This window comes from Mauremys mutica, chromosome 1 (assembly GCF_020497125.1).
Source record: "Mauremys mutica isolate MM-2020 ecotype Southern chromosome 1, ASM2049712v1, whole genome shotgun sequence".
Lineage (NCBI taxonomy): Eukaryota > Metazoa > Chordata > Testudines > Geoemydidae > Mauremys > Mauremys mutica.
In genome coordinates this window covers 370,433,045-370,570,023 of record NC_059072.1, presented here as the reverse complement: position 1 = coordinate 370,570,023, position 136,979 = coordinate 370,433,045, and the positions used below count along the sequence as shown (strand labels likewise).

Sequence of the window (136,979 nt, the reverse complement as noted above, 5' to 3'; positions counted from 1 at the left end):
CCCCGCCTTCCCCATCCCCCTCCAACCGCCCCGCCTCCCTCACCTGCACCCCGCCTTCCCCATCCCCCCCAACCGCCCCTCCCTCACCTGCACCCGCCTTCCCCCATCCCCCTCCAATCTGCCCCCCATCTCGCCCCCCAGCTGAGCAGGTGTTTTGCTCAGGGGCCGGCTGCTGAGCGAGGTCCCCGGGAGGGTGAGCGATTCTGTGCCAGCGACTGCAGCTCCCCCCGTCCCCCCCGGCGCTGCCTCACGAATTCAATCAGCCAGCGCCACAGGCAGGAAGCTGACCGAGCGCCGGGGGTGGGGGGGACCCCGGGGACCGCCGCCTGGTGGCTCTGAGCAGCTCTCGCTCCCGGCTGGCGCAGACAGTGGCGCCCGGCTGGGGGCTCTGTGCATGTGGCCAGGCTCTGGGGAGACGGGGGGCAGGGGGCGGCTTGCACCTCACAGCACAGTCTGACCCTGCTCGGGGCAGGGAAGCCCTGGCCAGGCTGAGAGGGGGCCTGTGCATGGAGCCCCCGGCCTGGCCCCGCACCCCAGGGAGCCCCGGGGCTCCCACGGCCTCAGCACCTCTGGGCTCCAGCCTGTCCCCGGCCTCCCTGCAGGTGGCCCCACTCGGGGCCCCCGCCTGAGGCAGCGCTGGCCAGGGGGGCTCCTCGCTGGGCTGGGATCTGGCCCCAGCCACTCCTCCCGCCCCAGCCCCCGCCCGTCACCGCAGGCCCTGGGCTCCAGGACGCCTGGGTTCTAAGCTGAGCCCTGCCTGAAACTGGCTGTTCCCGCTCCCTGGGGGTGGCTGCAGCAGCCTGGCTTGGTGCCACCCGCGCCCGCAGCCCTATCGACGTGTCTGTGACCGAGCTGGACAGTTCCTGGCTCAGCTCCCGGCGCCTGGGCAGCTCATGGGAGCTGGCCTCCCCCGCACTCCTCTGCAGCCGTCCCCAACGCTGCCGTGGTGCAGGGCTGGCCTGGCCCGTACAAGGCTGCCCCTGTGCCGGGAAGCAGAGCTGGGACTGAGGGGGCCTTCCCCATGGCGCTGGGGACAACCCCCATCACAGGATTAGGCCTGGCCTCTGCTGGGGGCAGGGGACCCGTTTGTGGAAATCACCTCTGGTGAATCCCTGTGCAAATCTGCGATTGTGCAAAAGAGCTTGTGCCAGGATGTGTGTGCAAGAGGCTCCTAGCACAGCTGGGCTGGCAGGGGCTGTGGGTCAGGAGTGAGGGGACCCAGCAGGGATGGGGGGAACCTGGCCGGCTGGCAGGGGGCTGTGGGTTGGGAGTGAGGGGCTGTGATGGCGTGTGGGGCAGTCAGGGCCCTGCACCCCCCACTTCCTGCGATTCCCCAGGACTCTCAGCCAGCCAGTAAAGCAGAAGGTTTATTAGGCGACAGGAACACAGTCCCAGACAGGCCTTGCAGGCACAGACAACAGGATCACCCCCAGTTAGGTCCATCTTGGGGGGCCCCAGGGAGGCCAGAGCCCTGTTGGGAAGTGTCACGGACTCACAGACGGTGCCCACTGGTGGCCCCGTGCGGTCCGTGGGGGGGGGGGGGCTTTCAGTGCGACAGCTCCTCTCGGGGTCCCCTCTCTCTCGGGGTCCAGCCCCTCCACCTCCCAGAGCCGCACCTCTCTGAGCCTCAGCACGTCTGGCTCTCGCCATGGCCTCCCTCAGGGAGTCCACGCGCTCTGGACCCCCCCAGGCCTCCTCACCCCCGAAGGGGTTGATGCCCCCTGTTCTCTAGCCCAGAGCGACTCTCAGCCCGGGTAACACAGGAGGGTTTATTGAGAGTTGAACCCAGCACAGGAAACTCTCTGACCCTCAGGCCTGGCCTCCCTCAGCCCAGCACATCCCAGTCCCCCTGCATCCAGGTGGGCTCTCCCTGCTCCCCCTCTCCAGCCCAAAGCCCCCCTGCTTCCCCACTGGACCTCCGATATCCCCGGCCCCAACCCCGCCTCTGTCCATTGGCTTTTCTCCAGGGAAACAGGGTCATAAACTGGGGCCTGGGTCTCCTTGGGTCTCCTCTCCCCTCTTGTCCTCTCGCCCCCTCTGGCTGGAACCAGCTGGTCCGGTCACCGGGGTCCTCTCTTCGCAGCCCATTGTCCTTCCACTGGCCAGAACCGGCTGTGACTCCTGAGCTGCGTCTCCAGGGTACCAGGTCACCAGTCGCTGGGGTCTCCATCCTCCAGGCCATTGGCCGGGGTCCCAAGTTCCCTCTCCGGTCCTGTGTCCCAACAAACTCCCTCTCCCCTCCCCTCGTTAAACCCGTAACACCCAGGGACACTGAGTCCCCCTCCCCCTGCATGCAAACCACTGGGAAACACAGAAACCCCCCCACTTCTCCACAGGAAGCCCAAGCCCCATCGGGGCCCCTCTCCATTTCCCAGCCAGCTCCAAACTGAAACTCCCCCAGCCTCTCACTCAGCCCCCCCGGCTCCTCCCCCAGCCATCGTGTCCTTTGTCCAGGTTCCCGGGCAGAGGTGTCTCCCGGCCTCCACCCCCCTCCTGGGTTCTCAGGTTACCTGCTCAGGGATCCTCCCTTCCCCCAGGCAGCCAGTCCCAGCACAACCCCCTGCAACCTTCCCAGGCCAACACCCCCGCCCCCCCAGCAATCCCATAACAGATCAGGAACAGTCCCACTTCGTCAGAGGGGCCCCGGCAGGGATGGGGGTGGGGGGTGCCCAGGGCTCGGGCTGCGCAGCCTGGGAGTTGGGGGAGCCGGGAACTGACCAGCTGAGGGGACCAGGCAGCCCCAGGAATAGCCCCGACCCCCGGGCCCGTTCTTATACCCCACCTCAGTGGGGTGGGGCCTGGGGAATGTGGGCCAGGCATCCCTCAGGCTCCGCCTCTCCTGGGGCAGGCCCCGCCCCTGTGGGGAGGGGAGCCCGGCTCCTGGGCGGGGCAGGGGTGTGTGTGTGATGTGCAATGACCCTGGGGTGGGGCTGGTTATCCAGGGGCCCCGCTTCGAATGGACCCTGGCCAGGAAAGGCCCCATCCCGGCCCCCCGCCCAGGGTCACTCAGCTGGGGGTGGGGGCACGGCTGCACCCCCACATACCCCTCAGTCAGTGGGCAGCATGGACCAGCCCCTCAGCATCACCCCATGAGCCAACAAATAACCACCGGGCCTGGCCCCCCGGGAGGCGCTGGCCACGATCCAGACCCAGGGGGACAGGCTGGGGGGTGGGGAGTGGGGCCCATCCCCCCAGGAGGCGCTGGCCACGATCCAGACCCAGGGGGACAGGCTGGGGGGGGGGGTGGGGAGTGGGGCCCGTCCCCCCAGGAGGCGCTGGCCACGATCCAGGCCCAGGGGGACAGGCTGGGGGGGGGGGGGGAGTGGGGCCCAACCCCCGGGGCGGCGCTGGCCACGATCCAGGCCCAGGGGGACAGGCTGGGGGGGGGAGTGGGGCCCATCCCCCCGGGAGGCGCTGGCCACGATCCAGACCCAGGGGGACAGGCTGGGGGGTGGGGAGTGGGGCCCATCCCCCCGGGAGGCGCTGGCCACGATCCAGACCCAGGGGGACAGGCTGGGGGGGCGGGGAGTGGGGCCCCGGGGGGACTCGCTGGGGGAGTGGGGCCTGGCCCCAGGCAGGACCCTCTGCCAGTCTTGGCCCATGGTGGGGGCTGCACAGCCCCTGCCCCTGCCCCAGCCGGGCACAAGCTCCCCTCAGACCAGACTGCGTGTGGGGGCAGCGCCAGGCTGTGGGGGTGGGTTGGGGGGTCCCTGGGGGCCAGGCTGTGGGGGGTGGGTTGGGGGGTCACTGGGGGGCCAGGCTGTGGGGGTGGGTTGGGGGGTTCCTGGGGGGCCAGGCTGTGGGGGGTGGGTTGGGGGGTCCCTGGGGGCCAGGCTGTGGGGGGTTGGGGGTCACTGCAGGGTCCCGGGGTCCCGCGGGCGGAAGCAGAACCGGAGCCGGAGCCGTTCCAAGGTGTTTATTATCCATGGGCCCCGGGTGGGGCCTAGCAGCAGCACAGAGACGTGGGGGGCAGGGGCTGGGCTCTGCTGACGTGACCCTGGAGCATGTGGGGGGCACTGGCTGGACCAGGTCACCGTGCAGCCATGGGGGACTGGCTGGGGGAGGGGGAAGGGGGCACCAGCTCCCAGCCCAGGTGGCCAATGCCAGGCGCTGCCTGCAGCCGGGCACAGGGACACCGGGGGTCCAGGAGCCCGACCTGCCCTGTCCCCCACAGACCCCAGCAGGGAATACCCAGCCTGGCCGGTCGGCAGCCTGAGCCCCCCTGGTCAGCAACCGGCTCCCCCGTCACCCCCCGAGACCCCGCCCCAGGCACGGCTCCCACGGGGACCCCGGAGACCCTGCCCTGGGCACGACTCCCCCGTCACCCCCCGGGACCCCGCCCCGGGCACGACTCCCCCGTCACGCCCCCCTGGACTCCGCCCCGGGCACGGCTCCCACGTCACCCCCCGAGACCCTGCCCCGGGCACGGCTCCCACGGGGACCCCAGAGACCCTGCCCTGGGCACGGCTCCCCCGTCACCCCCCTGGACCCCGCCCCGGGCACGGCTCCCCCGGAGACCCTGCCCTGGGCACGACTCCCCCCTCACCCCCCTGGACCCCGCCCCGGGCACGACTCCCCCGTCACCCCCCTGGACCCCGCCGCGGGCACGGCTCCCACGTCACCCCCCGAGACCCCGCCCCGGGCACGGCTCCCACGGGGACCCCCGAGACCCCACCCTGGCTCCCCCGTCACCCCCAGAGACCCCGCCCCGGGCACGGCTCCTGTGGGGACCCCAGAGACCCCGCCCCAGGCACGGCTCCCCCGTCACCCCCCCAAGATCCCGCCCCGGGCACGGCTCCCCCGTCACGCCCCCCGAGACCCCGCCCCGGGCACGGCTCCCCCGTCATCCTCCAGAGACCCCGCCCCGGGCACGGCTCCCCCGTGACCCCCCCGAGACCCCGCCCCGGGCACGGCTCCCCCGTGACTCCCCCAAGATCCCGCCCCGGGCACGGCTCCCCCGTCACCCCCAGAGACCCCGCCCCGGGCACGGCTCCCCCGTCATCCTCCAGAGACCCCGCCCCAGGCACAGCTCCCCCGTCACCCCCCCAAGATCCCGCCCCGGGCCGGGTTCCCCCGTTCCCCCCCCGAGACCCCGCCCCGGGCACGGCTCCCCCGTCGCCCTCCAGAGACCCCGCCCCGGGCACGGCTCCCCCGTGACACCCTGCCAAGACCCCGCCCCGGGCACGGCTCCCCCGTCATACCTCCCGAGACCCTGCCCCGGGCATGGCTCCCCCGTCATCCTCCAGAGACCCTGCCCCGGGCACGGCTCCCCCGTGACCCCCCCCCCGAGACCCCGCCCCGGGCACGGCTCCCCCGTCACCCCTCAGGAGATGGAGCCTGATTCCGGGAGACTCCCTGCCAAACTGGGAGGGCTGGCGCCCCTGAGCCCAGCCCAGCCCCCAGCCGTGGCAGAGCCCCCCCATTTCCCAGCCCCTGGGCCCCACTTCCAGCACCAGGGAGCCCAGGCCCTGGCCTTTAGGAGTCCATGGGGCAGCGCGGGCCTGGGGGGCAGGGGCTGATGGTTGGGCAGAGGGGACTCAAAGTGGCCCCAGGCTGCTGACAGGAGGTGCCAGGGGGGCGCCAGGCTGCTGCCGGGGAGGCACTGGGGGTGCCAGGCTGCTAATGGGGGGGGGGTGTGCCAAGCTGCTGACAGAGGACCACCAGGGGGCCTGCAGGATGCTGACGGGGGGCACCGGGGGGGCAAGGCTGCTTACAGGGGGGCACCAGGGGGGTGCCTGACTGCTGATGGGGAGCAGGGGGGGTGCCAGGCTGCTGACAGGGGTGCACATGGGGGCGCCAGGCTGACGGGGGCACCGGGGGGGGCCTGGCTGCTGACAGGGGGGCGCTAGGGGGGCGCCAGGCGGATGGGGGCGCTAGGGGGGGCCCAGGCTGCTGAGGGGGGGGTGCGAGGGGAGGCGCCAGGCTGCTGACGGGGGGGGCGCTAGGGGGGTCCCAGGCTGCTGACGGGGGGGCGCTAGGGGGGCGCCTGGCTGCTGACGGGGGGCACTAGGGGGGTGCCTGGCTGCTGACGGGGGGCGCTAGGGGGGTCCCAGGCTGCTGACAGGGGGTGCTAGGGGGGGTCCCAGGCTGCTGACGGGGGGCGCTAGGGGGGCACCTGGCTGCTGACGGGGGGGGCTCGGGGAGGCGCCAGGCTGCTGATGGGGGGGCGCTAGGGGGGTCCCAGGCTGCTGACGGGGGGCGCTAGGGGGGCGCCTGGCTGCTGACGGGGGGCACTAGGGGGACCCGAGGGGGGGCCCAGGCTGCTGACAGGGGGTGCTAGGGGGGGCGCCTGGCTGCTGACGGGGGGCCCTAGGGGGGTCCCAGGCTGCCGACGGGGGGCGCTCGGGGGGGCGCCTGGCTGCTGACGGGGGGCGCTAGGGGGGGCCCTAGGGGGGGCCCCAGGCTGCTGACGGGGGGCGCTCGGGGGGGCCCGGGCTGCTGACGGGGGGCGCTAGGGGGGGCCCTAGAGGGGTCCCAGGCTGCTGACGGGGGGCGCTAGGGGGGCGCCTGGCTGCTGACGGGGGGCGCTAGGGGGGTCCCTAGGGGGGGTCCCAGGCTGCTGACGGGGGGCGCTGGGGGGGCCCAGGCTGCCGACGGGGGGCACTGGGGGGCCCGGGAGGCTGAGGGGGGGCGCGGGGGGGGGCCCTAGAGGGGTCCCAGGCTGCTGACGGGGGCGCTAGGGGGGCGCCTGGCTGCTGACGGGGGGCGCTAGGGGGGTCCCTAGGGGGGGTCCCAGGCTGCTGACGGGGGGCGCTGGGGGGGCCCAGGCATCCGTCCGGGGGCACTGGGGGGCCCAGGCTGCTGACGGGGGGCACTGGGGGGGTCCCTAGGGGGGTCCCAGGCTGCCGACGGGGGGCGCTAGGGGGGCACCTGGCTGCTGACGGGGGGTGCTAGGGGGGTCCCTGGGGGGGCCCAGGCTGCCGACGGGGGGCACTAGGGGGGCGCCTGGCTGCTGACGGGGGGCGCTAGGGGGGTCCCAGGCTGCCGACGGGGGGCGCTAGGGGGGCGCCTGGCTGCTGACGGGGGGTGCTAGGGGGGTCCCTAGGGGGGGCCCAGGCTGCTGACGGTGGTGTAGCTGATCTTGGAGAGGGAGGCGCCCGTGGCGGGCATGTCGTCGTCGGGCGGGGCCGGGGCGGGCGCCGGGGGCGGCAGCGGGCGAAGGTGGCGGCGAAGGCGGAGCGGAACCGCCGGTTCATGAAGCAGTAGATGAGCGGGTTGGTGCAGGCCGAGGTGTAGGACAGCAGGTGGATGAAGGAGATGGGGGCGCCCGAGAGCGCCCGCTGGGCCGAGGCCGGGGCGAAGGCGCGCCAGGTGTTGGCAGAGAAGATGGGGAGCCAGCAGAGGAAGAACATCACCACGATGACGATCAGCATGCGGATCACCCGCTTCTTGGCCAGCAGCATGGCCTGCGAGCTGTTAACGCGGGCGCGGTCCGGCTGCCCCACGCCCGCCCGGCCCAGCAAGCTCAGCTCCAGCGCCCCCCCCGGCCTGGCCAGCTGCACGTAGCAGCCGTCGTCCTCCACCCCCGGTGCCAGGGGCTCCGTGCTGCCGTGCTGGAGACCTGGGGAGAGAACAGAGCCAGGGGTCGGCCCATTCCCGCCCGTGTCTGCGGACAGGCCTGAGGGGAGTCCAAGGGGGTGTAGCGGGGGCCTGGGAAGTGGAGGGGGGGGTTGGCGGGTGTGAATGAGGGACCCTGGGGGTGGACGGTGCGACAAAGTGGGGGTTTATTTATCTTGTTATGGTGCATGTGAGTCTTAGTGTCCTATAGCAATACTGGCTGTGCCTCAGTTTCCCTGTGTGCTGCACCAATACTTCAGAGGTGGGAATTGGGGGTGTGATTTTGCCGAGGCCCTGGGGCAGGTGAGGCTGCCCAGCTGTTTGCAGCTACATAACCTGAGACCCAGGAGGGGGGTGCGACCAGCTGGAGACACAGAGAAGGAGGAGGGGCATCAAGGGGTGTGGGTGGTGGGGGGGCTGGTGGCTGGCCGCCGGGGGGGGGACCGGAAGAGGGGGAGTCCAGGGCGTCTGGCCCAGGACTCCCCAAGATGGACTTGGCTGATTTCTGTGCTAACAAGCTCTGTTCTACGCTGTGATCCTGTCGCCTAATAAACCTTCTGTGTTACTGGCTGGCTGAGAGTCACGTCTGACTGCGCAGTGGGGGGGCAGGACCCTGTGGCCCCCCAGGACCCCGCTGGGCGGACTCGCTGGGGGAAGCGCACGGAGGGGCAGAGGATGCTGAATGCTCCAAGGAGAGACCCCGGAGGTGAAGCCGTGGGAGCTTCTTGCCCTGGGGACAGGCTGCTCCGAGGGAGAGGAGGCTCCCCAGAGTCCTGCCTGGCTTGGTGGGGAGCAGTTCCAGAGCATCACCCGGGGACTCTGTGACAGGGTGTGTGGAGGGGGGACACCAGGGGTGGACGGGTGGATCCTGGTGTGTGTGTGTGGACAGGGGGTTCCGGGGGGTGGGGGGGGGTGTGGACAGGGCGTCTGGGGGGGGTGGACAGAGGGGCCTGGGGGGGGGGTTGTGGACAGGGGGGCCCCGTGTGTGTGTGTGTGGACAGGGGGCCTTGGGTGTGTGTGTGTGTGTGTGTGTGGACAGGGCACCCGGGGGGGGGGCTGTGTGGACAGGGGGGCTCCGGGGGTGGGGATGTGTGGACAGGGGGTCTGGGGGGGGTTGTGGACAGGGGGGCCCCGTGTGTGTGTGGACAGGGGGGCCCGGGGAGGGGGGCGTGTGGACGGGGGGGTCCGGGTGTGTGTGTGGGTGTGGACAGGGGGCCTCGGGGGGTGGGGGGGTGGACAGGGGACCCCGGGGGGGGGGGCGTGTGGACAGGGGGACTCCGGGTGTGTGTGTGTGTGTGGACAGGGGGCTTCGGGGGGGGGCGTGTGGACAGGGGGGCTCCGGGGGGGTGGGTCTCTGCCTCTCACTCACTGGTGGCTTCTCTCTTGAAGTCCATCTCGAAGCGGATGCCGCGGCAGAGCTCGCGGGAGATGAGTCCGTAGGCCACGGCCATCACCGTGCCGGGGATGAAGAAGAGGATGAGGAGCAGCAGGATGTACCTGGCGGGGGGACAGCCCGTCTCATGGGAGCTCCTCAGCCCGGCTGCCAGCCTGAGCACCCCCCTCCCGGGGCCTGTACACCCCCCGTCAGCCGGGCCAGGCCACCCACGCCGGCTGCCCCATCCCAACGGGGGCCTGGCTCCCGGCACCGCCCCTTCAGCGCGTCCGCTGGGCCAGAGCCCCGCCCGGGCCCCACTGCGGGGGGACGCAGGCGCTGGGGGGCACAGGGGGGCGGGGGTGCCAGGACTCAGTGCGGGCGACTCACCAGGCCTGTTTGAAGGGCTGGCTGGGCTGGCGGTGCTGGCACTGGGCGAGGCCGGGCTGGGCGGGCGCTGGGGGGCACAGGGGGATGCTGGGGGGCACAGGGGGATGCTGGGGGGCACAGAGGGCACAGGGGGATGCTGGGGGGCACAGGAGGATGCTGGGGGGCACAGGGGGCCCGACTCACCAGGCCTGTTTGAAGGGCTGGCTGGGCCAGCGGTGCTGGCACTGGGCGAGGCCCGGCCGGGCGGGCGGGCGCTGGGGGGCACAGGGGGATGCTGGGGGGCACAGGGGGATGCTGGGGGGCACAGGGGGATGCTGGGGGGCACAGGGGGCACAGGGGGATGCTGGGGGGCACAGGGGGCCCGACTCACCAGGCCTGTTTGAAGGGCTGGCTGGGCCCCCTGGGCGAGGCTGGGCCGGGCGGGCGGGCGCTGGGGGGCACAGGGGGATGCTGGGGGGCACAGGGGGATGCTGGGGGGCACAGGGGTCACAGGGGGATGCTGGGGGACACAGGGGGATGTTGGGGGGCACAGGGGGCCCGACTCACCAGGCCTGTTTGAAGGGCTGGCTGGGCCGGCGGTGCTGGCACTGGGCGAGGCCGGGCCGGGAGGGCGGGCGCTGGGGGGCACAGGGGGATGCTGGGGGGCACAGCGGGCACAGGGGGATGCTGGGGGGCACGGGGGCCCGACTCACCAGGCCTGTTTGAAGGGCTGGCTGGGCCGGCGGTGCTGGCACTGGGCCGGGCCGGGCCTGGCGGGCGCTGGGGGGCACAGGGGGATCCAGGGGGGCACAGGGGGATGCTGGGGGGCACAGGGGGATGCTGGGGGGCACAGGGGGCACAGGGGGATGCTGGGGGGCACAGGGGCCCGACTCACCAGGCCTGTTTGAAGGGCTAGCTGGGCCAGCGGTGCTGGGCAGTGGGCGAGGCCGGGCCGGGCGGACGGGCGCTGGGGGGCACAGGGGGATGCTGGGGGGCACAGGGGGATGCTGGGGGGCACAGGGGGCACAGGGGGATGCTGGGGGGCACAGGGGGCCCGACTCACCAGGCCTGTTTGAAGGGCTGGCTGGGCCAGCGGTGCTGGCACTGGGCGAGGCCGGGCCGGGCGGACGGGCGCTGGGGGGCACAGGGGGATGCTGGGGGGCACAGGGGGCACAGGGGGATGCTGGGGGGCACAGGGGGATGCTGGGGGGCACGGGGCCCGACTCACCAGGCCTGTTTGAAGGGCTGGCTGGGCCAGCGGTGCTGGCACTGGGCGAGGCCGGGCCGGGCGGGCGCTGGGGGGCACAGGGGGATGTTGGGGGGCACAGAGGGCACAGTGGGATGCTGGGGGGCACAGGGGGATGCTGGGTGGCACAGGGGCCCGACTCACCAGGCCTGTTTGAAGGGCTGGCTGGGCCAGCGGTGCTGGCACTGGGCGAGGCCGGGCCGGGCGGGCGGGCGCTGGGGGGCACAGGGGGATGTTGGGGGGCACAGGGGGATGTTGGGGGGCACAGAGGGCACAGGGGGATGCTGGGGGGCACGGGGGCCCGACTCACCAGGCCTGTTTGAAGGGCTGGCTGGGCCAGCGGTGCTGGCACTGGGCGAGGCCGGGCCGGGCGGGCACGGTGGTGCTGAAGATGGCGTAGGGCAGCATGAGCAGCAGGGACAGCAGCCAGGTGCTGGCGATGACCCGGTAGGCGTGGGAGCGGGTCTGCCACACGCGGGACTGCAGCGGGTTGCAGATGGCGCTGTACCGCTCAATGGCGATCGCCACCAGGCTGAAGGTGGAGACGCTGACGGAGATGCCTGGGGGGGGCACACGCCGCATGAGCACCCCCCCGGCCCATGCCCGGCACTGCCCAGCGCAGGGGTGCAGGCGAACCGGGCACCCAGTGCCAGTCCCAGGGGCAGGGAGATCGACCCCGGCCTGACCCTCCCCCGGCTCCAGCAGGGGCTGGAGCTCTGCCTGGGAGCTCCCTGGCCACCCCCCCGGGCCGGACTCTGGTGCCCAGAGATCCCCAGCCCTGCCCAGCCCCTGGCACCCAGATCCCTGGCCCCCCAGGTCCCCAGCCCTGCCCCTGCCCCCCACAGATCCATGGCAACCCCAGATCCCTGGTCCCACCCCCCCAGATCCCCACCCAGCACCTTGGACCCCCAGATCCCCGGCTCCACTCCTGGACCCCCCAGGTGCCCAGCCCCCGCCCTGCCCCGCCCCCACTCACTCATGAGATAGGCCACGAGCTTGCAGACGGCGGGGCCGAAGACGAAGGTGCCCATGAGGTTGGGCACGAGGGTGAAGGGCATGCAGCACAGCGCCAGCAGCAGGTCGCTCAGCGCCAGCGAGAGCAGGAAGGAGTTGGTGACCGTGCGCAGGCGGCGATTCAGCACCAGCACCACGATGATCAGCGAGTTCCCAAAGACGCTGAGCAGGAAGATCAGCGCATAGAGCAGGACCCGCACCGTGAACTCCAGGTCTGCGGAGACAGAGAGCAGGGTAATGCCGGGCCAGGACGCCTGGGTCCTCTCCAGCTCGGGCAGGGTAACGCCGGGGGCCGGGACGCCCGGGTCCCGCCCGGCTCGGGCAGGGGAACGCCGGGGGCCAGGACGCCCGGGTCCCGCCTGGCTCGGGCAGGGGAACGCCGGGGGCCAGGACGCCCGGGTCCCGCCCGGCTCGGGCAGGGGAACACCGGGGGCCGGGACGCCCGGGTCCGGCCCGGCTCGGGCAGGGGAACGCGGGGGCCGGGACGCCCGGGTCCCGCCCGGCTCGGGCAGGGGAACGCGGGGGCCGGGACGCCCGGGTCCCGCCCGGCTCGGGCAGCGGAACGCGGGGGCCGGGACGCCCGGGTCCCGCCCGGCTCGGGCAGGGGAACGCGGGGGCCGGGACGCCCGGGTCCCGCCCGGCTCGGGCAGGGGAACGCGGGGGCCGGGACGCCCGGGTCCCGGCCGGCTCGGGCAGGGGAACGCCGGGGGCCGGGACGCCCGGGTCCCGCCCGGCTCGGGCAGGGGAACGCCGGGGGCCGGGACGCCCGGGTCCCGCCCGGCTCGGGCAGGGGAACGCCGGGGGCCGGGACGCCCGGGTCCCGCCCGGCTCGGGCAGGGGAACGCGGGGGCCGGGACGCCCGGGTCCCGCCCGGCTCGGGCAGGGGAACGCCGGGGGCCGGGACGCCCGGGTCCCGCCCGGCTCGGGCAGGGGAACGCGGGGGCCGGGACGCCCGGGTCCCGCCCGGCTCGGGCAGGGGAACGCCGGGGCCGGGACGCCCGGGTCCTGCCCGGCTCGGGCAGGGGAACGCCGGGGCCGGGACGCCCGGGTCCTGCCCGGCTCGGGCAGGGGAACGCCGGGGGCCGGGACGCCCGGGCCCTCCCTGTAACGAACTCGGACTGTTCTTACTGTGGTCTGTGAATGCTGAGTGGGGGGTGTCGGCCTGGGAGGACGATCGGCACTGGGGGATGGGAGACTGGCCTTGACGGAGGAGACCTGAGCAGGTAACGTGAGAACCCAGGAAGGGGTTGGAGGCCAGGAGACACCTCTGCCCGGGAAGCTGAACAGAGGCTGGGAGAGGAGACGCTGTGGGGAGAGAGAGAGTTTTCGGGAGCTGGCTGGGGAACGGAGGGAGGCGCAGACGGGCTCTGACCCCCCAAGGGGGCTGTGGTGCCCCTGGGACCCCAAGATGGACCTAATTGGGGAGGATCCTGTTGTCTGTGCCTGCAAAACCTGTCCTGGACTGTGTTCCTGTCGCCTAATAAACCTGCTGCTTTACTGGCTGGCTGAGAGTCCTGGGGAATCGCAGGAAGCCGGGGGTGCAGGGCCTTGTCCCCCCCCACACTCCATGACAACTGGTGGCAGCGGTAGGATCTACTGCACCCCGTGGACGATGCTTCCTGCAATAAGTGACTGGGGAGCAGTAAAGCAAAGGGGGACTGACGGGAACCAGGCGCGCTGAAGAGTCAGAGAGAGACGGGGTCAGGGGGCAATTAACCCCTGGGAGTGTGTGACCAGCGAGAAGGACTGTTGCAGTACCAGGGGCCCCCGGGGGATCGCAGTGAGCGGTCCCAGGGGCGGAGGAGTCTGCAGCTCGACCCTGGCAGAGAGGGGGTGACCTGAAGAAGGGCTGGTGCACGAGGGGTCTCCCTGGAACCGGTGGGAAGCGGAGAGCACAGGCCGGCGAGTGGCCAGCAGGAAGATGTTTGCTAAGCGCCTTAAGAAAGACCTGGTTTAGGTTGGACATTAGGAAAAACTTTTTCACTAGGAGGGTGGTGAAGCACTGGAATGGGTTACCTAGGGAGGTGGTGGAATCTCCTTCCTTAGAGACAAAGCCCTGGCTGGGATGATTTAGTTGGGTTGGTCCTGCTTTGAGCAGGGGGTTGCACTAGATACCTCCTGAGGTCCCTTCCAACCCTGAGATTCTATGATGGAGCTGTGCAGGCAGAGGGGGCTGCGCATTGGGAAGTCCACCAAGGAACAGCTAATTGCCCAGCTGGAGGAGACGGATCGCTTGGGTGAACCAAGCCCTGTCCTTGAGGGAAGCCGCCCGGCGGACGCAGAGTGGACCCTGGGACCTGACATGGCTGGGAGGGGCCAGACCGAGACCCTGCCCAGCTATACCTAGGGGAGGGGTTGGGGGAAGCCCAGCGAAACCGAGGGCACCCTGACCCCGGCAGCCAGCAGGGGATCGTCCCGGCAGAGCTCCCCGTCCCTGGAACGGATGCGGCTGGAACAAGACAGGGAGCTGAGACGGGAAGAGCTCGAGTTAAGGAGGCAAGAACTGAAGAAACGGGAGAACCAGCGTAAACACGAGGAGAACCAGCGTCAGCATGAGCTGGACCTGGCCCGGCTGAGGAGCAGCGGGGCCCCGACTGCGGTGAGTGAGGGGGGACCCAAGCCTACAAAGATCTTTGATAAGAGCTTCCTGGCCCGGCGTAAGGAGGGGGAGGACATAGACACCTTCCTGACGGCCTGCGAGCTGCACAGGGTTGACCCTGCAGACAGGCTCCAGTTTCTCACCCACTTACTGGACTCCACCGCCGTGGAGGTGTACAGCCGAATGAGAGGGGCGGAGACGGGGGACTACAAACTGTTCAAAGAGGCCCTGCTCCGCAAGATTGGGCTGACTCCTGAGATGTACCGAAAGAGGTTCCAGAGTCAGCTTAAAACCCGTGAGGTCACATACCTACAACTGGCCAACCGGGCACAGGGGTACGCCCGCAAGTGGACAGCTGGGGCCCAAACTAGAGAGAACCTGCTTGACCTATTCATACTGGAGCACCTGTATGCGCAGTGCCCGTCCGACCTGAGGCTGTGGTTGATGGACCAGAAGCCAGAGAACCTGCAGCACGCGGGCCAGCTGGCCAACGAGTTTGTGGACAGTGGGCCAGGGGATAACAGGGAGGAGTCCCAAAGGAACAGGCCTGCCACAAGGCGGAAAAAGAGTGACCTAGGGACCTCCCGAAGGGGAAGCATGGAGAACCCTGCTCAAGGGGACCCATGGGACATGGGCTGCTATCGCTGTGGCCAAAGAGGCCACATACGGGCCCAGTTCCCCAAGCTCAGGGACAGACCGAGCAGACCCAACCCACAGAGGGTTGACTGGGTAAAGACCCAGCTGGATGAGGGGCAGCGTTCCCAGGCAAGGGGGGCTGGCAGTGTACCACCTGCTGAGGAGGGAAGAGGGCCGCAGGCCAGCTCCTCTGGGGGGCTGGATGCTCCACACTCAGGGTTTTTGGTTTACAGGGTGGGTGCGGGGCTGTCCCCGTGGAGTGATTGTCTTGTCCCCCTGGAGGTGGATGGTCAATGGATACTGGGACACGGGCGCAGAGGTGACGCTGGCCCGGCCTGGGGTGGTGGCCCCAGATCGGATGGTGCCCAACACCTACCTGACCCTGACGGGGGTGGGCGGGACCCCATTCAAGGTGCCCGTGGCGAGGGTACACCTGAAGTGGGGGGACAAGGAGGGCCCCAAGGACGTGGGGGTGCACCCACATTTGCCCACTAAGGTGTTGAGGGGGGGACCTGGAGGACTGGTCAAGCAACGCCCGGGGTGTCCTGGTCGTGACCCGTAGTCAGAGTCGGCGCAGGGCACTGCGCCCTGACAACGGGGAGGGTACCTTGCCCGAGGCGCAGGACCCTGACCAGGTGGGGAGGGAACGCCCAGGGACACGGCTCAGGGAGGCTGCAGCTTCAGACCCAGCCGGTGAGAGAGAGCAGGTCCCCGTCCCTGTCCCAGCTGCTGAGTTGCAGAAAGATCCCTCCTTGCGGAGGATAAGGGACCTGGCCGACCTCGGTGCGGTACAGACCATGGGGGGGGGGGTGGCCGGAAAAGGTTCCTGTGGGAGAAGGGGCTCCTGTACCGAGAATGGGCTTCCCCAGGGGAAATGGAGTCGGGGGGCTCAGGAGGCAGCTGGTGGTACCCCAGGAGTATCGCCACCAGCTGCTGTGCCGGGCCCATGACATCCCCCTCTCAGGGCACCAGGGAGCCTGGCGTACCCAGCAGAGGCTGCTACAGAACTATTACTGGCCTGGGGTCTTTGCCCATGTCCGGCAGCACTGCCGCTCCTGTGCCCCCTGCCAGAGGGGGAGGAAGGCCCGGGACAAGGGGAAAATGGCTGTAGGACCCTGGCCCAGCACAGAGGAGCCTGTCCAGAGGGGGGGCAAGGTCAAAATGGGGGCTCTGAACCGAGAGAGCCCGAATCACAGCCCCCCAGCCTGGAACGCTGGGAGAAGACCCCAGCCCAGCTTGAACCCCAGGGGTACTGGGGTGGGGAAAGGGCACGGGCGGCATAAACCTTCCCACATGCGAACTACAGTGCCACCGAGCCCCCCCCCCCGACCTAAAGGGGGGCGGGAAACTGGAAGGGCCTGGGGTAATTCTCCCCAAGGAATGAGAGAGATGTTGGGGCATCCCGGGAACGTGGGTAGGTTCCAACTTCCCCAGGTCACTGGCTGAAGTGACCCCGCTCAGTTCGGTCTCGAAGGGGGGAGAGAGGTGACGAACTGGGACTGTTCTTACTGTGGCCTGTGAATGCTGAGTGGGGGGTGTTGGCCTGGGAGGACGATCGCACTGGGGGATGGGAGACTGGCCTTGAGGGAGGAGACCTGAGCAGGTAACGTGAGAACCCAGGAAGGGGTTGGAGGCCAGGTGACACCTCTGCCCGGGAAGCTGAACAGAGGCTGGGAGAGGAGACGCTGGGGGGAGAGAGAGAGTTTTCGGGAGCTGGCTGGGGAACGGAGGGAGGCGCAGACGGGCTCTGACCCCCCAAGGGGGCTGTGGTGCCCCTGGGACCCCAAGATGGACCTAACTGGGGAGGATCCTGTTGTCTGTGCCTGCAAGGCCTGTCCTGGACTGTGTTCCTGTCGCCTAATAAACCTTCTGCTTTACTGGCTGGCTGAGAGTCCTGGGGAATCGCAGGAAGCCGGGGGTGCAGGGCCTTGTCCCCCCCCACACTCCGTGACACTCCCCAGCTCGGGCAGGGGAATGCCGGGGGCCAGGATGCCTGGTGTGACGAAGTGGGACTGTTCTTAATGTTTCCACTGAATAAGGTGTGGGTGCCTCAGTTTCCCCTATGCATTTCTTAAGTCTCCAGCCTGCATAAATGGCCGACACTCTGGCTCCTGGCAACTAATGGCCGGGGCCCTTCCCCCCTGCCAGGGGATGGCTGAAGGAGAACAAAGAGATCAGGTGACCTCCTGGCCTGGGAAAGAGACAAAGGCCAGAGAGGAGGGGCTGGGGGGGGGTGTCAGTCTGGAGCTGGCTGGGGATGAGGAGTGAGGGCAGACGGGGGTGTCTGGCTCGCTGGGCCCCAGAATGGACCCGGCTGAGGGGTCCCGTTCGCGGTACCTACAAGCTCTGTGTTAGACCCTGTTCCTGTCATCGAATAAACCTTCAGTTTTCCCGGCTGGCTGAGAGTCACGTCTGACTGCGCAGTGGGGGTGCAGGACCCTGTGGCCCCCCCAGGACCCCGCCTGGGCGGACTCGCTGTGGGAAGCGCACGGAGGGGCAGAGGATGCTGAATGCTCTGAGGTCAGACCCAGGAGGTGAAGCCATGGGAGCTTCTTGCCCTGCAGACAGGCTGCTCCGAGGGAGAGGAGGCTCCCAGAGTCCTGCCTGGCTTGGTGGGGAGCAGTTCCAGAGCATCGCCAGGGGACTCCCTGACACCTGGGTCCTCCCCGGCTCGGGCAGGGGAACGTCGGGGGCCAGGATGCCCATGACGATGCCTGGGGGCCCCCGGCTCCCCCACCCTGCGCCTGCTGGTCACCCTCCCCACTGGGCGCAGCCTCTCCTGGCACTGGGGCAGCTGCAGGGCTGAGGGCCGGGCACGACGCCCCGTGGGGACCAGTGTGACACAACCGACACCCTGGGCATCCAGAGCTTGTGGCCTCGCGCTGGGTCCCTCCCCCTGCCCCCCCGGCCCTGTGCTCGGTCCCTGCCCCTGCACCCCCGCAGGGTCCCTCCCCCTGCCCCCCATGCTGGGTCCCTCCCCTTGCCCCACCCCAGCCCCAGCACTGGGTCCCTGCCCCTGCCCCGCCCGATGCCGCGCTGGGTCCCCTCTGTCACGCAGTCCCCGGGCGCTGCTCTGGACCTGCTCCCCCCAAAGCCAGGCAGGACTCTGGGAGCCTCCTCTCCCTCGAAGCAGCCTGGGTCGGGGGGGGGCACTTGCTGGCAGGTGCCGAGATGGCACCAGACGCAGGCGAGCGGTGGGGTGACACCGTGACACCCTCGGCCGGCTGGGACCAGGGGGTGCTGCCGTGGGGATGCAGCTCCCCCAGCCCGAGCGGCGTCGCCCCAGCCCCCGGGGTAACAGAGCTGCCTCCCCCCGCGGCCAGCACGCCCCCCCCCCCCGCCGAACCCCACAGCGGCACCAGCCGCCCAGAGCGGGTAGGGGGCTCGGGGAGGGGCCCGGGGTGGGGCATAGGGGGCTCAGGGATGGGTCAGGGGAGGGGTGTGGGGCGGGGCCTGGGGGGCTCGGGGAGGGGCCCAGAATGGCTCGGGGAGGGGTGTGGGGGGGCTCAGGGAGGCGCCGAGAACAGGCTGGGCTCACGCCTGGGCCGGACGGGGGCCCGGTGCTGGCGGTTCGCCGTGGTGGGGCCGGGGGCTTTAACCTCCCCAGCCCGGGCCCCTGAGCCGGGCGGGCCAAGGTCGCCCAAGCTGGCGGGAACAGGCCGCTGGGGTCTGGGCAGGGGACGCAGGCGGCTGGAGCCCAGAGGCTCCGTCTGACAGGCCGTGGGGAGAGCGGGAGCCGGGGCCCTGGCAGGGACTGATAACGGGTGCGGCGCCGAGACGCTCGGGCCAGGTCCAAGTTTCCCTCCTGTGGGAGGTGCCAGGCCGTGCTGCCCCCTGCCCCTCGGCGCCGCAGGACGCTAATGGATCCAGGGTCCCAGCGAACAAGCAACCCCCCCCCGGGGCTCCCCGGGCCCCTCTGCGCCAAACACCGGGGGGGGCCGGGCCGGGCTGGCAGGGGCTGCAGGTTGGGAGTGAGGGGCACCGGCAGAGCTGCTGGGGGGCAGGGCTGGGCTGGCAGGGGCTGCGGGTCGGGAGTGAGGGGCACCAGCAGAGCTGGGGGGGGCCGGGCTGGGCTGGCAGGGGCTGCGGGTCGGGAGTGAGGGGCACCGGCAGAGCTGGGGGGGGCAGGGCTGGGCTGGCAGGGGCTGCAGGTTGGGAGTGAGGGGCACCGGCAGAGCTGGGGGGGGCAGGGCTGGGCTGGCAGGGGCTGCGGGTCGGGAGTGAGGGGCACCGGCCAGGCTGGGGGCAGCCAGGGGCTGGAACAGCCTCTCACTTGCAGAACAACCCTCCACCACCATTTTTGCCGCCCCTTAGCATGTGCTGCCCCATGTGCTTCCTCCGCTGGTGCCTGGAGCCACCCTGACCCCCACCCCATTCCCAGCCCCACAGGCCACTCCCAGAAGTGGAGGGTCCCTGACCCAGACGTGGGGGGGGGGGGTGCAGGACGGAGCCCCTGGGACTCACCCGCCACTGCGGCAGCAGCGACCCCGGCCGCATCTGAGCGAAGGCCGAACCCCAGGGCCGGGGGCAGTGCGGGGCATAGGACACATGGGGCAGCACCCGCAGGGTGGGGGAGCCGGTCTCACCTGCGCAGGGGGGGCCTGGTGCCGGGGGGCCCAGGGAGGGGGCAGGACGGGGGGGCTGGGGGACCTTGGGAATTGGGGGGTCGGGGGTCCTGGGGAGGGAACAGGGCCAGGGGACCAGCCTCACCTGGTGGGGGAGGACTCGGTGCAGGAGGGCCTGGGAAGCGGGGGAGGGGGTAACGGGGGGGGGTCGGTCTCACCTGTGGGAGGAGGCCCGGGGGGGGCTCGGTGCCGGGGAGGCAGCGGAGGGGGGTCGGTCTCACCTGCGGGGAGGGCCCGGAGGAGGCGTGGGGGGGCTCGGTGCGGGGGGGGCCGGGGAAGGCGGGGGGGGCCGGGGAGAGGGCTCGGTGCGGGGGGGGCCCGGGGAGGGGGCTCGGTGCGGGGGGGCCGGTCTCACCTGCGGGGGGGGGCCCGGGCGGGCTTCGCAGCAGGTCGCAGAGACTCCGGTTCCAGCCCGAGGCGTTGCCGGGGCCCCCCCCGCACAGCAGCCGCTGCAGCGTCTCGTTCGGGCGCCGCGGGTCCAGGGCTCCGGCCGCGCCCATCCCCGGCGCCTCGCGGCGGCGGCCTCCCCCGCTCGCTCGCTTCCTCCGGACCCGCCGCCGCCTCCGCTCGGCTCCAGCGCCGGGACCGACTGAGCCCGGAGCCGCCACCGGCCGCGGATCAGCGAGCGAACGGCGCCCCCTGCCGGGCCCGGCGCGAACGGTGGGAAGGGGCGGGGGGCTGCGGGTCGGGAGTGAGGGGCACCGGCAGGGCTGGGGGGGGCAGCGCTAGGCTAGCCGGGGGCTGCGGGTCGGGAGTGAGGGGCACCGGCAGAGCTGCGGTGGGGCAGGGCTGGGCTAGCAGGGGGCTGCGGGTCGGGAGTGAGGGGCACCTGCAGGGCTGGGGGGGCAGCGCTGGGCTAGCCGGGGGCTGCGGGTCAGGAGTGAGGGGCACCGGCAGGGCTGGGGGGAGCCCAGGGCTGGGGCACGGGCTCCCCTGCTGCCCCAGGGTTAGTGAATTTCAGTTCTGGGCCCTGTCTGGGGTCCCACAGTCTCCCCAGGCCCCAGAGCTCGGCTGTATCAGTTCAAATCCCAGCTCTCATCGCGGAAACGTGCAGCTCCGGGCGAGTGTCACATTTTGGTTCCATGAAACCAAGTTGCGAAACTTATCAAATGTCAGAAAATTAACAAGTGTCCAGCTCTGAGGCCCCTTGGAGCTTGAGGCGCAGGCCAAATGGCCCCCGGCCCCGCTCTGATGGGGTGGCCAGGTTGTGGGGCTGTAATTTCTTGCTCCCCAGGATGGGGCTGGGGAAGGGGGGCCCAGGTGTCCAGCCCCCAGGAAAAGCCGCTGGGACCCCGAGTCCATTCAACGCCCCCTGGCTGGCCCCTGGCATCGGCCTGCGGCGGGTCCGTGCCCCACCCCGCAGGGTCACTGGGGCTGGGTAGCTGGGACCCCCGGCCCAGGGCTGGGCCCAGAAACACCCCCAGGGCCCTGGGCGGGGGCTCCCAGCCAGTTGGGGCCAGGAGCAGAACCCAGGCGTCCGGGTGCCCATCCCCTGCCCTACGCACTGGGTGAGCCCCCGGTGCTGTGGGGCAGGTGGCCCCGGGGTGCTGCGTGGGGGGCAGGGCTGGCCGGGAGCTGCCCCACGGCGAGTGAGGGTCACTGGGAGCAGACGCCGTCTCCCAGCAGCGCCGGGCCCCGCAGGCATCCTGTGTTTGTCCTGCTTATCCGGGCGGGCGGGCGGGCGGCACGGGCCCCGCGGTGCGCCGGGCGGGGCCGTGTTGACTCGCGGCTCCGAGCTCCATCCTGTTTACCTGGGGGGGGGCGGGGGGGGAGCGGGAACAGCTGCAGGTTTTCACCCCAGCCGCTGGCCCATTGTCTGGGCACCTGGCGCCCAGAGCCGCCTGCCCACATGGCCTGCGGCGGGGAGACAGACCCCCCCTGAGCCCTGTGACGTGGTACAGCCCCCAGCGCCCCCCCCAGAGCCCCGTGACGTGGTACAGCCCCCAGCGCCCCCCCAGAGCCCCGTGACGTGGTACAGCCCCCAGTGCCCCCCCCGCAGCCCCGTGATGTGGTACACCCCCCCCAAGCACACCCCCCAGAGCCCCGTGACGTGGTACAGCCCCCAGCGCCCCCCCCAGAGCCCCGTGACGTGGTACAGCCCCCAGCGCCCCCCCCGGAGCCCTGTGATGTGGTGCACCCCCCCCCAAGCACACCCCCCAGAGCCCTGTGATGTGGTACAGCCCCCAGTGCCCCCCCCGGAGCCCTGTGATGTGGTGCGCCCCCCCCAAGCCCGCCCCCCAGAGCCCTGTGATGTCGTACAGCCCCCAGTGCCCCCCCAGAGCCCTGTGACGTGGTACAGCCCCCAGCGCCCCCCCCAGAGCCCTGTGATGTGGTACACCCCCCCAAGCACCCCCCCCCAGAGCCCTGTGATGTGGTACAGCCCGCAGCGCCCCCCCGGAGCCCTGTGATGTGGTGCGCCCCCCCCAAGCACACCCCCCAGAGCCCTGTGATGTGGTACAGCCCCCAGCACCCCCCCCGGAGCCCTGTGATGTGGTACACCCCCCCAAGCACACCCCCCCAGAGCCCTGTGATGTGGTACAGCCCCCAGCGCCCCCCCGAGCCCTGTGATGTGGTACAGCCCCCAGCACCCCCCCCCGGAGCCCTGTGATGTGGTACACCCCCCCAAGCACCCCCCCCAGAGCCCTGTGATGTGGTACAGCCCCCAGCGCCCCCCCGAGCCCTGTGATGTGGTACGACCCCCCAGCGCCTCCCCACAGCCCCGTGATGTGGTACACACACCCCCAAGAACCCCCCCCAGAGCCCTGTGATGTGGTACAGCCCCCAGCGCCCCCCCAGAGCCCTGTGATGTGGTACAGCCCCCAGCACCCCTCCCCGGAGCCCTGTGATGTGGTACACCCCCCCCCCCAGTGTCCCCCTGGAGCCCCATGATGTGGTTCACCTCCCCAGTGCCCCCCGGGAGCCCCGTGACTTCGTACAACCCCCCAGTGCCCCCCCGGGAGCCCTGTGACGTGGTACGGCCCCCCACCCCCCCTGGAGCCCCATGACTTGGTACAACTCCCAGCACCCCCCCAGAGCCCCGTGATGTGGTATGACCCCCCGAGCCGCCCCCCAGGAGCCCCGTGATGTGGTATGACCCCCAGTGCCCCCCCAGACATCTGTGACGTGGGATAACCCCTCAGTGCCCCCGTGCGACAAAGTGGGGGTTTATTTATCTTGTTATGGTGCATGTGAGTCTTAGTGTCCTATAGCAATACTGGCTGTGCCTCAGTTTCCCTGTGTGCTGCACCAATACTTCAGTGGTGGGAATTGGGGGTGTGATTTTGCCGAGGACCTGGGGCAGGTGAGGCTGCCCAGCTGTTTGCAGCTGCATAACCTGAGACCCAGGAGGGGGGTGCGACCAGCTGGAGACACAGAGAAGGAGGAGGGGCATCAAGGGGGGTGTGGGAGGTGGGGTGGCTGGAGGCTGGCAGTCTGCGGGGGGACCGGAAGAGGGGGAGTCCAGGGCGTCTGGCCCAGGACTCCCCAAGATGGACTTGGCTGAAAGTCACTGATTTCTGTGCTAACAAGCTCCGCCCTACGCTGTGATCCTGAAACCTTCTGTTTTCCCGGCTGGCTGAGAGTCACATCTGACTGCGAAGTGGGGGGGGCAGGACCCTGTGGCCCCCCCAGGACCCTGCCTGGGCGGACTCGCTATGGGAAGCGCAAGGGGCAGAGGATGCTGAATGCTCCAAGGAGAGACCCAGGAGGTGAAGCCGTGGGAGCTTCTTGCCCTGGGGACAGGCTGCTCCGAGGGAGAGGAGGCTCCCCAGAGTCCTGCCTGGCTTGGTGGGGAGCAGCTCCAGAGCATCACCCGGGGACTCGGTGACACCTGGTGGCAGAGGTGCGATTTACTGCACCCCATGGACAGAGCATCCTGCAGTATTGCCCGGTGACTCCGTGACACCCCCACAAAGCCCCATGAAATGGTATGACCCCCCCCCCCACAGTGCCCGGTCATGTGGTTTGACCCCCCACAGAGCCCAGTGACATGGGACAACCCCCCTCCCCCCATATAACACTGCCCAGCCTCCCTGTAACACCAGCCAATGGGGCCCTGTTCACCACCCCTCACTAGAGTGGCTGGGCTCCCCTCTTCCTGCCCCCCTCACTCCGCACTGCGGTGACCCTGGGGCAGCTGCCAGCTCTGGGAGCAAAGCGTGGGGGGCCCCTCTGCATGGAGGGCAGGTCCCCACAGCCGGCTGCTCTGCGTGCGCTGCCCCCCAGGCGATGGGTCCCTGCAGGCCCCCTGCAGGCGGCCCGGTGCCGCCCCACGGACAGTGACCAGCGGGCCAAGGAAGGGGGGGGGGTGACAGCGACAGGGACCCCTGAGCTGGACAGGCAGTTTGTCCCCGATGGCTGCAAAACTGTCCTTGGAAGCGGGAGCCGTGAGTCACCGACACGGAGGCATCTGCCTGGAACAACAGCTGGGCAGGGGTGGGATGGGCCCCGCCCCCTGCCCCGCCTCTCGCAGGTGTTAACTCTGAATCGGAGCAATGGCAGCACAGTTAGTGCTTTCATTGCTGGCGTCCTAGCAGCGCCCGCCGGCCGCCCCGGCTGTGGCCAGCCCTCAGGTTGGGTTTACACTCCGCTCCCTGGCTGCTCTTATCACTGCTTTGGCTGCGTGCCCAGGATGGGTAAAGATGGAAAAACTCACACAGGCACTGCCGCCTGGTTACACAAACTAGGACGTTTTACGCTCTGGCGGTTACACCCGGTGCCGGCAGCGCCCCGGGGTCGCCCCCTCGCTGGGAAGCGCCAAAACACTGCTCCACTGGAACCAGTTTGCGTTCCCGAGCCAGTGACAACACCCCCCCCGGGCAGTTCAAATTCTCCCAGACAGCCCCTGCCCACCCGTTCTGCCCCCGCGGGTGTCCCAGATCCACGGGCCTGGGGCCTCGCACAGTTCAGTCCCTGGGAGGCCCCCGCCACACGCTTTCACTAGGGCGAGCCGCTGGGTGCCTGGGCGAGCAGGGCGGAGGCGCCGGAGTGTGAGGTGTGACAAAGTGTGTTGGGGGTGGGGTCTTCTTTTGCCAGTGGTTTGAATGCTGAGTGAGGATGGGTCTAACTAAAGGGGATCCTGCTGTCTGTACCGGCAAGACCTGTCTGGGACCGTGTTCCTGTCGTCCAGATAAACCTTCTGTGTTACTGGCTGGCTGAGAGTCCTGGGGAATCGCAGGAAGTGGGGGGTGCAGGGCCCTGACTGCCCCACACTGCGTGACAAGGGGAGAGGGAGTTTGTTGGGGCACAGGACCGGAGAGGGGACTCGGGACCCCGGCCAATGGCCGGGAGGATGGAGACCCCAGTGACTGGTGACCTGGTGCCCTGGAGACGCAGCTCAGGAGTCACAGCCGGTTCTGGCCAGTGGAAGGACAATGGGCTGCGGGGAGAGGACCCCGGTGACCGGACCAGCTGGTTCCAGCCGGAGGGGCCAGAGGACAGAAGAGGGGAGAGGAGACCCAGGCGACCCTGTTTCCCTGGAGAGAAGACAATGGACAGAGGCGGGGTTGGGGCCGGGGATATCGGAGGTCCAGCGGGGAAGCAGGGGGGCTTTGGGCTGGAGAGGGGGAGCAGGCAGAGCCCCCCTGGCTGCAGGGGGACTGGGATGTGCTGGGCTGAGGGAGGCCAGGCCTGAGGGTCAGAGAGTTTCCTGTGCTGGGTTCAACTCTCAATAAACCCTCCTGTGTTACCCAGGCTGAGAGTCACTCCGGTCTAGAGAACAGGGGGCATCAACCCCTTCGGGGGTGAGGAGGCCCAGGGGGGTCCAGAGCGCGTGGACTCCCTGAGGGAGGTCATGGCAAGAGACAGACGTGCTAAGGCTCAGAGAGGTGCGGCTCCAGGAGGTGGAGGGGCCTGACCCCGAGAGAGAGTGGACCCCCCGAGAAGGGCTGTCTCACTGAAAGGGGCACCCCCCCCCCCACGGACTGCACGGGGCCATGAGTGAGCACGATCTGAGAGTCCATGACAACGTGGCAGCAGAGGATGGTTGGCGGATGCACCCTGTAGACATTTGGCTGCGAGCACAGGCACTTGGCAGTGAGTGGCTGGCAGCGATAGAACGAGGGTATTGAACTTCGGAACCAGTCTGGAAATGGCCTAGAACCAGCTCCGTAAGAGCGACCTGGCAGGTCTGTGCAGGGGGAGAGGGCTGAGCATGGGGAGGCTCCCTAAGGAGCGGCTGATTGCTCAGCTTGTAGAGAATGACCAGTCTGAGGAACAGGCTCCAGACCCGGGGGGCTCCCGGGATGCCTGGTGAGCCGGGGAGTAGCCATGAGGGCAGTCTGTGTAGCGACCGGGAGAGTGTCAGACCCGACTCCCCAGTCAGCACAGGGAGACCCCAGTCAGGTTCCTCCCTAGAGGAGCTGCAGAAACTAGAGCGGAGCTGAAAGCAAAGGAGCTAGCCCTGGAGGAGCGGCAGCTGGTGGGCAGAGAGAGAGAACGAGAGGACTGTGCAGAACAGCGGAAGCACGAGTTGGAGTTGGACGAGAGGCAGGCCAAGAGGGCCTGCCGGGGGGTAAGTGGGGAAGGGCCCCGAGACGCCAGTGGGGTGGGGACTCTGGACACTGAACTGCTGCTCCAGTTGAAGGAGGGGGGCAGATATTGACTCCTATCTCACAGCCTTTGAGAAGGCTTGTGATCTGAACCAGACTGACCCTGCAGACAGGCTCCACTGTCTGACCCCCGGCTGGGTCCCAAGGCCATAGAGGCGTTCAGCCAAATGGATGGTGTTGAGACGGGGGACTTCGACCTGTTCACACAGGCTTTGCTGCTGAAGTTTGAACTGACCCCCCAAGGCGAACAGGAAACGATTCCGGGGTGTACGCATGACCTCAGGGGTCACTTACAAGGAGGTTGCCAACCTGCTGGGGGAATATCTCCGCAAGTGGGGGAAGGGCGCAGGGGCCACTACCGCAGAGGACGTGTATAACCGGGTGGGGTTGGAGCAGCTGGATGACATCTGCCCGCCAGATGTGGCTAGTGGACCGGAAGCCCAAGGATCTTTGGGCGCCACTTCACCGTGTACACCGACCACTCTCCCCTGACCTGGCTGCACCAGATGAAAGGAGCCAACGCCAAGCCCCTGAGGTGGAGCCTGCTCCTGCAGGACTATGACATGGACGTGGTCCACGTGAAGGGAAGTGCCAACCTGATAGCGGACGCGCTGTCCCGGAGAGGGGGCCCCGAACTTCCCCAGGTCACTGGGCAGAGTGACCCCGCTCAGTTCAGTCTCGGAGGGGGGAGAGATGTGACCCAGCAGGGAGGGGGGCGGATTGACCTGGGAACGTCGTCTGGTTTTACTGGGGCTGTCTGCATGGGGGAGGGGAGAGCAGGGGGTGACTTTAGGTGAGGGACGGTACCTGAGCCGGGAGGGGGGTGGGGGGAGTCGACACCTTTGCCTGGGAAACTGGACAAAGGGAGAGGAAGAGCTGGGGGGAGGGGAGGGAGTCGGCTTGAAGGTTTGTTTCAGTTTTGGGCTGGCTGGGAGGAGGCAGGAACCCCAAGTCTGGGTCTAAGCTCCTGGCCCCCGACAGGGACCTGGCTGAGGGGTTGTGAGGAAGTGGGACTGTTCTTAACGTTCCCTCTGAATACTGGGGGGGGGGGGGCTCCGTTCCTGGCCGACCCTCTGACTCCACAGCTAATGGCCAGGCCCTTCCCCCCCGCGAGGGGACGCTAAAGGTGGGGGAGACAGAGAGATCAGGTGACCTCCTGGCCCGGGAAAGAGACAAAGGCCAGAGAGGAGGGGCTGGGGGGGTGTCAGTCTGGAGCTGGCTGGGGACGAGGAGTGAGGGCAGACGTGGGGGTCTGGCTCGCTGGGCCCCAGAATGGACCCGGCCGAGGGGTCCGGTTCGCGGTACCTACAAGCTCTGTGTTAGACCCTGTTCCTGTCATCGAATAAACCTCTGTGTTACTGGCTGGCTGAGAGTCACGTCTGACTGCGCAGTGGGGGTGCAGGACCCTGTGGCCCCCCCAGGACCCCGCCTGGGCGGACTCGCTGGGGGAAGCGCACGGAGGGGCAGAGGATGCTGAATGCTCCAAGGAGAGACCCAGGAGGTGAAGCCGTGGGAGCTTCTTGCCCTGCAGACAGGCTGCTCCAAGGGAGAGGAGGCTCCCCAAAGTCCTGCCTCCTGCCCCCAATCTACTGTCCACAAACTGATCTGCCACGTCGGGGGCTCAGAAAGGGAGTCAGCCAGAGACCTCTCCAAGGTGGGACTCCAGGAAGCCCAGCTCAGGGGGGGCCGGGAACGCCCGGGCGGCCGACCCCCTGCATGGGACTTGCGGGACCTGACATGTAATTACTGTGGCCAAAAGGGGCACAAGGTGGCCCAGTGCCTGAAGATGAAGGAAATGGCGGCCAAGTAGAACCCGCGCAGTGTTAACTGGGTGGAAGCCCACCGAGAGGGGACACTGCTGGTGCAGGGGGCCGCAGTCGAGAGGGCTGTGCCAGGGGGAGGGGCCCGCCAGGCCAGGCCAGCAGGGGAAGGCGGGGCCCCAGGTCCAGAGCACCCATACTCCATCCGCCGGGTGAGCGTCGGACAGGCCCCAGGGGACAATCGCCACATCATCCCCAGTGAGGTGAGGGGAAGGAGCACCCAGGGCTTCTGGGACACGGGTGTGGAGGTGATGCTGGTGCGGTCCGAGGTGGTGGACCCAGACCAGCTAGTGCCCGATGCCGACATGACCCCCTTGCACTTCTCAGCCTTTACGGTTAATCCAGCCTCCTGGAGTCGGTCCAGCACGTGTCTAACCTGGGACACGTGGTCCTCCCAGGTCTGGCTGAAGACGCAGATGTCGTCAATATACGCCACAGCAAAACTCTCCATCCCCCTCAGTAGCTGATCCACCAGGCGCTGGAAGGTGGCCGGCGCTCCCTTGAGGCCGAAGGGCAGGGTCAGAAACTCATAGAGCCCCAGAGGGGTGATAAAGGCCGATTTCAGCCTGGCATCTGCGTCCAGCGGCACTTGCCAGTAGCCCTTGGTAAGATCCATGGTGGTGAGGTACCGAGCACCTCCCAGCTTGTCTAGGAGCTCATCAGGCCTTGGCATGGGGTAGGCATCAGATACGGTGATGGCATTAAGCTTCCGATAGTCCACACAGAACCGGATCAACCCATCCTTCTTGGGGACCAGCACCACTGGGGAGGCCCAGGGGCTGGAAGACGGCTGGATCACCCCCAAAGCCAGCATGTCCCTGACCTCTCTTTCTAGGTCCTGGGCAGTTTTCCCGGTGACCCGAAAAGGGGAGCATCTTATAGGGGGATGTGACCCGGTCTCCACCCGGTGGACAGTCAAATTAGTGCGTCCAGGCTGGCTGGAAAACAGCTGTCAGTACAGTTGCAGCACCCCTCTGATCTCAGCATGCTGGGCCGGAGCCAGCTGATCAGAGAGGGGAATCGCCTCCAGGGGGGAACCAGCTTTTGTCCCTGGGAATAGATCCACTAGAGGGTCATCTCCCTGCTCCTCCCAACGTCCACACACGGCCAACACCACATTCCCCCTGTCATAATATGGCTTCATCATATTCACATGGTACACCCGGCGGTGGTGCGCCTGGTTCGACAGCTCCACCACATAGTTTACCTCATTTAACTGCTTGACAACCTTGAAGGGACCTTCCCAGGCAGCCTGGAGTTTGTTTTTCCTCACGGGAATGAGAACCATCACCTGATCCCCGGAGGCGAAGGCGCAGGTCTGCGCCGTGCGGTCGTACCAGACCTTCTGCTTCCTCTGGGCTCTGGCCAGATTCTCCCTGGCCAGGCTCATGAGCTCAGCCAGTGTCTCTCGGAAGGTCAGGACATACTCCACCACTGACTCACCATCGGAAGCGGCCTTCCCCTCCCATTCGTTTCTCATCAGGTCCAGGGGCCCCCTCACCCTCCGGCCATATAACAGTTTGAAAGGAGAAATCCTGGTAGATTCCTGTACGCAAACAGCAGGTGAGGTAAGTACTTGTCCCAGTCCTGCGGGTGCTGGTGCATGAATGTTTTTTTATTTAAAGAATTGGAGATATACCAATCTCCTAGAGCTGGAAGGGACCTTGAAAAGTCATTGAGTCCAGCCCCCTGCCTTCACTAGCAGGACCAGTTTTTTGCCCCAGATCCCTAAGTGGCCCCCTCAAGGATTGAACTCACAACCCTGGGTTTAGCAGGCCAATGCTCAAACCACTGAGCTATCCCTCCCCCTGTTTTCAGCATTATCTTTAGCGTCCTGTTGAACCTCTCCACCAGCCCGTTGGACTGGGGGTGATAGGCTGAGGCCCAGTTGTGCCGGACCCTACACTTCTCCCACAAGCACCGGAGCAGGGCCGTTGGACCCTTGGTCTGTCAAGACTTCCTTGGGGAACCCCGCTAGGCTGAAAATGGTCAGCAGCGCATCCACCACAGTGTTGGCTTCAATGGAAGCTAAGGGCACTGCCTCGGCGTAGCAGGTGGCGAAATCTAGCACCACCAAAATGTATTTCTTCCCCGACCGGGTCGTCTTGCTGAGAGGTCCCACTATGTCCATAGGCACCTTCTGGAAACGTTCCTCTGTGCTGGGCAAAGGTCTCAAAGCCGCTTTCCCCTTGTCCCGGGCCTTCCCCACCCTCTGGCAGGAGTCACAGGAGCAGTAATACTGTTGGACCGTAGTAAAGACCCCAGGCCAGTAAATGTTCTGTAGCAGCCTCTGCCTGGTGCACTGGATTCCCTGGTGCCCTGAGAGGGGGATGTCATGGGCCCGGCACAGCAGCTGGCGGCGATACTTCCGGGGTACCACCAGCTGCCTCCTGATCCCCCATGACTCCATTTTCCCTGGGGAAGCCCATTCTCGGTACAGGAACCCCTTCTCCCACAGGAACCTTTTCCGGCCACCTCGTCCCATGGTCTGTACCGCACCGAGGTCAGCCAGGTCCCTTATCTTCTGCAAGGACGGATCTTTCTGCAACTCAGCCTGGAACTCAGCAGCTGGGACAGGGATGGGGACCTGCTCTCTCTCACCAGCTGGGTCTGAAGCCGCAGCCTCTCTGAGCCATGTCCCTGGGCGTTCCCTCCCCACCAGGGTAGGGTCCTGTGCCTCGGGCAAGGTACCCTCCCCGTTGTCAGGGCGCAGTGCCCCTCGCCGACTCTGACTATGGGTCACGACCAGGGCACCATGGGGGTTGCTTGGCCAGTCCTCCATGTCCCCCCTATTAACACCTCAGTGGGCAAATGGTGGTGCACCCCCACTTCCTTGGGGCCCTCCTTGTCCCCCCATTTCAAGTGTACCCTCGCCACGAGCACCTTGAATGGGGTCCCGCCCACCCCCGTCAGGGTCAGGTAGGTGTCGGGCATCACCTGATCTGGAGCTACCACCTCGGGCCGGGCCAGCGTCACCTCAGCGCCTGTGTCCCAGTATCCATTGACCCTCCTCCCATCCACCTCCAGGGGAACAAGGCACTCGCTCCGCAGGGACAGCCCCGCGCCCACCCTGTAAATGGAGAAGCTGATGTCCGGAGCATCCACCCCCCAGAGCAGCTGGCCTGGGGCCCTCCTCCCTCCTGAGCAGGTGGTACGCTGCCAGGCCCCCTTGCCTGGGAACGCTGCCCCTCGTCCGGCTGGGTCACTACCCAGTTAACCCTCTGTGGGTTCAGTCTGCTCAGTCTGTCCCTGAGCCTAGGGCACTGGGTCCGTATGTGGCCTCACTGGCCACAGTAATAGCAGCCCATGTCCCGTGGATCCCCTCGAGGTGGTCGGTTGGCCCTGTATGGGAGGAGAGTGAGGGGGCCCCTGGACTTGATGAGGGCCGAGTTGGAGGGAAAGGCCTCTCCCAACAGGGAATCAGTGGTGGAGTATGTACTGGCTTTCCGGGAAAAGCTCGTGGAGCTCATGGGCTTGGCTATGGGAAACCTAGCAAGGGCCCAGAGGAAGCAGAAGGTCTGGTACAACCACTCAGCATGGGCCCGCTCCTATGCTACCGGGGACCAGGTGATGCTCCTCATCCCCATGAGGAAGAACAAGCTGCCTGGGACGGCCCCTTCAAAGTCATCAGACAAGTAAACAAGGTGAACTATGTAGTGGAACTGTCCAGCCGGGCTCACAGCCACCGGGTGTATCGTGTCATGATGAAACCGTACTGGGACAGGGAGAAGTTGGTGCTGGCTGTTTGTGGGCAGTGAGAGGAGAAGGGAGAGGATCCCCTGGTGGGACTCCTCCCTGAGGCTGGGGCTAACCCCTCGCTGGAATCAATCCCCCTCTGTGACCAGTTAACCCCTGCCCAACAGGCGGAGATCAGAGAGGTGCTGCATTCATACAGGTAGCTGTTCTCCAACCGGCCTGGGCTCACTAACCCGGCTGTTCACCGGGTGGAGACGGGAACCAACGCTCCCATCAGGTGTTCCCCATTCAGGGTCACTGGGAAAACAGCCCAGGACCTGGAGAGAGAGGTTAGGGATATGCTGGCTTTAGGGGTGATCCAGCCGTCCGCCAGCCCCTGGGCCTCGCAGATCGTGCTGGTCCCCAAGAAGGATGGGTCGATCCGGTTCTGTGTGGACTATCGAAAGCTCAATGCCATCACCGTGTCCGATGCCCACCCCATGCCTACGACCGATGGGATCCTAGACAAGTTGGGAGGCGCCTGGTACCTCACTACCTGTAACAGAGCAGGGAGCGGGGAGGGTTGGCCTGGGAAGGGTGCGTGGGAGTTTTACTGGTTTACTGTCTGTATTGGTGCTGGGATATCAGGGGTGACTTCACTTGAGGGATGACACGTGAGCACATAACCAGAGCCCAGGAGGGGGTTGGGGCCAGGTGACGCCTTCTGCCCAGGAAACTGGACAAAGGCTGGAGAAGGAGCCCGGGGGTGTGGCAGGGTGAGACGGCTGGAGGGGTTTCAGTTTGCATGTGGCTGGGAAAACAGAGGGAGGCCTGTCACGGAGTGTGGGGCAGTCAGGACCCCCAATTCCAGCGATTCACCAGGACTCTCAGCCAGCCGGGAAAACAGAAGGTTTATTACATGACAGGAACACAGTCCCAGACAGAGCCTGTAGGTACAGAAACCAGGACCCCTCAGGCAGGTCTCCAGGGGGTAGAGAGCTCATCCCTCAGCTTTGGGGTTCCTTCCGCTTCCCCAGCCAGCGCGCGAAAACGGAAACTCGCCCAGCCGTCTGCTCCAGCCACCGCCCCCGGCTCCTCCCCCAGTTTCCTGGGTGGAAGGTGTCACCTGGCCTCTAACCCCCTCCTGGGTGTGACGGAGCAGGGAGCAGGGCGGATTGACCTGGGAATGTTGCAGGGAGGTTACACTGGGGATGAGAAGGAATCTGCCTGAGCTGTAACCTGAGCCAGAAGGGGGGTTGGGAGAATTCACACCTGCCTGGGAGACTGGACAAAGGGAGGAGGAGAGAGGGGAGGGGGCAGAGAGCCGGCTGGAGAGGGCTGGGTCAGTTTCGATTTGGGGCTGGGTGGTTGGAATTCAGGGAACCCCGAGGCTGGGGTCTAAGCTCCCTGAACCCCCAGAAGGCCTTGACTGAGGGGTCCTGGTTGTGCCCACAAGCTCTGCTGTAGCCTGCGTTCCTATTGTCCAATAAACCTTCCATCTTACTGGCTGGCTGAGAGTCACTGTGAATCCCCAGGACGAGGGGTGCAGGGCTCTGACACCCCCACACTCCATGACAACTGGTGGAAGCGGTGGGATCTACTGCACCCCGTGGTCGGCGCTGCCTGCAGTAAGTGACTGGGGAGCAGTAAAACGAAGGGGGATTGACGGGGACCAGGTGTGCTGAAGGCTCAGAGAGGGACAGTTCCAGGGGGAGATTAAACCCCGGGAGTGCGTGACCAGAGAGAAGGACTGTTGCAGTACCAGGGTCCCCCGGGGGATCGCAGTGAGCGGTCCCAGGGGCGGAGGAGTCTGCAGCTCGACCCTGGCAGAGAGGGGGTGACCTGGAGAAGGGCTGGTGCACGAGGGGTCTCCCTGGAAACTGTGGGGAGCGGCGAGCACCCAGGCCTGTGAGTGGCCAGCAGGAAGATGTTTGCCAAGCACCTTAAGAGCGACCTGGTGGAGCTGTGCAGGCAGAGGGGGCTGCGCAGTGGGAGGCTCACCAAAGACCAGCTGATTGCCCAGCTGGAGGAGGGAGATCGCTCAAATGAACTGATCCCTGTCTCTGAGGGAAGCAGCCTGGCAGATGCAGGGTGGGCACCAGGGTCTGTCCCAGCTGGGAGGGGTCAGACTGCTACCAAGGGCATCCTGTGACACCCCCAGCCAGCAGGGAATCCTGGTGTACAGACAAAACTACACAGGATCTTTTCAGGGGGCAAGCCGAAGATGCCACATTTATTATAATAACAGTGTGATTTATGACCAATAACTAATATCTTAATCCTTATACACACACATTATACCTAATACCTACACACACACACACACACACACCCATCAGATGTTCTGCAGCTGCTGCATAGTTACCAGTCCTGGACATAGCTTGAGTTCATGGCTTGGTTTTGCAGCTTGAGTTCGTAGCTCATGGCGGCTAACTGGCCAGGAAAGCCGGGCACAAGGACGAGCTGGGTCTCTGTCGGGCCTGCACCGATGCCCTTCCATGTTGGCAGCAGAATGTTACCCTCCAAAGTCTCCCATCTCACCCATCCTTTTTGTAGGCTTTAGTTTGAATCCAGAGTCTTGCTGTGTCAGGCTGTGTGATGGAGCAGGGACTGTCTGTGTGGGGGAAGGGAGAGCCGGGGAGGACTCTGGGTGATGGAAAATACCTGAGCCTGTAACCTGAGCCAGGCAGGGGGGTGGGGGGAGCTGGACAAAGGAGGGAGCCGGCTGGAGAGGGGTGGGTCAGTTTCGGTTTGGGGCTGGGGGGTGCAGGGCAGGGAATCCCAAGCTGGGATCTAAGCTCCCTGCACCCCCAGAAGGACCAGATTGAGGGGTCCTGGCTGTGCCCACAAGCTGGGCTGTATCCTGTGTTCCTGTTGTCCAATAAACCTTCCGTTTTACTGGCTGGCTGAGAGTCACTGTGAGTCCCAGGAAGAGGGGTGCAGGGCCGGACTCCCCACACTCCGTGACAGGCTGTCTCTGGGTTTGGTGATTGATCACTGTCACGGAGTGTGGGGGACCCAGGCCCTTCACCCCCGTGCTCCCTACGATTCACCAGGACTCTCAGCCAGCCAGTAAAGCAGAAGGTTTATTTAGACGACAGGAACACAGTCCAACACAGGTCTTGCAGGCCCAGATAACCAGATCCCCCCGGTTAGGTCCATCTTGGGGGGCCTCACAGCCCCCCCCCGGGGATCAGAGCTCGGTCTCCCTGCTCCCCTCTCTTCTTCAGCCCACTCTCCTCTCCCCGTCCTCTCCGGCTCCTCCTCTCTCCTCCGCCTCCTTCCTTTGTCTCTGCCCTGGCCAGAGGTGTCACCTCCCCTCCCCCAGGCCAAGCTCAGCTCACCCTTTGAATTCCTGCATCTCACCTAAACCTCTGGCTCTCCCCTCCCCCGCACAGACAGTCTGTGCTTCCTACTCCATCACACCTCTCCCCCCTCCGAGACTGAACTGAGCGGGGTCACTCCAGCCAGTGACCTGGGGAAGTTCGGACCCACCTACAACCTTATGCCGCCCGCACCCTCTCCCCACCCCAGTACCCCTGGGGTGCTCCCTGGGCTGGGGTCTTCCCCCCATGTTCCAGGCTGGGGGGCTATGATTCGGGCTCTCTCGGTTCAGAGCCCCCCTTCTGACCCTGGCCCCCCTCTGGACAGGCTCCTCGGGGTGGGGCAAGGGCCTTACAGCCATCTTCCCCCTGTCCCGGGCCTTCCTCCCCCTCTGGCAGACGTCACAGGAGCGGCAGTGCTGCCGGACATGGGCAAAGACCCCAGGCCAGTAATAGTTCTGTAGCAGCCGCTGCTGGGTACGCCAGGCTCCCTGGTGCCCTGAGGGGGGAATGTCATGGGCCTGGCACAGCAGCTGGTGGCGATACTCCTGGGGTACCACCAGCTGCCTCCTGATCCCCCCTGACTCCATCTTCCCTGGGGGAGCCCATTCTCGGTACAGGAGCCCCTTCTCCCACAGGAACCTTTTCTGGCCACCTCGTCCCCTGGTCTGTCCCCCCCCGAGGCTGGCCAGGTCCCCTATCCTCCGCAAGGAGGGGTCTTCCCGCACCGCGGCCTGGTACTCAGCCGCTGGGGCAGGGATGGGGATCTGCTCTCTCTCACCGGCTGGGTCTGGGGCCACAGCCTCTCTGAGCCCTGTCCCTGGGCGTTCCCTCCCCACCGGGTCAGGGTCCGGTGTCCCGGGCAGAGTGCCTTCCCCGGTGTCAGGGTGCAGAGCCCTGCGTCGACCCTGACTACGGTTCACGGACAGGGTACCCTGGGTGCTACTTGGCCAGTCCTCGAGGTCCCCCCCCATTAACACCTCTGTGGGCAAATGCGGGTGCACCCCCACATCCTTGGGGCCCTCCTTGTCCCCCCACTTCAGGTGCACCCTCGCCACAGGCACCCTGAATGGGGTCCCGATCACACCCCTCAGGGTCAGGTAGGTGTTGGGCACCATCCGATCTGAGCCCACCACCTGCGGCCGGGCCAGCGTCACCTCTGCGCCCGTATCCCAGTACCCAGTGACCCCCTTCCCGTCTACCTCCAGGGGAACAAGGCACTCGCTCCGGAGGGGTAGTCCCGTGCCCACCCTGTAAACCCCAAACTCAGGGCTGGGAGCATCCAGCCCCTCGGAGGGGTCAACCCGGGGCCCCCCTCCCTCCTTCGCAGGGGGTACGCGGCCCGCCCCCCTTTCGTGCGAACGCTGCCCCTCATCCGGCTGGGTCTCTACCAAGTTGACCCGGTGTGGGGTTGGTCTGCTCAGTTTGTCCCGGAGCTTGGGGCACTGGGCCCGTACGTGGCCCGGTTGGCCACATTGATAGCAGCCCATGTCTCGTGGGTCCCCTCGAGTGGGACGGCTGGACCTGACACCAGATGTTTCCCTTTGGTGGGGGCTCTCCCTCGGCTCCTTCTGGGAGGTCCCATGGTGACTCTCTCTCTGCGTTGAGGCAGACCTGCTCCTTCGAGACGCCTCCCTGCCATCCCCTGCCCGACTGTCCACAAACTCGTCGGCCAGCCGGCCTGCATGTTGCAGATTCTCCGGCTTCTGGTCCATTAACCACAGCTTCAGGTCCGACGGGCACTGCTCATACAGGTGCTCCAGTACGACTAGGTCAAGCAGGTCCTCTCTAGTTTGGGCCCCGGCTGTCCACTTGCGGGCGTACCCCTGCGCCCGGTTGACCAGTTGCAGGTAGGTGCCCTCCCGGGTCTTACGTTGACCCCGGAACCTCTTCCGGTACATCTCCGGGGTCAGCCCAGACTCGCGGAGCAGGGCCTCTTTGAACAGGTTGTAGTCCCCCGCCTCCTCCCCTCTCATTCGGCTGTACACCTCCACGGCGGTGGAGTCCAGTAAGGGGGTGAGGCACCGGATCCTGTCTGCGGGGTCAACCTGGTGCAGCTCGCAGGCATTCTCAAAGGCCGTCAGGAAGGTGTCTATGTCCTCCCCCTCCTTACGCCGGGCCAGGAAGTTCTTATCGAAGCTCTTTGTAGGCTTGGGCCCCCCCTCACTCACCACAGCCGGGGCCTCCCTGTTGTTCAGCTGGGCCATGGCCAGCTCATGGTGGCGCTGCTTCTCCCTGTCTTCGTATTCACGTTGCCTTTGTCTTTCCTCATATGCCCTCTGTTCCTTACGCTCCTCCATCTCTTTCAGTTTGATCTCTCTCTCCAAGTCCAGCCGCCTGTGCTCCACAGAGGCCGAGCGTCGCCGGGACGATCCCCTGCTGGCCGGGGGGGTCACGGTGCCCTCCGTAGCTGGGCTCCTCCTCCCCCTCCCCCTAGGCCTAGGGGTGGGGGGTCTCGAGGAGCCCTCATCCGCCGACTGGCCACTCCCAGCGGGTACAGACACTGGGGCCTGCGCTGCATCTGCCCGGCTGCTTCCCTCAGAGACAGGGACCGGTTCATTCCTGCGATCTCTCTCCTCCAGCCGGGCAATCAGCTGGGCCTTGGTGAGCTTCCCATGGCGCAGCCCCCTCTGCTTGCACAGCTCCACCAGCTCACACTTGCGCTTCTGGGCATACATCTTCCTGCTGGCCGCTCGCAGGCCGGGGTGCTCGCCGCTCCCCATGGGTTCCAGGGGGACCCCTAGTGTGCCAGTCCTTGAGGTCACCACCTCTCTGCCAGGGTCGAGCTGCAGACTCCTCCGCCCCTGGGATCACTCGCTGTGATCCCCCGGGGGACCCGGTTACTGCAAAGTCCTTCTCTCTGGCCACACTCTCCCAGGGGTTAATCGCCCCTTCGTTTTACTGCTCCCCAGTCACTTACTGCAGGAAGCGCCGTCCACGGGGTGCCGCCGATCCCACTTCTGACACCAGTTGTCACGGAGTGTGGGGGACCCAGGCCCTTCACCCCCGTGCTCCCTACGATTCACCAGGACTCTCAGCCAGCCAGTAAAGCAGAAGGTTTATTTAGACGACAGGAACACAGTCCAACACAGGTCTTGCAGGCCCAGATAACCAGATCCCCCCGGTTAGGTCCATCTTGGGGGGCCTCACAGCCCCCCCCCGGGGATCAGAGCTCGGTCTACCTGCTCCCCTCTCTTCTTCAGCCCACTCTCCTCTCCCCGTCCTCTCCGGCTCCTCCTCCCTCCTCCGCCTCCTTCCTTTGTCTCCCCTGGCCAGAGGTGTCACCTCCCCTCCCCCAGGCCAAGCTCAGCTCACCTTTTGAATTCCTGCATCTCACCTAAACCTCTGGCTCTCCCCTCCCCCGCACAGACAGTCTGTGCTTCCTACTCCATCACAATCACCCATCAATTGCAGGTGTGACTTTCAGCCTGGGACCTGGCTTTGATCTTCTTTCTATTGTACCTTTCCTTTTTAAGGTGGACTCTCCTTACTTTGTTAGGGCTCTTGTCTGCATCTTCAGCCGGTGGGGTTTGAACATAAGAACATAAGAACGGCCGTACCGGGTCAGACCAAAGGTCCATCTAGCCCAGAATCCTGTGTTCCGACAGTGGCCAATGCCAGGTGCCCCAGAGGGAGTGAACCTAACAGGCAATGATCAAGTGATCTCTCTCCTGCCATCCATCTCCATCCTCTGACGAACAGAGGCTAGGGACACCATTCTTACCCATCCTGGCTAATAGCCATTTATGGACTTAGCCACCATGAATTTATCCAGTCCCCTTTTAAACATTGTTATAGTCCTAGCCTTCACAACCTCCTCAGGTAAGGAGTTCCACAAGTTGACTGTGCGCTGCGTGAAGAAGAACTTCCTTTTATTTGTTTTAAACCTGCTGCCTATTAATTTCATTTGGTGACCCCTAGTTCTTGTATTATGGGAATAAGTAAATAACTTTTCTTTATCCACTTTCTCCACATCACTCATGATTTTATATACCTCTATCATATCCCCCCTTAGTCTTCTCTGTTTCATCAGGACAGGCTGGGGCTGGAGGTTGATTCCATCATCTATACATGCCTCAGTCACACATCTAAACTAAACTAATAAGATTACAGCAGGGTTTGCAAAAATGAAGGTTGGAGGAAGCTTTTACAAAATGGAGTGAGCGTTTTAAAATGGGGTTTGAATTACAATATGGCAAACAGTGAACAGAAGTTACACTGTAGGCTAGTGTAGTGAATAGTGAACAGAAGTTACATTAATAAAGTGAACAATTAAAAACAACTTCATTTATCAGTTCTACACTCCTCCCGGCGGAGCTCCCGATTGCTGGAACTGAGGCGGCTGGAATGGGAGAGGGAGATAAAACTGAGACACCTGGAGCTGAGGCAACAGGAACTGCAGGAGGAGCGGGAAGAACGGGAAAAGCAGCGTCAGGATCACGAAAAGCAGCATCAGCCTGAACTGGAGCTGGCAAGGCTGAGGAGCAGTGAGCCCCCGGCTACGGTGAGTGAGGGGAGACCCAGCACTGTGCGGAGCTTTGATAAGCGCTGTGATGGTGCCACCCATAAGGCTTTATGGAACTATGCTTATGAATGTAAATATATAGACTTGAAATCAGATGAAGGTTTCTAAGCATTAGAGGAGTGAAGTTCTGGAGCAGCCTTCCAAGGGGAGTAGTGGGGGCAAAAGACATATCTGGCTTCAAGACTAAGCTTGATAAGTTTCTGGAGGGGATGGTATGATGGGATAGCCTAATTTTGGCAATTAATTTTGGCAGTTGATCTTTGATTATCAGCAGGTAAGTATGCCCAGTGGTCTGTGATGGGATGTTAGGTGGGATGGGATCTGAGTTACTACAGAGAATTCTTTCCTGGGTGCTGGCTGGTGAGTCTTGCCCACATGCTCAGGGTTTAACTGATCGCCATATTTGGGGTCGGGAAGGAATTTTCCTCCAGGGGAGATTGGCAGAGACCCTGGAGGTTTTTCGCCTTCCTCTGCAGCATGGGGCACGGGTCACTTGCTGGAGGATTCTCTGCAGCTTGAGGTCTTCAAACCACAATCTGAGGACTTCAATAACTCAGACATAGGTTAGGGGTTTGTTACAGGAGTGGGTGGGTGAGATTCTGTGGCCTGCATTGTGCAGGAGGTCAGACTAGATGATCATAATGGTCCTTTCTGACCTTAGAGTCTATGAGTCTATATATATATATATATATATATATATATATATATATATATAACATAACTAGAATGTGTTTTATGATACGTATGCCAGGTAACATATCTCTGTAAAGGTCATGATTTGATGAATCTATTAATCCTATTTATATGCATGTATCATTCTTGTATTCAAGATTATGAATATTGGCTGCATACTTGTTTGATTCTAAGTAGGCTGTAGGGAAGCAGTTGGTCGGGTTCCTGAGAAAAGACTATTCTTGGTAAGCGCCTCATCAAGAAACACTGAAGCCAACAATGAACTCGGAGACACCAATCCACATCTGGGCTTTCCCAGGACTGTGGCTTGGCTGGTAAGGAACTCAGTCGTGCATGGACATGTGACTCGCCCAGGTGACTCCAATACTCCATCTTGGAGCTGGACTTTGCATAGGAGAGAGGAGGGAATCTACACCCACAAGAAAAAGTCTATTTAAGCCCAGGGGAGACCTCACCATTTTGTCTTCTGCTGGCTAAAGAGAGAGCCTCTCCACCCCCAAAGATACCTGAAAGAACCTGGAACAAAGGAGAATGACTGCAAGGGGTGGGAGTGATTGCTGGACCCAGACAAACAGGTGATTAGTCTGTAAAAGGAGCATTCTGGGACTGGTGAGGAATTGATCTCTATTCAGCTGGATTAGACATAGACTGGCGTGATTTATTTTATTTTACTGGGTAATTCACTTTGTTCTGTCTGTCACTACTTGGAACCACTTAAATCCTACTTTCTGTATGTAATAAAATCATTTTTAATTATTAATTAACCCAGAGTCTGTATTAATACCTGGGGCGGGGGGCGGGGGGGGGGGGGGTAAACAGCCGTGCATCTCTCTCTATCAGTGTTACCGAGGGTGAACAATTGATGAGTTTACTCTGTATAAGCTTTATAGCGGGTGTAGCGGGTGGTCCCCTGCTCCTGCCCTGAAGGGCTGAAAACAGCCCAGGACAGGGCTGTGGCTGGGGCAAGAAGCCTGGGCTGATTGGGGGAAGCAGGCTCAGCTGGGGCCATGCCCCAGTCACGCCCAGCTGGCCCCTATCAGAGTCTGAGAGCCAGAAGCCCAGAAGAGTCTCTCTCTCTCTGTTTATAGAGTGAGAAGGGCCTGGCTGCAGGGAGCTGGACACAGGGTACCTGAGTGGAGCAGGGCTGGGGACAGGCTGAGGAGCTGGGGAGCTCCAGCCTGGAAAGCCCCAGGCTGCGGCCTAGCACAAGGCCAATAGGTACTGGGAGTTGCAGGGGGCAGCCCAGGGGTAGGCCAAGGCAGCAGGTCCAAACCCCTTTGCCTGTGATGAGTGGCTGATCCTGCAGTCTGCCCCAGGGCGCGGGGCTAGACAATGACTGGCAGTAGTTGTGACGAACTGGGAATGTTCTTAATGTTTGCTCTGAATACGGTGTTGGTGCCTCAGTGTCCCCTCTGCAGTTCTTAATATCCAGGTGGTGGATCAGGGGGTGTGATTGCTGCAGAGCAAAGGGCCAGTGCACCTAAATGCCTGGCACTGTCTCCTAGCAACTGATGGCCTGGGCCCTCCTCTGCAAAGGTGCCAGCTGAAGGTGTTGGAGACAAAGAGATCAGGTGACCCCCTGGCCGGGGAAAGGAACTGAGCAGAGAGGAGGGGCTGGGGGGGTTTCAGTCTGGAGCTGGCTGGGGACGAGGAGTGAGGGCAGACGTGGGGGTCTGGCTCACTGCCCCCAGAATGGACCCGGCCGAGGGGTCCAGTTCTCTGTACCTACAAGCTCTGTTTTAGACCCTGTTCCTGCCATTGAATAAACCTCTGTGTTACTGGCTGGCTGAGAGTCACGTCTGACTGCGCAGTGCGGGGTGCAGGACCCTGTGGCCCCCCCAGGACCCCGCCTGGGCGGACTCGCTATGGGAAGCGCAAGGGGCAGAGGATGCTGAATGCTCCAAGGAGAGACCCAGGAGGTGAAGCCGTGGGAGCTTCTTGCCCTGCAGACAGGCTGCTCCAAGGGAGAGGAGGCTCCCAGAGTCCTGCCTGGCTTTGTGGGGAGCAGGTCCAGAGCAGCGCCCGGGGACTCCGTGACAGCAGCTATATACTGAGGTGAGGTGGGGATAGAGGATGGGGGTTTCCCGGTGTCGGGGACTCAATCCCCGACACCGGGGAGGGGAGACCCTGAGAGAAAGGGGTTACTGCCAGGGGGCAGCACCCCAGTTAAAGGGGAACTGGAGTCCAGGAAGGGAGATGGGGCCAGAGGACAGGCAGATCACCAGCCTGCAGAGGGCGCTCCAGAGCTGGAATGAGCTAATTCCCAAGGACAACCAGCAGGAGGCGCCACAGGGGTGAGTCTGCACGTCTACACAGGGTGAAATGGATTTATTTGGGTTTAGACCCATTGGGAGTTGGGCATCTGAGTGTTAAAGACAGGAACACTTCTGTAAGATGCTTTCAGGTAAACCTGCAGCTTTGGGGCAAGTAATTCAGACCCTGGGTGTGTGTTGGAGCAGACGGGCGTGTCTGGCTCAGCAAGACAGGGTGCTGGGGTCCCAGGCTGGCAGGGAAGGCAGGGGCAGAGGTAGTCTTGGCACATCAGGTGGCAGCTCCCAAGGGGGGTTCTGTGATCGAACCCATCACAGTGGCGTAGTCGAGCTGGATCTGGGCACAGCTGGTGGCTTTGAGACACTGGTAGTGATTTTAAGTGTGGTGGCCGGAGAACAGACAAAGTGGTTACTGGTTTGTTATTTTCTGTTTACTTATTTTGGGCAAGGGAAGTAGGGCCAGAAAAGGAAGCAAAATAAGTAAGAGGGAAGTTCAGAAGAAGCTAGAACTGCACAAGTTGCGAATTGGCCAGAAAGGCTGAACACCGGGCACTGGGAAAGTCTCTGTTAACTAAGGATCCCCTGAGCTGAGGGCAGCCCAGTGTCAGTGAACTACAGACGGGCGTGGCCCAGCAGGAGAAAGCAGGAAAATGACTCCCAGTGAAGCAGCTACTAAACTAGAGACTGGAAGCAAAAGAGAGAGAAAACAAACATAAGAGACTGATGGAATTAGGACAACTAGAAATGAATGCAGAGGAGGCTGCCCACAAGAGAGCCGTGGAGGCAGAAGAAGCATGAACTGGCTGTTATGGGGTTGAGGGGTGTGAGGTTCTGAGTGTGATAGAACATCTGTCACGGAGTGTGGGGAGTCCGGCCCTGCACCCCTCTTCCTGGGACTCACAGCGACTCTCAGCCAGCCAGTAAAATGGAAGGTTTAATGAACAACAGGAACACAGGATACAGCCCAGCTTGTGTTCAGAGCCAGGACCCCTCAATCTGGCCTTTCTGGGGGTTCAGGGTGTCTGGATCCCAACCTAGGATCCCCTGAAAACCCACCACCCAGCCACTAGCTGCCTGTCTCCCTTCCCGGGCAAAGGTTTTGACCTCCCCTCCCCCCGTGCCTAGCTCAGGTTACAGCTGCATACCTGAGTTTCACCTAAAATCCTCCCTGCAACTCTCCCCACCCCCACACAGACAGTCCCTACTGCATCACAACATCTCATTGAGAGGTGACAGGGCCAGAAAGAGTTAATTACCTCACAGACTGACCTGCCCCATGGGTGAACCTTAAGGACTGGTTAGGAAGATACTAAATGAACAGAGCTTTGAAATGCAGCCTGCATTGGTAGAGGTAGAAGGGGAGATGTTTGCTCAGGGCTTGGGATGTCAGCAAACAAGTCTTGTCTATTGCTATGGCTTTGATTCAAAGATCAAAAGAGGAATATTAACATTTAGGAAGACACTTGCGTGAAATAGTGTTATTGTCTGTGTGTCTCTTTGAAGGTTGTGGTCACCTGTATCTGAACTGTTAATGGATAAATTACCCTGTGCTAATTGCCAGGATGTTTGGGAGAAGGAGTTGAGCCTATTGTTTTCTCAGGCCGAAAGGCTGCTGGAAATGTATAAGAACCTGGGACACGATCCTGCTTCATCTCAGATCCACTTTGGGTTTCAAGAGGGGGAAACCTTAAGCCACAAGGATTGAGATCCCCAGTCACTGACTGGAGTCACCCTGAATATGGACATTGGACTGTAACCTCTGGACTATTTCTAAAAGGACTTTTGGCAACTACAAGCTCATCTCTGCTGTGTCTGAACCTCAAGAATTGAATTCAAGTCTGTCTGTGTATTGATCTTTAACCAACACTCTCTCTTCTTTTCTTTTGTAATAAATTTTAGCTTAGTTACTAAGAATTGGCTGTGGCGTGTATTTTGGGTAAGATCTAAGTTATAATTGGACCTGGGTATGTGGCTGATCCTTTGGGATTGAAAGAACCTTTTCTTTTATATGATGAGATCAGATTTTCAGGAATCATCATCATATATCTGACAGGTTTGTCTGGACGGAGGCCTGAGGCTGGGCACTTTAAGGGAACTGCGTGGTTTGGACTCTAAGGGCTTGGCTACACTTACAAATTTGCAGCGCTGCAGCAGGGTGTGAAAACACACCCTCTCCAGCGCTGCAAATTGCGGCGCTGCAAAGCGCCAGTGTGGTCAAAGCCCCAGCGCTGGGAGCGCGGCTCCCAGCGCTGTACGTTATTCCCCACAGGGAGGTGGAGTACGGACAGCGCTGGGAGAGCTCTCTCCCAGCGCTGGCGCTTTGACTACACTTAGCGCTTCAAAGCGCTGCTGCGGCAGCGCTTTGAAGCGCTAAGTGTAGCCACAGCCTAAGTGACCAGTGAGGTACTAGAGAAGCTTAAATTTACCAAACCAGCATTGGAATAACCACCAGCGTTTGGGGTTTGTCTGCCCCGTTCTGTTTGCCGTTCACCCTAATTGAGTATCAGAGGGGGAGCCGTGTTAGTCTGGTTCTGTAGAAGCAGCAAAGAATCCTGTGGCACCTTATAGACTAACAGACGTTTTGCAGCATGAGCTTTCGTGGGTGAATACCCACTTCTTCGGATGCAAGACCCTAATTGAGTGACCTCAGCTGGTCCCACGGGCAGCACCGTCACAAGGGGACAAAACCCTCCACCTGCTGGCTCCACTTCCCCAAAAATCCACAAATGGGAGCAACTGTGTCCACAGTATGATGAATCCAGCGATATTGGCGAATATTTCATCACCTTTGAGAGACTGCACCCTCCGTGCGATCCCTCAAAACCAAAAGATGACCACACTGATAGCAAAATTGACTGGCAGAGCTCTGGACTTATTCAATAAGATGCCTATTGATGATGCTTCAAACTATGGTAAATTTAAGGAACTGATTTTGAAAGAGTTTCAGGATACACCTGAGATCTACAGGGTTCAATTCAGGAGTCTAAAGAGGGGATCTGGATTGAGTAATGTGGCTTATGTAAATGAAATGAGAGATTTGGTAGATAAGTGGGGGCGGTGGGGGGGGGGAGGCATTACAAGCTTTGAAGGGCTGTGTGATTTGGTTACTCAGGAACAATTCCTGAATATGTGCAGTGATGATGTAAAACAGTATTTGTGGGACAAAAAGGTAAATGCAGGGGGTGAATTAGCTGGGTTTGCAGACTCTTATTAGCAAGCACAAGCTGTGGTCAAACATAAACCACTGGCAGAGGGGTACAGGGTTGGGGGGAAGCAGAATCACCATTTTACCCCTGGGGAAAAAGGCGGCTGGGTGTTCACCTCCCCGTTCCCTTGGTACTCACCCCAAATTTTCCGTGCAAGCGGAGGAGTGACCCCAAGAGGTGCTATCACTGTAAGTCCACTGAGCACCTGAGGAATGTGTCCCTTGCTGAGTGGAAACAGGCAGCAGGTAACACATGAAGCTGCTTCTTCGTCTGGCTGCTGCCTCTTTCCACACAGGATTTGTAAAGCTTCTTGTAGAGGAAAATTGAGTAGGCCTAAAAATTTGGTCAAGAAAACTGTATGTGCCAAAGTCTGGTCAGGCTGTGGGTAGGTGGTCAGAGGGCAGAAGGAGGGGGAAGGAAGATTGCCAACTTTGACACAATTGCAACAGCCAATCGTAAGAAACGTAACCGCAAAAGAACAGCCTGTGAATAACAGGAAAAGCTTGTTTTTCTGTAAGGGAAAAGTACTAATGAGGAAGTGTGTTTGACTGACTGTGGTTTTAAGCTGTTCCCTGGTTAGACAGACCAGCTAGGCTGGCTGTGCCTCCCTGCACTGCTTGTAACAAAGTGGGCCTCAGGCTGTTCTGATCCAAACACAACGCGGGGTTAATTTTTCCACAACACTTCCACACAACCAAGCAGTGAGCATATGCATGCTGTTAAACTGAATGGAAAAGTGCTGCTTGGATTGAGGGACATGGGTGCTGAGATTTCTGTGGTCAGGAGGGTCCTGATCCAGGAGACGGATTTGTTGCCAGATAAAATGGCAGAATTAGAGCTGGTGGGAGGTTACAAAGTCCTTGCACCTTTGGCTAAGGTAACATGGAAAGTCAGGGTCTGCAGGCTGAGCTGACTGTTGCAACAGTGGCACACGATTTTGCACCGCTTCTACTAGGGAGTGATTTCTTTAATGTGGCAGAATGTGTCGTGTGTGTGTGTGTGTCTGTACACGTGTACACACACACTGCTGGGGGAATAGGAGGGGGGTCTCTTAGATTCCTCTGCAGCAGTAAAGCGCCAGTTCCTGGGAGCTCCAGGCAAGTCCCAGAGGGCCGGGCTGGACGAAGCCAGCTCGGGGCAGGGGGATTTGCCATCCCGGCTGCTGACTGCCAGGAAGTCACAGGTCAGCAGGGGGCAGGGCCTGCCCTGGGGTGCACGGGAGGGGGGGTGTCCCAAAGGTGGAAGTTGGGGTCCTGGGGACAGCTGTGGTGGGACCAGACCCCAAGGACTCTGTAGCTGGAAGCAAACCCCACCTGAGTGAAAAGGGGGGATTTTGCTGGCCAGGGAAGGGTCTCTCATAGCTGGTAGTTGTGAGCCCACAGCTGGAGCAGGGACACCTTCCCTTTTGGGGGACACAGGAGTGTCTGACCCAGAGGGAAGGGGGTGGGGGCAGGGGCAGGGACTCTCCCAGGAGGAGGGTGAAAAGTCTGCACTGGGGGGGTGTCCATCCAGCTGACCTGTTGGGAACAGAAAGTGGGGTGCCCAAGGGGTCCAGAGCACCCCATTGATGTTCCTGCTGCACTTGTAAGAGAGAAAACTCTCTCCAAGATGGGGCGGGGGGATCTCTGCATGGGTGGAACTTCACAAGGGAGTGGGGTCCAGCCCCGGGAAATCCCAGAGGGAGGGGCCGAGGGCAGCCCCCCCGTTCCTGGCCAGAGCCCCAGACACAGGCCTGGATTAGAAGCCTTCCCCACAGAGGCAGAAGACTCTGCGTCAGAGTGTGTACCAGGGGCCCAGCGAGCTGGGAAAACGCAATCGACGCTAAACCAGTGAGCGAAGCCTGGCCAGCGTAGACGTGCTGTTACCCCTGTGTCCTTTGCTAATTCGCCTATGGGTCAAAAGTTAATACTGGTGGTAAACCCTTTAAAGAGGTGGGACAGACCTGAGTTGTGGCAGAAACTGTTGTACCTGCTAGGGATGGCGACAGCAGAGCCCCACCAGCATGTTACTTGTCAGCCTATACCTGTAAACAGACTGGGAGCTTGGCACAGCAGCAAAAGCATAACAGGCCCATTCTGCTGTGTAGAAAGGGAAACTGAGGCACGCTGCCTCATGGCATGGATGGCTAAATGCCAAGACACCTCCACGTTAACAGCTGTTGCTGTTGGCATTCTGTTAGCAATGCTACACCCCAAGCTGTCTTCAGGCACCCGGGGCCCAGAAATCCCGACTTGCTAGAACACTTATGAATGACGTCATATGGTTTAAAGGAGTGTGACCAAAGACAAAGGAGGATTTTACATGTACTGCCTCCGCCGTGCACGGTGTCCAAGTCTCCGGCAGTATGTTCAGAAGGAGAGTGGGACAGTGCCACCCATAAGGCTTTATGGAAATATGCTTATGAATGTAAATATATAGAACATAACTAGAATGTGTTTGATGTTTGGTTCTGGGGTCAGGATAAACCCCCTGAGGTCTCATATCTGCAGCTGGCCGTCCGCATGGAGGGGTACGCCAGCAAGTGGGCCGATGGGGCCCAGACGAAGGGGGACCTGGTTAAACTGCTGGTACTGGAGCAGCTGTATGAGCGGTGCCCATCCGACCTGAGGCTGTGGTTGAGGGACCAAAAGCCAGAGAACCCTCGACATGCAGGGTGGCTGGCCGATGAGTTTGTGAAGAGCTGGTCAGGAGGTGGCAGGGAGGAGTCCCAAAGGAACAGGCCCGCTGTGATGCAAAGAGAGAGTCACCCTGGGACCTCCCAAAGGGGGAATAGGGAGAACCCCCTCTCAAGGGAAACACCCAGCATCAGGGCCAACCAACCAGCTCGAGGGGATCCACGGGACATGGGCTGCTATTACTGTGGCCAGTGAGGCCACATACGGACCCAGTGCCCCAGGCTCAGGGACAGACTGAGCAGACCGAACCCACACCGGGTTAACTGGGTAGTGACCCAGCCGGACGAGGGGCAGCGTTCCCAGGCAAGGGGGGCTGACAGCTTATCAGCTGCTCAGGAGGGAGGAGGGCCCCAGGCCAGCTGCTCTGGGGGGCTGGATGCTCCGGACACCAGCTTCTCCATTTACAGGGTGGGCGCGGGGCTGTCCCTGCGGAGCGAGTGCCTTGTTCCCCTGGAGGTGGATGGGAGGAGGGTCAATGGATACTGGGACACAGGTGCTGAGGTGACGCTGGCCCGGCCCAAGGTGGTAGCTCCAGATCAGGTGATGCCCGACACCTACCTGACCCTGATGGGGGTGGGCGGGACCCCATTCAAGGTGCCTGTGGTGAGGGTACACTTGAAATGGGGGGCCAAGGAGGGCCCCAAGGAAGAGGGGGTGCACCACCATTTGCCCACGGAGGTGTTAATGGGGACGGACCTCGAGGACTGGCCCAGTAACACCCAGGGTGCCCTGGCCGTGAACCGTAGTCAGAGTCGGCGCAGGGCTCTGCACCCTGACACCGGGGAAGGTACTCTGGCCGAGACACCGGACCCTGACCTGGTGGGGAGGGAACGCCCAGGGACACGGCCCAGAGAGGCTGTGGCCCCAGACCCAGCCGGGGAGAGAGAGCAGATCCCCGCCCCTGCCCCAGCGGCTGAGTACCAGGCCGCGGTGCGGGAAGACCCCTCCTTGCGGAGGATAGGGGACCTGGCCAGCCTCGGGGGGGGACAGACCATGGGACGAGGTGGCCGGAAAAGGTTCCTGTGGGACAAGGGGTTCCTGTACCGAGAATGGGCTCCCCCAGTGAAGATGGAGTCAGGGGGGATCAGGAGGCAGCTGGTGGTACCCCAGGAGTATCGCCACCAGCTGCTGTGCCAGGCCCATGACATTCCCCCCTCAGGGCACAAGGGAATCCAGCGCACCAGGCCAATGCCCCCTCCCTGCGGGCCTCGGGCTTTAGGGGGCTGTGGGGCCTTTTCTCACAGAAAGAGCCTTACACAGTGATAGCCGTCCCCTGGATTTACTGCCGGGTACCAAACAGGCTACATACGCTGCGCATGCGCGGGACCCCCTGCCCCGGTGGTCTGGGCGCTGGGACGTGCCTCACCCCCCCCCCCGGTGTGGGCGTCTGGGCGCTGGGACGTGCCTCACCCCCCCCCCGGTGTGGGCGTCTGGGCGCTGGGACGTGCCTCACCCCCCCCCCCGGTGTGGGCGTCTGGGCGCTGGGACGTGCCTCACCCCCCCCCCGGTGTGGGCGTCTGGGCGCTGGGACGTGCCTCACCCCCCCCCGGTGTGGGCGTCTGGGCGCTCGGACGCCCCCCCCCCCGGTGTGGGTGTCTGGGCGCTGGGACGTGCCTCACCCCCCCCCCCGGTGTGGGCGTCTGGGTGCTGGGACGTGCCTCACCCCCCCCCCCGGCGTGGGCGTCGGGGTGCGTGGACGTGCCTCCCCCCCCCCCCCGGCGTGGGCGTCTGGGCGCTGGGACGTGCCCCCCCCCGGTGTGGGTGTCTGGGCGCTGGGACGTGCCTCACCCCCCCCCCCGGTGTGGGCGTCTGGGCGCTGGGACGCCCCCCCCCCGGTGTGGGTGTCTGGGTGCTGGGACGTGCCTCACCCACCCCCCCCGGCGTGGGCGTCTGGGTGCTGGGACGTGCCTCACCCCTCCCCCGGCGTGGGCGTCTGGGCGCTGGGACGTGCCCCCCCCCGCGGTGTGGGCGTCTGGGCGCTGGGACGCCCCCCCCCGATGTGGGTGTCTGGGCGCTGGGACGTGCCTCACCCCCCCCCCCGGTGTGGGTGTCTGGGCACTGGGACGCCCCCCCCCGGTGTGGGCGTCTGGACGCTGGGACGTGCCTCACCCCCCCCCCGGTGTGGGCGTCTGGGGGCTGGGTCGCCCCCCCCCCCGGTGTGGGTGTCTGGGCGCTGGGACGTGCCTCACCCCCCCCCCCGGTGTGGGCGTCTGGGCGCTGGGTCGCCCCCCCCCGGTGTGGGCATCTGGGCGCTGGGACGTGCCTCACCCCCCCCCCCGGTGTGGGCGTCTGGGCACTGGGACGCCCCCCCCCGATGTGGGTGTCTGGGCGCTGGGACGTGCCTCACCCCCCCCCCCCGGTGTGGGCATCTGGGCACTGGGACGCCCCCCCCCCGGTGTGGGCGTCTGGGCGCTGGGACGTGCCTCACCCCCACCCCCCGGTGTGGGCGTCTGGGCGCTGGGTCGCCCCCCCCGGTGTGGGTGTCTGGGCGCTGGGACGTGCCTCACCCCCCCCGGTATGGGCGTCTGGGCGCTGGGACGGGACCCCTGCCCGGCCAGCTGGAGCCCTCACCTCCTCCTGTACCCCAACCCCCCTGCCCCAGCCCGGCGAAAGTGAGGGACTGTGGGGAGAGCGAGGGAGGGAGGGAGGGGGATGGAGTAAGCGGGGGCGGGGCCTCAGGAAAGGGGCGGAGCAGGGGCGGGGTCTCGGGTAAGGGGTGGGGCCTCAGGGGCGGGGCAAGGGTGTTTGGTTTTGTGCCATTAGAAAGCTGGCGACCCTAAACCATTCCTGTCGATTGGTTAGAACCGGATCCCAGAACAGGCTGCAAGGGGGCTGTGGGGCTGGGCTCAGCCTGGGGAGGGGTGTCCCAGCTGCTGGGGGGGAGGGGGCTGTTCCCTGGAGCAGGGTTCTCACCCTCTTTCTTTCTGAGCCCCCCCCCCCGGTGCTGTAATTACCACCCCCCCCCCGTGTCACAGCAATGGGGTTTCGGCTGGCGTTGGGGGGCGGCAAAACGGGCTGCCCAGGGCCCCACGCCACAGGGGCCCCGTCACGCCCCATTACTCAGGCTGCGGCTTCGGCCCCGGGGGGGCCCACGGTGAGACACAGACGCGCTGAGGCTCAGAGAGGTGCGGCTCTGGGAGGTGGAGGGGCTGGACCCCCGAGAAGGGCTGTCGCAGCGAAGGGGGCTCCCCCCACAGACCACACGGGGCCAAGCGTGGGCAGAACCTGAGCGTCCGTGACACCAGGCTCGCCCCCCTCAGCAGCCCGGCCCTGCTCTGCACTGGGACCCGCCGGGGGCCGCTGGGACTGGGGGCCGGGGGCTGGCGGGGGCCGCAGGTCGTCCCTCGTCCCTCACTGCCCGGGCGCGGCCCCCTGGCCCTCCCCGCCGGCGCCAGCCCAGCCCTGCGTCTGCCACTCGAGGTGCTCGATGCGCAGGGCCAGCTTGAAGGCGCTGGACTCCAGCTCGGCCAGCAGGCGGGCGAACTTGGTCTGCAGGGCGTCCAGCGCGTCCTCCAGGGCCTCCGTGCGCCGCTCGGCCTCCTGCTGGCGCGCGGTCTCCTCCGCCTCGGCGTTCACGTCCAGCTTGTCCATGCCCAGCAGGATCTCCCGGCCCTTGGCCTCCAGCGCGGCCTTGGCGCTGGGGAACTCACCCAGCACCTCCTGCAGGTCCTCCTTGGAGAGGCAGAACAGGTCCGAGTAGCCGATGCTCCGGATGTTGGCCGTGCGCCGGTTCCCCGACTTGTTCCCTGGGGAGACAGGAGCTGCTGGGACCCAGACCCCCTCTCCCCCCAGGGGTGCAGCCAGGCAAGCCCCCGACATCCCGGCTAGGCCTGGCCCTGGAGCCCCCCACATCCTGAATTGGCCCAGCATGGTCAGGAGTGAGGGGCTCTGGCAGAGCTGGTCGGGCTGGAGGCAGGGCTGGGATAAGGGGGGGCTGTGGGTCAGGGCAGTGGCAGAGCTGGGGGGAAGCCCACCCCACACTCCAGGAAGGGATAGTTGGTGGGAGCAAGGGGCCAGAGGCAGAGCTGGGGGGAGAAGGGGGCGGGTGGGCGGGCAGGAGCTGTGGGCAGGAGCGGGGCCTGCAGGGCAGGGTGGGGGCTGGGAGCAGCAGATGGGGGCTGGCAGCAGCAGATGGGGGCAGGGAGCTGCGGGGCGGGAGCAGGGCCTGCTGGGTGGGCGGGAGCCGCGGGCGGGGGCAGGGAGCTGTGGGGTGCGAGCAGGGCCTGCGGGGCGGGCGGGAGCAGCGGGCGGGGGCAGGGGGCTGCGGGGAGGGAGCAGGGCCTGCGGGGCGGGCGGGAGCCGCGGGCGGGGGCAGGGGGCTGCGGGGCGGGAGCCGCGGGCGGGGGGGGGGGGCTGCTGGGTGGGAGCAGGGCCAGCGGGGCGGGCGGGAGCCGCGGGCGGGGGCAGGGGGCTGCGGGGCGGGAGCAGGGCCTGTGGGGCGGGCGGGGGCAGGGCCAGCGGGGCGGGTGGGAGCAGCGGGTGGGGGCAGGGAGCTGCGGGGTGGGGGCAGGGGGCTGCCGGGTGGGAGCAGGGCCAGCGGGGCGGGTGGGAGCCGCGGGCGGGGGTGGGGAGCTGTGGGGCGGGAGCAGGGCCAGCGGGGCGGGTGGGAGCTGTGGGCGGGGGCAGGGAGCTGCGGGGTGGGGGCAGGGCCTGCGGGGTGGGTGGGAGCAGCGGGCGGGGGCAGGGAGCTGTGGGGTGGGAGCAGGGCCTGCGGGGCGGGTGGGAGCAGCGGGTGGGGACAGGGAGCTGTGGGGTGGGAGCAGGGCCTGCTGGGTGGGCGGGAGCCGCGGGCGGGGGCAGGGGGCTGGCGGGTGGGAGCAGGGCCTGCGGGGCGGGTGGGAGCCGCGGGCGGGGGCAGGGGGCTGCGGGGCAGGGGCAGGGCCTGCGGGGCGGGTGGGAGCCGCGGGCGGGGGCAGGGGGCTGCGGGGCGGGAGCAGGGCCTGCGGGGCGGGCGGGAGCCGTGGGCGGGGGCAGGGGCCTGCGGGGTGGGAGCAGGGCCTACTGGGTGGGAGCTGGGCCGGGGCGGGTGGGAGCAGCGGGCGGGGGCAGGGAGCTGTGGGGTGGGAGCAGGGCCTGTGGGGCGGGCGGGGGCAGGGCCTGCGGGGCGGGAGCAGGGCCTGCGGGGCGGGCGGGAGCCGCGGGCGGCGGCAGGGGGCTGCGGGGTGGGAGCAGGGCCTGCGGGGTGGGCGGGAGCCGCGGGCGGCGGCAGGGGGCTGCGGGGCGGGAGCAGGGCCTGCGGGGCGGGCGGGGGCAGGGAGCTGCGGGGCAGGAGCAGGGCCTGCGGGGCGGGCGGGGGCAGGGGGCTGCGGGGCGGGGGCAGGGCCTGCGGGGTGGGTGGGAGCAGCGGGCGGGGGCAGGGAGCTGTGGGGCGGGAGCAGGGCCTGCGGGGCGGGCGGGAGCCGCGGGCGGGGGCAGGGGGCTGCGGGGTGGGAGCAGGGCCTGCGGGGTGGGCGGGAGCCGTGGGCGGGGGCAGGGGGCTGCGGGGCGGGAGCAGGGCCAGCGGGGCGGGCGGGAGCCGTGGGCGGGGGCAGGGAGCTGTGGGGCAGGAGCAGGGCCTGCGGGGTGGGCGGGAGCCGCGGGCGGCGGCAGGGGGCTGCGGGGTGGGAGCAGGGCCTGCGGGGTAGGCGGGAGCCGCGGGCGGCGGCAGGGGGCTGCGGGGCGGGAGCAGGGCCTGTGGGGCAGGCGGGGGCAGGGAGCTGCGGGGCAGGAGCAGGGCCTGCGGGGCGGGCGGGAGCCGGCAGCCGGGCGTTACCCTTGATGTTGATGATGCTGATTTCGCCGAAGTAGAGCCCCTCGCCCAGCACGGCGAAGCGCGTGCGCCCGTCGTCGCCCACCACGGCCAGCTGCCCCTCGCGGATGAAGTACATCTCCCGCCCGATGTCGCCCTTCCGGCACACGTACTCGCCCGGGCTGTAGACCTGGGGCCGCAGCTTGAGCACCAGCTCCTCCAGCAGCCCCCGCTCGCAGGTCTGGAAGAGCTGCACCTTGCGCAGCGTGGCCAGGTGCACGCTCACCGCCACCTCGGCCCGCAGCCGCTCGGGCAGGTGCTGCAGGACCTGCTGCTCGTTGGTCACCTTCTTGTTGAGCTGCAGGTGCTGGTGCCAGCGGGCCACGCGGGTCTCCAGGCGCCGGCCCACGCGCTGCAGCCGCAGGTAGCCCTTCAGCCGCTCGGCGTCGGGGTAGAAGGCGGCCTCGGCCGTGCTCATGCTGGAGATGACGGAGCTCATGCTGCCCATGATGGTGGCGAAGCCCATGACGGCCAGCAGGAAGCCGGCCACCATGAAGAGGAACTCGTCCTGGCGCTGGGGCGGGGGTGTGTCCCCCACGGTGGTGAGCACCAGCGTGGAGAAGTAGAAGCTGTACAGGTACTGGCGCAGCGGGCGGGCGAAGCCGGGCTGGCTGTGGTTGGGGTACACCCAGGCGTCCGCCCCGTAGCCGATGGCGCCCGAGAGCGCGTAGTAGACGCAGGCGTTCCAGTGGATGGTGACGAAGACGTAGAGCATGAGCTTGGCGATGCGGAAGGCGTGGGGGTAGGCCGTGCGCGTCTCCCGCCGGTCGAAGGCCTCGAAGAGGCGCGGCGTGCGCAGGAACCGGTTGGCCCGCACGGCCGGCACGTGCAGCCCCAGCCGCAGGTACAGCAGGTCGGTGGGCAGCACCGAGGCCACGTCCCACGGCAGGTGTGTGGAGCGCAGGTAGCGCCGGGAGATCTGGGCCCGGTCCCGCACCAGGATCCCCTGCTCCAGGAACCCTGCGGAGGGAGGGCAGACGGGGCGGGGGGCTGAGCACAGGGCCCCACAGCTCTGTGCATGCACCCCAGGGCCAGGACTCCGGGGGGGGCTCCCAAGGCTGGGATTCCTGGGGCTCCCGGGGGTCAGTGTTTGCTAAGGGCGTCTCCCCCACGGCTGGGGATGCAGCTGGGACAGAGCACAGCGCGTCTCGGGGCTGGGGGCTCTCTGGGGGGCTCAGAGGAGCATCCCAGGCCCCCGGCACCAGCTCTGGCCTTGGCGCAGGTTCCTCCCGGGCACGGTGCAGCCCAGGGTGCCAGGCCTGCAGCATCCTGCATGCCGAGAGTGAAAGGGTGGCCTGTGCTGACTACGAGTCCCAGCATGCAGCACTCCATGCTCAGCCAGGGCATTGGGGTCTGGGTGTAGCGGTGCATGCTGGGAACTGCAGTCCCCATGGGGAAGAGAGTAAGGTGATTGGCCACGGGTGCTGATTCCCGGGGGCCTGGGGAAAGCTGCCAGCACTTCCCCCTGCCCAGCCAGGCCGGGTCCCCAGGGTCCCCCTCGGAGTCACTGCCCAGCCAGAGGCCCCCAGCCCCCATGTGTGACGAAGTGGGACTGTGCTTGATGTTTTCTCTGAATACTGGGTGGGTGCCTGTCACGGAGTGTGGGGGAGTCAGGGGCCTGCACCCCCGGCTCCCTGCGATTCACCAGGACTCTCAGCCAGCCAGTAAAGCAGCAGGTTTATTAGCTGACAGGAACACAGTCCCAGACAGGTCTTGCAGGCACAGACAACAGGATCCTCCCCAGTCAGGTCCATCTGGGGGCACCAGGGAGGCCGCAGCCCTGTTGGTCGGGGCGCCCCTCTCCATTTCCCAGCCAGCTCCAAACTGAAACTCCCCCAGCCTCTCACTCAGCCCCCCCGGCTCCTCCCCCAGCCGTTGTGTCCTTTGTCCAGGTTCCCGGGCAGAGGTGTCACCTGGCCTCCACCCCCCTCCTGGGTTCTCAGGTTACCTGCTCAGGGATCCTCCCTTCCCCCAGGCAGCCAGTCCCAGCACAACCCCCTGCCACCTTCCCAGGCCAACACTCCCCACTCAGCAATCCCATAACACAGCAAGAACAGTCTGTCACGGAGTGTGGGGGAGTCCGGCCCTGCACCCCTCTTCCCGAACTCACGGTGACTCTCAGCCAGCCAGTAAAGCAGAAGGTTTATTTAGCCGACAGGAACACAGTCCAGGACAGGTCTTGCCGGTACACACAACAGGATCCCCCCGGTTAGGCCCATCTTGGGGCCCCAGGCGCCCCACAGCCCCCATTGGGGATCAGAGCCCTTTCTGTGCTTCCCTTCTTTTCCCAGCCAGCTCCAGTCTGCCCAGCCCCCTCCGGCCCCTCCTCTCTGCTCAGCTTCTTTCCCAGGCCAGGAGGTCACCTGACCCCTTTGTCTCCAACACCTTCAGCCAGCACCTTTGCAGGGAGGGGCCCGGGCCATCAGTTGCTAGGAGACAGAGTGTCAGGCATTCGGTTGCACTGGCCTTTTGCTTTGCTAGATACTTAAGATCTGCACACAGCACCCCAGTAAGACCAGTCTCACTTCGTCACAGTGCCTCAGTTTCCCCTCTGCATTCTGAGGTATCTAGGTGGTGGGATAAGGGGGTGTGATCGCTGCAGAGCCCTCGGGGACCAGTGTGATGGTGTCTGCACAGAGAATGGACGACACCCTGTCTGCTGGCAACAGATGGCCTGGGCCCTCCCCTGCAAGGTGCCAGCTGAATGTGCGGGAGAACAAAGAGATCAGGTGACAAAGGCCAGAGGTGGGGCTGGAGAGTCTCAGCTGGAGCTGGCTGGGGAGACGGGGGAAGGCCCAGAACCTGGGTCTGGCCTCCCTGGGGCTCCCCAAGATGGACCTGGCTGAGGGGTCCTGGTTTCTGTACCTACAAGCTCTGGTTTGGACTGTGTTCCTGTCGTCTAATGGCTGGAAGTTAGCTAATGTAACACCAATATTTAAAAAGGGCTCTAGGGGTGATCCCGGCAATTACAGACCGGTAAGTCTAACGTCGGTACCGGGCAAATTAGTTGAAACAATAGTTAAGAAAAAAATTGTCAGACACATAGAAAAACATAAACTCTTGAGCAATAGTCAACATGGTTTCTGTAAAGGGAAATCGTGTCTTACTAATCTATTAGAGTTTTTTGAAGGAGTCAACAAACACATGGACAAGGGGGATCCAGTGGACATAGTGTACTTAGATTTCCAGAAAGCCTTTGACAAGGTCCCTCACCGAAGGCTCTTACGTAAATTAAGCTGTCATGGGATAAAAGGGAAGGTCCTTTCATGGATTGAGAACTGGTTAAAAGACAGGGAACAAAGGGTAGGAATTAATGGTAAATTCTCAGAATGGAGAGGGGTAACTAGTGGTGTTCCCCAAGGGTCAGTCCTAGGACCAATCCTATCCAATTTATTCATAAATGATCTGGAGAAAGGGGTAAACAGTGAGGTGGCAAAGTTTGCAGATGATACTAAACTGCTCAAGATAATTAACACAAAAGCAGACTGTGAAGAACTTCAAAAAGATCTCACAAAACTAAGTGATTGGGCAACAAAATAGCAAATGAAATTTAATGCGGATAAATGTAAAGTAATGCACATCGGAAAAAATAACCTCAATTATACATACAACATGATGGGGGCTAATTTAGCTACAACGAATCAGGAAAAAGATCTTGGCGTCATCGTGGATAGTTCTCTGAAGATGTCCATGCAGTGTGCAGAGGCGGTCAAAAAAGCAAACAGGATGTTAGGAATCATTAAAAAGGGGATAGAGAATAAGACTGAGAATATATTATTGCCCTTATATAAATCCATGGTACGCCCACATCTCGAATACTGTGTACAGATGTGGTCTCCTCACCTCAAAAAAGATATTCCAGCACTAGAAAAGGTTCAGAAAAGGACTGGGGCTGGGTGCGGCAGGTGGGGGGCTGGCGGGTGGGGGCTGGGCGCGGAGGGCAGGGGGTTGGGGGGCTGGGGGCTGGGCGCGGCAGGCAGGGGCTGGTGGGGGGCTGGGCCGCGGCACTCACCGGTGTGGAAGCGCACTGCGATGTCCAGCAGGTAGAGCAGGTCACTCAGGTAATCCAGGCTCAGCCACAGGGCGAGGTGCTGCTGCTGCACCGCGGGGAAGCAGGACCTGCGGGGGAACGAACCAGCGCGTCACCCCGGTGTGACGGTACCTCCCAGAAGGCTCTATGGAAATATGCTTAGGATGTGTTTTATGCTACGTATGCCACGTAACAGATCTCTGTAAGGGTCATGATCTGCTGAATGGATTCATCCTATTTACATGAATGTGTCGTTTTTGTATTCGATGTTATGAAGGTTGGCTGTGTCCTGGCTTGGTTTCTAAATAACCTTAGTAGAGCATCTGGTCAGGTCCTGGAGAAAGGGATGTTGAAGTTAAGTACCTAATCAAGAGACACTTAAAGGACAATGGATCTTGGGAGGCTCCAATCCACATAAGAAGTCTACCTGAGGCCGTTCAAGGTAGCATGTGACCCATGGCTGCTACCTGTAAAAACTGTGAGTCCTGCATGGAGATGTCACTTGCCCAGGTGAGTCCAGAACTCCATCTTGGAGCTGGATTGTGCATAGGAGTGAAGAGGGGGTCTCCACCCACAAGAGAGTCTATTTAAGCCCAGGGGAGCCCCTCCATTTTGTCTTCAGCTGGCTAATGAGAGAGCCTCTCCACCCCCAAGGATACCTGAAAGAACCTGGAACAAAGGACAGTGACTGCAAGGGGTGGGAGTGATTGCTGGACCCAGACTAACAGATTAGTCTGTGAAAGGAGCATTCTGGGACTGGTGAGGAATTTATCTGGATTCAGTTGGATTAGACAGATTTGCGCATTTTATTTTATTTTGCTTGGTGACTTACTTTGTTCTGTCTGTTACTACTTGAAACCACTTAAATCCAACTTTCTGTATTTAATAAAATCACTTATTACTTATTAATTAACCCAGAGTCTGTGTTAATACCTGGGCGGGGTGGAGGGGCAAACAGCCGTGCATCTCTCTCTATCAGTGTTATCGAGGGTGAACAATTTGTGAGTTTACCCTGCGTAAGCTTTATACAGGGTAAAATGGATTTAGTTGGGTTTAGACCCCACTGGGAGTTGGGCATCTGGGTGCTAAAGACAAGAACACTTCTGTGAGCTGCTGTCAGGTAAACCTGCAGCTTTGGGGCACGTGGTTCAGACCCTGGGTCTGTGTTGGAGCAGACGGGCGTGTCTGGCGCAGCCAGACAGGGTGCTGGAGTCCTGAGCTGGCACAGGCGCCTCCTTCCCCTCCTGGCAAGGACACCCCCCACCCTGCCTGGGGGGCACTTGGCTCGTGGGCTCGGCTGCAGCGGGGGCAGGTGCCCCAGAGAGGATGGATGCCTGGGCTGGCACTGGGGCTGGGCAGAGCTGGCTTCAGCGCCTGCTGTGCCACCGATGCCGGTGCTAGGCCCCGTCCCACCTGCCCTCTGGGGATGGCAGCGCTGTCCTGCTCCTGGGGGCAGGGGGATGCAGGAGGCGCTCAGACCTGTGGTGCCAGCGCCAGAGACAGGTAAAGCCCCCCTGAGCCGGAGCGGGGGGAACTGGCACCCCGGGGGCCCCTAGCACATCCCCTCAGTCAGCCCGTCCCCCTGAACTCAGCCAGGCCAGTAACACCCCCCTGCACGTCACTAGCCCCTCTCGGCCCCCAGCCGTCTGCCCGGCTCTGGGGTGCAGCTCAGCAGCTGGTAGCCGCGCACTGGAAGAGGACAGGAAGGAGGACGCTGGGGTGAGGGAGCAGCAGCACCCAGGACTCCTGGGTACTTGGCAGCCTCAGCACCAGGGGGCGACGCTGAGCTGCCTCCCGGGGCACCTGGGGGTGGAGAGCGACAGCGGATCTGAGGTGCCCCCATCAGTGCCTGATCCCCTGGGCTGAACCTCCAGCCCTGCCCCCACTGCCCCCCCAGCCTGTGCCCCAGTCGCCCCCCCAGCCCTGCCCCCACCGCCCCAGCCCTGCTCCCTGCCTCCCCCAGCTCTGCCCCCACTGCTCTCCCAGCCCTGCCCCCACCGCCCCCCCAGCCCGTGCCCCAGTCGCCCCCCCCAGCCCGTGCCCCAGTCGCCCCCCCAGCCCTGCCCCCACCGCCTCCCAGCCCTGCCCATGCCCCCACCGCCTCCCAGCCCTGCCCCCTCCTCTCCCAGCCCTGCCCCCTCCTCTCCCAGCCCATGCCCCCACCGCCCCAACCCTGCCCATGCCCCCACTGCCCCCCAGCCCATGCCCCAGTCGCCCCCCAGCCCTGCCCCCACGGCCCCCCAGCCCTGCCTCCCCCAGCCCTGCCCCCACTGCCCGTGCCCCAGTCGCCCCCCCAGCCCTGCCCCCACCGCCCCCCCAGCCCATGCCCCAGTCGCCCCCCCAGCCCTGCCCCCACCGCCTCCCAGCCCTGCCCCCACTGCCCCCCCAGCCCTGCCCCCCCAGCCTGTGCCCCAGTCGCCCCCCCAGCCTGTGCCCCCACCGCCTCCCAGCCCTGCCCCCACCGCCTCCCAGCCCATGCCCCCGCCGCCTCCAGCCCATGCCCCTGCCTCCCCCAGCCCTGCCCCCTCCGCTCCCCGCCCTGCCCCCGCCGCAGGGCCGCCCAGAGGATTCAGGGGGCCTGGGGCAAAGCAATTTCAGGGGCCCCTTCCATAAAAAAAAGTTGCAATACTATAGAATCCCTGTATTCTCCTGGGGGCCCCTGCGGGGCCTGAGGCAAATCGCCCCACTTCCCCCCCCCCCCCCCCAGGGAAGCCCTGGGAAAAATAAACATTTAAAAACCTTCCGCGTCTCGGCACAAACCCAGTTTTGAGAAAACTTCTTTACAAGGTGTCACTGGTTCTCAGCACCAGCTAGCGCTAAAAGGCACTAAAGCTCATTAAAAGGGTTGGACAAATATTTTCCGTCAAAACTTTTTCTGGATTGAAAACTAGGGGGTTTTAAAAAGCAGAAAAAAATCACGGACAATGTCTGCTTTCCTTCCAAATTTGTTGTGTTTTTTTTTTTTAATTGAAAAGCTGCAATTAGTCTGCCAAAACCTGAACATGGTTTGGGGTTTCAGAAGTGTGTGGCCAAATATCTGCTGCTTGCTGGGTTTGTTTAAAGAAACAATAAAAAAATTCTGCTTAAAAAAATCCAAAACTTTTGAACCACCTCAACTTGTGACCAAACGCCTGAGCCCATCCAGTCAGAGATTTTTCCAGGTTTCTGATACTCTGCTGGCTTCCTTGACTCATATCTGTCTCCATAACTTTGGGTTCATTTAGCTTAGAACATAAGAACAGCCATACTGGGTCAAACCAAAGGTCCATCCAGCCCAGTATCCTGTCTGCCAAGAGTGGCCAATGCCAGGTGCCCCAGAGGGAGTGAACCTAACAGGCAATGATCAAGTGATCTCTCTCCTGCCACCCATCTCCATCCTCTGACAAACAGAGGCTAGGGACACCATTCTTACCCATCCTGGCTAATAGCCATTAATGGACTTAACCGCCATGAATGTATCTGCTTCCTAGAGACTGGCTCCACGGGGTCCCTCACAAACTGGAGACGGTTACTGTGGGTTTGTCTTTGTATATACAGTATAGCTCAGGGAAACTATTCAATCTGAGGCGACTGCGTGCCATCACCAAGGTGAAGGAAATTATACTTCGAGACTTTCTCTTTGCCGATGATTTTGCTCTGAATGCTAGTACAGAGCCAGAAATGCAAGCCAGTATGGACAAGTTTTCATCTGCATGCAACAACGTCAGTCTCACCATTAACATCAAGAAGACTGAGGCCATGCACCAGCCAGCTCCCCACGCTCCGTACTTAGAACCGTCCATCACTGTAAATGGACAGAGACTTCAGGCAGTGGGGGCAGTACCTTTTCCCGAGCAGTGTCAATCGATGATGAAGTAAACTGCAGAATTGCTAAAGCCAGCTCTGCATTTGGCTGATTGCGCTCCAACGTCTGGGAACGTCGAGGGATCAGCCTACCAACGAGGCTGAAGGTCTACCGAGCAGTGGTGCTTCCAACTCTGCTGTACGCCTGCGAGACGTGGACTGTCTGTCGGAGTCATGCACGGAGGCTCAATCACTTCCACACTTCCTGTCTGCGAAAGCTTCTGAAAATCAGATGGCAGGACAATGTGCCCGATAGTGAAGTCCTTACCAGAGCCAGTCTGCCGTCAGTTCACACACTGCTGATGAGAGCCCAGACCAGATGGGCTGGACATGTCGTGAGAATGTCAGACGAGCGCATTCCTGAACAGCTCTTCTACGGAGAACTCACCAGGGAAAGCGCTCCCAGGGAGGACAAGAGAAGCGGTTCAAGGACACGCTGAAGACCTCTCTGAAGTCCCTCGAGATCAACACCGCCACATGGGAAACCCTCGCACTGAACCGTCCAGCATGGCGCAGCCTCATTCACACAGGCAGTAATACCGCTGAGGCGAGGCGTACTGCTGAGGCTGAAAGAAAGCCTGAGCTGCGCAAGTCCAGAGCTGCCCGCACATCATCGACAGTGCCATCACGTGTCCCCTCCGAGCGGGAGGGGCTCAGGCCCCCCCCCTCACCACGCGGCTCCGAGCGGGGAGGGGCTCAGGCCCCCCCCCCTCACCACGCGGCTCCGAGCGGGGAGGGGCTCAGGCCCCCCGCCCTCACCACGCGGCTCCGAGCGGGGAGGGGCTCAGGCCCCCCCCCTCACCACGCGGCTCCGAGCGGGGAGGGGCTCAGGCCCCCCCCCCTCACCACGCGGCTCCGAGCGGGGAGGGGCTCAGGCCCCCCCCCTCACCACGCGGCTCCGAGCGGGGAGGGGCTCAGGCCCCCCCCCCTCACCACGCGGCTCCGAGCGGGGAGGGGCTCAGGCCCCCCCCCTCACCACGCGGCTCCGAGCGGGGAGGGGCTCAGGCCCCCCCCCCTCACCACGCGGCTCCGAGCGGGGAGGGGCTCAGGCCCCCCCCCCTCACCACGCGGCTCCGAGCGGGGAGGGGCTCAGGCCCCCCCCCCTCACCACGCGGCTCCGAGCGGGGAGGGGCTCAGGCCCCCCCCCCTCACCACGCGGCTCCGAGCGGGGAGGGGCTCAGGCCCCCCCCCTCACCACGCGGCTCCGAGCGGGGAGGGGCTCAGGCCCCCCCCCCTCACCACGCGGCTCCGAGCGGGGAGGGGCTCAGGCCCCCCCCCCTCACCACGCGGCTCCGAGCGGGGAGGGGCTCAGGCCCCCCCCCCTCACCACGCGGCTCCGAGCGGGGAGGGGCTCAGGCCCCCCCCCTCACCACGCGGCTCCGAGCGGGGAGGGGCTCAGGCCCCCCCCCTCACCACGCGGCTCCGAGCGGGGAGGGGCTCAGGCCTCCCCCCTCACCACGCGGCTCCGAGCGGGGAGGGGCTCAGGCCCCGCTGGAGCCAGGCCGCTTTAGCTCTGTCCAGGGCCGCTCCTGGATGCGGTGCGCTGAGGCGCCGGGGGATGGGGGAAGGCGGAGGCGGGGCCAGAGAATTCTCATGGGGGCCCCTGTGGGGCCTGGGGCAAATTGCCCCACTTTCCCCCCCCTCTGGGCAGCCCTACCCCGCTGACCCCCAGCCCGTGCCCCCACCGCCCCCAGCCATGCCCCTGCCGGACCCACCTGCAGATCAGGATGATCCAGTTGTACAGGACGGGAAGCACCATGACACTCAGCCACCAGTAGTGCACATCCCCGGAGGGGTCCAGGACCCAGGTCCTCGGGGCACCGCTGCTGGGAGACACCTGGGGGTTAGTGCCCGGCACGGACTCTGGCCCGTGTACCCACTGGCTGCCACCAGCAGCAGGGGTCAGTGCGCAGGGCAGGGCAGCGATGGCTCCGTCGCACAGACCCCCCCAGGCTCTGACTCCACCCCACCCGCGATGCAGGGCCCAGATTGAAGCGCCCAGCCCTGGATATCCCGGCCCAGGCCCTGCTGCCTCTCCCTAGCGTCCCATGGGGCTCCCAGGAGCCGATTCCCTCCCCTCCCCTGCAGCCCCCGGGACCTGCCCCGGGACTGACACTGGCCGAGGTTTGCTCAGCACATGCCCCCCCCACTCACCCCTCCGCAGGCCCCACACCCGCGCTGGACTGTGCCGTGCTCAGCAGCCCCCGCTTGCCCGTCTGCGGCTGGCGGCTCATCCTGGTGCTGGGCTGGGTGAGGTGCCCCTGTGAGCCTGGCCCAGATCAGCGGCTCCTCTGGCTTCGGCAGCTCACGCTGGATCTTAGCAACCGAGCCAGGGCCCCACGGGGCCCCGCGCACCTGAGCCCAGAGCCTGTGACACTAAAGGCTCCAATCAGGCCAGGTGCCAGGCTGTAATGGCGGCCCCGGGGAGCGGCTGGGAGGAGCAGGCAGGTTAGAACCACAGCAGGGCCCTGAGGGCAGCAGGCCAGGCTGGCAGGGGGACCGTGCCCCCCCCCCCAGCTAACAGGACTGACCCTGCCAGGCTGGCTCTCTGAGACAGGGCCTCACTGTGACCACATGGGAATTTTCTGCCATGTGTGCCTCAGTTTCCCCACTGTACCTGGCATTGCTGCCCCGTGGGTGCAAAGGGGTTAAACGGCTGCTTGTGGGGCAGGGCTTTGGTGTCCCTGCCTGGATGCTAAGGCCTGGCTGAGACCAACCTAGCCTGAGAGGGTCTGTGGAGCCAGCGGGACCCCCCTGTTACGAAGTGTGGAGGAGTAGGGTCCAGGCCATCAGTTGCCAGCAGACAGGGTGTCGGCCATTCTCTGTGCAGACACCATCACACTGGTCCCCGAGGGCTCTGCAATGATCACACCCCCTTAGCCCACCACCTAGATACCTCAGAACTGCATAGGGGAAACTGAGGCCCCCACACAGTATTCAGAGAAAACATTTGGGACCCTCCTTCCAGATGGTGCTGGGGTTGCCTCTCGCACTGAGGTTGCCTCTCCGGGGGAGGGAACTCCAGTTTCTAGGAAAAGGCAGGTGTTAGTAATGGGAGATTCGATTATTAGAAACGTAGATAGCTGGGTTTGCGATGACCAGGAGAACCGTATGGTGACTTGCCTGCCTGGTGCGAAGGTTGCGGATCTCTCGAGGCATCTAGACAGACTTATGTGTAGTGCTGGGGAGGAGCCGGTGGTTGTGGTACATGTAGGTACCAATGACATAGGGAAGGGTAGGAGAGATGTCCTGGAAGCCAAATTTAGGCTGCTAGGGAAGAGACTGAAATCCAGGACCTCTATGGTGGCATTCTCAGAAATGCTCCCAGTTCCACGCGCAGGGCCAGGTCGGCAGGCAGAGCTTCAGAGTCTCAATGCGTGGATGAGACGATGGTGTAGAGAGGAGGGGTTCACGTTCATTAGGAACTGGGGAGATGGGCTCCACCTAAACCAAAGTGGAACCAGACTGCTGGCACTAAACATTAAAAAGGTTGTAGAGCAGTTTTTAAACTAGGAGATGGGGGAAAGCCGACTGCTGCAGAGGAGTGTGTGGATCGGACACAGACTTCTCTTAGGGGAGAGTCTGATGATAGAGAATCTCCAGGTTATAGTCAGGAGCAGAGGAATGAGAAGTATAATGTAAGGGCCGGATCAGATGATAAACAGTCACATAAAAAAGAATCTGGCGCATCAGAAAAGGGCAGACGAATAAACAGGGACAAGTTTTTAAAGTGCTTGTACACAAATGCCAGAAGTCTAAATAATAAGATGGGTGAACTAGAGTGCCTTGTGATAAAGGAGGATATAGATATAATAGGCATCACAGAAACCTGGTGGACTGAGAGCAACCAATGGGACACAATCATTCCGGGGTACAAAATATATCGGAAGGACAGAACAGGTCGTGCAGGGGGAGGAGTGGCATTATATGTGAAAGAAAATGTAGATTCAAATGAAGTAAAAATCTTAAGCGAATCCACATGTTCCATAGAATCTCTATGGATAGAAAATTCATGCTCTAATAAAAATATAACATTAGGGATCTATTATCGACCACCTGATCAGGACAGTAATAGTGATGATGAAATGCTAAGGGAAATTAGAGAGGCTATCAAAATTAAGAACCCAATAATAGTGGGGGATTTCAATTATCCCATATTGACTGGGAACATTTCACTTCAGGACGAAATGGAGAGATAAAATTTCTCGATACTTTAAATGACTGCTTCATGGAGCAGCTGGTACGGGAACCCACAAGGAGAGAGGCGACTCTAGATTTAATCCTGAGTGGAGCGCAGGAGCTGGTCCAAGAGGTAACTATAGCAGGACCGCTTGGAAATAGTGACCATAATACAATAGCATTCAACATCCCTGTGGTGGGAAGAACACCTCAACTGCCCAACACTGTGGCATTTAATTTCAAAAGTGGGAACTACACAAAAATGAGGGGGTTAGTTAGACAAAAGTTAAAAGGTACAGTGACTAAAGTGAAATCCCTGCAAGTTGCGTGGGCGCTTTTTAAAGACACCATAATAGAGGCCCAACTTCAATGTATACCCCAAATTAAGAAACACAGTAAAAGAACTAAAAAAGAGCCACCGTGGCTTAACAGCCATGTAAAAGAAGCAGTGAGAGATAAAAAGACTTCCTTTAAAAAGTGGAAGTCAAATCCTAGTGAGGCAAATAGAAAGGAGCACAAACACTGCCAACTTAAGTGCAAGAGTGTAATAAGAAAAGCCAAAGAGGAGTTTGAAGAACGGCTAGCCAAAAACTCGAAAGGTAATAACAAAATGTTTTTTAAGTACATCAGAAGCAGGAAGCCTGCTAAACAACCAGTGGGGCCCCTTGACGATCAAAATACAAAAGGAGCGCTTAAAGACGATCAAGTCATTGCGGAGAAACTAAATGGATTCTTTGCTTCAGTCTTCACGGCTGAGGATGTTAGGGAGATTCCCAAACCTGAGCTGGCTTTTGTAGGTGACAAATCTGAGGAACTGTCACAGATTGAAGTGTCACTAGAGGAGGTTTTGGAATTAATTGATAAACTCAACATTAACAAGTCACCGGGACCAGATGGCATTCACCCAAGAGTTCTGAAAGAACTCAAATGTGAAGTTGCGGAACTATTAACTAAGGTTTGTAACCTGTCCTTTAAATCGGCTTCGGTACCCAATGACTGGAAATTAGCTAATGTAACACCAATATTTAAAAAGGGCTCTAGGGGTGATCCCGGCAATTACAGACCGGTAAGTCTAATGTCGGTACTGGGCAAATTAGTCGAAACAATAGTTAAGAATAAAATTGTCAGACATATAGAAAAACATAAACTGTTGAGCAATAGTCAACATGGTTTCTGTAAAGGGAAATCATGTCTTACTAATCTATTAGAGTTCTTTGAAGGCGTCAACAAACATGTGGACAAAGGGGATCCAGTGGACATAGTGTACTTAGATTTCCAGAAAGCCTTTGACAAGGTCCCTCACCAAAGGCTCTTATGTAAATTAAGCTGTCATGGGATAAAAGGGAAGGTCCTTTCATGGATTGAGAACTGGTTAAAGGACAGGGAACAAAGGGTAGGAATTAATGGTAAATTCTCAGAATGGAGAGGGGTAACTAGTGGTGTTCCCCAAGGGTCAGTCCTAGGACCAATCCTATTCAACTTATTCGTAAATGATCTGGAGAAAGGGGTAAACAGTGAGGTGGCAAAGTTTGCAGATGATACTAAACTGCTCAAGATAGTTAAGACCGAAGCAGATTGTGAAGAACTTCAAAAAGATCTCACAAAACTAAGTGATTGGGCAACAAAATGGCAAATGAAATTTAATGTGGATAAAATGTAAAGTAATGCACATTGGAAAAAATAACCCCAACTATACATACAATATGATGGGGGCTAATTTAGCTACAACGAGTCAGGAAAAAGATCTTGGAGTCATCGTGGATAGTTCTCTGAAGATGTCCATGCAGTGTGCAGAGGTGGTCAAAAAAGCAAACAGGATGTTAGGAATCATTAAAAAGGGGATAGAGAATAAGACTGAGAATATATTATTGCCCTTATATAAATCCATGGTACGCCCACATCTCGAATACTGTGTACAGATGTGGTCTCCTCACCTCAAAAAAGATATTCTAGCACTAGAAAAGGTTCAGAAAAGGGCAACTAAAATGATTAGGGGGTTAGAGAGGGTCCCATACGAGGAAAGATTAAAGAGGCTAGGACTCTTCAGCTTGGAAAAGAGGAGACTAAGGGGGGGATAAGATAGAGGTCTATAAAATCATGAGTGATGTGGAGAAAGTGGATAAGGAAAAGTTATTTATTTATTCCCATAATATAAGAACTAGGGGTCACCAAATGAAATTAATAGGCAGCAGGTTTAAAACAAATAAAAGGAAGTTCTTCTTCACGCAGCGCACAGTCAACTTGTGGAACTCCTTACCTGAGGAGGTTGTGAAGGCTAGGACTATAACGATGTTTAAAAGGGGACTGGATAAATTCATGGTGGCTAAGTCCATAAATGGCTATTAGCCAGGATGGGTAAGAATGGTGTCCCTGGCCTCTGTTCGTCAGAGGATGGAGATGGATGGCAGGAGAGAGATCACTTGATCATTGCCTGTTAGGTTCACTCCCCCTGGGGCACCTGGGATTGGCCACTGTCGGTAGACAGATACTGGGCTAGATGGACCTTTGGTCTGACCCGGTACGGCCGCTCTTATGTTCTTATTAAGAACAGTCCCACTTTGTCACATGTGTGGGAAGGCTTATGCGGCTGTAACGGGTCGGACTCACCCCCGTGTCGCCTCCTGCTGGTCACTCCGGGAATTAGCTCAGTCCAGCGTTCGGAGCACCCTCTGCAGGCCGGTGATCTGCCTGTCCTCTGGCCCGAGTCTCTCCCTGGACCCCAGTGCCCTTTCACATGGGGTGCTGCCCCCAGCAGTAACCCCTTTTCTCTCTGGGTTTCCCCTGCCTCAGGAACCCCCCACCCTACTATCCCCACTTCGCCTCAGTAGTGGCTACTGCCCAGTCTCTATCTAGCCCCCGTTCGCTGGGGCAGACTGCAGTAGCCAGCACTCATCATCGGCAAAGGGGGTTTGGACCTGCTGCCTTTGCTTACCCCTAAGTTGCCCCTTGCAACCCCCAGTACCTTTAGCCCTCTGCTAGGCCGCAGCCTGGGGTTTTCTAGGCTGGAGCTTCCCCAGCTCCTCAGCTTTTCCCCAGCCCTGCTTCACCCTAGGTACCTTATCTCAGCTCCATCTCTCTCTATAGCCAGAGAGAGACTGTCTGTTTCTGGCTTCCCTGGCCTTTTATAGGGGCCAGCTGTGGCTCAGTTTGGGGCGTGGCTTCACCTGCAGCCACTTTCTCACTCAGCCCAGCCTTGAGAGCAGCCGCTCTCAAGCCCTGCCAGGCCACTGTTAAACCCCTCAGGGCAGGAGCAGGGTCCACCCTGCTACAGCGGCCCATGCTCTTTTGCCACCCCAACACCCGTGGGGTTCAAACTGAGACCGGGTCTGCTCCCAGCACTCAGGTCTGGAGGGCTGTGATTCAGGCTCTCTTGGTTAAGAGCCCCCAGCTTGGCCTTGGCCACCCTCTGACCGGGTGTATCTGTCCCCAGCAGCTCGGCATCAGCCCCTGGCATTTCATGCAGCCATGCCGGAGGAGACTGTGCCTTTGAGGGTATCTAGTTAAAGGTTTTTAAAATGATTCCCAATCAGCAGGCACATTTTTTTTGGGTAAAATTTTCCTCCTAGCTGCGGTGTGTGTGTTTGTTACAGTTTACACAGCAAAGCACCGCCCAAATAGACCCAGCTGCAGCTTTCTAAGGGCCTGCACCATGGCTGGGCCTTTCTTCTCTGAGGCCGCAGAGTTCTGCTCCCGGGGCAGCAGTTCCTTATGTTGTACTTATGGTGCTGCACAGGGTGTTTTCCGGCGGAATAAGGCAAAGCGCCACATTGATTAGTAATACGGGTATCAATCCACACGCTATCATAGGAATATGATACATCACACGCACACACACACACACACACACACCCCGTCTTGTTGTTATTACTGTAACCCTTCTGCCCCTCTGAGTTGGCAGCAACAAGGGCCGGGTTCAGTATCCAGGGGTTCCGTTTCAATAACACAATGCAAAACCGGCTCGAGCCCCCACCCAGTGACCTGGGACAATTACCTACCACCCCCCCGGGCGCCTCTAGGAGGCAATACTTCCCCACTCGCAAGCACAGAGTCCGAGTGTAGCAAAATCCTATTAATAAAGGAGGGAAACAATGCGGCATCACGTTGGGGAAACACCACAAACAGGATTCATAACACAAACCACGAGCAAAAGACCCACCAAGTAAGTTTTGGCAGTGTCCTTTTCCCCTTAGGGTCTTAAGTCCAATCACCCCAAAGTCCAACAACCCAAAAGTCTCTGTCCCTGGTCAGTGCCGCCCCAGAGTTCAAAAGTTTATCTGCAGAGTTTTACCCCCCCAGCCTGGGTGGAAATGGGGGGGGCACACAGGGTGTTAAGGGACACCTTACGTGGGCCAGGGCCGACTGCCCCACCTCTCCGTAGAGTTCTGCTGCAGCCTTCACCTGAATGGCTCCGCTCCACCAGGTGTACTGCTCCTCCAGCCAACCCATGCGTCGCTCCAACCATCCTGCAAACGGCTCACTCCACCAGCCGCTCCTCCAGCTGACCCAGTCCAGCTGTCCCCGCAAATTGCTCAGCTCCGCTCCCTGTTCCGTGGGCCGCTCCAACCGTGCTGCTAACTGCTCCGCTCTGTCAGCCGCTTAGCAATAGGTCTTCAGGCTCCCCCACTAGTTAACACGGCCCTCAGTGATCTCAGCTCAGTAAGCTTAGCTCTTTTAGTGAGTTCAGCTTGTAGTAGGGGAGCCCCAGTGCTGGTGCACCATTGGCCTAAAGTGAATTCAGCTCAGCAGCCTCTAGCTAGACTCCTAATGGAATCAAAATTAGCTCTGCTCTTCAACAGTGGAGAAAGGAGAAGATGCAATTGGTGATCCAGGCCCTTAAAAGGGACCCATACCATCAGGTACACACACCAGTCCCCAACCTCTCTCTATTCACTGGGTTTTGGAACCCATGTCCCTTGTCTAGCGAGTGCTACTTAGTTGATGGTGCAACCCTCTGTCATAAAACAGTCTCATAGTCCCTCATTCACATAATCAGGGTAACAACACTTTATTCCTCCTGCCCCTATAACAGAGAAACTGGGGATCCCACAGCTGTCAAAGTGACCATTTGGGGCTGCTGTGGGCTATGCCAGGTGGGGTGCGGGTGCTTATGCAAACAAGATCAGCCCCCTAAGTTCTTTTCCACACTCGCCACAATTCACCACCAGATGTCAGGGCAGAGCTCCTCCTGACTCCGCTCACATCACCAGCTAGTCGCTCCCGTTAACTGCACTGGTTAGATGGGGGAGGGGTGGAACCTGACTTCTGCCGATCCGGATCGATGCTCCACGTTGACAAGACGAGACCCGGGGTCCTCTGCAAGACACCTCACCTTTATAGCAGCTTCCCTCTCATGTAAATCTGTACCAGCTTCAAAATCTGTGTCTGTGTCCATTGGTCCTTGGTGCTGCTTCTTTCTGGAGGTTGTCCCAATGCTGCACAGAGGGTGTTTCCAAGGGAAGGTGCTGCTTCTAACCCCCGAGGCCGTCAGTGTGTCTGCTCCTCTTTAGCGAGACCACTTGACACGTTTTATTGTCCTTGGGTCTGGCTTCCAGCCCCTCTCCAAGGGGTGCAGCTGGCTGGAGGTGCTGCCTTCCCACCTTCCTCATTCACACCTCGTTCATTGATTAAAACGGGGGAGATCTTATTCTGCTCCGAGCAAAAAGACATTTTCTTCTACAGGGTCGGCTTTAGGAAGTGCAGGGCCCAATTTGAACAGTTTTGACGAGGCCCCGGCAGGGATGAATACATAACACACATGTAAAAAAACATGTGGGACTTGTACTCACCGGGCGGTGCTCCGAGTCTACGGCAGCACTTCAGCGGCGGGTCCTTCACTCGCACTGAAGGAGCCGCCGCTGAAGTGCTGCCAAAGACCCAGAGCGCGGCCGGGTGAGTAAAAATGAAAAAGGCGCCTCTAGCCAGGGAAGGGATTCTCACTGGGCGCGGGGCCCGATTCGGGGGAATTGCTGGAATAGGCCTAAAGCCGGCGCTGCTTAGGGGCGATAACATTATCCCAAGGCTCAGTGCAAAGTTTCTATATAAGGACTTGATACAAAGTTCCTGTATCAAAAGCCTTGATACGAAGTTGTATGAAAACAGAGGTTCTATATGGAAAGACAATACAAGGTTATCTGAAGAGGCACAATACACAGTCCTATCAAAGTGAGGAAAATGATACACAGTTCTGCGAAGATGCTTCATACAGAGATTTATCTACACTTGCTCAGGTACCCGATGGGGTGTCTCCCCCCCTCAGCATCCCCCGCGCCCAGCCCCGCGTCTGAGTGTGGCGAACTGGGAATGTTCTTAATGTTTGCTCTGAATACCGTGTTGGTGCCTCAGTGTCCCCTCTGCAGTTCTTAATATCTAGGTGGTGGATCAGGGGGGGTGGTTGCTGCAGAGCAAAGGGCCAGTGCACCTAAATGCCTGGCACTCTGTCTCCTAGCAACTGATGGCCTGGGCCCTCCTCTGCAAAGGTGCCAACTGAAGGTGTTGGAGACAAAGGGATCAGGGGGAAATACGAGGGGGGGTGGGGGGAAGGAGCCGGGGGAAGTCCCAGGGAGGTTGGGGGAAGGGTCAGTACCTGGGGGGGAAGGGTCGGGGGCGGGGGAGGGTCAGTACCCAGGGGGGTGGGGAAGGGGAAGTGCAGGGGGCGGGGGGAAGGAGCCAGGGGGCTGGGGTGGGGGGAAGTCCCAGGGGGGCAGGGGAAGTATCGGGGGGGAAGGGTCAGGGGGCGGGGGAGGGTCAGTACCCGTGGGAGGGGGAAGTACCCGGGGGGGCGGGGGGAAGGGTCAGTACCCGGCGGGGGAGGAGCTGGGGGGAGGGGGAAGTGCCGGGGGGGAGGAGCCGGGGTAGGGTCAGTACCCGGGGGAGAGGGGGAAGGGGAAGTGCAGGGGGCGGGGGGAAGGGTCAGTACCCGGCGGGGGAGGGGGAAGTACCCGGCTGGGCGGGGGGAAGGGTCAGTACCCAGCGGGGGGGGGAGTACCCGGCGGGGCGGGGGGAAGGGTCAGTACCTGGGGGGGGGAGGAGCCGGGGGGGAGGGTTAGGGGGCCGGGGGGGGAAGTACCCGTGGGGGGAGGAGCCGGGGGAAGGAGGAAGTCACGGTGGGAGGATCCGGGGGGAGGGTCAGTACCAGAGGGGGTGGGAGGGGTCAGTATCAGGTGGGGGAGGAGCCGGGGGGGGGAGAAGTCCCGGGGGGGGGGGAAGTACCCGGCGGGGCGGGGGGAGGGGTCAGTACCCAGCGGGCGGGGAAGTACCAGGCGGGGGGAGGGGTCAGTACCCGAGGGGGAGGGTCAGTACCCGGGGGGGAGGAGCCGGGGGGGAGGGAGAAGTCCCGGGGGGGGCGGGGGAGGAGCCGGGGGGAGGGTCAGTACCCGGCGGGGGAGGGGCCGGGGGGAGGGTCAGGGGGCGGGGGAGGGTCAGTACCCGGGGGGGAGGAGCCGGGGGGGAGGGAGAAGTCCCGGGGGGGGCGGGGGAGGAGCCGGGGGGAGAGGGGTCAGTACCGGGGGGGAGGAGCCGGGGGAGGGGACAGAACCCGGGGGGGGAGGAAACGGGGGAGGGGTCAGAACCCGGGGGGGGAGGAGCCGGGGGGAGGGGTCGGTTCCCGGCGGGGGAGGGGCCGGGGGGAGGGTCAGGGGGCGGGGGAGGGTCAGTACCCGGGGGGGAGGAGCCGGGGGGGAGGGAGAAGTCCCGGGGGGGGGGGAGGAGCCGGGGGGGAGGGGTCAGATCGCGGGGGGGGTTGAGCCGGGGGGGAGGGGTCAGTACCGGGGGGGGAGGAGCCGGGGGGAGGGGTCAGTACCGGGGGGGGGAGGGGTCAGTACCGGGGGGAGGAGCCGGGGGGGAGGGGTCAGTACCGGGGGGGGAGGAGCCGGGGGGAGGGGTCAGTACCGGGGGGGGGGGAGGAGCCGGGGGGAGGGTCAGTACCGGGGGGGGGAGGAGCCGGGGGGTGGGGTCAGTACCGGGGGGGGGGGAGGGGCCGGGGGGAGGGGGCAGTACCGGGGGGGGAGGAGCCGGGGGGAGGGGTCAGTACCGGGGGGGGAGGGGTCAGTACCGGGGGGAGGAGCCGGGGGGAGGGTCAGTACCGGGGGGGGGGAGGAGCCGGGGGGAGGGGTCAGTACCGGGGGGGGGAGGAGCCGGGCCGGCCGCGGGGTCCCGCCTCTCGCGGGCTCCGCAGGAGAAGGCGCGGCCGGGGGGGCGGGGCCAGGCCGCCCCACGTGCAGGGAAGCCCCGCCCCGTTCCCGGGCGGCCAATGAGCGGCTTCCTCATGGTTAATGCCGCAGCGAAGCCCCGCCCCCACCGGCGAAGGGCGGGGCCAGGGCGGCCCCGCGGGGGGGTTCGGCGCGCCCCGTGCGTCGGTGGGAGGCGGCGGCAAGATGGCGGCGGCTGGAGGGGGGGATGGGCTGGGCCGGTGAGGGAGAGACGGGGGGGCAGCGCGGCTGGGGGGGGCTCTGCGGGGGGGCAGCGCGGTGTGGGGGGCCGGGCTGGGGGGTTCCGGGGGGGCAGTGCAGTGTGGGGGGGGCTCAGGGGCCAGCGCGGTGTGTGTGGGCAGCGCGGTGTGGGGGGGGGCAGCGCGGCTTGGGGGGGCAGCGCGGTGTGGGGGGGGCAGGGGGGCTCAGGGGCCAGCGCGGTGTGTGTGGGGGGGGGGCCGCGCGGTGTGGGGGGGCAGGGGGGCAGCGCGGTGTGGGGGGGGCAGGGGGGCTCAGGGGCAGCGCGGTGTGGGGGGGGCAGGGGGGCAGCGCGGTGTGTGTGGGGGGCAGCGCGGTGTGGGGGGGGCAGGGGGGCTCAGGGTCCAGCGCGGTGTGGGGGGGGGCAGCGCGGTGTGGGGGGGGGGCTCTGCGGGGGGGGCAGCGCGGTGTGGGGGGGGGCAGGGGGGCCGGGCTGGTTGTGTCTCTGATTCACTGGAGCTTCCCCCGTTTGTTCCCAGCCCTGGCGCTGCTCGGACATGAACCCGGGTCACCTCCGCTGCCAGGTAACGGCGGGGCGGGGCGGGGCGGGGCGGGGGGGGGCAGGGCAGGCGAGGGCCTGGCCCAAGGGGGTGTGCGCATAGGGCACCGGGGTGCGAGGGTCAGAGCTGGGGAGGGCAGGTGGGTGCCTGGGTCAAGGGGGACGGCACATGGCACCGGGGTGCGAGGGGCAGAGCTGGGGGGCAGGCGGTGGGGGGCAGGCGAGGGCCTGACCCAAGGGTGTGTGCGCACATGGCACCGGGGTGCGAGGGGCAGAGCTGGGGGGCAGGCGGTGGGGGGCAGGCAGGGGCATGGGCCAAGCGGGGGTGTAGATGGCACGGGGGGTCAGGGGTGCAGGCTCAGGGCTGTGGGATTGGCACGGGCTGGCTTTGTGCCCACTGCTCGAGGACTGGCACTGGCCTGGTACGAGGGGCTGGGGCAGCGGTGGGGCCGGGCAGCGGGTGGGCAGACCCTGCTGGGGTAGGGGGACACCCCACTGGGTGACCGGTGGGGGAGGTGGGCAGCTGGCCCTCCCCCGAAGAGCCTCACCCACTTGGACTGGGGAGGCAGTGGCCCCACTTGGCGGCCTCCTGAAGACTGAAGATGGGGCGGCCCCACGGCAGGCCCCTGGAGAGCATGGCGGGGGAGGGGTTGGCCTGGAAGACTCCAAGGGTGAGTTGGGTGCTGTGTGGGGGTGGGGGCTGCTGAGGGGTGTTACAGGCCAAAGCTGGGCCCTGCTGCGCCGTCCAGTGACCAGGCTGCTGGCTCTAGCGTCACTCACTGCAGGACAAGGCGCGCCGGCTCTCTGCGGGTGTGGCTGGCACGGCGGGTGTGGCTGGCACGGCGTATCTCACGCGGGCCCTGGGCCGGGTGCAGGGGAAGGCACCAGGCTCTCTGTGGGTGTGGCTGGCACAGCGTATCTCACGCGGGCCTTGGGCCGGGCGCAGGGGAAGGCGCCAGGCTCTCTGCGGGTGTGGCTGGCACAGCGGGTGTGGCTGGCACAGCGGGTGTGGCTGGCACGGCGTATCTCACGCGGGCCCTGGGCCAGGCTCTCTGTGGGTGTGGCTGTCACGGCGTATCTCACGCTGGGCCGGGCGCAGGCGAAGGGGCCAGGCTCTCTGCGGGTGTGGCTGGCACGGCGGGTGTGGCTGGCACGGCGTATCTCATGCGGGCCCTGGGCCGGGCGCAGGGGAAGGCGCCAGGCTCTCTGCGGGTGTGGCTGGCACAGCGGGTGTGGCTGGCACGGCGTATATCACGCGGGCCCTGGGCCGGGCGCAGGGGAAGGCGCCAGGCTCTCTGCGGGTGTGGCTGGCACAGTGGGTGTGGCTGGCACGGCGTATCTCACGCGGACCCTGGGCCAGGCTCTCTGTGGGTGTAGCTGGCACAGCGTATCTCACGCAGGCCCTGGGCCGGGCGCAGGGGAAGGGGCCAGGCTCTCTGTGGGTGTGGCTGTCACGGCGTATCTCACGCTGGGCCGGGCGCAGGCGAAGGGGCCAGGCTCTCTGCGGGTGTGGCTGGCACGGCGGGTGTGGCTGGCACAGCGTATTTCACGCGGGCCCTGGGCCGGGCGCAGGGGAAGGTGCCAGGCTCTCTGCGGGTGTGGCTGGCACGGCGGGTGTGGCTGGCACGGCGTATCTCACGCGGGCCCTGGGCCGGGCGCAGGCGAAGGGGCCTGGCTCTCTGTGGGTGTGGCTGGCACGGCGTATCTCACGCGGGCCCTGGGCCAGGCTCTCTGTGGGTGTGGCTGGCACGGCGTATCTCACGCGGGCCCTGGGCCAGGCTCTCTGTGGGTGTGGCTGTCACGGCGTATCTCACGCTGGGCCGGGCGCAGGCGAAGGGGCCAGGCTCTCTGTGGGTGTGGCTGGCACGGCGGGTGTGGCTGGCACAGCGTATCTCACGCGGGCCCTGGGCCGGGCGCAGGGGAAGGGGCCTGGCTCTCTGTGGGTGTGGCTGGCACAGCGTATCTCACGCGGGCCCTGGGCCGGGCGCAGGGGAAGGCGCCAGGCTCTCTGCGGGTGTGGCTGGCACGGCGGGTGTGGCTGGAACGGCGTATTTCACGCGGGCCCTGGGCCGGGCGCAGGCGAAGGGGCCAGGCTCTCTGCGGGTGTGGCTGTCACGGCGTATCTCACGCTGGGCCGGGCGCAGGCGAAGGGGCCAGGCTCTCTGTGGGTGTGGCTGGCACGGCGGGTGTGGCTGGAACGGCGTATCTCACGCAGGCCCTGGGCCGGGCGCAGGGGAAGGGGCCAGGCTCTCTGTGGGTGTGGCTGTCACGGCGTATCTCACGCTGGGCCGGGCGCAGGAGAAGGGGCCAGGCTCTCTGCGGGTGTGGCTGGCACGGCGGGTGTGGCTGGCACGGCGTATCTCACGCGGGCCCTGGGCCGGGCGCAGGGGAAGGCGCCAGGCTCTCTGCGGGTGTGGCTGGCACAGCGGGTGTGGCTGGCACAGCGTATTTCACGCGGGCCCTGGGCCGGGCGCAGGGGAAGGCGCCAGGCTCTCTGCGGGTGTGGCTGGCACAGCGTATCTCACGCAGCCCTGGGCCGGGCGCAGGCGAAGGAGGCCAGCCTGGGATACCCCAGCGGCACGCCGTGCGGGCAGCGGTGGTTCTGCTTTGTGTGCCGTGTTCAGGGCTCTGGGCTTTCCCGTGGGAAATCCCCCAAGAATCTGAGGTGAAACTGCTCTGCCCTTTGTAGCTGCTAGAGGCACCGTGGGCTCAGTTCCCTGTGGGGCCGCGCCGGCCTGGGCCCCTCGCTTTGCCGGCTCGCTCAGCGCGGTGCTTGTTCCTGGAGTGTCTCCTCTCCTGCCCGGTGACCTAGAACTGCATCGCGCCCCTGAAGATGCCATTGCTTGGCTGGACGACTGCACAGGCTCAATCACTGGCTCACAGCTGCCTTTGTTGGGCTCAAGAGGCTGCCGCCGTGCCAGCAGCGCGCCGTGCCAGCGTTGTCTGCCTGGCCACTTGCAGATGTGAGGCGCTCTGTCTGGCAGGCCTCGGTGGAGGGAATCCCTTCTGCTGCCCCCGGGAGCAGGCTTGGAGGGCTGGGGGAGAGCTCTGGCCATGCAGCGTGAGGGGTTCTCAGCCATTGGCACATGCCAGCCTGGTGCTGTATTGCCATCCAGCTCAAGCTCTCTGGCGGGTGAGTGTGTAGTGCTTGGCAGGAGCTGGGCATGGGCGGGGGCTCTGGCGGCTGTAGCCTGTGGCAGGCGGGGACTCGCTGGGCTCTGTGGCTCCCAGCCAGAGTGTCGCGCTGGTGGCCCAGTGCCTGCTGTCTCCTGGGCTCTGGGTTGCCAGTCTGGAGGGTTGAGCGCTGGGCCTGCTGTGGAGCCCTTCGAAGGCTCTGGGATGTGGGAGCCCTGGCTCCGGCCTGCAGCCGCTCCGACTCTTTGCAGTTCCCACTGGGTCCCCTGAGTCCATGCCGCAAGGAAACGGCAGTGCCCGCCCTGCCCCCCCCGCTACTGCTCTCAGCGGGCAGCTGAGCTCCGGGCTGGAGCGGTTTGCAGGAGGTCGGGTCTCCGGAGAGGGCCACAGGCTGGGCCAGAGACTCTTGAGCCCCCGGTGCTCTCAGGCGGATCCGGCGGGTGTGTTTTATTCAGCCTGTTAGTGGAATGAAACCCCAAAGGCCGTGCCCCCCTGCCCGCTGCCCTGGGGCTAGTTCAACCCTTCTGCTGGGCCCCGCGGGCGCGGCTGGTAGGCGTAGCACTGCGCGGCAGGAGCTCCGGGTGCCCCGCTGCAGAGCCGAGCTGCTCCAGGCCGTGCCGCCAGGAGGAGGCAGTTCCCAAGCGCAGCCGGGAGCGGCAGCCGCTCCCAGATCCCCTTGCTCGGTGACTGCCAGGCCAGGCTTTGGCTGAGAGTGGGGAGGGGGCTCACACCAGCCTGGGCCCCGCCGGCTCTGTCACGGAGTGTGGGGGGGGACAAGGCCCTGCACCCCCGGCTTCCTGCGATTCCCCAGGACTCTCAGCCAGCCAGTAAAGCAGCAGGTTTATTAGGCGACAGGAACACAGTCCAGGACAGGCCTTGCAGGCACAGACAACAGGATCCTCCCCAGTTAGGTCCATCTTGGGATCCCAGGGGCACCACAGCCCCCTTGGGGGGTCAGAGCCCGTCTGCACCTCCCTCCGTTCCCCAGCCAGCTCCCGAAAACTCTCTCTCTCCCCCCAGCGTCTCCTCTCCCAGCCTCTGTTCAGCTTCCCGGGCAGAGGTGTCACCTGGCCTCCAACCCCTTCCTGGGTTCTCACGTTACCTGCTCAGGTCTCCTCCGTCAAGGCCAGTCTCCCATCCCCCGGTGCGATCGTCCTCCCAGGCCAACACCCCCCACTCAGCATTCACAGGCCACAGTAAGAACAGTCCTAGTTCGTCACCTCTCTCCCCCCTTCGAGACCGAACTGAGCAGGGTCACTTCAGCCAGTGACCTGGGGAAGTTGGAACCTACCCACGTTCCCAGGGACGCCCCAACATCCCTCCCATTCCTTGGGGAGAATTACCCCAGGCCCTTCCAGTTTCCCGCCCCCCTTTAGGTCGGGGGGGGGGGCTCGGTGGCACTGTAGTTCGCATGTGGGAAGGTTTATGCAGCCCGTGCCCTTTCCCCACCCCAATACCCCTGGGGTTCAAGCTGGGCTGGGGTCTTCTCCCAGCGTTCCAGGCTGGGGGGCTGTGATTCGGGCTCTCTCGGTTCAGAGCCCCCATTTTGACCTTGCCCCCCCCCCCAGAAAGGCTCCTCTGTGCTGGGCCAGGGTCCTACAGCCATTTTCCCCCTGTCCCGGGCCTTCCTCCCCCTCTGGCAGGGGGCACAGGAGCGGCAGTGCTGCCGGACATGGGCAAAGACCCCAGGCCAGTAATAGTTCTGTAGCAGACTCTGCTGGGTACGCCAGGCTCCCTGGTGCCCTGAGGGGGGGATGTCATGGGCCCGGCACAGCAGCTGGTGGTGATACTTCCGGGGAACCACCAGCTGCCTCCTGATCCCCCCGACTCCATTTTCCCTGGGGGAGCCCATTCTCGGTACAGGAGCCCCTTCTCCCACAGGAACCTTTTCCGGCCACCTCGTCCCCTGGTCTGTACTGCACCGAGGTCGGCCAGGTCCCCTATCCTTCTGCAACTCAGCCTGGAACTCAGCAGCTGGGACAGGGACGGGGACCTACTCCCTCTCACCGGCTGGGTCTGAAGCTGCAGCCTCCCTGAGCCGTGTCCCTGGGCGTTCCCTCCCCACCTGGTCAGGGTCCTGCGCCTCGGGCAAGGTACCCTCCCCGTTGTCAGGGCACAGTGCCCTGTGCCGACTCTGACTACGGGTCACGACCAGGACACCCCGGGCGTTGCTTGACCAGTCCTCCAGGTCCCCCCCTCAACACCTTAGTGGGCAAATGCGGGTGCACCCCCACGTCCTTGGGGCCCTCCTTGTCCCCCCACTTCAGGTGTACCCTCGCCACGGGCACCTTGAATGGGGTCCCGCCCACCCCCGTCAGGGTCAGGTAGGTGTTGGGCACCATCCGATCTGGGGCCACCACCCCGGGCCGGGCCAGCGTCACCTCTGCGCCCATGTCCCAGTATCCATTGACCATCCACCTCCAGGGGGACAAGACACTCGCTCCACGGGGACAGCCCCGCACCCACCCTGTAAACCAAAAACCCTGAGTGTGGAGCATCCAGCCCCCCAGAGGAGCTGGCCTGCGGCCCTCTTCCCTCCTTAGCAGGTGGTACACTGCCAGCCCCCCTTGCCTGGGAACGCTGCCCCTCATCCAGCTGGGTCTTTACCCAGTCAACCCTCTGTGGGTTGGGTCTGCTCGGTCTGTCCCTGAGCTTGGGGAACTGGGCCCGTATGTGGCCTCTTTGGCCACAGCGATAGCAGCCCATGTCCCATGGGTCCCCTTGAGCAGGGTTCTCCATGCTTCCCCTTCGGGAGGTCCCTAGGTCACTCTTTTTCCGCCTTGTGGCAGGCCTGTTCCTTTGGGACTCCTCCCTGTTATCCCCTGCCCCACTGTCCACAAACTCGTTGGCCAGCTGGCCCGCGTGCTGCAGGTTCTCTGGCTTCTGGTCCATCAACCACAGCCTCAGGTCGGACGGGCACTGCGCATACAGGTGCTCCAGTATGAATAGGTCAAGCAGGTTCTCTCTAGTTTGGGCCCCAGCTGTCCACTTGCGGGCGTACCCCTGCGCCCGGTTGGCCAGTTGGAGGTATGTGACCTCCCGGGTTTTACGCTAACTCCGGAACCTCTTTCGGTACATCTCAGGAGTCAGCCCAATCTTGCGGAGCAGGGCCTCTTTGAACAGTTCGTAGTCCCCTGTCTCCGCCCCTCTCATTCGGCTGTACACCTCCACGGCGGTGGAGTCCAGTAAGGGGGTGAGAAACTGGATCCTGTCTGCAGGGTCAACCCTGTGCAGCTCGCAGGCCGTCAGGAAGGTGTCTATGTCCTCCCCCTCCTTACGCCGGCCCAGGAAGCTCTTATCAAAGCTCTTTGTAGGCTTGGGTCCCCCCTCACTCACCGCAGCCGGGGCCCCGCTGCTCCTCAGCTGGGCCAGGTCCAGCTCATGCTGACGCTGGTTCTCCTCGTGTTTACGCTGGTTCTCCCGTTTCTTCAGTTCTTGCCTCCTTAACTCGAGCTCTTCCCATCTCAGCTCCCTGTCTTGTTCCAGCCGCATCCGTTCCAGGGACGGGGAGCTCTGCCGGGACGATCCCCTGCTGGCTGCCGGGGTCAGGGTGCCCTCGGTTTCGCTGGGCTTCTCCCAACCCCTCCCCTAGGTATAGGTGGGCAGGGTCTCGGGGTGTCCTCGGCAGCAGTCTGGCCCCTCCCAGCCATGTCAGGTCCCGGGGTCCACTCTGTGTCCGCCGGGCGGCTTCCCTCAGGGACAGGGCTTGGTTCACCCAAGCGATCCGTCTCCTCCAGCTGGGCAATTAGCTGTTCCTTGGTGGACTTCCCAATGCGCAGCCCCCTCTGCCTGCACAGCTCCATCATAGAATCTCAGGGTTGGAAGGGACCTCAGGAGGTATCTAGTGCAACCCCCTGCTCAAAGCAGGACCAAACCCAACTAAATCATCGCAGCCAGGGCTTTGTCTCTAAGGAAGGAGATTCCACCACCTCCCTAGGTAACCCATTCCAGTGCTTCACCACCCTCCTAGTGAAAAAGTTTTTCCTAGTGTCCAACCTAAACCAGGTCTTTCTTAAGGCGCTTAGCAAACATCTTCCTGCTGGCCCCTCGCCGGCCTGTGCTCTCCGCTCCCCACCGGTTCCAGGGAGACCCCTCGTGCACCAGCCCTTCTTCAGGTCACCCCCTCTCTGCCAGGGTCGAGCTGCAGACTCCTCCGCCCCTGAGACCGCTCGCTGCGATCCCCCCGGGGGACCCTGGTACTGCAACAGTCCTTCTCTCTGGTCACACACTCCCAGGGGTTAATTGCCCCCTGACCCCGTCTCTGACTCTTCAGCGCGCCTGGTTCCCGTCAATGCCCCTTTGCTTTACTGCTCCCCAGTCACTTACTGCAGGAAGCATCGTCCACGGGGTGCAGTAGATCCCACTGCTGCCACCAGTTGTCACGGAGTGTGGGGGGGGACAAGGCCCTGCACCCCCGGCTTCCTGCGATTCCCCAGGACTCTCAGCCAGCCAGTAAAGCAGCAGGTTTATTAGGCGACAGGAACACAGTCCCAGACAGGTCTTCCAGGCACAGACAACAGGATCCTCCCCAGTTAGGTCCATCTTGGGATCCCAGGGGCACCACAGCCCCCTTGGGGGGTCAGAGCCCGTCTGCGCCTCCCTCCGTTCCCCAGCCAGCTCCCGAAAACTCTCTCTCTCCCCCCAGCGTCTCCTCTCCCAGCCTCTGTTCAGCTTCCCGGGCAGAGGTGTCTCCTGGCCTCCAACCCCTTCCTGGGTTCTCACGTTACCTGCTCAGGTCTCCTCCGTCAAGGCCAATCTCCCATCCCCCAGTGCGATTGTCCTCCCAGGCCAACACCCCCCACTCAGCATTCACAGGCCACAGTAAGAACAGTCCCAGTTTGTCACAAGCTCTTCATGGGAGCCCGAGGCACAAGACCCTGCCTCCCCCGCCCCCCCGTGCTAGCGGCTAGTGCTGGGCGGGCTGATGGATCCACACCCTTCTCCCGCCGATGCAGCGCCTCTTGCTGGCTCTGCTGTCTGGGCCTGGCTCCCCTGCTCGCTGGCCTCTCCTGGCCTCTCTGCTCAGCTGCTGGCTGCCTGGGCGGGCGGGCTCAGCCCAGCCCGTGCCAGGGTTATTTCTGGCTGGCTGCTGCAAGCCGCTGACTCACGGCCCGGGAGCAGCTCCCGCAGCCTGTCCGACCTGTCAGGCTCTGCCGGGCAGGATGCAGGCAGCGCCGGGGGGTGGGGGTGGGGTGCTGAGCCAGGGCGTGTCTCCGGACCCTCCTGCTTCAACTCTGGTAATTGGGCCAGGGGATCCAGCAGCTCCGGAGCACAGTCTGCTCCTGCCCCTCATGCCACCAGCTTCTCTGGGTTGGCCCCCGCCCTTGCGGGTGGAGAGACAGCGCCCAGCGCTGGGCCAGGGCTTGCTCCCTGCGAAACACCCTGCCTCTGGCATCTCATGGGCCAGGGCTGGGCTGGGCACCAGCATGGCCTGGGGGCTCCTCGCTGGCTCCCCTGCTAGCTGTCTGGGTCTGAGCTGGAGGGGTGAGAGCCGCCCCCCTGCAGCCAGTGCTCTGCTGCCCTGCCGTGGCTCCTTTCCCTGGGGCAGGCATGGCAGGGCCCAGCTCCCTCTGCCTGGCCCTTCCCCTGCTGCCCGAGGGCAGCCTTGTACTCGGGGCCGGCCCCAGGCGGCTGCTCAGCAGAGCCGTGGCCAGGTGCCGGCAGGGGAGGCCTGGGGCATTGCCCAGCCTGGCTCACTTGCCGGCTGGAGGTGAGGGTGCAGGGGCTCTGGCTGGGCAGGCGCCGGGCGGCCCGGCTCCGAGTCCTGCCTGCAGGGCAGTGTCCTCTGGGCTCGGAGAGGGGCCTCCCAAAGCAGCTGTAGGCCCGTCGCCCTGCCCCGAGCCCAGCGGGCTGCCAGTCGGCTGAGGGACAGCAGCAGCAGGGCTGGGGAAGGAACTGGCCGTTATAAATAGCCCACGGGTCCCCCACCCAGCTGCACTGAGCTGCCCCCCGCTCTGACACCCTTCCCCTTTGAGCTGGGCCGTGTCTGGGGGAACCCTTCGGCTGGCCCGAGCCCCCAGCGGGCAGTTCTAGGCAGGGGCCGTGCTCACGGAGCTGGGGGAGGGAGGCCTGTGCCCGTGTGCCCAGGCCAGGCCCAGCTGGCAGGTGGCACTGCTCTCGCAGCAGGGAGAGCGCTGGGGCCAGGCGAAGCTCTCCCGGCCCTGGCCTTCACCGGCCGGTGTCCTTCGGTGCCCCCGGGGCCAGGCAGCCCTCAAGGGTGTCCTGAAGGTGGTGGCGTCCCGCCGGGATGGAAACATGCCAAAGCCTGGAGCTGCCAGCCTGCCCTGGAGAGCGGCCCAGCCTGCTGGCAGCAGTGCCTGGGGGGGGAGCCAGGCGGCTGTCGCTGCTGGGGCACGGCAGGGGCTGAGCCCTTCGTCCCCCCTGAGCTGAGCCAGGGCCGCTGTGGGGCTCGGGCCTGCGGGTGGTGCTGTTCTGGCTGGGCTGGCTGTTGGCAGGAGCCAGCCAGGTGCAGGGTGTCTACATGGAGCGAACACACGGTGCAAAGCCCCCTTTGGTCCTGCTTTACAGGTGTGGGGCCCAGGTGTGGGACGGGGGCGAGGACTCCCAGGCTACCCACATCAGAGCAGGGGCTGTGCTGGGACCCTGCTGACCATCCCGTCCCCTCTGACCCGGTGTCCTGTTCCACCCACCGGCTCCGGGGACGGAGAGCCCACCCTGGCCTAGGGCACCCTGCTGGCTGTCTCCTGCCAGCCGCTGGCCTTGGGCTGGGTCCCTGACAGGTCCCAGAGCTGCTCTCGGGGGGACCTGTGGGCTCTGCCCAGCCCCCCCCCCCCCGGAGAACTGCCATCGGGCAGTCTGGGCGCACTCGCTGCTGGGGCAGTTCCCGTGGGCTCCCGCCAGGCGTGGGGGCTGCCTGGAGACGGTGCCCAGGGGCTGGAGGCTGCCCAGCAGGCCCTGGTTCCTGGGGTTCCCCATCTGCAGCCGTCAGGGCTCTGGGCCCAGCTCAGGTGGAAGCTCTTTGGGGCTCAGGTCTGTCCGTACAGCACCCACCGTGGGGTGGCTCCAGTGCTACAAATCCTAACGCAGGGCCGGTGTTCCAATACCCTCCATTGCTGAGCGGGCCCCGGCCCCTGGGGATGCTCACGGAGGCTGCGACGCCACCGCCCTGCTCCTTGCTATCCATCCAAGGCCGCCCTCAGCTGAGCCCCCCAGACCTTTGCAGGGCCGCTGCTGCCCGGGGCCACTCCAGCCAGGCCTGGGGCTCCGGCTGCATTGACTCGCACGGTGCTACGGGATGCCCAGCACCCACTTGCTCGGGGCCCAGCCAGGCCCCCCCGTCACCCCCCATTTCCCGGTGGTGACGAGGTCGTTGCCTGCAGCCCAGCACGTAGGGAGGGTCCTGGGGAAGCCAGAGGTTCTGCACCCCCACTTCGCAGTCAGACGTGACTCAGCCAGCCGGGAACACAGCCTAGGGCAGAGCTTGTTAGCACAGAAAATCGCTTAAAACAGGGCAGTTACAGCCCAAGGCTGGGGTTTTCCACCTCTAAGGCAAAGCAAACCAGCCAGACCAAGAGGACTTTGGTTTCATCCCACTAGCTAAGCACAAGTCTGTCACGGACTGTGGGGGAGACAGGGCCCTGCACCCCCGGCTTCTTGCGATTCCCCAGGACTCTCAGCCAGCCAGTAAAGCAGAAGGTTTATTTAGCCAACAGGAACACAGTCCAGGACAGGTTTTGCAGGCACAGACAACAGGATCCCCCCAGTTAGATCCATCTTGGGGTCCCAGGAGCACCACAGCCCCCTTGGAGGGTCAGAGCCTCATCTGCGCCTCCCTCCATTCCCCAGCCAGCTCCTGAAAACCCTCTCTCCCCACAGCATCTCCTCCCCCAGCCTTTGTTCAACTTCCTGGGCAGAGGTGTCACCTGGCCTCCAACCCCTTCCTGGGTTCATGCTCAGGTATTCTGCCTCAAGGCCAGTCTCCCATCCCCCAGTGCAGATCGTCCTCCCAGGCCAACACCCCCCACTCAGCATTCACAGACCACAGTGAGAACAGTCACAGTTCGTCACAAAGTCACAGACACTCCAGTTTCCCAGTATCACCACCAGTGCCAATCGTCCTGGGGATGAATGATTATGAAAACCAGCAACCCAATAAAAGAAAAAGGGTTCTCTGATCCCAAAGGACCAAGCCCCAGACCCAGGTCAATATACACCTCAGATCTTACCCACAAATCACGCTGTTGTCAATCCTCTAGAATCTAAAATCTAAAGGTTTATTCATAAAAGGAAAAAGATAGAGATGAGAGGTAGAATTGGTTAAATGGAATCAGTTACATACAGTGATGGCAAAGTTCTTAGTTCTGGCTTGTAGCAGTGATGAAGTAAACTGCAGGCTCAAATCAAGCCTCTGGAACATCCCCCGCTGGGATGGGTCATTCAGTCCTTTGTTCAGAGCTTCAGTTTGTAGCAAAGTCCCTCCACAGGTAAGAAGCAGGATTGAAGACCAGATGGAGATGAGGCATCAGCCGTTTATAGGCTTTTCCAGGTGTAAGAACCTCTTTGTCCTTACTGTGGAAAATTACAGCAACATGGAGTCTGGAGTCTGGAGTCACATGGGCAAGTCCCTGCATACTTTGCTGAGTTACAAGGCATATCTGCCTCCTCTCAATGGGTCAATTGTGTAGCTGATGGTCCTTAATGGGCCATCAAGCAGGCTAGGCAGAGCTAACACCAACTCATCTGGGGTGTCTCCCAGAAGCACAGCACAAGTTTGAAGTACAGACAGAACAGAGCCAATACTCATAACTTCAACTACAAAATGACACATGCACCCAGACAGCATAATCATAACCAGCCACCCATAATCATAGAATCATAGAATCTCAGGGTTGGAAGGGACCTCAGGAGGTATCTAGTCCAACCCCCTGCTCAAAGCAGGACCAAACCCAACTAAATCATCCCAGCCAGGGCTTTGTCAAGTCGGGCCTTAAAAACCTCTAAGGATGGAGATTCCACCACCTCCCTAGGGAACCCATTCCAGTGCTTCACCACCCTACTAGTGAAATAGTGTTTCCTAATGTCCAACCTAAACCTCCCCCTCTGCAACTTGAGACCATTACTCCTTGTTCTTTCATCTGCTACCACTGAGAACAGTCCAGATCCATCCTCTTTGGAACCCCCTTTCAGGTAGTTGAAAGCAGCTATCAAATCCCCCCTCATTCTTCTCTTCTGCAGGCTAAACAATCCCAGTTCCTGGTCTTAGACACCTCATATGACCCCCTTTACATAAGATTTGGTGCCACTACAGGACCTTGGTTGCAACCATGTTCTATATGGTCCCAGATTATATCAATAACGTCACAGTGACCCAGCAGGGAGGGGGGCGGATTGACCTGGGAACGTCGTCTGGTTTTACTGGGGCTGTCTGCATGGGGGAGGGGAGAGCAGGGGGTGACTGAGCCGGGAGGGGGGTGGGGCGAGCCTGGGAAACTGGACAAAGGGAGAGGGGAGAAGGAGGGGGGAGCCGGCTGGAGGGGTTTGGGTGTCAGTTTGGGCTGGCTGGGAGGAGGCAGGAACCCCAAGTCTGGGGTCTAAGCTCCTTGCCCCCCAGAGGGACCTGGCTGAGGGGTCCTGGTTGTACCCACAAGCCCTGCTTGGGACTGTTCCTGTCGGCTAATAACCCTTCTGTGTTCCTGGCTGGCTGAGAGTCCCGGTGAATCACAGGAAGTGGGGGTGCAGGCAGGTCCGGTGCAAGGATGTTTCGTGCCCTAAGCAAATCTTCCATCTTGCGCCTTCCCCCACCCCTGCCCTGACATTCACCCCCCCCACGGCAGTTCCCCGCCTCCATCCTGAGGCGCTCCTCCCCTGCAGCAGTTCCCCCATCCGCCCTGAGGCACCCCCCTTGCAGCAGCTCCCCACCCCCCATCCTCTGCCCTGAGGCAGCCCCCGCCCCAGCTCACCCCTGCTCCGCGCACGAGCACCCCGAGCACACTGTCGCTGCTTCACTTCTCCCGCCTCCCAGGCGTGCGGCGCCTAAGCTGATTGGTGCTGCAAGCCTGGGAGGCGGGAGAAGTGAAGCGGCCACGGCGTGCTCGGGGAGTAGGCGGGGCAGGAGTGAGCTGGGGCGGGGAGTTCCCCTGCCTGCCCCCACTTACTTGCTGCAGGCGGCCCTCCCCGCGCTCCCTGCCCCAGCTCCCTCCGCCTAAATGCCGGCGGCCACCGGGGCAGCCAAAGATCCGGCCGCTGCGGTCACTGCCAAAGAAAATGGCGCCCCCCAAGTCCTAGCGCCCTAGGCAACCGCCTAAATGGTTGCACTGGCCCTGGGCGCATGGCCCGGACTCCCCCACACTCTATGACATGTACATGCCGCAGCTTCCACATCCAGTCATCCTCATTGTGACTTCCACTGCTGCCTCTGTATCGGTCAGAGGCTCCCACCTGTGACCACGTGGGACTGGTCGCACTGGGGGCTGGGAATGCTGGGGGCAGGCCTCTACCTATCTAGCAGAGCAAAAGGCCAGTGCACCCGAATGCCTGACACTCTGTCTCCTAGCAACGGATGGCCGGGCCCCTCCTGCAAAGGTGCATCTAAAGGTGTGGGAGACAAAGGGGTCAGGCGACCTCCTAGCCTGGGAGAGAAGCTGAGCAGAGAGGAGGGGCCGGAGGGGGCTGGGCAGTCTGGAATTGGCTGGGGAAGGAAGGGAAGCACAGAAAGGGCTCTGATCCCCGAGGGGGGTTGTGGGGTCCCAAGATGGACCTGACAGGGGGGGATCCTGTTATCTGTGCCTGCAAGACCTGTCCTGGACTGTGTTCCTGTCGTCTAAATAAACCTGCTGCTTTCCTGGCTGGCTGAGAGTCCTGGTGACTCGGCAGGGAGCCCGGGGGTGCAGGGCCTGGCTCCCCCACACTCCGTGACACCACCTAAACCCTGTTAGTCTGGGAAACACACCACAGCAAACCACCTCCAGCTACCGCAATACAGATCCCAGCAGGCACCAGAACACACCCCCCCCATTCGCTGGCCTGGCTAGTCCTCTGCCTTGCTCTCTGAGTGTCCCCCGCAAACTCCCCCTGAAACTCCCGTTTACAGCTCTGGTTGCTGGCCACTGTGCCGGGTCGTTGGCCGGGGGGTTGGGCGGTTCGGCACCAGGGGGTTGGACAGGGGGTTTGGCAGCTCAGCGGTGGGGGGTTGGGTGGCTTGGCACCAGGGGGTTGACCGGGGGGTTGGCCGGCTCAGCGCCAGGGGGTTGACCAGGGGGTTGGCCGGCTCAGTGCCGGCGGGTTGAGCGGTTCGGTGCTGGGGGGTTGGGCAGGGGGTTTGGCGGCTCAGCGCTGGGGGGTTGGGCGGTTCGGTGCCGGGGGGTTGGCCAGGAGGTTGGGCGGCTCAGCGCCAGGGGGTTGACCGGGGGGTTGGCTGGCTCAGTGCCGGGGGGCTGGGTGGCTCGGTGCTGGGGGGTTGGGCAGGGAGTTTGGCGGCTCAGCACCGGGGGGCTGGGTGGCTCGGTGCTGGGGGGTTGGGCAGGGAGTTTGGCGGCTCAGCGCCAGGGGGCTGGGCGGCTCGGCACCGGGTCGTTGGCCAGCTCGTTGGCCGTGGGGTTGGGCAGCACAGTGGCCGGTTCCGTGGGTGGCTCGTTGGCCGGGTGGTTGGGCAGCACAGTGGCCGGTTCCGTGGGTGGCTCGTTGGCCGGGTGGTTGGGCAGCACGGTGGCCGGTTCCGTGGGTGGCTCGTTGGCCGGGTGGTTGGGCAGCACGGTGGCCGGTTCCGTGGGTGGCTCGTTGGCTGGGTGGTTGGGCAGCACGGTGGCCGGTTCAATGGGTGGCTCGTTGGCCGGGTGGTTGGGCAGCACGGTGGCCGGTTCCGTGGGTGGCTCGTTGGCCGGGTGGTTGGGCAGCACGGTGGCCGGTTTGGCGGGTGGCTCGTTGGCCGGGTGGTTGGGCAGCACGGTGGCCGGTTCCGTGGGTGGCTCGTTGGCCGGGTGGTTGGGCAGCACAGTGGCCGGTTCCGTGGGTGGCTCGTTGGCCTGGTGGTTGGGCAGCACGGTGGCCGGTTCCGTGGGTGGCTCGTTGGCCGGGTGGTTGGGCAGCACGGTGGCCGGTTTGGCGGGTGGCTCGTTGGCCGGGTGGTTGGGCAGCACGGTGGCCGGTTCCGTGGGTGGCTCGTTGGCCGGGTGGTTGGGCAGCACGGTGGCCGGTTCCGTGGGTGGCTCGTTGGCCGGGTGGTTGGGCAGCACGGTGGCCGATTCCGTGGGTGGCTCGTTGGCCGTGGGGTTGGGCAGCACGGTGGCCGGTTTGGCGGGTGGCTCGTTGGCCTGGGGGTTGGGCATCGTGTTGGCCGGTTTGGCGGGTGGCTCGTTGGCCAGGGGATTGGGCAGCACTGTGGCCGGTTCCGTGGGTGGCTCGTTGGCCGGGTGGTTGGGCATCGTGTGGGCCGGTTTGGCGGGTGGCTCGGTGGCCAGGGGGTTGGGCATCGTGTTGGCCGGTTTGGCGGGTGGCTCGTTGGCCGGGTGGTTGGGCAGCACGGTGGCCGGTCTGGCGGGTGGCTCGGTGGCCAGGGGGTTGGGCATCGTGTTGGCCGGTTTGGCGGGTGGCTCGTTGGCCGGGTGGTTGGGCAGCACGGTGGCCGGTCTGGCGGGTGGCTCGGTGGCCAGGGGGTTGGGCATCGTGTGGGCCGGTTTGGCGGGTGGCTCCTTGGCCGGGTGGTTGGGCATCGTGTGGGCCGGTCTGGCGGGTGGCTCGGTGGCCGGGTGGTTGGGCAGCACGGTAGCCGGTCTGGCGGGTGGCTCGGTGGCCAGGGGTTGGGCATCGTGTTGGCCGGTTTGGCGGGTGGCTCGTTGGGCGGGCTCTGCGGCGCCATGCTCCTCTTCTCCCCCATGGGTCTCCGCAGCCCGGGGGCTCTCCTGCCTTTCACAGCCAAGGCCAGGCAGCAGTGGGGCGGCTCCGGGACAGGCTGCCAAGCAGAGGTGGGGCCTGGCTCGGCTGAGCTCCTGCGTCTGGTCGGCCAGGCGCCCGGGTTCCTTGTTCCCAAGGCAGGGGAGAGCGCTGTAGGGAACAGCCCAGCCCTGGGCCGGGACTAGCGGGGTAACCCCACTCCTCCCGGGGCTGAGCACTGTGAGTGCCCTCGGGCTCTGGGCAGGTCAGTGGCCAAGGGAGACGTCCGCTCCCCATACCCTTCTCGGGGGTCATGGACGTGGCTGCCTGGCTCATCTCCTGGGGTTGGGGGGCTGCCATGGGGTGCGAGGAAGTGGTGCAGTCGAGGGGCTGAGTGCCAGGCTGCCAATGCTGGGTGCTGTGTGTGTGGGCACCCCCTGCCCGCAGGCTCTGCTCTGGGTGTGCTCTGCGCTGCTCCGGCCCCAGCAGCACCTGCCTTTCCTGCTGCTCCTTGCACTTTGCCCCTGCTGCGGGTGGGGCGGGGCAGGGCGGGGTTCGGTTCCCTGCAGGGGGACGAGGCGGCAGTCCCAGCACACGGGGCTCCCTGCCTCATGTCGTCTCTCTCCCTACAGCCTGGTGCCACCGTGGCCGCAGCATGGAGCGCCGGCCCTGTCCTCGCCCGTCCGGCTCCACCGAGCAGCCGTTGCCTCAGCCCGTGGAGCGCCCAGGGGCTGCCCGTGCCCTGTAGCCCCCCCTGGCTGGAGCGGAGCTGTGCCCGTGGGCATGGAGAGGATGAGCTGGCTCAGCAAGCTGCACCCCCGGGCAGCGGGGCACCGAGCCAGCCGCGGCGCCAGCCTGCAGAGCCCCGTGACGGCTGACCCCGAGACCTGCCTCATGGTCTTCAAGAACCACTGGTGCCAGGTGAGGGTGCCCAGCGGGGGGGCTGGGCACGGGGCCCTGGTGGGGGACGATGCAGGGGGAGGAGGGGGAGCCGAGGACCCCCAAGAAGTGGGGTGCTCCCAGGCACCGGGTGGGTCTGTGCTGGAAACGTGGCAGCGTCACCGACGCCCAGGATGGGAACCCCCTTCAGTGTGACAGCCCTTCTCGGGGGACGGGGGGAGCCGTGGGCCCCTCCACCTCCTGGGACTGCAGCTCTCTGAGCCTGAGCAGCCCGTCTCTGCCGGGGGCCCTCCCAGGGAGTCCCCTCCCTCTGGACCTCCGGGGCCTCCCCTCCCAGAGGGGATAATGCCCCCCGAGCGGCTCTCAGCCAGCCTAAAACAGGAGGGTTTATAAACTCTCCAGCCTCAGGCCTGGCCTCCCTCAGCCCAGCACATCCCAGTCTCCCTGCGTCCTGGGGGGCTCCCCCTGGGCAGCCCAGAGCCCTGGGCCCCCCCAGCTCCTCCCCTCCTTTGTCCTCCGTCCCAGGTAAACAGGCCACTGGGGCCCTCTCCCGTCCGTCCTTTGTTCCCCTCGGGCTGGAGCCGGCGGGTAGGGCCCCGGGCCCCTCTCCCGTCCGCCCCCTGTTCCCCTCGGGCTGGAACCGGCGGGTGGGGCCCCGGGCCCCTCTCCCGTCCGTCCCTTGTTCCCCTCAAGCTGGAACCGGCGGGTGGGGCCCCGGACCCCTCTCCCGTCCGTCCCTTGTTCCCCTCGGGCTGGAGCCGGCGGGTGGGGCCCCGGGCCCCTCTCCCGTCCGTCCCTTGTTCCCCTCGGGCTGGAGCCGGCGGGTAGGGCCCCGGGCCCCTCTCCCGTCCGTCCCTTGTTCCCCTCGGGCTGGAACCGGCGGGTGGGGCCCCGGGCCCCTCTCCCGTCCGTCCCTTGTTCCCCTTGGGCTGGAACCGGCGGGTAGGGCACCGGGCCCCTCTCCCGTCCGTCCTTTGTCCTGCAGACCCAGCTGAGGGCCAAGCTGGGGTGGGCCTCTTAGTCTCCAGGTCACCAGTTGTGCTGACCGAGTGCAGCGCCTGCCTCAGTTTCCCTCCGCGGGGGCTGCCATGCCTGAGGGTGACGAGCGGGCCCGTGGCTGCCTGGGGGTCCTGACGGGCGGGAGGCCCACGGGGCTGTTGGCAGAGCAGCCAGGGACAGGGTGGGGTAAGAACTGGGACTGTGCCGATGGCCCAGGCACCGGGAAGGGGGGGACGGGTCCCAGAGCACCTGGCACAGTGTGGCCAGGCCCGGGAGCGCCTGGCCTGGGTGCCACGGGCTAGTCCCCCCCACCCCCCATGCTTTGATGGACCCAACACCCCACGAGACCTGCCCTGCTTTGAAACGGCTGGTGTCCCTGCAGCTCCCGGCTGGGGGCGGGGGTCCCCAGGGTCTGAGCTAGGCCCCACCTGTGAGCACCCCCTGTGACCCCCCCCAGCAGGCTGGACCCCCGGGGTCCCGCACTCCTGCCAGGGCCGGCCACGCAGCCTCACCGCCTCCGAGCCGGAGCCTCTGGGCCCAGCCGCCTGCGTCCCTCCCTCCAGCCAGGAGCCTCTGGGCCCCTCGTGCCCAGCGCGTCCAGCCGACGGGCCCTGGGGAGCCGGGTCCCCGCCGCAGCCCCCCCCCCCGCCAGGAGCCTCTGGGCCCCCCGTGCCCAGCGTGTCCCGCCGACGGGCCCTGGGGAGCCGGGTCCCCGCTGCAGCCCCCCCCCCCCAGCCAGGAGCGCTGGGCACGGGGGGCCCGGAGGCTCCTGGCTGGGGGGGGCTGCGGCGGGGACCCGGCTCCCCAGGGCCCGTCGGCTGGACGCGCTGGGCAGAGCTCAGGGTGGGCCGCAGGCGGCTGGGCCCAGAGGCTCCGGCTCGCAGGCGGTGAAGCCGCGTGGCCGGCCCTGGTGGGAGAGGGGCCCCCGGGGGTCTGGCCCGCTGGGGGGGGTCACAGGGGGTGCTCACAGATACGGCCCAGCTCAGGCCCTGGGATCCAGGACAGATGCCCAGCGAAGAGGCACTGCTGAGTGCCCTGGCCGGCCGTGGCACCCCCTGGGGTCCAGGGTCCGTGCGGGGATCGCCGGGGCGGGCACGGGGTGCTGGGACGCTGGTACAGAGCCACGGGATCCCTCTCTGAGGGGACCCCCCTGCTGCCCCCCGTGAGCTCTGCCATAGGGATCAGTGCCCCTCGCCCAGCAGGGGCAGCGACTGGCACAGCTGGGTTATCACCCCTGTGTCTTACCCTGCCCTGACAGCAGGGAGCCCTTTCCCACCCCACTGGGCAAGAGGGGAAACTGAGGCACACACGGGCCTCGTAACGGATTACAGCCACCCCCCTTTGTCCCAGAGCCGAAGGAAGCCGTGGTCACACCGTGCCCAGCCCACCTGAACAGCCCCTCCCTCAGCGCGGCTCCCCCGTGCCCTGCCCCCCCGCTCAGCGCCTGTCACCCCCCTGCGCCCTCCCCCCTGTTTAGCAAATACCCCCCCGCCCTGCTCATACAGCGTGTGCTGCCCTCCCCTGCGCCCTGCCCCCACACTCAGCGTGTGCTGCCCCCCCGCTCAGCCCCTGCCACCCCCCCGCCCCCCTCGCTCAGCGCCTGCCACCCCCCGTCCCCCCTCGCTCAGCGCCTGCCACCCCCACCCCCGCTCAGCCCCTGCCACCCCCCGTCCCCACTCGCTCAGCGCCTGTCACCCCCGTCCCCCCTCGCTCAGCGCAGGCCGGCCCCCCACCCCCTGCCCTGCTCATACAGCGTGTGCTGCCCCCCCTCGCTCAGCGCCTGCCCCCCCATCCCCCCTCGCTCAGCCCCTGCCACCCCCCGTCCCCCCTCGCTCAGCGCCTGTTACCCCCCACCCCCCCTTGCTCAGCGCCTGCCCCCCCGTCCCCCCTCGCTCAGCGCCTGCCGTCCCCCCCCCCCCCGCGCTCATCCCCTGCCCCCCCCCGCCCCCCCTCGCTCCGCGCCTGCCCCCCCTTCCCCCCTCGCTCAGCCCCTGCCACCCCCCGTCCCCCCTCGCTCAGCACCTGCCCCCCCCGTCCCCCCTCGCTCAGCGCGTTACCCCCCGTCCCCCCTCGCTCAGCGCCTGCCACCCCCCGTCCCCCCTCGCTCAGCCCCTGCCACCCCCCGTCCCCCCTCGCTCAGCCCCTGCCACCCCCCGTCCCCCCTCGCTCAGCGCCTGCCACCCCCCGTCCCCCCTCGCTCAGCCCCTGCCACCCCCCGTCCCCCCTCGCTCAGCGCCTGCCACCCCCCACCCCCCCTCGCGCAGCCCCAGCCACCCCCCGTCCCCCCTCGCACAGTGCCTGCCACCCCCCGTCCCCCCTCGCTCAGCGCCTGCCCCCCCGTCCCCCCTCGCTCAGCGCCTGCCACCCCCCCACCCCCCCTCGCTCAGCGCTTGCCGTCCCCCCCCCTCGCTCAGCGTGTGCTGCCCCCCCCGTGCCCCCTCGCTCAGCCCCTGCCACCTCCCGTCCCCCCTCGCTCAGCCCCTGCCACCCCCCGTCTCCCCTCGCTCAGCGCCTGCCAACCCCCCACCCCCCCTCGCTCAGCCCCTGCCACCCCCCGTCCCCCCTCGCTCAGCGCCTGCTCCCCCGTCCCCCCTCGCTCAGCGCCTGCCACCCCCCCACCCCCCCTCGCTCAGCGCTTGCCGTCCCCCCCCCTCGCTCTGCGTGTGCTGCCCCCCCCGTCCCCCCTCGCTCAGTGCCTGCCCCCCCCGTGCCCCCTCGCTCAGCCCCTGCCCCCCCCCGTCCCCCCTCGCTCAGTGCCTGCCCCCCCCGTGCTCCCTCGCTCAGCGCCTGCCACCCCCCGTGCCCCCTCGCTCAGCGCCTGCCCCCCCCGTCCCCCCTCGCTCAGTGCCTGCCCCCCCCGTCCCCCCTCGCTCAGCCCCTGCCCCCCCGTCCCCCCTCGCTCAGCCCCTGCCACCCCCGTCCCCTCCCGTTCAGCCCCTGCCACCCCCCGTCCCCCTTCGCTCAGCCCCTGCCCCCCCGTCCCCCTTCGCTCAGCCCCTGCCACCCCCCCCGTCCCCCCTCGCTCAGCCCCTGGCACCCCCCCTCCCCCCCTCGGTCAGCCCCTGTCACCCCCCGTCCCCCCTCGCTCAGCCCCTGCCCCCCGTCCCCCCCCGCTCAGCCCCTGCCCCCCCGTCCCCCTTCGCTCAGCCCCTGCCACCCCCCCGTCCCCCCTCGCTCAGCCCCTGCCACCCCCCCACCCCCCCTCGCTCAGCCCCTGTCACCCCCCGTCCCCCCTCGCTCAGCCCCTGCCCCCCCGTCCCCCCCCGCTCAGCCCCTGCCCCCCCGTCCCCTCCCGTTCAGCCCCTGCCACCCCCCCGTCCCCCCTCGCTCAGCGCCTGCCCCCCCGTGCCCCCTCGCTCAGCGCCTGCCACCCCCCGTCCCCCCTCGCTCAGCCCCTGCCACCCCCCCACCCCCCCTCGCTCAGCCCCTGCCACCCCCCCGTCCCCCCTCGCTCAGCGCCTGCCCCCCCGTGCCCCCTCGCTCAGCCCCTGCCACCCCCCGTCCCCCCTCGCTCAGCGCCTGCCCCCCCGTGCCCCCCCGCTCAGCCCCTGCCACCCCCCCATCCCCCCTCGCTCAGCCCCTGCCACCCCCCGTCCCCCCTGCTCAGCGCAGGCCGCCCCCCACCCCCCGCCCTGCTCATACAGCGTGTTGCCCTGCCCCCTCGCTCAGCGCTGCTGCTGTCTCCCCAGGTGCTGAGGGTCCTGGAGAAGCGGGGCCCCAAGCCGGGCCCGGGCGCGGCGGACGACGCGAGCGCCGTGCGGAACAACACCTACCAGATGCTGACGCTGCTGGCGGAGGAGCGGGCGGGCGCCGGGGCGGGCGCGGGGCCCATCCTGCAGCTGGTGCTGGTGGAGAACCTGCTCGAGCGCCTCCTGCACTGGCACCTGCAGCGGGATGGCAGCGAGGAGCAGCGGGCGGAGCAGCTGAAGCTCTACGAGATGCTGATCAGCCAGAGCCACCAGCCCCTGCTGCGCCACCCGCCCGTGCGGCGCCCGCTGCTGCACCTGCTGAGCCTGTGCGCCGAGCCGGCCTCGCCCGCCCTGCAGACCAGCCTGGTGCTGCTGCTCAACCAGCTCTGCGGCTGTGTGGCCAAGGACCCGGCGCTGCTGGAGCAATTCTTCCACCAGCCCACGGAGCAGGGCCCCGGCGACCTGCTGCTCTTCTCCCTGCTCGTCCCCTTCATCCACCACGAGGGGCCCACGGGGCAGCAGGCCCGCGACGCCCTGCTGCTGCTGCTGGCCATGGCCGCCGGCAACCGCGCCGTGGCCACCTACATCACCGACAGCTCCTACTTCTGCCCGGTACGGGTCCCCCGCCGTCTGGGCGCCCGGGCTCCTTCCCGGCCGGGCCCGCCAGAGCCAGCGGGACGGGCCAGAGCCAGCGGGACGGGACGGCTCCAGGGGCTCCCTCCCGGCTAGAGCCAGCGGGACGGGACGGGCCGGACCCAGGGCTCCCCCCGACGGGAGCCAGCGGGACGGTACAGGCCGGCCCCAGGGCTCCCCCCCGGCCGGAGCCAGCGGGACGGGACGGGCCGGACCCAGGGCCTCCCTCCCGGCAAGAGCCAGTGGGACAGGCCGGGCCGGCCCCAGGGCTCCCCCCGGCCGGAGCCAGCGGGACAGGACGGGACGGCCCCAGGGGCTCTTCCCTGGCCGGAGCCAGCGGGACGGGCCGGCCCCGGGGCTGCCCCCCGGCCGGAGCCAGCGGGATGGGACGGGCCAGACCCAGGGCTCCCCCCCGGCTGGAGCCGACGGGACGGGACAGGATGGACCCAGGGCTCCCCCCGGCCGGAGCCAGCGGGACGGGCCAGGCCGGCCCCAGGGGCTCCCTCCCGGTTAGAGCCAGCGGGACGGGCCAGGCCGGCCCCAGGGTTCCCCCCCGGCCGGAGCCAGCGGGACGGGCCAGGCCGGCCCCAGGGTTCCCCCCCGGTTAGAGCCAGCGGGACGGTACAGGCCGGCCCCAGGGCTCCCCCCCAGCCGGAGCCAGCGGGACGGGACGGGCCGGACCCAGGGCCTCCCTCCCGGCAAGAGCCAGTGGGACAGGCCGGGCCGGCCCCAGGGCTCCCCCCGGCCGGAGCCAGCGGGACGGGCCAGCCCCAGGGCTCCCCCCGGCCGGAGCCAGCGGGACGGGCCAGCCCCAGGGCTCCCCCCGGCCGGAGCCAGCGGGACGGGCCAGCCCCAGGGCTCCCCCCGGCCGGAGCCAGCGGGACGGGACGGGCCGGCCCCAGGGGCTCCCTCCCGGCTAGAGCCAGCGGTACGGGACGGGCCGGCCCCAGGGGCTCCCTCCCGGCTAGAGCCAGCGGGACGGGACGGGCCGGCCCCAGGGCTCCCCCCGGCCGGAGCCAGCGGGACGGGACGGGACGGCCCCAGGGGCTCTTCCCTGGCGGGAGCCAGCGGGACGGGACGGGACGGCCCCAGGGGCTCTTCCCCGGACGGAGCCAATGGGACGGGACGGCCCCAGGGGCTCCCCCCGGCCAGAGGCAGCGGGACGGGACGGGACGGCCCCAGGGGCTCTTCCCTGGCGGGAGCCAGCGGGACGGGACGGGACGGCCCCAGGGGCTGCCAGCGGGACGGGGGCTTGTGCACGCTGTGGCTGTGGCTCCTGGCAGGGGCGCTCCGCAGGGGCTGGCAGGGCACCTCCAGCCCATCACCACAGCGTCAGTGCCCCCCGAGGCAGCCCGCGGAGGCCCACGGAGACGTGGCGACAGCCCAGGTCGAGGCCTGGCCCCCAGCCTCCTGCCCAGCTGTGTTCAGTGCGTCCCCCGCCTGGCAGCGTGTGGTGAGCCCGGCCCGAGTGGGGGATACACCACGGGGTCCAGCCGAGTGCCCAGCCTGGCCCCGAGCTCCCTGCTGGGCCAGAGTGGCAGGGTGCCAGTGTGTCCCTGCCCAGACGCTGGCCCTGGCCCTCTCCGCCTGCCTCCCCACGTACTGGGGGTAGCTGGCCCTGGTCTTGCAGGGAGGGAATGGGGGCACGGGGTGTTCTCTGGGGGGACGTATTGCTAGAGGGATGAGCAGGGATGGAGCCGGGACCCCTGGGTCCCATTCACAGCACTGCTGCCAGCTTGGAGAGTAACCTTGGGCAAGCCCTGTCCTTCTACAGAGCCTACCTGCCGCCGTGCCTCAGTTTCCCCGTCCCGGGGAGAGAGCGAGGCCTGGTCGGAGGGGGTGTGGGCTGGGGGAGCTGGCATTGAGCTGCGCTGGGCACTCGGGACCTGCCTGGGGGGTCCACACCCCCAACACGCCCCACTGAACTCCAGCTGCAGGGGAGCAAGAGGCTCAGACCCCCGGTGAGGGGCAGCTGCTCAGCGGCTGCGGGACTCGAGCTGGCCCCTTCCCCGGGCTGGGTGGGCTCTGTGGGGCAGGCAGCGTCTGGCACCTGGTGCCCCACTGCTGGGGCTCTCCCTAACCATCAGCCTTTTGCCGCTCCTGTGCCCCCAGGTCCTCGCCACGGGCCTCAGCGCCCTCTACTCCTCGCTGCCCCGCAAGATCGAGGTGCGGGCGGACGACTGGCACTGCCTGCGCCGCGAGGACTGGATGGGGGTGCCCGCGCTCGTCCTCTTCATGAACTCGCTGGAGTTCTGCAACGCCGTCATCCAGGTGGGCAGGCCGCAGCCCGCGGGCGCCCGCCTCAGCCCACCCTGCCCAGCACCGTGCCCGCCCCGAGATCCCCCGTCCTGCCCGGCCGAGGGCTCCCCAGCACCGTGCCCGCCCCGAGATCCCCCGTCCTGCCCGGCCGAGGGCTGCCCAGCACCGTGCCTGCCCCGAGATCCCCCGTCCTGCCTGGCCGAGGGGCACCGTGCCCGCCTCAGCCCGCCCTGCCCAGCACCGTGCTTGCCCCGAGATCCCCCGTCCTGCCTGGCCGAGGGGCACCGTGCCCGCCTCAGCCCACCCTGCCCAGCACCGTGCTTGCCCCGAGATCCCCCGTCCTGCCCGGCCGAGGGGCACCGTGCCCGCCTCAGCCCGCCCTGCCCAGCACCGTGCCCGCCCCGAGATCCCCCGTCCTGCCCGGCCGAGGGCTGCCCAGCACCGTGCCCGCCCCGAGATCCCCCATCCTGCCCGGCCGAGGGCTGCCCAGCACCGTGCCCGCCCCGAGATCCCCCGTCCTGCCCGGCCGAGGGGCACCGTGCCCGCCTCAGCCCGCCCTGCCCAGCACCGTGCCCGCCCCGAGATCCCCTGTCCTGCCTGGCCGAGGGCTGCCCAGCACCGTGCCCGCCCCGAGATCCCCTGTCCTGCCTGGCCGAGGGCTGCCCAGCACCGTGCCTGCCTCAGCCCGCCCTGCCCAGCACCGTGCCCGCCCCGAGATCCCCCGTCCTGCCTGGCTGAGGGGCACAGTGCCCGCCTCAGCCCGCCCTGCCCAGCACCGTGCCCGCCCCGAGATCCCCTGTCCTGCCTGGCCGAGGGGCACTGTGCCTGCCTCAGCCCGCCCTGCCCAGCACCGTGCCCGCCCCGAGATCCCCCGTCCTGCCTGGCCGAGGGGCACTGTGCCCGCCTCAGCCCGCCCTGCCCAGCACCGTGCCCGCCCCGAGAGCCCCCGTCCTGCCCGGCCGAGGGCTGCCCAGCACCGTGCCCGCCCCGAGATCCCCCGTCCTGCCCGGCCGAGGGGCACCGTGCCCGCCCCGAGAGCCCCCGTCCTGCCCGGCCGAGGGCTGCCCAGCACCGTGCCCGCCCCGAGAGCCCCCGTCCTGCCCGGCCGAGGGCTGCCCAGCACCGTGCCCGCCCCGAGATCCCCCGTCCTGCCTGGCCGAGGGGCACTGTGCCCGCCTCAGCCCGCCCTGCCCAGCACCGTGCCCGCCCCGAGAGCCCCCGTCCTGCCCGGCCGAGGGCTGCCCAGCACCGTGCCCGCCCCGAGATCCCCTGTCCTGCCTGGCCGAGGGGCACTGTGCCTGCCTCAGCCCGCCCTGCCCAGCACCGTGCCTGACCCGAGATCCCCCGTCCTGCCTGGCCGAGGGGCACCATGCCCACCTCAGCCCGCCCTGCCCAACACCGTGCCTGACCCGAGATCCCCCGTCCTGCCTGGCCGAGGGGCACTGTGCCTGCCTCAGCCCGCCCTGCCCAGCACCGTGCCCGCCCCGAGATCCCCCGTCCTGCCTGGCCGAGGGGCACAGTGCCTGCCCCGAGATCCCCCCTCCTGCCCGGCCGAGGGGCACCGTGCCCGCCTCAGCCAGCCCTGCCCAGCACCGTGTGGAGCGGAAGCTGTGGCCCAGATCGCAGTGTCTGGCTGCGCTGGGAGGGACCCAGACATCCTGCAGCCCCTGCTGTGGCCTGGAGCCTACTCTGAGCTCTGTGCTCCTGCAGGTTGCCCACCCGCTGGTGCAGAAGCAGCTGGTGGATTACGTCCATAACGGCTTCCTGGTGCCCGTGATGGGCCCGGCCCTGCACAAGGTAGGCCCAGAGCGGGGAGGGGACGCTGCTGGCATGGGGAATGCGCCCCCACTCTCGCCTCCCCCCGGCCTGGCTCAGCTGCTGCGGGTGTGTGTGGGGGGGAGTCTCCGGCGGCCGAGCCCTGTGGCTGAGTTGGGGGGTCTCTGGGGGCCGAGCCCTGTGGCTGAGTTGGGGGGTCTCTGGGGGCCGAGCCCTGCGGCTGAATTGGGGGGTCTCCAGCGGCCGAGCCCTGCGGCTGAGTTGGGGGGTCTCTGGGGGCCGAGCCCTGCGGCTGAGTTGGGGGATCCCCGGTGGCTGAGCCCTGTGGTGGGGGGTAGGTGTGTGTCCCCGGTGGCCGAGCTGTGTGGCCGGGGGTGATCCCCGGCGTTGAAGGGCCTGACGGTGCGGCTGTCCCGCAGACGGCGGTGGAGGAGCTGATGGCCAGCACGGCGTACCTGGAGCTGTTCCTGCGCAGCGTCAGCGACCCAGCCCTGCTCCAAACCTTCCTGCGCTTCATCCTGCTGCACCGGCACGACCACAGCACCATCCTCGACACGCTCGTCGCCCGCGTCGCCGCCAACTCCCGGGTACGGGCCCCAGCTCCCGGGGACGGGCCCAGCTCCCCCAGCTCCCGGGGACGGGCCCAGCTCCCCCAGCTCCCCGGGACGGGCCCCAGCTCCCCCAGCTCCCGGGGACGGGCCCCAGCTCCCCCAGCTCCCAGGTACGGGCCCAGCTCCCCCAGCTCCTGGGGACGGGCCCCAGCTCCCCCCAGCTCCCCCAGCTCCCGGGGACAGGCCCCAGCTCCCCCAGCTCCCGGGGACGGGCCCCAGCTCCCCCCAGCTCCCGGGGACAGGGTCCCAGCACCTCTCAGCTTCTGGGTACAGGCTCACAACTTCCCCCAGCTCCCAGGGACGGGCCCCAGCTCCCCCCAGCTCCTGGGGACGGGCCCCAGCTCCCCCAGCTCCTGGGGACGGGCCCCTGCCTTGCTCCCCGGGGTGGGCCCTGCCCTCCTCCCAGCTCCCTGCTTTGGGGTTCCATGGGCCTGACGCCCCGAGTGCTCAGCTCCCCCGGGGGACGTGCCGACGGGCAGGAGCTGGCCACGGTGCTGCCCCGCTGCTAGTGCCGGCAAGCGCCAGGAGCCCGCCATGCGGCCCAGCCCCCAACCCCTCCCTCTCTCCCCGCAGCTCTGCATGGTGTCTCTGAGTCTCTTCCGCACGCTGCTGAACCTGAACTGCGAGGACGTGATGCTGCAGCTGGTGCTCAGGTGACGCGGGCGGCGCGCTGCCTCCTGGCTTCCCGCTCGGTGCCTCGCTTTCCCTGGGTCTGCCGGGGGGGGTAGAGCGGAGGCTCTCCAGCAGCGCCATGGCCGAGGGCTGCCGGGGCTGCGGCTTGGCCCCGTGGGGAGCCCCAGTGCCGTGGCAGGGCCGCGGGCCCCCCTCGCTGTCGCTCCGGCTGCTTGGTCCCGGCCTGGCGGGGCAGCCTTCCCCAGAGCCCTTTGGGGTGCGCCTGCCCCCGCCCAGGCCTGGAGCCCCCGGGGGCGCGCAGGAGGGGGGAGGAGCTCGGCCCGGGGATGGGCAGCAGGCACAGCCAGTGCCCAGCGGCGTGGGGGCAGGGGGCCCTGGAGGGGAAGCGTGGAGCACAGCGCCCCCTAGCACCCGCTCCCGGCATGGCTCTGCCCGGGAACAGCGGGCTGAGGGCGGGCAGCTGGGTCCCTGCTGGGACGGCCTGGGGTGACCGGGCTGCCCGCTGCCCCCAGGTACCTGATCCCCTGCAGCCACGTCATGCTGAGCCAGAGGCGGGCGGTGAAGGACCTGGACATCTACGGCAAGACGGCCGCCAAGTTCCTGTCGCTGATCCCGCGCTGCTGCCGGGCCGAGGGCCTGCCCGCGCCCGACCGGGAGGAGCACGCCACCTGGGCCAAAGGTGGGCTGCCCCCGGGGCCCGCGGGCCCTTCCCGCGGAGCCGCCCGCCGCTGGGGGCCAGCAGCTCGGGGCCCTCGCCGTGGTCTCTGGGCTGCCCAAGCGGTGGCTGTTGGGGGCTGGCACATGGGAGTCAGGCCGGCGGGAGGTGCTGTCTGTCCTCACCTGGAGCCATGGGGGCATGTGCCCACCCGGGAGACGGGGGGCTGCTCGGGGCGTCCAGCCCTGGTGTGGCTGCCTGCTGGCCAGCCCAGCCGTGAGCCCCACGGGCAGGTCTCCATCGCCCCTGGGGGCCAGGCCTGCGGTAACGCCCCCTCTCGGCTCTCCCCCCCAGCCCAGCCGTGAGCCCCACGGGCAGGTCTCCATCCCCCCTGGGGGCCAGGCCTGCGGTAACGCCCCCTCTCGGCTTTCCCCCCGCAGCCCACGGGAGCCCCACGGGCAGGTCTCCATCCCCCCCCGGGGGCGGGGGCCAGGCCTGCGGTAACGCCCCCTCTCGGCTTTCCCCCCGCAGCCCACGGGAGCCCCACGGGCAGGTCTCCATCCCCCCCGGGGCCAGGCCTGCGGTAACGCCCCCTCTCGGCTCTCCCCCGCACCCCACGGGAGCCCCACGGGCAGGTCTCCATCGCCCCCCACGGGGCAGGGGCCAGGCCTGCGGTAACGCCCCCTCTCGGCTCTCCCCCCCGCAGCCCACGGGAGCCCCACGGGCAGGTCTCCATCCCCCCCCCCGGGGGCCAGGCCTGCGGTAACGCCCCCTCTCGGCTCTCCCCCCCGCAGCCCACGGGAGCCCCACGGGCAGGTCTCCATCCCCCCCCCCGGGGGCCAGGCCTGCGGTAACGCCCCCTCTCGGCTCTCCCCCCCAGCCCAGCGGTGAGCCCCACGGGCAGGTCTCCATCGCCCCTGGGGGCCAGGCCTGCGGTAACGCCCCCTCTCGGCTTTCCCCCCGCAGCCCACGGGAGCCCCACGGGCAGGTCTCCATCCCCCCCGGGGGCCAGGCCTGCGGTAACGCTCCCGCTCGGCTCTCCCCCCAGCCCAGCCGTGAGCCCCACGGGCAGGTCTCCATCCCCCCGGGGCGGGGGCCAGGCCTGCGGTAACGCCCCCTCTCGGCTCTCCCCCCGCAGCCCACGGGAGCCCCACCGTGGACACCTCCTCCGTGGTCACGGTGCCCAAGCCCTCCACGCCCTCCCGCCTCGCCTTCTTCATGCGCCAGCAGAGCGGCAGCTCGGAGGCGGGGAGCCCGGCCCCCCGCTCGCCCGGCCTGGCCACGCCCAGCGGGAGCCCCTGCCACCGCCCGGCCAGGTGGGAGGAGGTGGCGGAGCTGGACGGGAACTACCTGGAGTACCTGCGGGACGCTCAGCTCAGCGTGGAGCAGTGCGTGCTGGCCTGCCGCGTCTGGTCAGCCCCCTACGACGGGGAGCGCCCGGGCCCCGGCCCCCCCACCCCGCGCACTAAGAAGAGGGGCCTGCCGGAGGAGGGGGGCGGGGCCCCCGGGGCTCCCAGCAGCCGTGAGCCCAGCGCCGCCCCCCCCGTGCCCGACGTCGAGGACTCGGCCCCCCTCCTGAACGGGGCCCCCGGGGCGGAGCCGAGCCGGCCGGGCAGGCCAGACGGGGACGTGGCGGTGAAGAAGGTGCGCCGGGGCCCCCCCTCTGCCGGCTCGGAGCGGGAGCGGCTGAAGGCCCAGGCGGAGAACGGCTCCCCCAGCACCCCGGCCCCGGCCCCGGCCTGGGAGCAGCCGTCCGTGGACTCCCTGATCGACGAGCTGCTGGCCCAGGCGCCCGGCGAGCCCAACGGCTCCAGCTTGAGCATCGAGAGCTTCTCGCGGGAGCTGCGGGAGCTGGAGGCGGAGCTGCAGAGGGGGGCTGGGCAGTCGCCCGCCGGGCCCCTCTCCCGGGGGGAGCAGGAGGAGGCCGAGGAGAGGTTCTCCGAGCGCCCGGCTCCGCTCACCTCGGGGGGGCTCCCAACGCAGTCCCGGCCGCCGGAGCCCCTGGCCCAGCTTGTCAGTAGCCCCCTGCGCGCCCCGGGGCAGCCGCCCAGCCAGCCCTTCACAGGTGAGTGTGGGCGGGGCGGCGTCCCGGGGCCGGCGCCGGAGCCTGGCTAATGGCCTGCAATGGACCTGTCCCCTCTGGGGCCCAGGGCGGGGACTGGCTGGCTCAGGGGGGTGGGAAACGGGGGCACCCCAGTGGGCAGGGGCAGGCTGGTGCCCGGCAGGGGCTCGTGGGCAGGCAGGCAGGGGCTGGGGGAGGCAGGGAGTGGCTGGTGCCCAGCGGGCAGGGGGAGGCAGGGGCCTGGCGGGCGGGGGGAGGCGGGGGCCTGGTGGGCAGGTGTCACAGAGTTTGGGGGAGACCAGGCCCTGCACCCCTGGCTTCCTGCGATTCCCCAGGACTCTCAGCCAGCCAGTAAAGCAGAAGGTTTATTAGCTGACAGGAACACAGTCCCAGACAGGCCTTGCCGGTACACACAACAGGATCCCCTCAGTCAGGTCCATCTTGGGGGGTTCCAGGGGGGCCACAGCCCCATCGGGGCCCCTCTCCATTTCCCAGCCAGCTCCAAACTGAAACTCCCTCCAGCCATCTCCTTTCTGGCCTCTGCAACCTTCCCAGGCCAACGCTCCCCTCCCTGCTGCCTCACTGGCCCCCCATGGGATGCAGAGAAAACATTAACATTCCCACTTCCTCACACAGGGGCAGGCTGGGGCCCGGCGGGCAGGGGGCGGCAGGGAGAGGCTGGGGCCCGGCGGGCAGGGGGCGGCAGGGAGAGGCTGGGGCCCGGCGGGCAGGGGGCGGCAGGGACAGGCTGGGGCCCGGCGGGCAGGGGGTGGCAGGGAGAGGCTGGGGCCCGGCGGGCAGGGGGCAGCAGGGTCCCGGCGGGCAGGGGGTGGCAGGGGCAGGCTGGGGCCCGGCGGGCAGGGGGCAGCAGGGGCAGGCTGGGGCCCGGCGGGCAGGGAGAGGCCGGCGCCCGGGGGCAGGTCCTGGCTGACGCCGTGCCCCGCGCAGGTCCCTTCGTGGCCGTGCTGCTGGTGAAGCTGGAGAACATGGTGCAGAACTCGCTGTACGTGAACGTGCTGCTGACGGGGCTGGTGGCGCGACTCGCCTGCTACCCGCAGCCCCTGCTCCGCTCCTTCCTGCTCAACACCAACATGGTCTTCCAGCCCAGCGTCAAGTCCCTGCTGCAGGTACCGCCCGGGCACGGCCCCTGCCCGTCGTGGGCGCTCTCAGCCCAGGGCAGGGCAGTGACCCGCGGGTGGGGGGCGCCCGCATTGCTGGGGGGTCGCAGGGCTTCAGGCTGAGCCAGTGGGGAGCTGCAGGTTGTGGGGTCCCCGTACGCAGCCCCCTGCAGCCCAGCCTGGCACAAGCCTGGCCGGGGCCCCCTGCCTGGGCACTGAGCCGCCTGCCTTGCAGGTCCTGGGCTCGGTGAAGAACAAGATCGAGAGCTTCGCCGCCAGGCAGGACGACTTCCCCGCCCTGCTCTTCAAAGCCCGCAAGTACCTGCTCGCCCGCGGCCAGCTGGACTGGGCCGACGCCCCCAACGCCGCGCCGGCCCTGCGCCGCTCCGAGACGCTGGGTAGGGCCGGGGCCCGGGGGGAGGCAGGCGGGGGGCTGCCACCTGCTTCGGGCTTGCTCTGACCCCGGGCTGAGCCGGCCCACCCCTGTGGGCACAGGGGTCCCTGGTGTCACCGTTCGCCCGGCCCGGCGCCCTCTCCCGGCTCCCCCAGCCCGGCACCCCCGGCCCAGCGCCCTCTCCCGGCTCCCCCGGCCCCGCGCCCTCTCCCGGCACCCCCAGCCCGGCACCCCCGGCCCAGCGCCCTCTCCCGGCTCCCCCGGCCCCGCGCCCTCTCCCGGCACCCCCAGCCCAGCTCCTTTGGCCCGATGCCCTCTCCTGGCTCCCTGGCCCCGGCTCCCTGGGTCGGGCACCCCCAGCCCGATGCCACCGGCTCAGCGCCCTCGCCCAGCACCCGCTGCCCGACGCCCTCTCCCAGCTGCCCCGGCCTGACACCCTGTCCTGGCTCCCTGGGCCCAGCTCCCCCAGCCTGGCACCCACGGCTTGGCGCCCTCGCCCGGCTCCCCCCGGCCCAGCACCCTGGGTCCAGCACCCCCGGCCCGGCGCCCTCTCCCGACTCCCTGGGCCGGGCTCCCCCGGTTCAGCGTCCTCACCCAGCTCACCCAGCCCAGCTCCCCTGGCCCGGCTCCCCCGGCCTGACGCCCTCTCCTGGCTCCCCCAGCCTGGCACCCTCGCCCGGCTCCCCTGGCATCAGCCCCCTCCGGGTCACACTCGCTGGGGTCAGCCCCTCGGCTCCTCCCCCAGGGGCCAACCCTCGGAGCCCCCAGCCCCCGCGACACGCCGGGAGCCCCCTCAGCGAGTGCCCCTGGTGGGACCCGGCAGGAGACTTGTACCCAAAGGGAGCCAGGCACCCCCCAGCCTGACTCTGCAGTGACTCCGCCGGTGGGAACAGCAGGGGGCCGCCTGGGGGTCTGGACCCAGCGATTGAGTCCTGGGTTAGCGCCGGGTCGGATCAGAGCCCAGAGCCCCCCGGCCCCTCTGTAATCCCCCTCCAGGGGCGTGTCCAGCTGCCCCCGTGTCACTACCCCCTGGGAGCCAGGCCCCCCCCGCTCCCCCCCGCTCTCTGCCCCCCCCCCCGGAGCCAGGCCCGGCTCACCCCCCACTCTCTGCCCCCCCCCAGGAGCCGGGCCCGGCTCACCCCGCTCTCTGCCCCCCACCCCCGGAGCCAGGCCCGGCTCACCCCCCACTCTCTGCCCCCCCCCCAGGAGCCGGGCCCGGCTCACCCCGCTCTCTGCCCCCCCCCCCCGGAGCCAGGCCCGGCTCTCCCCCCACTCTCTGCCCCCCCGGAGCCGGGCCCGGCTCACCCCGCTCTCTGCCCCCCACCCCCGGAGCCAGGCCCGGCTCTCCCCCCGCTCTCTGCCCCCTCAGTAGCCGGGCCTGGCTCACCCCGCTCTCAGCCCCCCCCCCGGAGCCGGGCCCGGCTCACCCCGCTCTCTGCCCCCCCCCCCGGAGCCGGGCCCGGCTCACCCCGCTCTCTGCCCCCCCCGGGAGCCGGGCCCGGCTCACCCCGCTCTCGGGCCCCCCCCCCGGAGCCCGGCCCGGCTCTCCCCCCGCTCTCTGCCCCCTCAGTAGCCGGGCCTGGCTCACCCCGCTCTCTGCCCCCCCCCCGGCGCCGGGCCCGGCTCACCCCGCTCTCTGCCCCCCCCCGGAACCGGGCCCGGCTCACCCCGCTCTCTGCCCCCCCCCCCCGGAGCCGGGCCCGACTCACCCCCCACTCTCTGCCCCCCCCCCCAGGAGCCGGGCCCGGCTCACCCCGCTCTCTGCCCCCCAGTAGCCGGGCCTGGCTCACCCCGCTCTCGGCCCCCCCGGAGCCGGGCCCGGCTCACCCCGCTCTCTGCCCCCCACCCCCGGAGCCGGGCCCGGCTCACCCCGCTCTCTGCCCGCAGTGAAGAGCCGCAAGCCGTCCATCGGGGAGCTGATCCTGCGGCACACCCACAGCCCGACGCGGGCGCGGCAGGCGGCGCAGCTGGCGCTGCAGCAGGTGCGGGAGGCGCCGGCGGGCGCGGAGAAGCAGAGCGAGGCCCTGCGGGTGAGGAACGCCGTGTACTGCGCCGTCATCTTCAGCGAGTTCCTCAAGGAGCTGGCGGCCATCGCCCAGGCCCACGCCGTCACCTCGCCCTTCCTGCTGGAGCCCGAGGAGTGAGGGCGCCGCCGGCGCCGGCCCCGCTGGCCGGGACTCGCCCTTTTAACCTGCCCTCGGGACACGGACCTTAATTTATTGGGGGGGGCGGGGGGGCTGCGCTGCAGATAAAGGAGAGTGTCCCGCTGCCTGGCGAGTGTGTGCAGGGCCCCCGCCGCCTCCGGCCTGCCCCCCCGCTGCCCTGCCCCATGGGCTGCCCGCTGGCCCCACCACCCCGTCCTCTGCCCCATGGGCTGCCCGCTGGCCCCACCACCCCCTGCCCCATGGGCTGCCTGCTGGCCCCACCACCCCCTGCCCTCTGCCCCATGGGCTGCCCGCTGGCCCCACCACCCCCTGCCCTCTGCCCCATGGGCTGCCCGCTGGCCCCACCACCCCCTGCCCCATGGGCTGCCCGCTGGCCCCACCACCCCCTGCCCTCTGCCCCATGGGCTGCCCGCTGGCCCCACCACCCCCTGCCCTCTGCCCCATGGGCTGCCCGCTGGCCCCACCACCCCCTGCCCCATGGGCTGCCCGCTGGCCCCACCACCCCCTGCCCTCTGCCCCATGGGCTGCCCGCTGGCCCCACAACCCCCTGCCCCATGGGCTGCCCCCCGTCTACTCCCATGACCCCCCTGCCCTTCGGCTGCCCCCACAACCCCCTGCCTGGGGCCTGCCCCTACTCTACCCCCATGATCCCCTGCCCCGCAAAGGGCCTGGCAGCTTAGAAAGGGGCCCAGCAGAGGGGCAGGAACATTGGGGGCTGGCCCCTGCTGGGCAGCGGGGGGTGCTCTGTGCCCAGGCCTGTGAAGCCTGAGGGGCGCTGGGTGACGGGCTGCAGGGCGGCCGGCAGGGCCAGGCCAAGGCAGAACGTGGCGCCGGTGGGACTGCGGGGGCAGGGGCAGCCCCCTCCCCCTTCGTCTGCTGCCCGCCCTGTGCCAAGGCGCCTGGCTGGGCCCTGTGCTGCCCGCCCCCCCGCCAGGGGCCACGAGCAGGGGCTCAGGACTCCTGGGTTCTCGCTCTGGGCCGTCCCCCTGGGCCCCCACCTGCTGCAGCGGGCGAACCCCCAGGCTGGGCTCCCCATGCACCAGCCTGGCACCTGGCACCGGGCGCAGCCGCAGGGGTAGCACCAGGCCCTCCCCTGCAGCTGGGGCTGAGGGGCGGCTGCCGTGCAGGGAGCAAAGGGCCTGGCCTGAGGGGGGAGTGGGGGGTGGGGGTGAGACGACACTGCCCTGCCGTGGGGCCTGCCCTGCCCCTCCCCCGCCCTGGGGCCCCGCCCAGCCCCGGGCCCCAGGACACAGAGACGCCCAGCTGGGTTCAGTGCAGACGCCGTGTTTCGGGGGGGCCCGGGGCCCGGCTCAGCCGTCGCTGTCGGACTCGGCGCTCGGCAGCAGGGGCAGGGACATGGCGTGCCGGTCGGGGTCCCCGCGCCGGGGGGCGGCTGGCTGGGCGCGGCGCCTGGCGAACGGCCACTTCCCTGGGGGCAGAGAGGGGGCTGGCGTTGCAGTACTGGCTGGGCACGCTCCGGCCAGAGCTGCGGGGAGCCAGGCCAGGCTGCCAGTGGGACCCTGCCGGGGCTCCCCGAGACCCCCACAATCCTCCTAACAACGCCAGGCGCTCTGCCCCCCAGAGCGGGCAGGGTCAGCGTTTGGGGCCCATGACCCCCCGAGCAAGGAGACCCCCGGGGCCGGGCTCAGGCCAGTGCTGCCGGCACCAGAGTGAGGGCCAAGGCTGGGGCTGGCCCTAAGCTCCCCATGGCCCCCCAGTGCCCACGGCCCCCCATAGTCCCCCCAGTGCCCACAGCCCCCCATGGGCCCCCCAATGCCCATGGCCCCCAGTGCCCACCCCCCATAGCCCCCCGAGTGCCCACACCCCTCCATGTGCCCCAATGCCAACGACCCCCCATAGCCCCTCCAGTGCCCACGGCCCCCCATGGGCCCCTCCAGTGCCCACGACCCCCATAGCCCCTCCAGTGCCCACGGCCCCCCATGGGCCCCTCCAGTGCCCATGACCCCCATAGCCCCTCCAGTGCCCATGGCCCCCCAATGCACACCCCCCCATGGCCCCCCGAGTGCCCACGGCCCCCCATGGCCCCCCAGTGCCCATGGCCCCCCAATGCACCCCCCCCATGGCCCCCAGCGCCCACCCCCCCATGGCTCCCCATGGCTCCGCAGTGCCCACGGCCCCCGCAATGCACACCCCCCCATGGTCCCCCGAGTGCCCACGGCCCCCCATGGCCCCCCAGTGCCCATGGCCCCGCAATGCACCCCCCCATGGCCCCCCAGTGCCCACCCCCCCACGGCCCCCCAGCCCCTTACCTGCCCTGGAGGCCCTGCCGAAGGGGCTCCGGCCCTGGGGGCTGCTCTTGCTCTCGGCGGGAGGGGCCGGGGGCTCCGGCGCTGGCAGCTTGAGCCAGGCCGCCCTGGCGGGCAGCGCGGGCCCCAGGGGTTTCTGGGGGCCGAGGAGGCCGCGGGGGCCGAGGGCGAACTTGAGGCAGCGGAAGGCGAGGGGCCGGGGCCCCGGCAGGTGCAGGGTGCGGCGGCTCGGCCCCCGCGCGACGGCCAGCGCCAGCCCCCCGCAGTAGAAGACCTCGTGCAGGAGGTAGAGGCTGCGCAGGCCGCGGAGCCAGGGCAGGTCGGGGCGCAGCGCCAGGAAGGCCACCTTCTTGTGCAGGCTGCCCAGCTGCAGCTGGATGTGGCAGGGGGCGCCGGCCACCAGGCGCGTCTCCTCGTAGTGCGCCTCGCCCCGCGCCCGGGCGCTGTATTCCCGCGTGCCGCGCGCCAGCTCCCCCGGCTCCAGCCCCTGCTGCACCAGCTGCGCCAGCGCCCCCACCGGCACCAGGGCCCGGGCCCGGCCCAGCAGCCGCCGCGCCCCCACCGGCTTCCTCACCAGCACGCTCAGCAGCTCGTAGGCCGCCGCGTCCTCCAGGAAGGGCACGGGCACCACGGCGGGGCCAAAGCGCTCCTCAACCACCTGCCGGGAGGCACCGCGCCGGTGACCACACGCAGCCCGAAGGACGAATGGATGGACCCCCCCTCGCCCGGCCCCCTCTGGGGTGGGGCAGGGGGGCTGCTTCTATGGGGACCCCGTGCCCAGTGGTGAAATGTGGCTGGCTCTGCTGTAGCATGCACGGGCTGGTTACATGGGGACCCCTGGCCTGGCCCGGCGATGCGGCTGGCTCTGGGGTGGGGCACGGGCTGGTTACATGGGGACCCCTGGCCTGGCCCGGCGATGCGGCTGGCTCTGGGGTGGGGCACGGGGGCTGGTTACATGGGGACCCCTGGCCTGGCCCGGCGATGCGGCTGGCTCTGGGGTGGGGCACGGGCTGGTTACATGGGGACCCCTGGCCTGGCCCGGCGATGCGGCTGGCTCTGGGGTGGGGCACGGGGGCTGGTTATACGGGGACCCCTGGCCTGGCCCGGCGATGCGGCTGGCTCTGGGGTGGGGCACGGGGGCTGGTTACATGGGGACCCCTGGCCTGGCCCGGCGATGCGGCTGGCTCTGGGGTGGAGCACGGGGGCTGGTTATATGGTGAACCCTGGCCTGGCTGCAGATGCAGCTGGCTCTGGGGTGGGGCACGGGGGCTGGTTATATGGGAACCCCTGGCCCGGCCCAGCGATGCGGCTGGCTCTGGGGTGGGGCACGGGGGCTGGTTATACGGAACCCCTGGCCCGGCCCAGAGATGCAGCTGGCTCTGGGGTGGGGCACGGGGGCTGGTTATATGGGAACCCCTGGCCTGGCCTGGAGATGCAGCTGGCTCTCGGGTGAGGCACGGGGGGCTGGTTATACGGGAACCCCATGCCTGGCCTGGAGATGCGGCTGGCTCGGGTGAGGCACGGGGGGCTGGTTATACGGGAACCCCTGGCCCGGCCCAGCGATGCGGCTGGCTCTGGGGTGGGGTTGGGGGCTGGTTATACGGGGACCCCATGCCTGGCCTGGAGATGCGGCTGGCTCTGGGGCTCCCTTCCCAGCACGGAGCAGCCTTGGCCTGGGCTCCCCCCGGGCTGGACGCGGGGCTGGGCATGTGACCCCCCCTGCCCCATGCCAGCCTTGCCCCCACCTTGTCTCTGATCAGCGCCCAGTTGGCATCGGCCTCCCCGATCTCCAGCGCCGAGGCCCCGCTGTCCGCCATGGTGGGGGGCCGGGCGTGGGGCTGCGCTGGCCCTGCCCGGCTGGGTGTGGGGCCAGGCTGTGAGGTCACAAAGCCCTGCTGGCTCCATCACCCCCTCCCCCGCCTGCCTCATGGCCACTGCCCGGGGCGCCCCCGGGAGCGGGGGTGGCTGGGGCCCTGGTGGTGGGGAGTCCCACAGGCCACTGGGGCAGCACGTGGGGCTGGAGCATTGGGTGTGGCCCCCCCAATCTCCTGGCCTCCGTTGGGGCAGGCAGGGTCACTGGGTCACCGCCCCACAGCTTGGGGGGCTGCAGCCGGAGCCAGGCCCTGAGCCCCCCCCCCCCCGCCCCATGGCACTGCTGGGGGGGTGGAGCGCAGCAGGTTGGGGGCTGGGAGCCAGGGGGAGGCAGTTCACGGGGGTGGGGGGCTGCCTCAGCAGAGCATTTAACGTTGCTGGGCAGGAGCTGAAGTCTCAGTTTTGCTGCATTTGGGGTGATTTGGGGGGTTACAGCTGGGGGGGCTGAACTGGGGTGTGGGGGAGGTTCGGGAGGTGCTCACCCCTCACAATCTGTGCCAGCCCCAGGCCCCACAGTCATGTCCCAGCTGGGCCTCCCCCAGGCGAGTCCGTCGGGCACAGATGGCAGCGGTTAACCAGCCTCCCCACACCCCGCCCCAGAGGTGGCTGCATCCCAGCACCGGGCGAGGGGTCCATGTCTAACCCCCCCCCCAGCGCCCCGCCCCAGAGGTGGCTGCATCCCAGTGCCGGGCGAGGGGTCCGTGTCTAACCACCCTCCCCGCGCCCCGCCCCAGAGGTGGCTGCATCCCAGCGCCGGGCGAGGGGTCCGTGTCTAAGCAGCCCCCCCGCGCCCCGCCCCAGAGGTGGCTGCATCCCAGCGCCGGGCGAGGGGTCCGTGTCTAACCAGCCCCCCAGCGCCCCGCCCCAGAGGTGGCTGCATCCCAGTGCCGGGCGAGGGGTCCATGTCTAACCCCCCCCCAGCGACCCGCCCCAGAGGTGGCTGCATCCCAGTGCCGGGTGAGGGGTCCATGTCTAACCACCCCCCCCGCGCGCCCCGCCCCAGAGGTGGCTGCATCCCAGCGCCGGGCGTGGGGTCCATGTCTAACCCCCCCCCAGCGCCCCGCCCCAGAGGTGGCTGCATCCCAGCGCCGGGCGAGGGGTCCATGTCTAACCCCCCCCCAGCGCCCCGCCCCAGAGGTGGCTGCATCCCAGCGCCGGGCGAGGGGTCCGTGTCTAACCCCCCGCACCCTGCGCCCCGCCCCAGAGGTGGCTGCATCCCAGCGCCGGGCGAGGGGTCCGTGTCTAACCCCCCCCGCGCGCCCCACCCCAGAGGTGGCTGCATCCCAGCGCCGGGTGAGGGGTCCGTGTCTAAGCAGCCCCCCCGCGCCCCGCCCCAGAGGTGGCTGCATCCCAGCGCCGGGCGAGGGGTCCGTGTCTAACCAGCCCCCCAGCGCCCCGCCCCAGAGGTGGCTGCATCCCAGCACCGGGCGAGGGGTCCATGTCTAATCACCCCCCCCAGCGCCCCGCCCCAGAGGTGGCTGCATCCCAGCGCCGGGCGAGGGGTCCGTGTCTAACCAGCCCCCCAGCGCCCCGCCCCAGAGGTGGCTGCATCCCAGCGCCGGGCGAGGGGTCCGTGTCTAACCCCCCCCCAGCGACCCGCCCCAGAGGTGGCTGCATCCCAGCGCCGGGTGAGGGGTCCGTGTCTAACCCCCCGCACCCTGCGCCCCGCCCCAGAGGTGGCTGCATCCCAGTGCCGGGTGAGGGGTCCATGTCTAACCACCCCCCTCCTGCGCCCCGCCCCAGAGGTGGCTGCATCCCAGCGCCGGGCGAGGGGTCCGTGTCTAACCCCCCCCGCGCGCCCCGCCCCAGAGGTGGCTGCATCCCAGCGCTGGGCGAGGGGTCCGTGTCTAACCAGCCCCCCCGCGCCCCGCCCCAGAGGTGGCTGCATCCCAGCGCCGGGCGAGGGGTCCATGTCTAACCCCCCCCCAGCGCCCCGCCCCAGAGGTGGCTGCATCCCAGCGCCGGGCGAGGGGTCCATGTCTAACCCCCCCCGCGCCCCGCCCCAGAGGTGGCTGCATCCCAGCGCCGGGTGAGGGGTCCGTGTCTAACCCCCCGCACCCTGCGCCCCGCCCCAGAGGTGGCTGCATCCCAGTGCCGGGCGAGGGGTCCATGTCTAACCCCCCCCCCCGCGCCCCGCCCCAGAGGTGGCTGCATCCTCCATGTGCAACCGGCCCCTGTGTCCTCCGTGTGCAACCCCCCCACTCCTCCAGAGTGCAACCAGCCCCCGCCTCCAGAGTGCAACCGCCCCCCCCAGCGCGCTGCCGGCCCGCTCCCCAATCCCAGCCCCTCCCTGCCATGCAAACAGCTGCCCCCCCCCAAGCGCGCCCAGCGCCCCCTGCTGGCTCTCACCGGCGAACATCCGGGCGAGCGCCTTGCCCTGGCGCCGGGCCGAGCAGACAAGCGGCAGCCGGGGGGGGGGGGGGCGGTGGCAGCAGCCGGGCGATGGTGGAGCTCCCCACCCCCAGCTGCCGCTCGCTGCCCCCCAGGGCACCAGCAGCGTCCCCCGCATCCAGCAGCAGCAGCAGCCCCGCCCTGGGGAGACACGGGGGTCGGGGGGGGAGGAGTCACGGGGCAGCCCCCCCCGGAGAGGCTCTACCCCCCCCTGAGGATACAGCTCCCGGCCTGCAGCTGGGCCTCTGCAGCGCAGGGCTGGGGGACCCGGCCCTGCCCCATGGCCCAGCCCGGCCCCCCGGGAGCTCTGGAAAGCGGGCGCTACCTGGGCTCGGGGTGGGGGGACCGTGGGGCTGGGGGGTGCATGGGGGGATGGAAGTTCCTGTGGGGGGTGACTAGAGGGGGCAGCATCGGGGGAGGGGGCAGAAGATGGTTCCCAGCCCCAGTGGTTTCCCCAGGAATTGAAATTAGGGGGGGTGTTCGAATTTACAGGGGGGGTGTCAGGACCAATGAGATATGAAAAGAGATATGAATAAAGTAAATGTTTTGTTAGGATTATGCAAATTTAACATAAGAATAATGCAAGTTACACCAAAACACATAACACGTCTAGATTTCTAAAAAATATATACATTTAAAAAAAAAGTATTTAATTTAAATTGACTTTTGAAAAGTAAGCCATCATAGGGTAAGAGGGAAGTCCTCTCATGGATCAGTAACTGGTTAAAAGATGGGAAACAAAGGGTAGGAATAAATTATCAGTTTTCAGAATGGAGAGAGATAAATAGTGGTATCTCTGAGGGGTCGGTACTGGGACCAGTGCTGTTCAACATATTCATAAATGATCTGGAAAAATGGGTAAACAGTGAGGTGGCAAAATTTGCAGATGATACAAAACTATTCAAGATAGTTAAGTCCCAGGCAGACTGTGAAGAGTTACAAAGGGATCTCACAAAACTGGGTGACTGGGCAACAAAAATGGCAGATGAAATTTAATGTTGATAAATGCAAAGTAATATACATTGGAAAACAATCTCAACTATACATACAAAATGAAGGAGTCTGAATTAGCTGTTAACACTCAAGAAAGATCTTGCAGTCATTGTGGATAGTTCTCTGAAAACATCCACTCAGCGTGCAGCGGCAGTCAGTGATTCCCAACATTCTGTTTGCTTCTTTAAAAAGAACAGGAGCACTTGTGGCACCTTAGAGACTAACACATTTATCTGAGCATAAGCTTTCGTGGGCTACAGTCCACTTCATCGGATGTAGCCCACGAAAGCTTATGTTCTTTTTGCAGTACAGACTAACACGGCTGCTACTCTGAAACCTTTGCTTTTTTAAAAAAGGGATAGATAATAAGACAGAAAATATCATATTGCCTCTATATGAATCCATGGCACATGTACACCTTGAATACTGTGTGTAGATCTGGTTACCCTATCCCGAAAAAGACATACTGGAAATGCAAAAAGTACAGAGATGGGCAACTAAAATGATTAGGGGTATGAAACAGGAGAAGAAATTAAAATGACTGGGAATTTTCAGCTTAGAAAAGAGACAACTAAGGGGGGATATGCTAAAGGTCTATAAAATCTTGACTGATGTGAAGAAAGTGAATAAAGTAAATGTTTTGTTAGGATAATCCAAATTTAACATAAGGAAAATGCAAGTTACACCAAAACACATAACAGATCTAGATTTCTAAAAAAAAAAATTAAAAAAAAATGTATTTAATTTAAATTGATTTTTGAAAAGTAAGCCATCATGGGGTAAGAGGGAAGATCCTCTCATGGATCAGTAACTGGTTAAAAGATGGGAAACAAAGGGTAGGAATAAATTATCAGTTTTCAGAATGGAGAGAGATAAATAGTGGTATCCTTGAGGGGTCGGTACTGGGACCAGTCCTATTCAACATATTCATCTGGAAAAATGGGTAAACAGTGAGGTGGCAAAATTTGCAGATGATACAAAATTATTCAAGATAATTAAGTTCCAGGCAGACTGCAAAGATCTACAAAGGGATCTCACAAAACTGGGTGACTGGGCAACAAAATGGCAAATTAAAGTCAATGTTGATAAATGCAAAGTAATGCACATTGGAAAGCAATCTCAACTATACATACAAAATGATGGCATCTGAATTAGCTGTTAACTCTCAAGGAAGAGATCTTGGAGTCATTGTGGATAGATCTCTGAAAACATCCACTCCATGTGCAGCAACAGTCACAAAAGTAAACAATGTTGGGAATCATTAAGAAAGGGATAGATAATAAGACAGAAAATATCATATTGCCTCTATATAAATCCATGGTACGTGCACACCTTGAATAGTGTGTGTAGATCTGGTCACATATCCTAAAAATATATATACTGGAATTGGAAAAGGTACAGAGATGGGCAACTAAAATGATGAGGGGTATGAAACAGGAGGAGAGATTAAAGTGACTGGGAATTTTCAGCTTAGAAAAGAGATGACTAATGGGGATATGATAGAGGTCTACAAAATCTTGACTGGTGCGAAGAAAGTGAATAAGGAAATTTTATTTAATCCTTCACATAACACAAGAACTAGCAGTCACCCAATGAAATTAATAGGCAGCAGATTTAAAAAAAACAAAAGGAAGTATTTCTTCACACAATATAAAGTCAACCCAGGGAACTCTTTGCCAGGGGATGCTGTGAAGACCAAAACTATAACAGGATTTTAAAAAGAACTAGATAAATTCCTGGAGAACAGGTCCATCTGTGGCTATTAGCCAGGATGAGAGGGATGCAACGCCATGCGCTGAGTGTCCCTAGCCTGTTTGCCAGAGGCTGGGAATGGGCAACAGGAGATGGATCACTTGATGATTCCCTGTTCCATTCATTCCATCTGAAGCACCTGGCCTTGACCACTGTTGTAAGACAGGGTACTGGGCTATCTGGACCATGGGTCTGACCCAGTACGACCATTCTTATGTAAAAATTAATTATAATAAAAATGTTTAGCACAGAAACTCCCCAACATAATGACCTCCCAAGATAGCAACAATGTGAGATAACAACCTTGGCAAATACTGCATTTTAAAAATCTTGGCCTACTGGGAAACATATTTATATAAGTTTCCATTCCCAGTCACAAATCTAGCATTCGGGAGCAAAGTGACTAAAATATAGTCCAACAAACAAATGTTTATTTAACGTGCCCCTCACTTTTCCCTCCACCGCACCCCACTCACCGGTGTTGTCCTTGGTCAGTGGAGACTCAGAGTTCAGAGGTGCTTTCACGTGAGTACACCTCCCAGGTGGGGGACAAAAAGGCACAGTTCGCTCTGGCCACGGCTGTTCGTTGTGCCATGGTTCACTCCACCACTCTGTTGCCAATGGCCCTGCACAGTCACCTTCTGCTGTCACCTACCACTGTGACCTCTGCGAGTTGGTCTCTTGAGGTTCCACCAGCTCTCAGGGTATGGCTACACTGGCGATTTGCAGCGCTGGAAAGCCTCCACCAGCGCTGCAATTAGTAAGTGGCCACACCTGCAGGGCACTTCCAGCGCTGCAACTCCCTGGCTGCAGCGCTGGCCGTACACCTCACTCGGCATGGGGAATAAGGATTCCAGCGCTGGTGCTGCAGCGCTGGTCATCAAGTGTGGCCACACACCAGCGCTGTGATTGGCCTCCAGGGTATAAGGTGTATACCAGAATGCTTTTATAAATTACTCTCTTTGTTTTGTTATGAACGAGCTCCGATCGGAGCTCCGTTGCTTATCTAGAAAACAAACAGAGCTCCTGTTTGCTGTGATCATCTGTACCTGGCTGTAAACAATCAAATGAGAGGCAGGGAGAGTGAATGAAACAGGGGGGAGTCGTGTTGGAGGCAGGCTGTTTGCAATTAAGAGTTAAGACTAAGGGGTTGGAAACATGTTCTGATTTTTCAAGGCAGGAAGCTAAACACACAGTGTTGGCTCCAAAAATCCCCTCTCTCTCTCCCCCCGCTCCCTGTCACACTAGACCCCACTCCACCCCCCTCTTTTGAAAAGCACGTTGCGGCCACTTGAACGCTGGGATAGCTGCCCATAATGCATCACTCCCAACAGCGCTGCAAATGCTGCAAATGTGGCCACACTGCAGCGCTGGTAGCTGTGAGTGTGGCCACACACCAGCGCTGGCCCTGCACAGCTGGATGACCAGCGCTGCAAACTACCAGCGCTGCAAACCCTCGGACAGGTGCCCACCCTCTCTCTTGATGCCTTCAAATCATCACAGGCTAAGTACAGTTCTACTGCCCTTTACTCATACAATAAGAACAACATTTCATCCCCCCTTCCCCGACATTCAAGTGGTTTGTAACCCAACCCCAGCCAAAATCTATCACTTGGACAACACAGCTCTGTGTGCTGGATCTCTAGGTAGATTAGGTGTGAATGTAAATATAATCTGGCCCTGAAGCCTTAGCCCCCAGCTCATCACTAGCTGTCAGGGAGAGCTCATTTAGACTTTGCTTACAAATCATCATTTGAAATTATTAGGTTGGCCAACATCAACTAAATGAATGCACTGACATCATAAAAAACAGCTGTATAAGGAAGCAAGGAAGCTAGTCTATGTTCATACTTTTCAAATATATTATACTTTTTCAGATACACATATTTTATCAGCAAAGAATCCTGTGGCACCTTACAGACTAACAGACGTTTTGCAGCATGAGCTTTCGTGGGTGAATACCCACTTCTTCGGATGCAAGTAGTGGAAATTTCCAGGGGCAGGTATATATATGCAAGCAAGAAGCAAGCTAGAGATAACAATGTTAGTTCAATCAGGGAGGATGAGGCTGTGAATGGCTTGCCAACTACAGAACCAGTTTCTCCTCCCTTGGTTTTCACACCTCAACTGCTAGAACAGGGCCTCATCCTCCCTGATTGATCTAACCTCGTTATCTCTAGCCTGCTTCTTGCTTGCTCATATATATACCTGCCCCTGGAAATTTCCACTGCTTGCATCTGAAGAAGTGGGTATTCACCCACGAAAGCTCATGCTGCAAAACGTCTGTTAGTCTATAAGGTGCCACAGGATTCTTTGCTGCTTTTACAGAACCAGACTAACACGGCTACCCCTCTGATACTTGACATATTTTACCATACACTGTATAAGCTTTTAAAGTGTGTATTAATGTTTCAGTTTAAATTCAGATTTCCAAACAGACACTAAATTGGTATGTAACTAGCTCACAAAACTTGGGGGGGTGTTGGGAAAATTCAGGGGGGGTGTAGGGAAATCACTGCCCAGCCCCCCCAGCGCAGAGCCTGTGCAGGCCCCCGGGGGGCGTTACCGGGTGGGTGGGGCCGGCGGGTTGCCCAGGCTGAGGGGGCCTTGGGGGGAGGGAAAGCCCCCCCTGCACTGGGGGCGCAGGGTGGGGGCGCTGGACGCAGGGTGGGGGCGCTGGACGCAGGGTGGGTGCACTGATGGACACGGGATGCAGGGCGGTGGTGCTGGGGGCACCAGGCACAGGCTGGGGGCACCGGGTGGCACAGGGCGCAGGCTGGGGGCACAGGGCACAGGGTGGGAGTGCCGGGCAGCACCGGGCGCAGGCTGGGGGTGCTGGGGGCACCGGGCACAGGGTGGGGATGCCTGACGCAGGGTGGGGATGCCAGGGGCACAGGGCGCAGGCTGGGGGTGCCTGACGCAGGGTGGGGATGCCGGGCGGCACAGGGCGCAGGGTGGGAGTGCTGGGGGCACCGGGCACAGGGTGGGGGTGCCTGACGCAGGGTGGGGGTGCCAGGGGGCACAGGGCACAGGGTGGGAGTGCTGGCGGCACAGGGCACAGGCTGGGGGTGCCAGACGCAGGGTGGGGATGCCGGGCGGCACAGGGCGCAGGGTGGGGGTGCTGGGGGCACTGGGCACAGGCTGGGGATGCCGGGGGCACAGGGCACAGGCTGGGGGTGCTGGGGGCACTGGGCACAGGGTGGGGATGCCGGGTGGCACAGGGCGCAGGGTGGGGGTGCCAGATGCAGGGTGGGGGTGCCAGAGGGCACCGGGCTCAGGATGGGGATGCCGGGCAGCACAGGGCGCAGGGTGGGGGTGCCAGGGGCACTGGGCACAGGCTGGGGGTGCCGGGGGCTCTCACCTCTTGAAGGCCTCGTCAGGGTCTCGCTCGCGCTGGGTGGGCTCCAGGCTGGCGCAGGCTGGGGCCATACATAGAATCATAGAATCATAGAATCTCAGGGTTGGAAGGGACCTCAGGAGGTATCTAGTCCAACCCACTGCTCAAAGCAGGACCAAACCCAACTAAATCATCCCAGCCAGGGCTTTGTCAAGCCTGACCTTAAAAACCTCTAAGGAAGGAGATTCCACCACCTCCCTAGGTAACCCATTCCAGTTCTTCACCACCCTACTAGTGAAAAAGTTTTTCCTAATGTCCAACCTAAACCTCCCCCTCTGCAACTTGAGACCATTGCTCCTTGTTCTGTCATCTTCTACCACTGAGAACAGTCTAGATCCATCCTCTTTGGAACCCCCTTTCAGGTAGTTGAAAGCAGCTATCAAATCCCCCCTCATTCTTCTCTTCTGCAGGCTAAACAATCCCAGTTCCCTCAGCCTCTCCTCATAAGTCATGTGCTCCAGCCCCCTAATCATTTTTGTTGCCCTCCGCTGGACTCTCTCCAATTTATCCACATCCTTCTTGTAGTGTGGGGCCCAAAACTGGACACAGTACTCCAGATAAGGCCTCACCAGTGCTGAGTAGAGGGGGATGATCACATCCCTTGATCTGCTGGAAATGCCCCTACTTATACAACCCAAAATGCCATTAGCCTTCTTGGCAACAAGGGCACACTGTTGACTCATATTCAGCTTTTCGTCCACCATAACCCCTAGGTCCTTTTCTGCAGAACTGCTGCCCAGCCATTCGGTCCCTAGTCTGTAGCAGTGCATGGGATTCTTCCGTCCTAAGTGCAGGACTCTGCACTTGTCCTTGTTGAACCTCATCATATTTCTTTTGGCCCAATCCTCTAATTTGTCTAGGTCCCTCTGTATCCTATCCCTACCCTCCAGCGTATCAACCACTCCTCCCAGTTTAGTGTCATCTGCAAACTTGCTAAGGGTGCAGTCCACACCATCCTCCAGATCGTTAATGAAGATATTGAACAAAACCGGCCCCAGCACCGACCCTTGGGGCACTCCACTTGATACCGGCTGCCATCTAGACATGGAACCATTGATCACTACCCGTTGAGCCCGACCATCTAGCCAGTTTTCTATCCACCTTACCGTCCATTCATCCAGCCCAGACTTCTTTAACTTGCTGGCAAGAATACTGTGGGAGACTGTATCAAAAGCTTTGCTAAAATCCAGAAATAGTACATCCACTGCTTTCCCCTCATCCACAGAGCCGGTTATCTCGTCATAGAAGGCAATTAGGTTAGTCAGGCATGACTTGCCCTTGGTGAATCCATGCTGACTGTTCCTGATCACTTTCCCCTCCTTTAAGTGGTTCAGGATTGATTCCTTGAGGACCTGTTCCATGATTTTTCCAGGGACTGAGGTGAGACTGACTGGCCTGTAGTTCCCTGGATCTTCCTTCTTCCCTTTTTTAAAGATGGGCACTACATTAGCTTTTTTCCAGTCATCCGGGACCTCCCCCGATCGCCATGATTTTTCAAAGATAATGGCCAATGGCTCTGCAATCTCATCGGCCAACTCCTTTAGCACCCTCGGATGCAGCGCATCCGGCCCCATGGACTTGTGCTCATCCAGCTTTCCTAAATAGCCCCGAACTACTTCTTTCTCCACAGAGAGCTGGTCACCTCCTCCCCATACCGTGCTGCAGAGTGCAGCTGTCTGGGAGCTGACCTTGTCTGTGAAGACAGAGGCAAAAAAAGCATTGAGTACACTAGCTTTCTTCACATCCTCTGTCACTAGGTTGCCTCCCTCATTCAGCAAGGGGCCCACACTTTCCTTCACTTTCTTCCTGTTGCTAACATACCTGAAGAAACCCTTCTTGTTACTCCTAACATCTCTGGCTAGCTGCAACTCCAATTGTACCTTGGCCTTCCTAATTTCACTCCTGCATGCCTGAGCAATATTTTTATACTCCTCCCTGGTTATTTGTCCAATCTTCCACTTCTTGTAAGCTGTTTTTTTGTGTTTAAGACGAGCAAGGATTTCACTGTTAAGCCAAGCTGGTCGCCTGCCATATTTACTTCTCTTCCCACACATCGGGATGGTTTGTTCCTGCAACCTCAATAAGGTTTCTTTGAAATACAGCCAGCTTTCCTCGACTCCTTTCCCCGTCATGTTATTCTCCCAGGGGACCTTGCCCATCAGTTCCCTGAGGGAGTCGAAGTCTGCTTTTCTGAAGTCCAGGGTCTCTGTTCTACTGCTCTCCTTTCTTCCTTGTGTCAGGATCCTGAACTCGACCATCTCATGGTCACTGCCTCCCAGGTTCCCATCCACTATTGCTTCCTCTACTATTTCTTCCCTGTTTGTGAGCAGCAGGTCAAGAAGAGCTTTTCCCCTAGTTGGTTCCTCCAGCACTTGCACCAGGAAATTGTCCCCTACACTTTCCAGAAACTTCCTGGATTGTCTGTGCAGTGCTGTATTGCTCTCCCAGCAGATATCGGGGTGATTAAAGTCACCCATGAGAACCAGGCCCTGTGATCTAGCAACTTCTGTTAGTTGCTGGAAGAAAGCCTCGTCCACCTCATCCCCCTGGTCTGGTGGTCTGTAGCAGACTCCCACCACGACATCACCATTGTTGTTCATACTTCTAAATTTAATCCAGAGACACTCAGGTTTTTCTGCAGTTTCATACTGGAGCTCTGAGCAGTCATACTGCTCTCTTACATACAATGCAACTCCCCCACCTTTTCTGCCCTGCCTGTCCTTCCTGAACAGTTTATATCCATCCATGACAGTACTCCAGTCATGTGAGTTATCCCACCAAGTCTCTGTTATTCCAATTACATCATAATTCCCTGACTGTGCCAGGACTTCTAGTTCTCCCTGCTTGTTCCCCAGGCTTCTTGCATTAGTGTATAGGCATTTAAGATAACTCCCTGATTGTCCCGCTTTCTTGGTCTGAGACAGGAGTCCTCCCCTCTTGTAATCTCCTGCTTGTGCTTCCTCCCGGTATCCCACATCCCCACTTACCTCGGGGCTTTGGTCTCCTTCCCCCGGTGAGCCTAGTTTAAAGCCCTCCTCACTAGGTTAGCCAGCCTGCTTGCAAAGATGCTCTTCCCTCTCTTCGTGAGGTGGAGCTCATCTCTGCCTAGCAATCCTTCTTCTTGGAAGACCATCCTATTGTCAAAGAATCCAAACCCTTCTCTCCGACACCATCTGCGTAGCCATTCGTTGGTTTCCACGATTCGACGGTCTCTACCCTGGCCTTTTCCTGCCACAGGGAGGATAGCGGGAAGCGGGGGGCACCGCTCGCACTGGCGCACCAGGCCCCGGAGGCTGTGGTGTGGGGACAGCGGGGCCGGGCCGTGGGCCTGGCAGAAGTGCCAGCGCAGTGCCCGGGCGCCCAGCCCCCCTGCCGGTCCTGCTCCGACGTGGGGCACAGCAGATCGATGCAGAGCGCCGTGTTCCCGCAGCCGGGCCCACCGTGAGCAGCAGCCCCCCCGCCCCAGCCCCCGCTGCAGCGCCCACGCCCGGCCGGAGAAGGGTCTGCCCCGCAGCCGGCTCCCTGCCCCCTCCAGGCTGGGCTGGGGGACACTGGGCCTCAGCCAGCCTGCGGGGGGTTCTGCGGGGGGGGGCCCGTCCCGGGCTGGGCACCAGATCCGCCAGCCGTGCCATGCCTGGGCCGTCGTGCTCCGCGGGGGCAGCATGGCCGGGCGTGGGGAGACCTGGGGAGAGAGAGAGGAGAGTTCACCTGGCAACGCCCCGGCTGCCCGTGTGTGCCCCTGCCCCTGCCCCGCCCTGCCACGGCCCCTGCCCATGCCCCGCCCTGCCACGGCCCCTGCCCATGCCCCGCCCTGCCACGGCCCCACGCCCATCCCCTGCCCTGCCATGGCCCCACGCCCATGCCCCGCCCAGCCACGGCCCCACGCCCATCCCCCGCCCTGCCACGGCCCCTGCCCAGGCCCCACCCTGCCACGGCCCCACGCCCATCCCCCGCCCTGCCACGGCCCCATGCCCATCCCCCGCCCTGCCACGGCCCCTGCCCATGCCCCGCCTTGCCACGGCCCCTGCCCATGCCCCGCCCTGCCACGGCCCCCCGCCCATCCCCTGCCCTGCCACGGCCCCTGCCAAGGCCCCACCCTGCCACGGCCCCACGCCCATCCCCCACCCTGGCACGGCCCCTGCCCCTGCCCTGCCACAGCCCCAGCCCATGCCCTGCCCTGCCACGGCCCCTGCCCATGCCCCGCCCTGTCACGTCCCCTGCCCGTCCCCCACCCTGCCACGGCCTCACGCCCATCCCCCGCCCTGCCATGGCCTCACGCCCATCCCCCGCCCTGCCACGGCCCCACGCCCAACCCCCGCCCTGCCACGGCCCCATGCCCATCCTCCACCCTTTGTTTCCTGTCTTTTAACCAGTTACCAATCCATGAGAGGCCCTTCCCTCTCATCCCATGGCAGCTGACTTTGCGTAAGAGCCTTTGGTGAGGGACCTTGTCAGAGGCTTTCTGAAAATCTAAGTACACTAGATCCACTGGGTCCATATGCTTGTTGACCCCATCAGAGGATTCTAGTAGATTGGTGAGGTATGATTTCCCTTTACTAAAACCATGTTCACTCTTCCCCAACAAATTATGTTAATCTGTGTGTCTGACAATTTTGTTCTTTAGAAGCTGATTTAAATGATAGGTTACAAACCACAGTGAGTAGTTCTGCAAGTTCACATTTGAGTTCCTTGGGTGAACAGCATCGGTCGTCATGACTTATTACTGTTTAGTGTCTCAATTTGTTCCAAAACCTCCTCTAATGACACCTCAATCTGGCACAGTTCCTCAAGATCTGTCACGTAAAAAGAATGGCTCAGGTTTGGGGATCTCCCTCACATCCTCAGCCACGAAGACCGATGCAAATAATTCACTTAGTTTCTCCGCAATGGCCTTATCGTCCTTGAGTGCTCCCTTAGCACCTCGATTGTCCAGGGGCCCCACTGGCTGCTTCGCAGCTTCCTGCTTCTGAGGGACGTGATGAATTCCTGCGACTGCCGCTGGGAACTGGCCCTGGCCGCCCGGAGACACCGTTACACCAGAGTCGCCGTGTGCCTGCTTCGTCCTCCTCCGCACGGCCCCCTCCCCCGCCAGGGCCCTCCCGTCCGGCCCCGACCCCCCCGCGGCCCCACCTCCACACCCCACGGCCACCCCGTCCAGCCCCCTGCCCCGCCACGGCCACCCCGTCCAGCACCCTCCCCCGCAGCCCCACCTCCACCCCCACGGCCACCCCGTCCAGCCCCCTCCCCCGCCACAGCCCCCCGTCCAGCCCTGACCCCCCACGGCCCCACATCCACCCCCCACGGCCCCCCTGTCTGGCCCGACCCCCCACGGCCCCACCTCCACCCCCCACGGCCACCCTGTCCAGCCCCGACCCCCCGCGGCCCCACATCCACCCCCCACGGCCCCCCCGTCCGGCCCCGACCCCCCACGGCCCCATCTCCACCCCCACGGCCACCCCGTCCAGCCCTGACCCCCCGCGGCCCCACATCCATCCCCCACGGCCACCCCGTCCAGCCCCCTTCCCCGCCACGGCCCCCAGATCCGGCCCCAAGCCCCCATGGCCCCACCTCCACCCCCCACGTCCGCCCACATCCACCCTGTCCATCCCCCGACCCACCACAGTCCCCCACGACCCCACCCCCCCCGGCCACCCTGTGCATCCCCGACCCCCCGCGGCCCCACCCCCACCCCCTATGGCCACCCCGTCCAGCCCCCGACCCCCCGCGGCCCCACCTCCACCCCCCACGGCCACCCTGTCCAGCCCCTGACCCCCCGCGGCCCCACCTCCACCCCCCACAGCCACCCTGTCCATCCCCCGACCCACCACAGTCCCCCACGACCCCACCCCCCACGGCCACCCCGTGCATCCCTGATCCCCCGCGGCCCCACCCCCACCCCCCACGGCCACCCCGTCCAGCCCCCGACCCCCCGCGGCCCCACCTCCACCCCCCACGGCCACCCCGTCCAGCCCCCGACCCCCCGCGGCCCCACCTCCACCCCCCACGGCCACCCCGTCCATCCCCCGACCCACCACAGTCCCCCACGGCCCCACATCCACCCCCCACATCCGCCCACGTCCACCCCATCCATCCCCCAACCCACCACCGTCCCCCACGGCCCCACACGCAACGCCCACGTCCACCCTGTCCATCCCCCGACCCACCACGGCCCCACCTCCACCCCTGACGGCCACCCTGTCCTTCCCCCGACCACCCACGGCCCCACCTCCACCCCCCACGGCCACTCCGTCCATCCCCCAACCCACCACAGTCCCCCACGGCCCCACATCCATGCTCCACATCCGCCCATGTCCACCCCATCCATCCCCCGACCCACCATGGCCCCACCTCCACCTGACGGCCACCCCGTCCTTCCCCCGACCACCCACGGCCCCACCTCCACCCCCCACATCCACCCACGTCCACCCCATCCATCTCCCAACCCCCCACGCCCCCACCTCCACCCCCCACGGCAACCCCGTCCATCCCCCGACCCACCACACTCCCGCATGGCCCCACCTCCACCCCCCAAGGCCACCCCGTCCATCCCCTGACCCCCCACGTCCACCCACGTCCACCCCGTCCATCCCCCGACCCACCACAGTCCCCCACAGCCCCACCCCCACCCCCCACGGCCACCCCGTCCATCCCACGGCCCCACCTCTACCTCCCACATCCGCCCACGTCCACCCCGTCCATCCCCCAACCCACCACGGCCCCATCTCCACACACCACGGCCACCCCGTCCGTCCCCCGACCCCCCACACCCCCACCTCCACCACCTATGGCCACCCCATCTGTCCCCCGACCCACCACAGTCCCCCACGGCCCCACATCCACCCCCCACATCCGCCCACGTCCACCCTGTCCATCCCCCGACCCCCCACGGCCCCACCTCCACCCCCCACGGCCACCCCATCCATCCCCCGACCCACCACAGTCCCCCACAGCCCCACATCCATGCTCCACATCCGCCCACGTCCACCCCATCCATCCCCCGACCCCCCACGGCCCCACCTCCACCCCCCACGGCCACCCCGTCCGTCCCTGGACCCACCAGACTCCCGCACGGCCCCACATCCACCCCTCACGGCCACTCCATCCATTCCCCGACCCACCACAGTCCCCCACAGCCCCACCTCCACCCCCCACGGCCACCACGGCCATCCCTCGACTCACCACGGTCCCCCACGGCCCCACATCCACCCCCCATGTCCACCCACGTCCACCCCATCCATCCCCGACCCACCACGGCCCCGCCTCCACCCCCCACGACCACCCTGTCCATCCCCCGACCCACCACGGTCCCCCACGGCCCCACATCCACCCCCCACATCTGCCCACGTCCACCCCATCCGTCCCCCAACCCCCCACGGCCCCACCTCCACCCCCCACGGCCATGCCGTCCATCCCCTGACCCACCAAAGTCCCCCACAGCCCCACATCCAACCCCACGGCCACCTCATCCATCCCCCGACCCACCACAGTCCCCCTGGCCCCACATCCACCCCCCACATCCGCCCACGTCCGCCCCGTCCATACCCCAACCCACCACGGCCCCACATCCACCCCCCACGGCCACCCAGTTCATCCCCTGACCCACCACAGTCCCCCACGGCCCCACATCCACCCCCCCACGTCTGCCCACGTCCACCCTATCCATACACCGACCCACCATGGTCCTCCACTGCTCCACATCCACCCCCCACGATTGGCAGGTTGTGACCATAATACAATAGCATTCAACATCCCTGTGGTGGGAAGAACACCTCAACTGCCCAACACTGTGGCATTTAATTTCAAAAGTGGGAACTACACAAAAATGAGGGGGTTAGTTATACAAAAGTTAAAAGGTACAGTGACTAAAGTGAAATCCCTGCAAGTTGCATGGGCGCTTTTTAAAGACACCATAATAGAGGCCCAACTTCAATGTATACCCCAAATTAAGAAAAACAGTAAAAGAACTAAAAAAGAGCCATCGTGGCTTAACAACCATGTAAAAGAAGCAGTGAGAGATAAAAAGACTTCCTTTGAAAAGTGGAAGTCAAATCCTAGTGAGGCAAATAGAAAGGAGCACAAACACTGCCAACTTAAGTGCAAGAGTGTAATAAGAAAAGCCAAAGAGGAGTTTGAAGAACGGCTAGCCAAAAACTCCAAAGGTAATAACAAAATGTTTTTTAAGTACATCAGAAGCAGGAAGCCTGCTAAACAACCAGTGGGGCCCCTTGACGATCAAAATACAAAAGGAGCGCTTAAAGACGATCAAGTCATTGCGGAGAAACTAAATGGATTCTTTGCTTCAGTCTTCACGGCTGAGGATGTTAGGGAGATTCCCAAACCTGAGCCGGCTTTTGTAGGTGACAAATCTGAGGAACTGTCACAGATTGAAGTGTCACTAGAGGAGGTTTTGGAATTAATTGATAAACTCAACATTAACAAGTCACCGGGACCAGATGGCATTCACCAAGGAGTTCTGAAAGAACTCAAATGTGAAGTTGTGGAACTATTAACTAAGGTTTGTAACCTGTCCTTTAAATCGGCTTCAGTACATAATGACTGGAAGTTAGCTAATGTAACACCAATATTTAAAAAGGGCTCTGGGGTGATCCCGGCAATTACAGACCGGTAAATCTAATGTCGGTACTGGGCAAATTAGTCGAAACAATAGTTAAGAATAAAATTGTCAGACACGTAGAAAAACATAAACTCTTGAGCAATAGTCAACATGGTTTCTGTAAAGGGAAATCATGTCTTACTAATCTATTAGAGTTCTTTGAAGGGGTCAACAAACATGTGGACAAGGGGGATCCGGTGGACATAGTGTACCTAGATTTCCAGAAAGCCTTTGACAAGTTCCCTCACCAAAGGCTCTTACGTAAATTAAGCTGTCATGGGATAAAAGGGAAGGTCCTTTCATGGACTGAGAACTGGTTAAAGGACAGGGAACAAAGGGTAGGAATTAATGGTAAATTCTCAGAATGGAGAGGGGTAACTAGTGGTGTTCCCCAAGGGTCAGTCCTAGGACCAATCCTATTCAACTTATTCGTAAATGATTTGGAGAAAGGGGTAAACAGTGAGGTGGCAAAGTTTGCAGATGATACTAAACTGCTCAAGATAGTGAAGACCGAAGCAGATTGTGAAGAACTTCAAAAAGATCTCACAAAACTAAGTGATTGGGCAACAAAATGGCAAATGAAATTTAATGTGGATAAATGTAGCCGGTATCAAGTGGAGTGCCCCAAGGGTCGGTGCAGGGGCCGGTTTTGTTCAATATCTTCATTAACGATCTGGAAGATGGTGTGGACTGCACTCTTAGCAAGTTTGCAGATGACACTAAACTGGGAGGAGTGGTTGATACGCTGGAGGGTAGGGATAGGATACAGAGGGACCTAGAAAAATTAGAGAATTGGGCCAAAAGAAATATGATGAGGTTCAACAAGGACAAGTGCAGAGTCCTGCACTTAGGACGGAAGAATCCCATGCACTGCTACAGACTAGGGACCGAATGGCTGGGCAGCAGTTCTGCAGAAAAGGACCTAGGGGTTACGGTGGATGAAAAGCTGAATATGAGTCAACAGTGTGCCCTTGTTGCCAAGAAGGCTAATGGCATTTTGGGCTGTATAAGTAGGGGCATTTCCAGCAGATCGAGGGATGTGATCATTCCCCTCTATTCAGCACTGGTGAGGCCTCATTTGGAGTACTGTGTCCAGTTTTGGGCCCCACACTACAAGAAGGATGTGGATAAATTGGAGAGAGTCCAGCGGAGGGCAACAAAAATGATTAGGGGGCTGGAGCACATGACTTATGAGGAGAGGCTGAGGGAACTGGGATTGTTTAGCCTGCAGAAGAGAAGAATGAGGGGGGATTTGATAGCTGCTTTCAACTACCTGAAAGGGGGTTCCAAAGAGGATGGATCTAGACTGTTCTCAGTGGTAGAAGATGACAGAACAAGGAGTAATGGTCTCAAGTTGCAGTGGGGGAGATTTAGGTTGGATATTAAGAAAAACTTTTTCACTAGGAGGGTGGTGAAGCACTGGAATGGGTTCCCTAGGGAGGTGGTGCAATCTCCTTCCTTAGAGGTTTTTAAGGTCAGGCTTGACAAAGCCCTGGCTGGGATGATTTAGTTGGGTTTGGTCCTGCTTTGAGCAGGGGGTTGGACTGGATACCTCCTGAGGTCCCTTCCAACCCTGAGATTCTATGATTCTATGATTCTATGAATGTAAAGTAATGCACATTGGAAAAAATAACCCCAACTATACATACAATATGATGGGGGCTAATTTAGCTACAACGAGTCAGGAAAAAGATCTTGGAGTCATCGTAGATAGTTCTCTGAAGATGTCCATGCAGTGTGCAGAGGCGGTCAAAAAGCAAACAGGATGTTAGGAATCATCAAAAAGGGGATAGAGAATAAGACTGAGAATATATTATTGCCCTTATATAAATCCATGGTGCGCCCACATCTCAAATACTGTGTACAGATGTGGTCTCCTCACCTCAAAAAAGATATTCTAGCACTAGAAAAGGTTCAGAAAAGGGCAACTAAAATGATTAGGGGTTTGGAGAGGGTCCCATAGGAGGAAAGATTAAAGAGGCTTGGACTCTTCAGCTTGGAAAAGAGGAGACTAAGGGGGGATATGATAGAGGTCTATAAAATCATGAGTGATGTTGAGAAAGTGGCCAAGGAAAAGTTATTTACTTATTCCCATAGTACAAGAACTAGGGGTCACCAAATGAAATTAATAGGCAGCAGGTTTAAAACAAATAAAAGGAAGTTCTTCTTCACGCAGCGCACAGTCAACTTGTGGAACTCCTTACCTGAGGAGGTTGTGAAGGCTAGGACTATAACAATGTTTAAAAGGGAACTGGATAAATTCATGGTGGCTAAGTCCATAAATGGCTATTAGCCAGGATGGGTAAGAATGGTGTCCCTAGCCTCTGTTCGTCAGAGGATGGAGATGGATGGCAGGAGAGAGATCACTTGATCATTGCCTGTTAGGTTCACTCCCTCTGGGGCGCCTGGCATTGGCCACTGTCGGAAGACAGGATACTGGGCTGGATAGCCCTTTGGTCTGAGTCTGAAGGTATTGTCAGTGCAGCCCCGGGCTGCCCGTGCACTCAGAAGAGGGACTGGAGGGTGGGTGGATGAGGAGCTTGTGAGGGTGGAACCTCAGCCAGATCTAAGAACTGTTTGGAGCTCAAAGCATTAGGAGCTGGACGTGTGTGTGTTTTGAATCCCAATTTCCAGTTCAGTCCAAGGGGCCTGCTCTGAAGATTGGCTCTAGGCCAGCAGGATGGGGCTGCTGCCCCGCACTGACACTTGGTGGGGTTTTTGGCTGGACTCTCCCAGTACCAAAAGAAAGGGGAATGGAGGAAGGGAAATCAGGATCCTGAGACTGACAGTCCCCAGGGCCAAGGGGGAAATGCCAACGCTCCAGGTGAGCCTGATTGACAGGACAGGCCAGCCAATGAGGGAACCAGGAGCCCAGGATCCCATCCTCTGTGTGAGGGGAGCTGCCTGAGGCGAGCGGGGCAGAGCTAAGGGGAGAGCAGCAGCCAGAGACAGGGGAGCTAGAGCAGCTGGGAGCTGGGGCAGCACAGACCAGCCGCGCCGTCAGGGAGCCAGGGCCAAGCTGCAGCGGGGAGCTGCGGGGCCAGAGCCGGGACTGCGGGTGCCGGTCACGCTGGAGCTGGGCGCGGGGAGTGGCTGGGCAGAGCGAGGGGGGCCCTGGGCAGGGGCCCAGCACAGGGAGACGCCCCCAGAAACGCAGGCCGGACTCGGGGGGAGGGAACGTGACCCTGACCGGGGGGTGGGCAATGCTGGGGAGAAGGGCCCGGCTGGCTAGAGCCTGAGGCCTGCGAGGGAGCCGGGAGTGTGAGGAACAGGCTGTGACCTGCCCTCACGTCCCAGAGACGCCGGGTGTGGTGCCCCCGAGCCCACAGGGCGGGTCCCTTGTTCCCCTTCACCCTCTTCCATTTTTCCTTGGTTTCCTTACAGTTGCTGTTTAATAAATTGTATTTGGTTTGAACTTAACGTGCTGATCAGGGGTCAGGGAAGCGGCCGGTGCGGAGAGAATACCCCGGAGCGGGGCCACCCCCGAGCACACAAGAACCTCCACTTTCATTTAAAAAATAGTAAATGTCTAGCCCGTCATGTTCAAAATGTGACCCCCCCCCCCAATGGTTCAGAAAGTATAAGGCAAATCAAAAGAATCCCCCAGATAATTTTAAAATCTCATGATTTGGGAGGCCTGACTTGTGATGTCTGAATGTATTGGGTTGGCAGTACTTGCCGATATGTGGGGGGTATGGAAGCACTTAGCTTTACAGCCAAGCAAATAATTCATGGGGAATAATTTAGGCTGTGAACCCATCGCATTTCCTCTTCAAAATTCTCCGTAAGAAGCTTACAGGGCACTCAAATTTATCCCTATTTCAAAAATGATCCCGGGGTGAGTTCAATGAATAATTCTTCAGGAATCAGTTTGCTAGTTAAAACTCACACTGTGTGGATTGGACACTCGGGTCATATGACTTGACTTCTGTTCCCTGATTGGATGAGCAGAACTCCAAGAAATCTGAGTGCTGACGTGAATGCTCTCTTTTCCTTCTTCAGAATTTATTTTCAGGGAATATAATGTACTATCGAGGAGACAGTGTGTTCCAATGGGCAGAGCACTGGCTGGGCAGTCAGGAAACCTCAGTGCAGTCGCAGTTCTGCCACTGACCTGTTGCATGAGCATGGATGAGTCGCCTCTCTGTACCTCAGTTTCCTCATGTGTTTAATAGTCTACTAACCTGTACTGCCCTTTGAAAGGTGCTTTCACAGATTCCAAGGCCGGAACGCTGTATCACACAGGCCAGAAAACTTCCCCAAAATCATTCCTACAGCAGATCTTTTAGAAAAACATCCCGTCTTGATTTAAAAGTTGTCAGTGATGGAGAATCCACTACAATTGCTCCAGTGATTAATTACTCTCACCAATATCAATGTATGCCTTATTTCACACAGGCTCTGTTCAAGATGGTTTCTCTCAGCCACAGTCTCCCAGCAAAATGGTGACTGGCTCTCCCCTTGCTCAGGCTCTCTTCCAGGGGCCCAAAGGTGCTGGTGGTTTTGTTTTCTTAGGTGAACGAATGTGGGGTTGTCTGCCCCTTTCTTTTCTAGTCCATTGAGTCTTGGAAGCTGATTCTTCTAAAGCAGTGGTTGTTAACCAGGGGCACGGGGTACACAGAGGTCTTCTAGGGAGCACACCAACTCCTGTCAATATTTGCCTAGTTTTACAGCAGGCTACATAACAAGTGTTAGGTAAAAAGCAAGTCCTACTCACCTCTCCAGCACCCGAGTTCGTGCGGAGTTGGTATAGGGCTCAGAAATCTGTCAGAGACCAGACAACAACTCGTTGACCAACGGGCTCACACAATCCTTAGCTTAAAAGCAGAGCTTCGGAGTAAGTGTGGCTATCATCTTTAGTATGGGCCCGGCAATGAACTACAGCCAGGACCGAGGGTTCTTGGAGGGCATCCAAAAGCTTGTGGATGAGGGGGAGATGCTGAATGGGTTTACCGGCAGCTGTCTGGAAACCTCGAAACTTCCAGAGGTGGATGTGACAATGCACAACTCCAAAAGCATACTTGCTATCAGTAAAAATGGCAAGCTCGGGCCAGGGCATAGAGTTCGGCGGCTTGGGCTCCCCAGTTGCCTGGCAGTGAGGCGGCCTCTTGAATGTCCCATTCAGAGGTGACTGCATAACCGGTGAAACGCTTGCCATCAACATAGAAGGAGCTTCCGTCCGAGAAGAGGATGCAATCAGGGTTGTCCAGTGGCACGTCAAACAGGTTGTTCCTTATCTGTAAGATGCTATGAACTACTTCCACACAGTCGTGCTGATCCTGGAGGACTGGCAGGTCAGGAAGCAAGGTAGCTGGATTAAGGGGCCCACACCGTTCAAAAATTAGGTTAGTGTCTTCTAGGAGTTCGGCCTCTAGCTGCTGCTGTCGATGGGCCGAAAAGACTTGGGTCGTGCCCTTACGCAGAAGGGCTGACAAGGCATGAGAGGTCCAGACCGTGGTAAAATGACCCAGGGTCAGGCTCTTTGCCTTTGTGATCAGCAGGGCAGCTGCTGCCAGAGTCCGGGTGGAGGATGGGGTTCCCTGAGCGACAGGGTCGATCTGCTGGGAGTAAAAAGCAAGCGGGAAATGGTGGGGCCCGCTCAGCTGGGTAAGGACGCCACTAGCAATTCCGCCCTTCTCGTGGACAAAAAGGTGAAAGGGTTTGCTGTAATTGGGGGGGCGGAGAGACATGGAGGAGGCCACACTGTCCTTGAGTAACTGAAAGGCTTGGATCGTGTCTGGGGACCACTGCAAAGGGTCAGGAGCAAGGTTAGCAGTGAGTCGGTGGAGTGGTTTGCTCAACTCCCCGCAGGACGGCAACCAAGGTCGACAGAAGCCAATTAATCCTAAGAAACCTCGAAGTTGTTTCTTGGTGTTTGGCAGAGGGCAGTTTTGGATAGTCTTTATGCGGGCTGGGTCCATTTGTCTCCCCTCTGGGGTTAACAGGAAGCCCAGATATCGGACCTTCTGTGAGACCCACTGAATCTTGTTAGGGTCTACCTTGTGGCCTCTGGTGTGTAGGTATAATAAAAGTGCCTTACCATCGATGCGGAGGGCGGCTTCTTTGCGGTTACCTAGTAGGATGTCATCTACGTATAGGACTAACGTGGATCCCTGCGGACTGGTGAAGCCTTCCAAGTCGTGGCGTAGGCATTGGCTGAAAATCGTGGGGCTGTCTCTGTAGCCTTGAGGAAGTCGTTGCCAGACATAACTTTGTCCCTCCCAGGTGAAACCAAAGAGATATTGAGAGTCTGGGTGCACAGGAATGCTGAAAAAGGCTGATTTTAAGTCAATAACAGTGAACCACTCAGCATCCCAGGGGATTTGGCTGATGATAGTAGCTGGATCAGGAACTACTGCATGAAGAGGGACCACATAGTTATTAATAACCCGTAGATCCTGTACAAAGCGCCAACGAATAGGGTCTCCGTCCTTTTTAGGAGGCTTTTTGACAGGCAGTATAGGGGTATTACAGGGAGTGCGCTGAGGGCGGACTAGCTTTTGTGCAATGAATCCCTCGACAATGGGGCGGATGCCTTCCCGGGCTTCCAGCGACAGGGGGTATTGGGGGACTGACGGGGGGGCTAAGGAGGGCTTCACTTGAATCCTTACTGGCTCTGCTGAAAGGAGCAGGCCAACGTCAGTGTCAGAAATTCCCCAGAGGGTTGAAGGCAAGTCAGTGAGGTCAGGGGAGAGAGAGGGGGGGGTTTCCCAATTACCCTGAGCTGGGGCCGAATCTCCTAACACTGTCATCAATAATCCTACCCCTTCAGGAGTACAGGTTAAAGTAGCCTCAAGCTTACAGAGTAAATCCCGGCCCATCAAAGGGATCGGACAAGCTGGGGAAAAAAGAAAACGGTGAGAAAAACATTTATCAGCATAAATAACATTTAGAGGCAAA

The 136,979-nt window shown here is 64.2% G+C and overlaps 4 protein-coding genes across 5 annotated transcripts; 1 reads left to right on the top strand and 3 right to left on the bottom strand.

Moving 5' to 3' along the window:
- Nucleotides 1-7,026: 7,026 nt before the first annotated feature.
- CCKBR (cholecystokinin B receptor) lies at nt 7,027-19,993 on the bottom strand. The gene is given in 6 exon segments (XM_044989988.1): nt 7,027-7,118; nt 7,121-7,561; nt 8,927-9,054; nt 10,855-11,104; nt 11,521-11,772; nt 19,774-19,993. Coding segments are annotated over 6 exon segments (1,293 nt in total). The 5' UTR covers nt 19,919-19,993; the 3' UTR covers nt 7,027-7,041.
- A 31,511-nt stretch (nt 19,994-51,504) lies between these two features.
- On the bottom strand, nt 51,505-63,645 carry CNGA4 (cyclic nucleotide gated channel subunit alpha 4). The gene is made up of 4 exons (XM_045003890.1): nt 63,530-63,645; nt 57,954-58,060; nt 53,906-54,901; nt 51,505-51,899 (listed from the first exon to the last, which is right to left on the bottom strand). Exons 1-4 carry the CDS (start codon nt 63,571-63,573, stop codon nt 51,505-51,507), a joined length of 1,542 nt encoding a protein of 513 aa, XP_044859825.1. The 5' UTR covers nt 63,574-63,645.
- A 10,684-nt stretch (nt 63,646-74,329) lies between these two features.
- FHIP1B (FHF complex subunit HOOK interacting protein 1B) lies at nt 74,330-108,875 on the top strand. Of its 2 annotated transcripts, XM_045025064.1 has the most exons (13): nt 74,330-74,400; nt 74,917-74,961; nt 91,532-91,820; nt 96,488-97,099; nt 99,233-99,391; nt 101,090-101,176; nt 101,575-101,742; nt 102,340-102,419; nt 102,912-103,078; nt 104,193-105,119; nt 106,065-106,243; nt 106,470-106,632; nt 108,516-108,875. In XM_045025064.1, the coding sequence occupies exons 3-13, from the start codon at nt 91,683-91,685 to the stop codon at nt 108,770-108,772; spliced, it is 2,937 nt and encodes a 978-aa protein (XP_044880999.1). In that variant the 5' UTR covers nt 74,330-74,400; nt 74,917-74,961; nt 91,532-91,682; the 3' UTR covers nt 108,773-108,875. The 2 variants fall into 2 exon arrangements, with proteins under 2 accessions (XP_044880999.1, XP_044881008.1); XM_045025073.1 differs by lacking the exons at nt 74,330-74,400; nt 74,917-74,961 and adding an exon at nt 75,310-75,607.
- A 1,228-nt stretch (nt 108,876-110,103) lies between these two features.
- Nucleotides 110,104-112,908, bottom strand: C1H11orf42 (chromosome 1 C11orf42 homolog). Its single transcript, XM_045003876.1, has 3 exons — nt 112,806-112,908; nt 111,064-111,718; nt 110,104-110,222 (listed from the first exon to the last, which is right to left on the bottom strand). The coding sequence occupies exons 1-3, from the start codon at nt 112,875-112,877 to the stop codon at nt 110,104-110,106; spliced, it is 846 nt and encodes a 281-aa protein (XP_044859811.1). The 5' UTR covers nt 112,878-112,908.
- Between the last annotated feature and the right edge of the window lie 24,071 nt (nt 112,909-136,979).

Bases quoted from the DNA above. Each gene is read 5' to 3' on its own strand.
- C1H11orf42 (XM_045003876.1), bottom strand. From the start codon at position 112,877: ATGGCGGACAGCGGGGCCTCGGCGCTGGAGATCGGGGAGGCCGATGCC. The intron at 111,719-112,805 runs GTGGGGGCAAGG...GCCTCCCGGCAG, and splicing joins GGGCGCTGATCAGAGACAAG to GTGGTTGAGGAGCGCTTTGG. The intron at 110,223-111,063 runs GTAAGGGGCTGG...CTCTGCCCCCAG, and splicing joins CGGCAGGGCCTCCAGGGCAG to GGAAGTGGCCGTTCGCCAGG.
- FHIP1B (XM_045025064.1), top strand. From the start codon at position 91,683: ATGGAGAGGATGAGCTGGCTCAGCAAGCTGCACCCCCGGGCAGCGGGG. The intron at 102,420-102,911 runs GTGACGCGGGCG...CGCTGCCCCCAG, and splicing joins ATGCTGCAGCTGGTGCTCAG to GTACCTGATCCCCTGCAGCC. The intron at 106,633-108,515 runs GTAGGGCCGGGG...CTCTGCCCGCAG, and splicing joins GCGCCGCTCCGAGACGCTGG to TGAAGAGCCGCAAGCCGTCC.
- CNGA4 (XM_045003890.1), bottom strand. From the start codon at position 63,573: ATGGTGCTTCCCGTCCTGTACAACTGGATCATCCTGATCTGCAG. The intron at 54,902-57,953 runs GTGAGTGCCGCG...CTCCCTCCGCAG, and splicing joins CGCAGTGCGCTTCCACACCG to GGTTCCTGGAGCAGGGGATC. The intron at 51,900-53,905 runs GTAACGCCCGGC...CTGTCTCCCCAG, and splicing joins CAGCATCATCAACATCAAGG to GGAACAAGTCGGGGAACCGG.